Source organism: Nannobrachium achirus, assembly GCF_963921795.1.
Source record: "Nannobrachium achirus genome assembly, chromosome: 2".
Taxonomy (NCBI): domain Eukaryota; kingdom Metazoa; phylum Chordata; class Actinopteri; order Myctophiformes; family Myctophidae; genus Nannobrachium; species Nannobrachium achirus.
In genome coordinates, this window is record NC_137811.1 from 34,976,035 (window position 1) to 35,120,213 (window position 144,179).

Below are 144,179 nucleotides of genomic sequence, written 5' to 3' on the forward strand. Positions count from 1 at the left end.
GGCCCACACACCTTTCCTGAAATGCCTCCAAGGCAGTGGGCCAATGCAAATGGCCATTCTTCATGCACTGTGCTGCTGTCATTAACGACGTGTTGCCTTCAAGGGGTGCTCAGACAAAAAGCCCTCAGAGGCCTTCTTCTTCTTTGGGAAATCAGCGTATCAGAGTATTGAATAAGAGGATGTAAAGGAATTTGGGAGGCATGTGCATAAGCACACAGTGGAGTGCTGTGTCTTAATTAGAGCTGATTCTTCAGTGGCGGTTTAACGCACGATGAAAGTTTCCCCTCTTCTTTTGTGAGAGCATCCTTTGAGAGACCGTGTGCCAAAAGGGCTGCATGTGTGGAAACTGGAAAGTGTTTCTCACAAACACTGTACATACTGTACACACACATACACAAGCACGCACACACAAGCACACACGCACACATACGCGCACACACGCACGCGCATACACTCAAGGCTTCATGAACAAAACTTAGACTGCTGGCAACAATTCAGCATGTGTTTTTCTTTAGTTGGTAGAGTTTTGAGTATATTTGTGTTGATTATTGAACCATTTTGTAATTTATTTTTAAAAGTATCTTTCCACAATTCAGTTTTATCCTCTATCTCTCTCCCACCCCCTCCCTCTCTCTCTCTCTCTCTCTCTCTCTCTCTCTCTCTCTCTCTCTCTCTCTCTCTCTCTGTGTGAGATATTCCTCCAACCATTTCTCGACTGTACCCGTGGCGAACTGAAATGAAATTCCATTTCGCCAGTAAAATAGCGTAAAGACATCGTTGGCTGTGTCACCGACTGAATCAAACTAAAACTACAGAGGGAGAGGAGTGTGCCATGAAAAAGGACCTTGACCAGTGGAGAGAAGAGGGGAGAAAAGGATGGGGGGGGGGATGAGGGGGGTGCAACCCAAAAGATCATTTTGAAGTTGTTTGTGCAGAAGTCGTGGCAATTGCGATCGGGGGGGGGGGGGGGGGTGCACATATTTGCCTGCAGATGTGATGCCGTCAGCAGGACATACATCTCCCCTGGGACCACACAGCGGCCCACTAATATCATTCCCTGCTGTAACCGCTACCACCGCCACACACAAATGCACGCGCACACACACACACACACGCACGCACACACACGCACGCACGCGCACTTACACACACCATGTGACCTTACTGATCACCAGGCTTACAGTGTTCAACCCGCCATGCCTCAGTCTGTCCAGCACAGGCAACTAATCGGAGTCATCCATTATGTGTGGATAGGCTTGCTTCGAGTGACCAGCTATTCTCTGTGATGGATGTGGAGAGAGAGCGAGAGAGAGAGCAAGAGTCTGTGTGTGCGTGTGCTTGTGTGCGTGTGTGTGTGTGTGTGTGTGTGTGTGCGTGCGTGCGTGTGTGTGTGTGTGTGTGTGTGTGTGTGTGTAAGAGAGAGAGAGAGAGTGAGGTTTTGTGGAGAAGCGAGAACAATGTAAGTAAGTCATCTATGACATTATTATGTGATGATGTTATTACATGAGTGTTCACCGATGCATGCACTCTACGCTGCATGTCCCCTCAGTTTGTTACACAAATCCTGGACTAATTTGTCACTGTGACTCCTGCCACGCTCTCATAGCTTTGCAGCGTGATTCCATACAAGAATTTACATCCTCAGAGTATTAACATGCACCCACTGAATGTAGGTGCAGGGAATAGGACTACCTCATCATGGTTGACATGATCTGTAAGTCAGTTATTGTACATATTTTCTCGGCATTCCTGTATTGGGTTAGATAAAGGTCACATGTCTAGTAAACAGGAAGTGTGTTGGAAGGATAACTGGAGGACGTGTGTTATGGTATCCCACTAAACAATTTGTCCTAGACGTCTAAGTTTATACGTATAAAAAATGGTCTACCAGAGGTATAGATATGCAAGTTTTTTAGACGTCTAAACTTAGACTAGACGTCTAATATACGTCTAATAGACGTCTACGTTTATACCTGGGTCTAAATTTAGACGTCTAATAGACGTCTATATTTAGACCTTAACGGCCGGCAAAAGTAGTGAAAAACTGACCTTAACGGCCGTCAAAAGTAGTGAGAAACTGATTGTCTCACTGCCTCTGGTGCTTGAGTTCTGTTCTGATGCTCTGCATTTTTTCACTAAATTTAGACCCAGGTATAACTTGCATATCTATACCTCTGGTACAGTGGTAGACCATTTTTTATACGTATAAACTTAGACGTCTAGTATAAGTTTAGACGTCTAATATACCTAAAACTGTTTGCTGGGATTATGATTGTTTGAACAACAAAGCAAGTAAAAACAGAGGTTCCATGTCATGATTCAATTCAGGATACACTATCTAATTAAGTAGTAAGATAGACACCCAACCCCACAAAGGTGATGGTGGAAAATATGTGCAGCTGAGTTAGCTTGAATTTCATGTTACAAAAACCCAGCTATGCTGGGGGCATGATGGCGTTGGAGCTGCATGCAGATGGGAAAGGACTAATCATTAATGATGATACACCAGATGTTACCCAACAGAGGAGACAAGCTGTGCTTTTACACCTCGCCGGATTGATGAGTCACATGCCTGTGTGGTGAGAACCCAAATGCAAAAACAATCCAGGTGGAGATAACAAAAAAGTGTTTTAATTAATACATATACTGTACAGATGAAACTTACAAAAAGACAAGAACTGAAGGCTATAAATAGCATGCCACAGACACAACACAAGACAACCAAAAGACTGCAGGGTAACATGACTGGTATTATCATTAGACACATTAGATGCACCTGGGAGAGACAGAACTATGAAAACTAGAACATGAACAGAATACATAGAAATACAAGACCTACAGTAGACAACACAGGCAAAGTCTGTGACTGTGACGAGAATATAATTATTCCAGGCCAGGGTGGGAGATGATGTTGTGTGTGTGTGTGTGTGTGTGTGTGTGTGTGTGTGTGTGTGTGTGTGTGTGTGTGTGTGTGTGTGTGTGTGTGTATCTCAAACCTTTTGGAATCAACCTATAAAAAATGTTTTCATCCACGGCACCCCTGAATTACATTGTTAATCTTACATCATATTACGCGATGTAAATATACACATATTTCGGTAGGCTACCTGTATGTCACAAAGAAATATCCGTTTCCATCAGAACTGACTGAAAATAGCCTTAAACTTGACGTTTAACTACTTGAAGCATCCCTATTCTGGGGGGAAGGTTTTCCAAAGAATAGCAGATCTACAAGCTCACAACGGGTCACAACGTGACCCGTTGTGAGCTTGTAGATGCGCTATTTTTGATGAAGAGAGTTGGCCGTAGATGGAAAAATAAGTCATCAAGTACCGTGCAAATCAGGTCTGTTTTACTAATCATAAAGAAGTGATATTGATGAAGTTATATTGATGAATTCAAAATATTATCAAATTATTCTGCGGCAACCCTGGACTGGCATCATGCCACCAACTTTGGGAAACCCTGGACTACACTGGTTGGCATGCTGAATACATATTTGTTCTTCAATGCAGTGTTTGCTACCCAGACGTTTCTCAAGTCAAAATCAGGCGAGACTGTGCAACAATTTTCTACACATCCAGACGATGGACTGTGATTTCCAAGCAGATACAGATAACCAGATAAGGGATGCAATTCTGAGAAATTTACTGGTGGAAGGGCATGGACTAACCTGCACTTTGGAATTGGCCTCACAGTGTGAAAGAATTGAAGAACAGATTGCTACTATTTCTCTGAATAGAGAAAGGACTGGAAGAAGACAGAAACTATATTCATCGTAGCACACAAAAAGGAGAGCAGCACATAAAAACAAGATGTAAGATAATGGATAAAGAAGCAAGGCAAAAGTGAGAGAAAAATGTTAGTTAAGTTTAAATTTTGTGTAAAAGAGGATGGAATGTCAGAGATTTTGTGCAGGAGAATAGACTTTAAAATCTTAGCATTCAGGTGCTGAAGGTAATGTGATAGAAATGTATGGGTCAGACTGAAGGCAAAAAGGATTAACTGCTGCAATAGAACAGAGGAATTTGTACCCATATTCATCCACTCAGTCACCGCCAGTCAAGGCGGCATTCAAGTGTGAAATCACAATCGGTAACAGGACTGATCGGGCGGAATTAATCGTGATTAAAGGCAATGGTAAACCACACCTTGGGGAAAAGACAGGGCATGAATCTAGGAGTGCTGAGAATAGATCAAAATGTGAAAGGGAACTAAGGAAATGTACATCGACCTGGTGGATGCTGGGCTAAAGAGGCTTTAGTTCAAAAAGGGTAGAGCATGTGTTGTGGTGCGCAGAAGCGGGGATTGAACCCAGGACTCCCCCTCGCTAGACCAATGCACAAACCGTTGTGCCAATAGGGCTGAGCCCGATTGGCAGGGCTGTTGTGGGCTGGTTCATGGCTGTACTAACTATGGGGGCTACATATGCACACCAAAGCAGGTACAAAAACATCTTTATTTAGCTGACTATAGGTCAAAAATGTCTCAGCTGTTACGGACAAAATAGACACTCCAGCAGCAATACCCACATGTGTTCAAGACTTCAAGGTTGGAAAGTTGAACAGATAGCCTGTACATCGAACCTTCAAAAGGTGGTGTAGGAAAAGATAAAGGAATTGATGGACATGGGCATTGTAGAATGAGTCTAAGGCACAAGCCACTGTGTAAACCCTGAGGATCCATATTCTATGAACCCTGACAAGGATATCAGGATGAGCCTAGATACAGTGTGAGAAGAGCCAATGATGCAATCATGAGGGAACAGTGTTCTATTCACACTGGATGAAATACTCCAAAACAAGAATGACCCTGCTATGTTTAAGCTTGATCTGAAATAGGACTAGAATTGACACCAGAGACATATGGACTACATTTGTAGAGCACAGCAAGGTATATCCCTCGGTATATAGGCGCAAGAGACTGATATTTAGGGTATTGTCAGCCAGCAAGCAATGCCATAATGAGATCGCGAAAGCATTAGCTGACATTGAAGGTGTCAAGAACATTTCAGATGATATGATAGGCCACAGCAGACCATGAAAGGCATGAGTCGCATGACAAGCACCTCTTTTATTATTTTTTTTGTTTGGACAATAAAGCAAGTACAGTAAAAGCTACAGTACATGTCATGATTAAATTCATGATTCAGCATAATTAAGTTGTAAAATAAGTAAACAACAGTCGTCTTTTCTCCTTGTGTGTGTTCACTGCATATTCATTAGGCTATTGAGCGACGTGTATCCAATGTATATCTGGGTGTATGTGTGTGCGTGTGTGTGTGCGTGCGCGCACGTACACATGTAGGAATGACAAATCCCCACTCTGTGACTTTGTAGAGCTGTTAACATTGAGTAAAGGCACACTGGGGAGTCTATACTGCAGCATGGTGGAGTGTGAGCCAGTAAAACAATGACAAGCCCTATCTATCCACCCCAGGGTGGCTCCGGCGAAATCTGCCGTATTAAACTGAGCTCTGCGATAAAGCGGCTTCATGCATAGTTCACCCGCGGGGGAAGGGTGGCGAGCGGGTGTGTGGGGTGGCCCTGCTCTCTTTACGTATTCCTGTCGTGCTGCATATTGCTTGATATAATCAGCGTGGACCTGGAGGTGCTGCGCTGCACTCAAACACACACCTCTCCCAAGGGTAATATAAGTCTTGGTAACACTGACATGATTTATGTGGATTCAACACATGGCTATGTGCGATATTGCATGTGAGGGAACACAGAATTTTCCACGAGTGTCGTGGTGAGGTGTTTTTTAGGGATTTACACGCACATGCACGCCACACGCACGCACGCACGCACGCACACACACCAAGCCAAGGGAGAATGTTGCCCAGGGGCATATTTGGCGGGCACAGGCAAACCACATCAAAATCCTGCCCAGTCGTTATGCTTCACCTCAAATGCATTATTTCTCAGACACAAGCTGCCCTATACATATTGTATATCGTAGCCTAATGCAGATTCGGAATGGATGCGTACCATAGCTTTGAAACGCACTCGAACACTGTATACATTTCCACACTTTGGCTGGGACTCAAGAAGCCTTAGAAAATGATAAAAGTTCCACTTGCCTAGCCAAGATGGGTCTTTACATACCAATGGGATTAGTAGGGCGTTCCAAAGCAGTGCACCTATTTCTAAAAAAATAACTCTCCCTACCAAACAAACCCCAGGGGTTTAGAATATAGGCACTGCAATGATGAGGTGAGGCCTAAGCCATTCCACTTGGCTACAAGGCTGGTTTGACTACCGATTTAGTCGCAAGAGACTTGAGGACTTGATAGGCAATGTAAATCACGATTTGTGCTTCAGTGGAGAGAGAGAGAGAGAGAGAGAGAGAGAGAGAGAGAGAGAGAGAGAGAGAGAGAGAGAGAGAGAGAGAAGATATAACAGAGGAATTCTATCAGGACCCAAGCTCTCCAAATACAGCTTTGAATTACAATGAAGCAGATCAAAAATGGAAGAGCCGTCTGGCGTCTATTTGACAAACAGTGCCCAGCTATTCCTATATCCATTTAGTTTGTGTGTGAAGACTTAGAAAAGGTCTTAGTAACTTCTTACTTTCAAATTAGTGATGTGATGTGTAATTAAAACACACTGTAACTGCATAAAGGAAACAACAATGTATACCAACACATTTTCCACTCACAAGTTGTACTATTTTGATGAGTTTGGGTAACATCTGACCATGCGTCACCCATCTCATCATTTTACAACACTCTCAATTGTCCTGCCCACACTGGAATGTGGAAGTGCCATTCTCACTCACAACTCGTAATAGGTTGACGCTAAAAAGCCCATATAAAGCAAACTTGAGGACCTATGGTGACCTAGTGAGCTGCTAGGTGCATGAGCATCTATTAATAGGTTAAGTAGATATCAATTGGCAGGACTTCTAATCACTGGTAGAATTATATGAAACCCAGTCGGTAATGGATCTTCAATATAGCTTTTATTCTGTGCAAGTTAAGTTACAGGTAGCAGAGTATAAGTAGGCAATGGTCAAATTCCTTTCTGTCCCTTGGGTCTCATCGACCGTCTGTAATAGCTGACTCCACTGCACTTCCATGGCCTTCCCCCCAGAAGGAATGGAAACATTTGTTTGTTATCCCACACAATCATACATTGAACATTTACTTCAAACATATACTCTGTACTTAGAGTAAAGTATCCTTACTCTACTCATCATTATGTTGCAACTATGTTACAGGCATCTGTCAACTGTTCTGTTGCACATTTGCAAGTGCACCAGAGTCAAAGCCAGAGTCAATCCAAAATAGCAGACAGTGCCAGAGTCAAAGCATGAGTAATCCCAAAGAACAAAACAGACGGTGCGGGTCTAAGCTCTCATATGTGGGTCTTGGTTGTGAACCCTGATGGCTACTGGCACAAAGAACTGTCCAGTCACTTTGTGGTGTGAGATGAGTCTGAGGCTGAATGTGCTCCTCCTCAGCTCTATAGATGCATTCTGAGAGAGGGTATGGGTTTAGGGCTATCGAGTGCGCTCCCCACTCTCACACTCTAAGCCTGTGGTTCTCAAAATGGTCCTTGAGGGAGTTGCAGGGGGGTCCCCAGCTAAATTATATTTAGGAATCAAATGGGCCCTTATGAGTCTGTAACTCAGAGAGTGTACAAATGGGACCACAATGTGTACAAACATGGAAGTGTAAAATTAACATAAGATTTTACAATAACAATTGGGGTCTCAGAGATAGAAATGGCATTAAATAGGGGTCCGTAGTCTAATGCCAACTGGGGGTCCTTGAAATTAAAATGGTTGGGAATCACAGAGCCGTAAAAATCTTCTCTTATGGGGGGTCCCTGGCATATCCTTTCAAATGGGGGTCCACTGGCTAATAAATGTCAATTTGGGGGTCCTTGACATGAAAAGGTTTGAGAACCTCTGCTCTATGCAGCACAAGAGATATAGGCTACCATGTACTCCAGAGTATGTGAATTGGCAAAATGCATTTGACAGAAGTCATGTTGTTGTTGACAACTCAAGATGTTTCCTGACATGTTGGAAGTGTTGCTGCTAATCACATTAATCAAATTAATAACAAATTAATTAATCTTTCTGAATGAGTTAACCTACATGTCAGTGCAGCCCACCCAACCATGAATGCCAAGCCTGCTGGGCAGGAGGTGGGATTTCTGGACGAGTCCGGGATAACACTGGGAGACCGAGCCTAACAGAAACAAATGATTACAAATAATTAACCAAACAAATAAAAAATAAACAGCAGGATGAGGGAACATCAGTATTCTGTTGCACCCCTCTGGAGAGGATGAGGGAGGGGGGAGGGAGACCCTATCACTCCCTTCTGCTAATTAAAACTAACGACTCCAGGTGCGGCGCTGGAGCCGGACTGGAGGAGCGGCTGGGCGTGGTGTTTGTGTTGCTGGTTGGCCTTCATTACCATCTCCATCTATTCTCCTTACCAGGCCGCCACGCTATCGACTGGAAACCTGACATACAGTATATTGCAAACGCAACAGATAATCCAGTATCTGGCTTAAAGTCCTGTTCGCAATTTGGTGTTAGGGGAGTTTCTCACCTGAACTGAGTCAGTGGGTCCCTAGACATGAAAAATCACAGAGGTGCTCGTCCGCCATAGTGCCAGGAATGGCGCAATGGCCAAATCAAATATGGCTGCCATCGGCTATGATGAAAATCCAACTTTTCTGTTTCTGGGTGTATATGCACATGTAATACCTCTATTTGGACTAATTGTGGTGTGGGGAATTCATTTCTGATATTGTTTTGACCATTTTGGGCGATTTGGACCTCAAAAGGTCATGGTCAAGGTCATTTTGCTATTCCGAAGACCGTGGGCCATAACTTGGCCATTGTTAGGAGTAAAAACAGGTGCAGTAGGTCTAAATCAACTAATGCTGACATGTATAATTCATTTCTGACATTGTTTTGACCATTAAGGATCATCTTGTCTTTGAAATATCAATGTCAATGCCATTTTCTAAAAACGATTTTGTTCATTACTTGCACTTTTATAGTATTTTTTGTAAGTTTGTTACTATTTTATAGTAAGTTTGTTTTGTTTATAACAAAAGACATACTAGTGGGAAATACAACAAGTAAACATCCACATTTAACTTTAAAGGGGGGTTTTAAATGGGTGTTTAAATGAGCAAATAAGACTATTTACGAATAAAAGTGACAAATAAAATCACACAACAAAAGCACACACAAAATTAAATAACAATTTCCAAAGTGCACCATATTGGGATTGTGTGCATCCAAGTTAATATGATGTGTTTTTACAGGATGTATTCAGCAAGGCAGCCATATCCTCGAGAGTCGAAGTGTTCCTTGCATCCGTCCATGTTCCATTGGTTCTAGTCTTTCCTCAGGTTCCTTGGCTGCAGGTGGCAAGACATGCACTAGAAAGGTGCCTTGTTGGTCTCAGGCAGCAGTTGTACTTCTCTGCTACCAATGCTGTCTTGTTCTGTCAAGGTCTTTGCCTCTCCAAAGTTTGTTAGATATTGTATTCGGTCAGAAGCCATAGCTGCATGCTTAGTCCCCACCTGGCCCATGCAGTCATCTCCAGTTTCCAAGGCATATGTCCCCTGATCACTGTCTTGGCTAGTGGTGCTCCAAGATGAGAGACTGCTTGATGCTGTAGAAGCATGTGCCGCTGCACACCTAGTGCCATACTGCTACCAGATCTACTTAATCCCCAGTGCTTGGAAGTATCACTACGACAACTCTCTGGGGTCCACTCATAATCCTGGCGACCCATTATTCCCTCCATTAGGTTAGGGTTATGGGTAGGTTTAGTTATAATAGGGCCAGTTGACTCCACATGTACCAGCAGCTTGGTGACAGCCTCCTCAATCTAGTTCAATATTTGGGATCTCTTCACCTCCAGCCCCTTTTGCAGGGAGCCACTCGTCATCATCAGAGATAACAGAGTCGATAGACGCACCCATCCCTCATCAACTTTACACATTCTGGGTGTCTGAGGTGAACAAACAGCTCTCCAGCTGTGTGTTCGGAATATGGTGGCCATTCAAGCTTGTGGCGATGTAGGTAGAACGGCTGCCTTGGAATCTGAAGGTTCCAGGGTCGATTTATGTCTCCTCCTGCTTATTTGTCGAAGTGTGCTTAAGCAAGACACTGAACCCCTAACTGCTCCCGATGAGCACCTTGCATGGTTTCTTGGTGTGAATGTATGTGTGAATGTGTGTGTTAATGGGTGAATGTGAAATACATTGTATGTACAGCGCTTTGGAGAAGAGCGCTATACTGTAAATGCAGTCCATTTACCATTATCAGCTCTGTTGTCTCTGTTGATGATGTCGCTAGTGGAGAAGAGATCCCAGACATCTTGAATAGGATTAAGGAGGCTGACACCTGGTGCATGTACAGCCTCCATTATAACTAAGCCTATCCCTAACCTTCACTAACCTAATGGTCAGAATAATGGGATGTCGGAACTATGAGCGGACCCCAGAGAGTTGTTGTCTCCTTCACATTACTGCTATACTACACCCCATATTTCCAAGCACTGGGGATGAAGGAGATCTGGCAGCAGTATGGCACTGGTGAGACTCACTTGCACTGCATCAAGCAGTCTCATCTTGGAGCACCACTAGCCAAGACAGTGATCAAGGCACATATGCCTTGGAGACAGGAGATGACTGCATGGGCCAGGTGAGGATTAAACATGTAGTTATGGCTTCTGACCGAGTACAATGTCTAACAAACTTTGGAGAGGCAAAGACCTTGACAGAACAAGACACAGTATTGGTAGCAGAGAAGTACAACTGCTGAGACCAACAAGGCACCTTTCTAGCGCATTTCTTGCCACCTGCTTGAACAGCCAAGGAACCTGAGGAAAGACTAGAACCAATGGAACATGGAACAGGGCATGACATAAAGGCTTGTCCTGTTGTCCGGGACAAGTGCCCATACTATGGAGTGGAGGGAGCAAGGGGGGTCATTAGCCGTCCTTTTGTTATTATTTCAATGTATGACATTTTTATCCGGACAAGTGACTTTTGTCTCCGGACAAGTGAATGGGAAATATACTTGTCCAAAGGAAAACTGCCTCAAAAAGTCAATGTCAAGCTCTGATGGATGGAAGGAGCACTTTGACTTTAGTACACTCCTGCCATGTCTGAAGCAAGACACTCAACACTGATGGAGTTCTGTGCATCATATTTTGCCATGGAACAATGCCAAATCAATCCTGTAAAAACACTTCATACTAACTTGCATGCACACAATCCCAATATGGTGCACTTTGAGGGAAATTGTTATTTAATTGTGTGTGTGATTTTGTTGTGTAATTTTATTTGTCACTTTTATTCGTAAATAGTCTTATTTGCTCATTTAAACACCCATTTTAAACCCCAATTTAAAGTTAAATGTGGATGCTTACTTGTTGTATTTCTCACTAGTATGTCTTTTGTTATAAACAAAACAAACTTACTATAAAATAGTAACAAACTTACACAAAATACTATAAAAGTGCAAGTAATGAACAAAATCGTTTTTGAAAAATGGCATTGACATTGATATTTCAAAGACAAGATGATCCTTAATGGTCAAAACAATGTCAGAAATGAATTATACATGTCAGCATTAGTTGATTTAGACCTACTGCACCTGTTTTTACTCCTAACAATGGCCAAGTTATGGCCCACGGTCTTCGGAATAGCAAAATGACCTTGACCATGACCTTTTGAGGTCCAAATCGCCCCAAATGGTCAAAACAATATCAGAAATGAATTCCCCACACCACAATTAGTCCAAATAGAGGTATTACATGTGCATATACACCCAGAAACAGAAAAGTTGGATTTTCATCATAGCCGATGGCAGCCATATTTGATTTGGCCATTGCGCCATTCCTGGCACTATGGCGGACGAGCACCTCTGTGATTTTTAATGTCTAGGGACCCACTGACTCAGTTCAGGTGAGAAACTCCCCTAACACCAAATTGCGAACAGGACTTTAAGCCAGATACTGTATTAAGAAGGGGGTGGAGGATGGTGTGGTGTGGTGATCTAAATGCAAATCATACCGCAACCGTGCTGCATATTAGACACACAGTGTGAGTAGTGGTGATATAGGCAGTGTCATTGAGGAAGCTTATGGTGGAATCTCAGTATCCAGTCGATAGCGGTATCACCAATGCTTGGGAATGTGGAAGGGTGTTTTTTCTGGAGTCAAACAGTCAATTAACATGTTCTTTCCCTGGCCTTTAAGCAAGGCTGTGATCAATGACAGAATGTGAGAGAGAGAGAGAGAGAGAGAGAGAGAGAGAGAGAGAGAGAGAGAGAGAGAGAGGAGAGAGAAAGAGCGCACGAGCGAAAGAGAGTTAGAGAGAGAGTGAGAGTGCAACCATGCTTATTCCCACACCTGTCAGGCCTGCCGAGCCCTCGGGTCATAATGGGACTGTTCCACTGCATGGACGCACGCGTGCATGTGCATGCATGCACGCACGCACACACACACACACACACACACACACACACACACACACACACACACACACACATGCAGAGGCGCTCTATACCTAAAGGCTGCCAACTGCATTGCAGACATTCATAACAATGACACATGATGTTAATATGGCCAATAATACATCACCAATACAGTGGAAAATTGGCCTGAATTTCATTCTAAATAATGTAGTGCTGTGTAAAAGATATACTTTAAAATGAGGAAAAAGCAGTAGATACCACCCATCTAAAAATACAAAATCTTAAATGTACTGATGTGTTACTTATGTATGAGTGAGCAGACACACCCTATTACATGGGCATATTTCCTAATAATGATAACTAAGGCAATCTTCTCCTCCATTTTCGGTGGAAGCTCTCCTCCTACTTTCCATAACTGCTGTCAACTACATCGGTGCATCATCTTAGGTCACCAGGTCATTGAGTGTTTCTCAACTAGTGGTCCAATCTGGTCCATCCATGACATGATTACAGGTGGCCCATGTCTGTATCTTCTTGGCAACATTGGAGTTTGATTGATTGAAGACTTTATTAGAGGTTTGCATAGGAAAAGGTACAGTTTCAATCATGTCTCATGTAATTTTCTGTCTCGAACCTTGCCCTCTACATATGCCAGCGTGAAAATACTACGTAGTTACAAAAGGTGAAATTAATTTAGTTTTTACTGTAAGCTCTGGGAATTCTGTCTGACTTCTCATCCAGAACTTCACAAGGGACTGTGAAGTTCTTCACTTTCCTACACTAGTGAGACGCCTCAGGGCGACAAGCGAGGTCGTGCCAATTATTGGCCATCTGGCCAGTGATATACAGTATATCGGACCAATTATCCATATATGGAGACCCCTGGTACCCATATATGGAGATCCATGTTCTGTATATGGAGATAGGCTGTGAGAGCCCAAACATGCTTACTCAGTTATTCGTTATGTGAAAGTCCTATGATGTCTATGACATCTGACATCATACCCCTTTATGCCCATACATGGAGATCCCTGTCTGTAGAACCAGCCACACAGATATGGGCTGTCTTGAGTGCCATATATGGATTGGCCGATGTGGCCTCCATATATGGGCATTCCCATATGAAGTCCTGTAGAGATGGACCGATTGCAAAATTCTTGGCCGATACCGATCCACCGGTTTTATGAAGGTCTGACCTGCCAAAACCGATTTTTACGATACCGATTTCTTTAGCTAAGAACTAGAAAATAGGGTTGCTCCAATACCCTTTTTTCAGGCCAAGTAGGCCTACAAGACATACTTCAATTTGAGTAACAATAAGCTAGAAGAACACTAATGGCAAATCAATCACAATAGTACAATATCCAAAATCACAGACAATATCCAGTCTAATATGACCATCTGGACTAGGCAGGAGGAAAGCAGGTGACGCATGCTTTTTCCCCTTCTTTTTGGAGACGACATTGACACAGGATTATGGAATATATCCTTACATTGCAAAGGTAATCAGCACCATCTGTATTCTGTAGGCTGCCACTAAGTAGACTGGCTGCTACTTGCTAATGTTTACTTTAGTTACAGGACCAGAGCATCATGCTGTGAGTGTGCAGTGCCATAGACACAATTGGCATAAAACCGGTATTTATGTCAGTGAACTGCCGATCACCGATTCGGCCGGTTTGATATAATACCTGCCGATATTTGATATTGGCCGATACCGATGTCCATCCCTAGGCTTAATATTGATGACGCCAGGGGCATGAAAGTGATTCTGTTAGTGTGACATCACAGTGAAGCCAGAGCATGATGTCAGAGCGGCAAACCCATTCTGGGTGTGTGTATGTCTCTGTATTTGTTGCCTTGTCTCTGTTTTCTTTTGGAAAAGCGTTTTGCACTTTTCCAACATCAAAGCCTGTCCCCTGTGTCAGAGACTGAGTCCAGAGATGCTGCAGTTGCTGTGTTGGCCAGCAATCAGTGTAAACAACCAGCTTTCTTCAGAATGATAATGTTTTTCTTTCTTTTTTTTTCTTTTTTTTAACACAATAACAACACTGATTCACTTGAGGTTGGTTGGAAGATATACAGAGGGTTGTCTCCAAACCCTACATCGCGAATAAACCATATTATTAATGACAGTGACATTACAATAGGCCATTGTAATGTCACTGTCATATTTTAGCCTATTTTACCCATGGAATAACCCGGTATATAGCCATTGTCAATAGACCCTATTCATGGTCCGCCCACGCACGCGCACTCAGCAAATTTCTCAGCAACTTCCTGGTGCTGATGTCAGGGGACTCAGGGGAATTAAGCATTCAGGCGTCTACATCACAAGAAAGAGAGAGAGGAGAAAGTGGTACAGTCAGCTGGGGCAATAAGGCCTCTGGGGCCTCAGGACATGCCATTTTTTGAGGGGCACAAGGTGCAATGATGGCCATGGCCTTTGTGGCCTCCTTGAAATTTCTGCCCTGCTTGTATCTCCATATTTTTATTTTTATTTTTATTTTTCGTATAATTTAATGCCTTGTCATACTAAAGAGCCACACAAAATCTACAAGCTCACCATGTGTTGCAATGCAAAGCATTGTTAGCTTGTAGATCGGCTATGTTAACATTTTAAAATATTTCTCTTGAAAGTACATCATATAGTATATGCTTACCATGTTAAAACGTAATTTAAATTGTAACATTAAATACTAAAACAGTGCTTTTGTGCTTTTTATGATAAAATAATTGTCTTTAGCTCAACATAGGTTAAGTCTGTGTTGCAGTGTTACCAATCACTTTCCTGCCAATTAACCCTTTAAGTGCCTATCCCGAACATGTTCGGGATATTCGGGATCAAAAACTATTTTTTATTTGCTATTTTACTTACCCCGAGCTGCTTGGAGCAACGTGGGTGGTCCCGGCTCGCCCAGCGCTCACCAACGAGAGACGCTAGATGCTCCGACGATTTATTCCATTGAAAATGGTTTAAAATAAAGTTTAGACCCCCCCCAATGTTCACCGAATGTTCATTGTAGGCGGCGCGACGTATTCCAGGGTGCCTATCCCGAACATGTCCGGGATATTTAATAAAATGAATTATTTTATCGGAGGCCTCAACGAAGCCCCGGTCTAGACGTCCATCCTTGGCCGGGACTTAGACTCGGCCATCCACGGGCCGTATTCGCGCTAACGGCCGCATCGCGCCGCCCACTCCAATAATAAATCACATCTTTAGACAGGATTTTCTCCGGATTGTGTCCCCAGACCCAAAGAGAAAGTTTTTTGCGGCTGAAATAGCTTTAGATCGGGCTTCTAAATGGGTTAGCATTTTGGCTACGTGTCAGCTAGCTTCCTCCTCTCGACACATTGACTGGAGTGAAAACACAAGCCAGTTGGGAGAGGGTCGACGAAAGCTATAAAGAAGGTCTATGGAGAAATTTCTGGCACTCTAGCACCCCTTGTGGCCGGATGGCACTGTATGAGTTAATAATTTCGAGACACAAAATAATAGGTGAAGTGATGACAAATGGATAAGCAATGCCTGAATAATCTAGCTGAAAATCAATTCCATCAACCTCGGTGACACTCTACTGCGGCTGATGGAATTAAGTTGAAATTATGTTTCTCGCCCCTCCCTCTTGCATCTAAAATGTAATACTCACATTAATACAGTTGATGAGATAAGTTTAATTTGAACAAAATCCAATAAATAAACTCGCCTCAAGGGGAACTGCTCAGCTATCAAGAATGAGAGTATGAGATCACATGCAACGACGAGTTGAGAATGCTATGCCAACGGCCTTCGTAGTTGTGTTGAAAATGATTATCGAAGATGAATTGACCACTTAATATGACTCATTTTGTGTTGATGACTCTTTTCAACCGTCTTGGCATTATAGCTGTATAGACAAAACACTAACTCCAGGTTTTAAAACCAGGGGTCTTCAACAGGGGGTCCGGGACCCCTAGGGGGTCCTCAGAGTTACTACTCAAATCTTTGAGTGATATATATATTTTTATATCAACCACTTGTACCCTAGTGTCCATTCTGAGAAATGTAGCCAAAAATAGAAGATATACAAGCTCACAACGCTTGTAGATCTTCTATTTTTGGCAAAGAGCTTCGGTGTATTGGGGGAAAAAGAGCAGACTAAGTACAGAGTGAAAGGTCAAGTTTATTAAGGATTGACGGTTCAAGTGGTTAAATATCTGAAAACACAAATTGACATGAATCCAACATACAATGATGATTGTGCTATCAAACGATTAAACTATATGGAATCTATGAACAGGTTGTGGCGGTCCCTGCTTCATCTATTTCTCAACTTAGGGGTCCTTGGCTGAAAAACACCTTTTCTAAACACAGGATTTGAGTCCTGATAAGCATATAGGTATAGTATCGTATGTCCCTTTGACTGGACGGCACTGGCATCACTCCTATAGTCACCATAATTTTCTAGCCTTGCGTATCCAGACGAATCCGCCATTGTAAAGAAAAACAGCCCTTGGCCACGCAGTGATATTGTCTGGCTATGCAAGGCTACATAATTATTTTCATTGAAGGCCACATCAGGCCTGTTTTGTTTGCAATTCAAGCTGAGAACAGGTTAATCAAGTGCAGCATTAGCTTGGTAGAGTCTCCCGTCGATCCGACGGATGAGTAGACAGGCAGTTATTTCCTCTTAGCGTGGCTCCTCACAGGGGTGTCGCACCAAATTCTGGGCCCTGGGTACAAGGATTCACTGTGGGCCCCCCATGAATGTTCTTCATAGGGGAGGGGGTTTAACCCATTTAGACTGGGCACGCATATACGCATTATTTTGTGCTTTAACTATTGAAAAATAGTGAACATTTCAAATCCTTCTATGTTTCTATGTCAGTGGTGCGCAAACTTTTTCATGTGGAGGACCCCCAAAATGATATGTATTTGGCCACGGACCCCCATCTCAAATTATTTAGTTCCAGGGACCCCCCAGAAGCAAAATTTTAGTTAAAAATACACATATTCAAAGAGAATATATTCAAGAATAGCAGATCTACAAGCTCGCAGCGTGGCACTCGGTGCCGCGCTGCGAGCTTGTACACACAGTCTCTCACAGATACTGTAAGCATTAGCTTACCATTAATGCAACTGATAGAGTCATGCACACGTTCATAGATCGACCAAGATAAGATACGTAGATAACAGTGATGCCTTATGTTTGAAAATGAGATATTCAGTTCACAAACTGATTATTAGCCTGAGTCCTGAGTTGACAAAATGACACTTCTACAGACTGAATTTTCTACTTTTTAGAGATATTAAATGAATTGATGTATTAGTTACTGATTTTACCATTTCCAAAATGGATATGCACTCTTAATGGCAGTTAGTAAAAAGCACCAACACATTCGTTTGCATAAAGGTGTAAAATCCCAATTATGTTAATTATTATGATTATTATTATTATACTCCCAAATATAACATCGAGATAATTTACAATCTGGACTGGAACCATAGTTAACTTTGAAAATGGAAATCACTGTGGTGTCTCTGAACATCATTATGAATCCAGTGAGCTATGAATCCTTTTCAGTGCTGCGGTAATGATAAACAACACATCAAGGCGGCTTTCTTCTACTGTTCAGTTCAGTATTTATTTAGCACTTAGAATGCAGACTTTGGACCAAATTTAGATAAAGACACTGTCACATTTGAGTAATTCCTTTTCAGCTCATGTCTTTGCTTGTAAAAAAAGAAAAAGAAAAAAGGAAAAGACCAACATGGGATGAAAATATTACCAACTTACAAACAACAAAATAAATAGAAAAGTGTTTAGCCCTTATTTTAATTACCGGTATAGTTCCAACACATCTTGATTATGTCATACATCTACAACATCATACAAAACTAAGTAGCCAAGACAGGATGTGCATGCCAAGAACAGGTATATTTGTCGGCAGGAAAAAAAACAGCATAATAAATTAACGTTGCAGTTGTCATCAAAGAGAGTCCTCAGAATAGGCAGCAGAAGCCACAGCCCTTGTTGCCCTCGGCCTTGCAGCAGTTACAGCACCAGCGGCACAGGTAGTGAGAGAGGTGGCTGGTCTGGCGCTTCCGCCTGGCATAGCCTGGCATCTGTGTGGGGAAAAAAAACAGAGGCGCGTGGTGAGATGTTTATTCATCTCTAGGGTCTAGATGTACACACAACACACACACACACACACACACACACACACACACACACACACACACACACACACACACACACACACACACACACACACACATACAGTAATACAATACACTTCAAAATCACGTGTGTTTGTTTTTACAATCAGTTAAAAGAGAAATACACAATGCGTGCGCACACACACACACACACACACACACACACACACACACACACACACACACACACACACACACACACACACACACACACACACACACACACACACACACACACATGGCTCATCCTCCTCTTCTGCGGCAAAAGCAGAGTGGCACTCCGCAGGGAAAACACATCCACTTAGGTTTTAATTTGCTCACTGTAATTGGCTTAATTCATTCCGTAAATGAAACATACCATCCTCAATTCCATTGACATCTCTTGATGTACTGCAACCGGAGTGTCATTGCTCCCTGTCTCCTCCAGCTCTTGTACCTGTTAAATGAATTAAGTGCATTCAGGAACAACGTCTTATATGCATTTGCTGACAAATCATTTATACAGTAGCTAACAAGCAAATGAGGAGAGCTTAACTACTTGAGCCCCTTTTCAGAAATAGTGGAAAGACACAATATACAAGCTCACAACGCAATGCGCCATATTATATGTGGCGCATTGTGACCTTGTGGATCTGCTATTTTCACAATTAAAATGTTTTTGAGCGATTCCAGGTTGTAAGTGTTTAAATCAAATACTTACCCCAGTAACGGGGACAGCATAGTTCTCCACAATGCAAATAAAGGCGAGCACGAGTGTCACTGCAACTGCAATGCTGAATGCCTTCATTTTCCTTTTTTTTGTTTAGATAGTTTATTTATTCAATCCTTTGAATGTCAGGGTTGACGGGTCTTCTTTCTCATGGGTGTCGAGTCACTGAAGACTTCCTCAATATCTTCAAATTAATTATTGGGTTGCTATACCTTCTCTGAGTCGTTTGAGTCTCTCCTCGGAATTGTGTGATTGACTGAGAGACAGAGTTTGTATTTATACACCCTTTAGCCCCTGGCTGTTGCCTCATCCTCTATGGAGGTGCAGCCCATTCCTGGCAATTGTTACCCAACTCCAGCGGGGAATTTTTGGACCCCCTCTTAGTCTTCCCCTCTTCATATTGCTCTAATGCGAACAGTAAGGCAAATTCTCCAATCTGTTTTTGATTATGGCCCCTCGTCTGTACCACTATATAAAATACACCATAAACTTTTACGTTGTTTTCCACAGACAGGACACTGTCGTCACTTAAGCGCTGCAGTACATACTGGAGGAGCATTATGCTCTGTATGGATGCCGTGCTAATGCCATCTGAAAACATCCTTAGATAGTCCCCCCAATACTAGTCAAGGTTATAATAGTTTGGGGTTTTTCATTATAGTTTTGTTTTAGTTCGTTTGGTCAAGTTAGTGACTTTTTTCCCTTCTAATTCATTTGTTTTTAGAGCGGGTTTGCTAGTTTTTATTTTGTAACAAACTTAGTTTTAGTTATTTTTTCATTAGTTTTAGTTATTATTTAGTTAAGTCAGGTGCAGGATTCAAAACACACAAAATGCAGGATTTTGTAAACACACAAAATGTTCTGTTAGTTTTAGTTATTTCATTAGTTTTCATTAACTATAATAACCTCCTTTACTGGAAGAAAAAGGGAATTCCCACCACATGATTGCATGGTTAGTGGTTTGTGCAAGGCTGAATAAATCACACTTTCTTGACCTAGGACATCCTCTGCCAAGGAGAGGAAGCCACTCTGGAATGGAATACCCATAGCTCAGTCCAAAGGATGTACTGTAGGCCCTAATTACAAGTTCTGAAATGGAATAATTACCCTTTCATTTTCAACAGTTCTTTTGAAAATGACGTTTTTTCTATCTTGTGTATATATAAGTGCAGTTGAACGAAATGAAATCGCTTTGAGAATGGCAAAACTGTTAGCCAAGGCCTGAATGGAAAGGACTCCAGGGTTGATGACCAGATGATTCATGAATGTGTTTTAATTGTTAAAGACGAAGGTGTTGTCTCAACACATATTGTGAACACCATTAAAGCTTTTTCTGTTACAAGTGAAAGACTCTGTAGAAGATGGACATTGTCAAGTGTAGGCGCTGAATTGTGAATATACAGTATGTGCTATTTAAATGACGGGATGTCTTACAGCAACACTTTAATGTATTACATCTGACATGCCCTTGTGTAACATGCCTACCAGTCATTATGCAGAAATCAACCAACAATCAATCAGTCCTCGTACATGCATAAAAGAGGTTGCCTCTGAGTTGGTGTTTTGCAAGAATGGGGCGAAGAGATCAAGGACAAGTGCAAAGGAGAGGAAGAGGGCCCCACAGAGGATGTGCGGTGGGAGAGTAACTCAAAGGGGAAGACAAAGAGACAATGTTTTGATTAAATCTGTGCCATTGATCACGTAATCAATCACAGCCTTTCAATGAGAGAGACTGGGTAGTGGGGTCAAGTCCAATCTCTGAAAATCAACAGTGGCATCAGTAGTAAGAATATTCAGCAATGAGACAGTGACTGAGCTATGTATTTCAGTTCTACTACTGTATACAATATGTTAAACAGTGTTTCCATCCATGTCCTTTATGTAATGATCAATACATCCTTTTTTCTCCTCACAAATGTCTTTACAGAAGTCAGAGACAGGCCTGTGCTGGTGTCTGGTGACAGTGGTAAAGTCTTCAGTGTGGAGCAGGAAGCTGCCATAGTGGGTATGGTTGTTGCCAACAATACTGTTCGATTACAAGGACACCAGACAGCAGTAATTTAAGATCACAATTTGTTTGCCAATGTCAAAAGTGTAGCAACCACTGACCAGAACCTTAATCATCAGATGGGAATACAGTAAAAGTGAAAGTAAAGGTAATAATGACCAGGTCAAAGGGGTACCAACATACTGTTGCTGTCGGGAAAGCTTGTATTGACATATTTCACCTTTTTATGTTTGTTTTGTCATAATGAAAGCTCTATGTCATATGACAGTGTCACACTAAAGCAGGGGCGTCACACCACATTCTGGGCCCTGGGTACAAGGATTCACTGCGGGCCCCCCATGAATGTTAACTATTGAAAAATAGCAGATATACAAGCTCACAGCGCGGCACCGAGTGCCGCGCTGCGAGCTTGTAGATCTGCTATTTTTGAAAAATCATGAAAATGTGTGCCAAGAAACCTATGTTTCCATGTCAGTGATGCTCAAACTTTTTCATGTGAAGGACCCCCCATCTCAAAATATTTAGTTCCAGGGACCCCCCAGAAGCAAAATTTGAGTTACAAATGTTCACTTAAAAAATACATATATTCAAAGATTTGCGCACATTTTCACGACTTTTCAAAAATAGCAGATCTACAAGCTCGCAGCGCGGCACTCGGTGCCGCGCTGTGAGCTTGTATATCTGCTATTTTTCAATAGCTAAAGTTACTAGGGCCCCTCCATCTTGGGCCCTGGTACCCCTTGTGACGCCCCTGCACTAAAGTATAGCAAAAAAGGCAGATCTATAAGCTCACAATGCTTTGCAAGTCGACAAGAAAATAATGACATGCCCAAAATAGTGTCATTGAAAGTTACGTTAATTCTGTCTGTTTTTTTTATAAATATTTTACCAATAAAAAGTATCAACAAGAGCTTGTGACTAAATAACCACATTGGATACATTGGAACATAGGTTCCGATGTTTTTTGGACAAACAAGATTTCCACCTGACAGCAACAATAACCATGTGTGCTGCAATCTCCAGTGAACTTGTTCCACAATCAATTTCATTACAATACAGTCAAGACATTTGCTACAGCTTTTGCTCTTCAGTGAAATTGTTTCTGCTTTGGTCTTCTTTTGGTAACATCTTTTGAAGAAACAAGAATACAGGCCATGCTGTGGTAGTGGTTACATAAGTTTGTTATAGTTTCAAAAGTTGCACACACACAAAAGCCATGTTAGGGTATAGTTGCTGTTAGTGTTTATTGGGCCATTGTTTAATCATTGATAGAAGTTCTGTGAGATGAAAGTTATGCTGTTTTGGTAGAGGTATTTGATTGTGTGACATGTATTCTATGTTTTGGGCGTCTCAGAGCATTTTGCAAATGAAATGTGTCATTTTGGCAAATGTGATTCAGTCTAGGAGACAGTGTTAACTGTTTTGCAAAAGTGGCCTCGTTTGGAAAATGTACTCAAGCAAACAAAAACATTTGTGAAGAAAATGTGATCAACTACCGGATTAAGATTAATTAACCTGGTGGTCAATATGTTAACAAGCTAAACATTATATTAAAACAGATGCCAATAACAATATTGATGTTAAAAACTCTTAACTGGATATAGGGCCTACATTAGATTAGAAAAGAAAAATACACGAATGAAATAGTGGTTATTTAAATTGTCATATAAGGGTAATATATGTATTTATTCAAAGCCTTCATAAATGGTCTGATGTGCTATAATACTCTTGGCTGCAACAACATGTTATGGGAGCCCTGCGTCAGGCTGTCTCGCTCACTGATAACCTTTGTGGTACTATGTGTTGACTTTGGGTGACCACAATGTCAGTGTCAACGAATTTAGCCATCAATGACTCGGCATCCAATGGAATCTACCCATATCTTACTATCAGAGAAGATTAAAGTGTTTGGCCACAACATGGTGCCAGTTAATCAGGGGTCATCAACATGTCCATCCACAGACAAATGTGTCCATGGCATGACTTGGTTTTGTCCATGGCAAGTTCTAGATTTCGTTTTTACACATCATTATATTTTTCTTATTTCATAATAATACCCAATTTCTGAATATCAAGTCTCCAGGTTTTCTTCAGAATATGATACTGATTTACTACACGACACTATGGCACATTAGGAGTCCACTGGTACTAGTGGTTCTCAAACGTTTTATTTGCAAGGACCTCCATAACGAGTGTATGATTCCATTTGCACAGAGTTACAAAACTGTTATGGTCATTCAGGGCTCTCTTTATGTGTTTCTGGTAATATTATTGTCCGCTCATTTTCTATGTCTGTGGCAAGACATTTGACAAAAATGTCCACCACAAGCCAGCATGGCAATGACCCCTGCGCCGTTTGTTTGCAGTGTATGTATGTATACTTTCTATGTGTGTGTGTATGTGTGTACTGTGTGTGTGTGTGTGTGTGTGTGTGTGTGTGTGTGTGTGTGTGTGTGTGTGTATGTGTGTACTGTATGTGTGTGTGTGTGTGTGTGTGTGTGTGTGTGTGTGTGTGTGTGTGTGTGTGTGTGTGTGTGTGTGTGTGTGTGTGTGTGCAGGAGGGAAAGTACAGTCACTAGTATTGAACTTGTACATTACGTCCTGTCATAGTCGACACATGTAATTTCATTTAATAGATTCCAGTATGCATGAGTCAGTTGGCATTGGCAGTTGTGCCTTGGTTAACTGTACCAAGCAGAAAATGTGTCATTGCATGACGCAGAGTGCATATAAGAGTATATGAGAATGTGAAAGAATAAAAAGAGAAATACATGAATTAGAAAGACAGAGGAAGGGGAGCGGAACCAGAGGGGGGGAAATGGAAAAAAGGGAGAGAAATGTAGCCAGAAAAAAGAAAGAGAGCAAAGAAAGCACATGTTTGTGCATTCACATCTGTTCCAGCCACCAGAAGCTATCAGTGGAGATCTTCTGGTCAAACAAAACGAGGCACCAGCGTGGCGGCCGCATTCACCTCAGCAGGCGCCAGTCTACCTCTTCTCCCTGGCCCAGGGCATTGGCCCCCTGTCTGTTCCTCTTTCGTGATCCAGGCAACCCCCCACCCCACACCACCCTCCATGCCGTATTTCATAATGCCCTGCTCTTCATATGCCCCCGTGAGAGGTTCTGCTACAGTGGCAGCTTGCCTTCTGCCATACATTCTTGAAATATACGTCCAACCACGTCACTTACTGCCTTTTCAACACCCCACCCACAGGCAATATACAGCTAGACTGTTGCCTTGAATGTTTGGTGGAATCAGTATGTTCCCTCAAAATTGGGCCATGGTCAGTGTTGTCATGAAAATGTAAATAAGCAAATAATAGCCTAGAACAACTAGGTCTAGAACCACTTATCTATTAGGTTGTTCACATGCACTGCATGTTTTCAAACTCAGGGGGCAGTGTGAATTCAATCCTGGCAAGGCACTGCATGGGAAAGTTGGGTGTGGAATTTCCCATTCTGTCAAAGCATTATGGCTACTACAGTATATTCACCTAGAAGTTCCAGACCCTTATACAAATTAACTCCGTTGTCACAAAGAAATTGTAATGTTGTGTAACAATGAGCCTAAGAGGGAAACCCTGAATCCCTGATTGTTGATTATAAACATAAATTAGGACCAAAATATGGCCTCCAGACAATCCTTTGAATTTGTGGGGGCTGCAAAACGCTTGAACAATAAGTATGGAAATAAACTGTACGTGCGTGCGTGCGTGCGTGTGTGCGTGCGTGCGTGTGTGTGTTGTTGCCTCCAATTTGTTTGTAATTTTTAAACATACGTAGTATAATATCATACAGAAATTCACCATCCCTACCCCTAGAAACCCCTCCCACAAATCATGACGTAAAGGAAATAAATAAATGAAAATCTAGATGGATTGAACGCATTTGCTCTAGAGTCTAGTGTTGTTCTGGTGATGTCACGTTAAGCCTACTGATTATTCCCACCAAAACTCATGACAATCCACCCAACTGTACTTGATTTTTACCGTGACCTTGATTTTAACCGGGACCTTTCACCTATTCAGCGATATGACTTCAAATCAATCTCTATAAGAAATATACAAATATATAAAAGAAAACCCTGCTTTTTCATTATTCGATTAACCTATGAGCAGGATTACACTGTATCTTGGTTATTGATTCTGTTGGAAGGACTAGCTCTGGTCCATAGTGTTAGAAGGAGCTCTCCTTAACACTAATAAAGCATAGCGTAAGTTTATGCAGGGCATGGGAGTCAAGTCGCCGCCAGTCTGAGTGTCAGTTGTCAGTCAGCTCTGTTCTCATACCTCATTAACATATCTGCTGGTCATTATGTCACATGACTGCCATACTCCAATCAGAGCTCTCAATCAGTAGGGAAGGCTCCTTTAAATAGAGCTTGCTTTCCCTACCAATGCTTGGTTCCGAAGCTTCGGAATCATTTGCTGCTTGCTGCTGCGGCTGCTCTACTCTCTGGTTCTGCTCGAAAGCTTGGTGATACCATATGGTTCTGCTTTAGATACTGCTTACTGCCGTGCTGCTTCAATAGCAATGCTAGCCTGCTTTTATATCTGTTGTTGCTATCACTATGCTACTGCTAACAGTATTATGCCTAATGTTAACTACAGCTATCATGATGCACTACTTCATTAGTTCTCATTTACGTGTTTACTACTACTCATAACTTGAACAAGGTCTCATCTAAAATGTATTACTAGCATGCTTGCTTCTCAGAAGAGAAAACATTTCAACAGTATAGCATATGCTAACAGTGGTAGTAGTGGAAGCTTCAAATTGTTTGTAGCAACATAAGCTAACAGCATGCTTTGCTCTACAGTGCACCCCGAACCATGATGGCATTGGCTGTGATTTGTGCTGCCTAGAACAGTATGTGAACTGTTGTTCCTGCCCAGCTTCCAGTGCTGTTTGTCTCCAGCAGATGCCACACTGGGTTTCTTAAATCCTTAATCGCAGGGCTACACTCTGCAAACACCAGCTAGTTCGGCAGCTAATCCAACATGTTGGCCGGTGTGGCCATACTCCCTTCAGATGCATGGCTCCATGCAGGGATTCCCATCCTGCTTTAAACAGGTGTAGCCTATGCTATTATTGATATCATGCATGGATGATATTCTGATGCTATTGCTCACTTCTAATATATGCCTCTTTTCCCAACATTGCTGCTAATCATATACTAATGCTACTTTTACTCTGCAGGCAGGTTGGAACTACTGAGTATATTTGTGTATTAAGATTAATGCTTTGCTCATTCAGGAATCATGTCAAGTGTTTACAGGAGTAGCACTGCCCCTTTAAGGGCAGAGCATAAGGGGAGGTGGCTGCGTCTGGGCCTGTTTGGCCATGCAGAAGCCTGAGTCCGAGTGTTTGTTGGGGACCTGTCCTTGAGGAGTGGTTCAGCTAGTATTCGGTAAGAGTCCTGAATCAAATATTGATGCTTAGATAATTCAGTGATACAGCATTTCAAGATGTTAGAAGTTTTATGGAGGGGGTTTAAATGTTTAATGGTTAACATATGCCCTTCATGGGTGTAAGAACTTGTTACCATGAGAGAGATTGTCATGTGCTACAGTTGAATTAGTCCATATTCAACTAACTGCCACTACTTGGAGTAAAGTAGGTGAGATTGCGGCATTCAAGCGAGGATCAAACACGCTCACTCTCACACTTGCTTAAGTATGGAAATGAAGGTTCTTGCACAGGTGATTATTTGGCTTTATAAACACCATAGTTAATGTCCTATGTGGTGGAATGGTGGAAAGTTGATAAGGGAGGTTGTTAAATGGGCAATGCATCATGGGTAGTGTAGTCTATGTACTGCTACCATACACATTCACACTGTTCTCAGTCTAGCAGTGTTGCCAGGTCTGCCCATTATAAGTCGGTCTTGTTTCCCCATAACTTCTAGTTGTGGGTTGTTTTGTTCGGGCTTGTTCTGAAGTAAAGTTGCTTATTTGGCTTGCTTTCAACATCCTTCCAACATGCTTCCTGTTAGAATCAGCCTAGTCTGTGTGCAGAGTGGGTTAATTCCCTTTTTGAGCCACATGAGGTCAAGCAGCTACTGTGTGTGTAGTGTGGGGAGAGTTGAAGACTTGTTAGAAGGTTGCATGGGAAAAGTACAGTTGCATGATGGTACAGTTCTACTAAAAGGAGATCCTATAGGAAGCTCTCCCTATTTACTCAGGAACCTTTGAGAGAGGTTTGAGTGAGAGGGATATTCCAGCATGGTGAGAGGCTTGTTCACTGCTAAATGCTAATGTTAGCGCATTTGGAACCTTTGAGTTGTATAGAGTAAGAGGATACATTCCAGCATGGGGAGAGGCTTGTTCACTGCTAAATGCTAATGTTAGCGCATTTGGAACCTTTGAGTTGTATGGAGTAAGAGGATACATTCCAGCATGGGGAGAGGCTTGTTCACTGCTAAATGCTAATGTTAGAGGCTAATGTTAGTAACTCGGGGGTTGTCATGGGCTCATGCTACAACGCTATCATGGGAACACTGGAATGGCCATGTGAAAAGCTTGTTCACTGCTAAATGCTTATGTTAGCGGCTAATGCTAGTAACACTCAGGGGTGCCATTGTCTTATGCTACAAACGCTAGCATGGTAACACTGAAGTGGCCATGTGAAATGGATAAACTGAGTTGATTATTGTATCTATGCACAGCCAGTACATGCTGAACGTTGTTCGGAACAGCGTTAAACACTTGTTCTGTAATTTTGCACACGGTGAAAAAAAAAAAAAAAAAAAAATTACTGCATAGGCTCGCTGCTGCTTCGATTCTGCCATTTTGCTGTATGCTCAACTTATGCTCATGCTAAAGCTGCTACATGTCTGTTGCTAACATCATGTTTCATTTCCAGGCTTCTGCCATTTTGCTGTATGCTCAACTTATGCTCATGCTAAAGCTGCTACATGTTTGTTGCTAACATCATGTTTCATTTCCAGGCTTCTGCCATTTTGCTGTATGCTCAACTTATGCTCATGCTAAAGCTGCTACATGTCTGTTGTTAACATCATGTTTCATTTCCAGGCTTCTGCCATTTTGCTGTATGCTCAACTTATGCTCATGCTAAAGCTGCTACATGTCTGTTGCTAACATCATGTTTCATTTCCAGGCTTCTGCCATTTTGCTGTATGCTCAACTTATGCTCATGCTAAAGCTGCTACATGTCTGTTGCTAACATCATGTTTCATTTCCAGGCTTCTTTCTTTATCAGTTGTGCTGCTATGCTACAATGATCACATAATTGTGCTAATGGCTCTTGTTGCTGCTGCTTCAGTCAGATACTATCATGTGTCCTAGAATTTCAGCTATTGCTAGCTCCACTCAACCTGCTGCTGCCTGCTAGCATAACTGCTAATAATTACAGCTAATGCTACTGCTAGTTAATGCTAACATCATGTTTATCATTACAGCTCCATGCCGGAGCTGTGGCATGCCCACTGCTACGGCATCAGGTTTTATCATTGCAGCTTCATGCTAAAGCTGCTTCATGTTCCGCTAAATCGTGTTTTTCTATATAGCTTCTTGCTGAGGCTGCTACATGTCTGCTGCGAACATCATGTTTATCTTTTCAGCTTCGTGCTGGAGCTGCTGCATGGCTGCTGCTACAGCATGTCATTGCAGCGTTGTGCTGCAGCTTCTGTGTGTTTTCTGCTAACATGTTTATCTTTATAGTTTCGTCCACTACCGTATAATGCCATGAGGCCAGTCAGGAGTCGGTTGGCACTGCAGAGGGCATTGCTACTACAGCTTCAGCTAACGCTACTTCTGCTGCAACCATGAGCCTGCCTGCCTGTACTCCTGCCTGCCTGCCCACCTGCTGCACGCCTGCCCGCCTGCTGGCCCGCCTGCTTGCACGCTACAGATTCAGCAGACAGGGGAGTGGCTGCCTGCCTGTTTCATGAGCGACATCGATGTGTCGCGATGATCGAGGATTCTGGATCGAGGATACTCACCTGGACCTCCTCCCGAAGCCATGAAAGGCAGGTCATTCGTTAATCAAACTGCATCTTCATCTAAAGGCATAATTATATGGCTGATAAGTCAGATGTATTATATAGATTGCGTGGTTGTGGATGATAATAATAATTATAATAATGATGATCGTTGCAACAAGTCTCAAGATGATTCTAAGTATATTTCAGCAGCACCTTATGCTTGTATGAGTTCATTAATATTCAGCCGGGTGGTGCATCAAGGCAATCCAGACTACGTTCTCAAACTAATACTTCTTTCTATCCTCTATGTCATGGTATCTGCCTGGCGTCCTCTGGCGAGGCAAGCTGTATCGGACCTTGGAAGGATGGCTACCAGAGATGCTTCCTGCAGCATCGGGGATGGCTCCACACCTGTACATCTCTCTATGCATACAACCGGGCTGGCTCCAACTCGGAAGTTATGGACGCTGATCCTCAGCAGCTATGAATGTTACTCGCCAGGAAGGAGGTCATTCTTGTTGCTCAAAAGCATGAGCGGCATTAAGTGAGGAGACGGTCGGCTAATTGCTCAAAGGCTGTTAATATCAACTTCCAATTGCAGGGTCACGTCTACCTAGCATGGTGGGTAACCTCAAACAGCTCGCTCCCCCTTTAAGGGATGGGGCACAACTCGGCAAGCGTAGCTGATTCACTCTTCTTCGCAGTGTAGGATGGCTTAAGACCAACTGCTTAATACAATTTGGTTCTGCGTTAGAACCGCCCGCACACACAGCACAGCAAGCGTAGCTGACCCACTTTATACACTAATGGTAGGATGGCCTTTTCTTAATTTAAGAACTGCTTCTTAACGGAATAATTATTTCAAAGGTCGGCAGCGTCGCTTCGCTGCCTCTCTTAGCTATTTCATTTCACTAATCATAGAATGGTCTCTCTTTTAAGATGCAGCATGTATCTTTTAGCATAAAATAAATTTGTCAACGCAGAGATCGCAGCTAGCTGCTGCTACACATAGTTACTGCTAAGCTTAGGATGGCTTCTCATGGTTCAAGACTCTGCAGTCTTTTACTTTTAATCATGTAGAAGTCTGCAGTGGCGCTCTGCTGCTACACATAACCAGAGTCTGACTGACACAGGTTTTATGTGGCGTTGGGTTCCGTGTTTTGGGGGGTTTTAAAGCGCTCTCTGGTTGGCCGAGCCCTGCCAAGACAGAGAGCAAGCTCATTAGTTTTGGGGGGTATTGCTGCGTTCCCTGATTTTGCTTAGCATGCTCAGAAATGCCTGCACAAAATTCAGGGAGCATCTCCGATCGCGGAGCCCTTCAAACGCCAAGTTTAACTGTATTCCATTTATGCAATAAATGGTTAAATATCCTTGCCAATATCTTGCCGAGTCTATCTGTTCATTATGTTATTAATTGTTATATTCTTGACGTGAATGTTCCTGCCTAAAATAAAGCATAGCGTAAGTTTATGCAGGGCATGGGAGTCAAGTCGCCGCCAGTCTGAGTGTCAGTTGTCAGTCAGCTCTGTTCTCATACCTCATTAACATATCTGCTGGTCATTATGTCACATGACTGCCATACTCCAATCAGAGCTCTCAATCAGTAGGGAAGGCTCCTTTAAATAGAGCTTGCTTTCCCTACCAATGCTTGGTTCCGAAGCTTCGGAATCATTTGCTGCTTGCTTCCTCCTCCACCCCAGCCTCCACCTTTGCATGATCACTCTGGCTAAGCTCAAATACTTGTGATTGTCTGATTAAGTTACATGTCAATGTGGTTAAGCAAGTACTGTGATCTTGTCTAAGTTTCATGTCATGTTGTTAAGCTCATACTGTGATTTTGTCTAAGTTCATGTCAATGTTGTTAAGCTCAATACTGTGATTTGACTATGTTACATTGTCACGGTTATTGCTATTTGCTATTCTATCCCTATGGGGGGTATTGCTGCGTTCCCTGATTTTGCTTAGCATGCTCAGAAATGCCTGCACAAAATTCAGGGAGCATCTCCGATCGCGGAGCCCTTCAAACGCCAAGTTTAACTGTATTCCATTTATGCAATAAATGGTTAAATATCCTTGCCAATATCTTGCCGAGTCTATCTGTTCATTATGTTATTAATTGTTATATTCTTGACGTGAATGTTCCTGCCTAAACTTTTACCGATGAGCCCTTGTGCTCACAGCCGCAGCAACCAAGGCTGTTCAGCCTCTCGTCTGTTGTAAAAATAAAAAATACACTCGCTACTCAACAAAACACCTCACCTCTAAAATACACCTTTTGGCCAGATAGAAAAGAAAATATTTTAGCTACTCCACATCGTCCTCTACAGATCTTGTCAATAGAAAATTCCATTGACCAGATTTTTTCTTCCGGCTAAAAAGTGTATTTTAGATGTGTGGTGGGAGGCTCGGAGTAGGTTTTTAACTCCCTAAAGCAGTCTTTGTTTTGGTGACATAACATTAAGGAGAACTCCTTCTAACGCTATGGACCAGAGAATTGTGAGGTAACCAGACATTAAAGTTGGGTGTACATGCCTGGCCATGTAAAACGGCCACTGATTCTGCGCAATGTTTTAGAACCCCACATGCCCGGCCCAAGGAACTGAATGGTCTAGCTCCATGACAGTAGGCCTGAGTGACTGGGATAATGCTAAGGCCTCTCTCTTTCCCTGCCAGAATACCCTTCTTGGTTACGTGGGCCACCTCCAAACAGCCCTGTTTGTTCCCCTCAAACTCTTTTTCTGAAACCATAACTTCAAGTCTTCAGTGTAGGATCCTGTTGCTGCAGTACTTCAGAACGAATGTCCATTCAGGGTGGTCGGTTTTGGGCAGCTCTATGCTTTCCCTAAAAAAATTTAAAAAAAAAAGGTGGCTTCTACAGGACCAACCCTCAGCTCGGTCTCGTAAAACAGTAGTTCCCTATAGGGCCTCCTTGGGAACATCAAGTCCTAATGTGACCAGATGGGAGCTTGGGTGCTAGGGCCACTGGAAGAAGAAAGATCTGCCCTTCCACTGTCAAATATACCTCAGCAGTGGTGTAGGCCTTTATGTCTCCATGGATACAGCTAATGCTAGCCCTGTCATCAGTCCTCTGTTCTCTAGGGACTATAGGATGGATTGCACTACAGTCTGAAAACTGCCTGTATCTACAAGTGCTTCCTCTTGCTAACCATTTATGAGCACTGATACATACAACCTCTTTCTTAAAGTTATACCATGTAACTTTTTTTATAAAACAAATCTTAAAATTGTCCTAACTCTTAAATCGCTAAAGTTTTAGAACACCCACTCCGTTATTTTCAGCTTCTGAAGCCTTCTCTTTATATGTTTTCTATGATCCTGACCGGGGTCCGGTTTTCGCGCAAAAATTACGTCATCATACACTACCGGCCAATCACAGCGAGGGTTATACACTGCCGGCCAATCACAGCGCATCTTGAAGTGGGGTCGCTGCTTGCCTCCTTTTTCCATACCGCTCCACCTAGCCCCCACCCCCGCTAACCCCCGCCTCCCCATTCTCCCTCTCTGTCCAAGACCTCACTCAGAAGGAAATGGAACGAAGAAAAAGTCCTGCTGCTGACAACATGATGCTTTATTTACTATAGGTAGACTACTTTTTAGATTTTGATTATTATTATGACAAAACACTTCTGTCATAATCAATTTCGGCCGCGATGCGACGCATTTTGCACTCGGAACAAAATGAAATGAAGCAAAACACGGCGCTCACTAACAAGGGGAAAGAGAGGCGCTTCTCTGTGAAAACAATAACAAATAGAACATAATTAAGCGGCGATAAAGATAACTATATCGATAATTAACAACAACTGCCGTCTACTGCCGTCCTGTTGTCCTGCTGTTGACAACATGACGCTTTATTTACTAGTTACTTTTTAGATTTTGATTATTAGTCTATTATAAAACACTAAAGTCATAAGCTAATCAATTTCGGCCGCGATGCGCACTGCATGATGCCATCACCCTCTTTAGTTGAGAATTTGTTTTTAAAACGCTATTTTTACCCGGTGGGAATGACGCTATAAAATAGCCATGTTGTCATTTTATTGCTATTACAGCACACATTTGTTATTTTCTATTGTGCTGTGATCAATTGCATGTCTATAATGTAAAACTCACACGTGTGCGCTGTGGACTGGAACGGTGGGACAGAGGAGGGAGAGCGGGGGCTAGCGGGGGTGGGGGCTAGGTGGAGCGGTATGGAAAAAGGAGGCACGCGGGGTCGCTAGCTATCACAATAGGGCGGCCATATTTGTAGGCGCCCGTGTGTCTCTATCTATACTCGGGTGAAACACTCCGTTTCTCCGGAATGGCTGAACGCACAGGAACCAGGGACCCCTCTAAAGATAGATCTCGGCGAGGTGGAGGCAGACGTGGGGGTGACGCGGGGTGTGAGGCCCGGTCCGCGGCGAAAAACGGCCGAAAGACGCGGACAGTACTGACCACTAGTTGAGCAACTTACACAGTATAGCTTTAACTGACAGCAGTTACACTATGGTCCAGGAACCAGAGCAGAGAAGAGAGGGTTTGTTCTGTCTAGCAACACCGTAACAATATAAGTACTGGGTGTGGCCTAACTCCTCACACACACACACACACACACTTATCATCACACCTCACATAAGCTTCCATGACCATAACCACCAACACTCTCATCCCCATAGGACTTACTTTCCAGCTGGGGGACCACTCTGGTTGGCTTCAAAGCTTTGGCGACCCCTCCTGGATGACAGGAACACTTTGCAAAGGCAGCCTCCTCATCTGTCTTTGGATCATGCTCCTGAATCCAAAGGTCCAGATCTGGATTCATAGAAACTGCTCCAGGATCAAAAGTTCAGCAAAGTCTTTAACGGTGGCAGTTTCGATTCGCACCCTCTTTTTAAACACGTCAATCAGGCGGGCATACAGCTCACAAGGTGTCTTGCCCGACTGGATATCCAAGGCATGAAACCTCTGTCGGTATGTTTCAGGGGTGATTTCATAGCCTACTTGGCAAGAATCACCCTTCTCACCATCTTATAGTCGTCTGAGTCCTTAATGTCCATAAGCAAATATGCATTACAGGCCTTTACGCGTTAAGAGGGGAACCAATTGGACTGCCCACTCATCTGAAGGGCAACAGCAGACATGGGCCATTCTTTCAAATGTGGTTAGTAACTGTTCTATATCATCTTCGGGTGACAACGCCAACAATATGGGGTCTCGCTGGAGCCTGACCTGTATGCGCATTCCTGGACCAACTCCTGGCAAGACACAGACAGTTCTTTTTCATGTTGCTTGTCTCTACTAGCCGCTTGAGTTTGCAACGATTTCATCATGCCAGACAACTCCTCCAACTTGTCCCCAATGGTGGGTGGCCATGGTCCCCTGCCCTGGCCAGCTCCTTTTTCTTCCTCCACTGGTCATCATCATCACCTCCTCACCAAGGTCAAAACTATCCCACTTCTGCTTGCTGGAATGACCGAGCGGTCACAACCATAGTGAGGAGGCAGAGGCAGGTAATATATCAAACCCCAATGGTGGGCCTTTATTCCAAAAATCTGTGTCCATAACATACATCATCATAACAATAAAACCATGTCTTCCAGGCACATGTCACCGTGACCAGCCCTAGTTACAGAATGACACAGAGAGCGGCCTCTTATACTCCCCCCGCCCGCTGGTGCTACCAACCACAGGGGTGCTCAGTCAACCTAGTTTACATACCCCCCACCCCAATACAAAACCCAACAATATACCTGCTATCAAAACAACACCTCAATAACTTCATGCCCCAAACCCCACAACAAAACCAACAAACATCAATCTGCAACATATTCCCCAACCCCTGCACAATCATTCTTAATAATAAATTCTGTGCAGCGATTATTTTTCTGTGTGTTCGAGTTTGGAAGCACTCATTTTCAGTAACGCAACGTCCTGCTGCCTCCTGCATTGTGTGCAATTTCGAAACAGGCGGTATGCAGGACCGTGATTTCTAACAAGCGCTTCCAAACTAAAATAATCACTCCACAGAATTGACTGACAGTAAGTAGGTCATGTCTACAGTGGATTTCTATGAAACAGAGACTCAGAGACAGAGAGGATAACCCAAGCTATCCATACAGGTGCAATATTGGAGTTTATCATCATTTACAATACAATCAGATAGGACTTTTCTGTTTCATGAATGGGCTGTCAATGGAGGGTATTTGAAACTTAGATGCAGATAGCATTTATAGGTTCCATTTATAGGTTGCTTGCAGATCTGCCAATCCATTCTTCAGTTATTTTATTCAGACATACTGACAGAATTTGCACCTTTGATGAATTGGCAACCTCTGAACTTAACGGCATGATGTGACATCCTACTTGGTCTAATTTTGTCTCTTAATTCCTGAGATATGTCCGATTATATAATTATGACCTTGACTTTCTTTGTGGTCTTGACCATTGTCCTTTTTGTATCACGTAAACGTCTGTTTTCTCATATCTTGAATTGACCTTTTCAACCCAAAAGTGAATCTCTTCTGTGCAGATATAGGCCTAGGCCTACTGATAATTCTCTCCAAATGTTATGAAAATCTATTCTTAAGTTATTAGCTAAGAGACAAACAGAATGGTGAGAAGACATGAAAAGAAAAACGAGTAAATGTTTTTAAACCACTCTAGCAGTTTACAACTTCAGAACATAACCTTCAACCAAACTCTTTTGGTAGTGGTAATGAAAAGAAAAATGTGTTAATGTTTTTAACCACTTTATATTCAAAAGATCTACAAGATCTACAAGCTCACAATGCATCACGATGGGCTTGTGAGCTTATCTGCTATTTTCACCTACTGTATAATGCTATGCCCTGGATGCTAAGGGAAAAGTGGTAAACGTCTGTTTTACAAAATGAGATAATATTAATTAAAATGATAGCATACAATAAAAACTAATAGATATAGAGCAGTACATGCAGAATCTGTATATAACAATATAGTATATGAAAAACGTCTGTTGGCATTTTAGAGATGTTGCTGATTCTATTTCATAAATACAGCATTTTGGAAACTCTTAATATTTATAATTTCCTTCAGGTCAATTTAAACAGTTACGGTAATTTGTCACTAGACATTATTGCACAAATTGAAACCACAGTGCTTTTTACCAAATCCGTGCACATTCGATTCTCTTTCCCTTTGCTTGACTACAAACCTTTGTTCCTTTACTGATAAGTTAAACCTTTATTGATTCCTGGAGAAGAATCCAAGTGTCACAGCAGCAACAGCAGTGAGAATGAAACACAGGAGAGAGGTACGTGTCAGGGTAAGAGTCGAGAACCAAATCAAGATCAACTAGAAGCAGTGCTCTTCCGAGCACAGGTCTCCACCAGGCCAGGCGTCCTGGTGGTGCTACTGTATAATAGGCCAATGTAATATGTTCTTCACCTTAGACCTTTCATGGCAATCGGACACTGCATGCATGATTTGAGGCATTGTGTTCCAAAAATGTGTTTTGCTAAAGTCTACCTGCTGGTGGCGCTATAACAGGCCAATGTGAAAAGGGTAGCATTTGTTCCTTGACATAGAGGAAATATGTGTGGCAAATTTCACGGTAATCGCAAGCTGCGATGATGATTTGATGCATTTTGTTCAAAAACGGAGCAGCAAACTTTGGAAGCTAATATTAGCCAATCAGGATGGAATATGAAATATCAGACGGATCAGACTTGATCACATGACTATAGAGTTACTGTGTACTGATTTGTGTTATTTTTGGAGAGAATCTGAAGGAGTAATATCCAAAAATGTGTTTTACATAAGTCGACCCAAAGGTGGCGCTATAAAAGGCTGTTGTGAAAAATGCAGGGAAAGGGTTTTTCCTGAGTTATAGGTAAAACCACAAATCGGCCTGTTATAGCGCCACCATGAGGCTGATTTAAAAAAATGAAGTGGCATTTCTTCCTCGGCCTAGCAGGAACGTGTGTGTGCGATTTCATGTTAATTGCAATTTGCGTTTGTGGGGGGCATTTGGTTCAAAACGGCTCAATCCTACAAACTTTGGAAGCCAATCTCAGCCAATCAGGATGGAAGTTGCTAAATCGGACAGATCCATGTCGATCACATGACTGTCGAGATACTGCCTACCGATTTGTAGGATTTTTGGACAAAATCTGTAAGAGTAGTGTACAGAAATGAGTTTTGCAAACATCGGCCTCATGGTGACGCTAGAACAGGCCCATTTGAAAAATGTGGGTCAGAGGTTCTGAATTGACATCCAGGGAGTGTGTGTGCTCATTTTGGCAGCGACCGGGCCAACGGCGATTGAGATTAGGTGGTAACAAACTGCGAGGACACACACATGGACGCACACTTTGGAAGCCAATCTTAGCCAATCAGGATGGAATATGCAAAATCGGACAGATCCGTGTCGGTCACATGACTGTCGAGATACTGCCTACCGATTTGTAGGATTTTTGGACAAAATCTGTAAGAGCAGTGTACAGAAATGTGTTTTGCAAACATTGTCCTCATGGTGGCGCTAGAACAGGCCCATTTGAAAAATGTGGGTCAGAGGTTCTGAATTGGCATCCAGGGAGTGTGTGTGCTCATTTTGGCAGCGACCGGGCCAACGGCGACTGAGATTAGGTGGTAACAAACTGCGAGGACGCACGGACGGACGCACAGAGGGGAAAACATACTCTCCCCTATGCCTTCGGCTGGTGGAGACAAATATTATATTAAAAACTGTCCAAAGATATCTGCAGTGGATCTCTGAATAAGTGAATGAGTGAACATTATATAGACTTTCAATAAATATAAATGTACAGCAAATATAGCCTATATCGTGAATGAATGAATGTGGGCTACATTCTATTAACAAAGAGTGGCTTATACGTGTGGTGTGGGTACTGTGAGTGAGACAGGGTATAGTGCTGTGTAGTGATTACTGTAGGCGTTGAGGAAGATGAGACTCTGTGTGATATCTTTGTACCATACAAAGGTGTGAGGAGCACTGTGCAGAAGACGGAACAAAGCTCTTTCTGCTCGACAAATAACAACCTCCAAGAGAGAGGCACTGCGAATTAGGCTGAGGCAGTGGACAATACCCTCTGCTGACATTGTATTTCTTTAAAACCCAGTATAGCTCAAAGCACAAAGGGAAGACAAGCATGTGGGCCGTGTAGTTTCTGGCTTGTGTTGGCCTTCGGTATTGAAATTCAATGAGAACCGGTGAACCATGCACAGTATTACTATTCAGCACACTGGCCATTGGTAGAAGTAAGTAAACGCAAGACTTAGAGAAAGGATCTGATTTTCAGACTCAGATTAATTAATTGAATTTTGCTGTTTTTTTTTTTTTTTTTTTTTTTTTCTACCTTGGGGACATATGTGTCCGAACACAGCTGAGGGCTAGTCATTGACATTTTTTTCCTTTTCATTTCATTTGAAAGCTGGGAATCATAGCTACAAAATGATATATTGGTTGTGAAGATTGACCCAACAGTTTTGTAGATATGGCTTATAGAGTTATGCCATGCAGAAATACTAGATCTGAGAAATTCAGCCTTTTAGATGAAATGTAACCTGCAAAATGTGAGGTTTCTCTTCACATTAATTTAAAAAAGTCTTATTTACATGCAGAGTTAAGCTCTGGCGTTTAAGTGAAATGTAGCCTGATATTTATGAAATGCTTTTGTGGCTTTATCACATTTTAGAAAAAAAAAAGTAATTTCAGGGCTGGTCTAAAGCTGTGCTTTCCGAAATGACTGGCTGCCCCTCTGCTATGCTGGGTCACATATTATCAGAAACTTACAGAAAGGTCAGATGGGACAACACATTTAACACTGACCAGAGATAGGTTCGACAACAGGCTTTTTCAAGGCTATTATTTCAGCAAATAGATTTGCAGCAAAACAGTGCCACAGATGTTGATTTCCATTTCACCCATCATTTTAACCCCATTCATCTCCAAAGAGAGGATTCGTGTCTTAAAAGATGAATGTGGGATTGAGAGATGCGTCTCTCACCTCTCACAGAGGTGAGAGGCAAAAGCAGAGTAAGAAAGAGATGAAAAGCGAGATAGAAATGAATACTGGAGACAGTCGGATGAACTGTCCGTTGAGGGTGAGAAGTGATGCCATTGGCCCTGACTCGACAAGCATAAGAGAACTGGCAATGATATAGTCTATGAAAGCATAGGCCGTGCAGGATACAATATTGCTTCATGCTTGAGTTTGTTTCTGTATATCAACACTAGCCCCATACAAATGGATCTGATGCACTGTGTGATTCATTAATTATTATTGCTGTATCAAAAGAAACTTATTTTGAGTGTTTGGCAGTGGGCCTTGTAGTCGATAATGTACTGTACTAACTTCCATTAATGTACTAATAACTCACTCAGTAGGCAGACAGGCAATCAGGTTGTTCATAAACCTGATAGCCTGGGAGAAGCAGCTATTTTGAAATTGGGAGCCTACTGGTCTGGTTTTGGAGATGCACCTCTAAAGAAAATACATGTGTTCAAGAATGAGCTATAAATACCATTTGCTCCCGTTTTCAACTCTTTGTTGAGCTTCTCATTGCTTCATTCAAATAGCCAGGGTACACTCCTGGCTATTTGAATGAAGCAATGATTCTGATTAGGTAATACATTTTAATCTAACATTTCAGGGGCCATAGCCTTTACATAAAGATTAGAGAGGGTTGAATTGCAATAATAGTGTATTTGAAACATTCTGCTTCAAAGGGTGATTTAAAATAATGTAATACATTTTTCATGAAAAGAAATGAACGTATATTTGAGAACACAGAATCTTCAAAGATGTGTGGATTTTATAATAATTATGCAACATGACAGTAATTGTGTTTGCAAAGGAGTGCTCTCCTCACACTTTTTTCAAATGGCTAATCAGTAGAAGGCAGAGCTGGAGATAAGGCTCAGCATCAAGGACTGTACCTCCAACAAATAAATACATTCTAACTGAAGAGCGATACTTTATAGTCAATGTATAAACCTTACATAGTGATGTAAGTACATTATTGGCTTAGGCTTTCATTAAAATTGTTATTGGCAGGGCGCCCGCTGGCCTACTAGTCCAGGCGCATACCACTTAGGCATTGCCACATAGGCATGGTTGCCTGGCGGAAGTCGCCGGTTCGATTCCCGATCCGGACGACCTTTGCCGTGTGTCACTCCCCATCTCTCCATCAATAAAAGGCATAAAAAGCCCCAAAACAAATCTTAAAAAAAGTTGGCAGTTGATACATTATTGGCTGCTTCATACCCAGTCAATAATGTAATGACTTATTACATTATGTAAAAGAAATGTATTCAGAAATGTTCAGTTTTACGATTATCAACTCATTACATCAACAATTAAAACAAATATCTATCTATCTATCATCTATCACATGTAATAGGTGATGCCAATAAAATATAGAATACAATCATTTGAATAGAGATCCCATTCTGACTCCAAAGATCCTTCAATCATCCTAACTCTGTTTCACCCAAGGTGCCCTCCATTTCTCCAATCCGTTTATTCATTAAAATTGTATTAGTCAATTAATTTCATGAGCAGCAATGAATGGAATGGGTTATGGGAAACGCCTCTACTGTGGGGAAAGACAACGAGCCACACCACCACAGCCCATCAAGGTTATTAGCCAGTGAAGTTTTATTTTTCCATAGTTTTACTTAGAAAAGACAATCTAACCTGAGAACAGCGAGGCTGCTATCGAGCGGGCAAAAAAAAAAAAAAAAAAAAAAAAAACAGGCTTCAAGTTTTCTTTCCAAAGACAAAACTGGAAGTAAAAGTGAAAAATGACCTTTCATCTGTATACAGCATTGTCTTTAAGCATTAATCTCATCTTCATGCTCAGACCTTCCGGTTCTCCCCTCACTAGGTGTATAAAATTCTACTGCAAAATACTGTAATCATTCAACTTTGGCTAGGCTCTTTGTTTTCTCTATTTTTGAAAGCTCACATACTTGCACTATCAAGGATAAGTTTGAATTTAGCAGCAAGAGCAGAACATCACTTCCAAAGCACATGGCATTAACTTACAGTCTGAGATATTCTAATGTGATAAGAGTCTGTGCAATTTTGCCAGGGGTCCCAGCGTTGGTTTTGCTTTGCTGGATCCTGAGCTGTTGACACAGGGAAACGCAATCACGCTCCGATAAGTGACTCCAAACCTTGATATCTCTCTTCCAATTTCACCCACATTGCCCAAAGCAGGGGAAAAGTACATCATGTATATTCATACACATCATCAGCATGATTAATATTCATTTTTCAGTTTGTACAACCAATTACTGCTTGGTTATTGTTCACCTGAGTGGGTGGAGAAATATGCAGGACATTTCTTTTCTTTTTTTTTTCTTCCCACCTTGGAGTGAGTTCTGCTCAGCTAAGAAGTGCAGCACAGAATATTCTCTGTTGTCTTACTATATTGAGCTGAATGTCTTTCAGTGTTTCTCTCCAGGGTACTCTTCCTCTTGTGCATTGGAGTCCATTTGAAGGGTTGCATTACCAGAATAGCGCAAACAGCTTCAAATGAAACATGTGGGATATACTAACATGTATGGAGAAACCAGAAAATCACACAAGAACAGAAGATGACCCCCCCACCCCACAAATAAAATAAAATAAATTAAAATAATGTAGTGACTCTATTTAGTTTGGCAAAAGTTAGAATTCTAAACTGCACCCAATCTGCAAAACAGAGCATTTTGGACATTATAATCTTGTACATTTCATGTCTGTACTTAAAAGTTCACAAATTGGCTATTACTCTAGCCAATAAAATGCCCCACAATCCAAGGTGTAGAGCAACACTACTGCAATGAATTGTAACGGTTGCTTACACTTAATAGTTATTATGACAAAGGGCCAGCATAGTTAATGAGTTATTGATTACTATTCTTTCCTATGTTTACAACAGCAACATAATCTTCCTCCAACATCTTAAAACATCTGCGCTAACATCCGGAAGTTGTATCGAAACACATTTCCCCCTAGCACCATGAGCCGTCACATATATTAAAGTAAAGCTTCTGCTTCGCCTGTCGGAAACAATACCACAGATATCTGTGTCACTTGGATGAAACAGAGACATCATTTCCCCACTGTGCCAAATCACAGTGGTTTGCATAATTTGCCATTTTCCACTTGCACTTCAATCAAATTCTCTAGGGTTCTTCAGCTTCAATGTAACTGGTCTCCGTCAGGATTTCTGACAGCAAGCAGACTAATAAATTAACACACAACAGCTAAAAACAACAAATATTAATACAGAACTCAAAAACGTGCTTGTGTATACACACACACACACACACACACACACACACACACACACACACACACACACACACACACACACACACACACACACACACACACACACACACACACACACACACACACACACACACACACACACACACACACACACACACAAAAGGAGTAAAAGCATGAACTAGTCAGGCCGTTGTCAGGAGGAGGAAAAAATAAAGTGAATGACAAAAAGGTCAACGCCACAGTCCATGAGTGAGGTTGCATAAGTACAAAAGGAGTCAGCAGAGATTTAGCTAGTAAATGACTCTGGTAGCATTGTTGTTGGTGGTGGTCGTAGTGGCAGTAATAGTAGTGGTGAGCGTTTTTGTTCTCAGAGCACATTTCTAAATGGTGGTTATCTCAATAGGAGTGGAACAGTCTTGAGCAGGGTTTCCTGGAACACAGCCTGGGATCCCACGAGAAAGAACGCAAAAAAAAAAGGAAAGTGATTCTTCACAAGTTCATTCATTTGTCATTTTGTCTGCCCTCTACTTTTTGTATTCTCTCCGAGTTGGTGATGTATTCAAGTGGTAGTACTCCTCCTTGTTCTATTTTAGTTCTGTCTCTCTGTCACTGCGGCGGCGTCTCACTGACCATCTCAATGCCGTGTTGCTGGAGTTGCGCTCGGAGCAACGCATTCTCGTTCTTCAGCTCCTCGATCTGAAAAAAAAAAACCACACAAAACAACATCATATTACTGTCATTTTCAACTTCATCATCCCTGTGACAAGTATACAGGGCCAAAACTTTACTCTTTTATGTGTTGCACGCAGTTTATGACGTACACAAGGGACTACGGTGTCTCTGCGACTGAACAGCATCACACTTGGCTCTCCACAAAGACTCTCCTGCCCACAACCAACTAGCTTATGAATTCTCAGGGTAAGTCCACTTTGCTCCATTCCCTTGGGTGAATCCCTAATGTGCTGTTCGCTCAGGCTGCGGGTTCGACGAGCGGATATTGAGCTTTGAACGTAGGAATGGGAATACATCTACCGTCAATGCCCTCGCGGGCCTTTGTTTGAGCGGGGTAATGTGACAGCCTCCGAGCTCTAAGGTTTCACATTACCTTGTGCATCAGTATGCCGTTAGTCCTTGCTCAACTCCATACAGTGCAACTCCCCTATCTCTCCCACTGCTCGTTTCAGGTAGCAGTTCTTGTTGTAGAGGCATAAACTCTTTGTCAGGGCCTGATGGTAAACTATGCAAGCTAGGACCTTTGGGGGATTGGGGTTGTTTTAGAAAAATTACAGAAAATACATACGGGGATGGGTTGCAGGCACTGCAGTGCACTGTGAATGAGTCTAATCTAGTTGATATGAAGCACATATGGACTGCTGTGCTCTGAGATGGGGTAGCGTGGTGAAGAGAGACATCTCTGGAGCCACATTGTACAGCTGTACTGGCCTCAGATTGAATGCCAGCTGAGCTGCATGTCCCCTCGCGCTTTCCTACCATCTGTCAAAATGAAGTGAGAATACTAATAAGGGGAGGGGTGTGTGCACACGCTTCTCAATAACAGAAAATAATAGTTTGGTCAGATAACTCACTAAAGGACTGAAAACATTGCATTCATTACATTTAAATGCAAGTGTGAACATTGTATTTGATCTTGCCGTTCAGGCACTGCTATATAGGCCTTTTTCTCTATTAATCCCGGCTCTGCACCTTAGAAGACAACCATTTAAGAGCAGGGAGTTATACCTATAAAAGCAACCTCCCAGGGGAAAACGGAACCCTTAGGGAAAGCAGAGCCCACTGATGGTGCTGCTGTGGTGGTGGTGGGAGCAAATAAACACACTTCAGTGACAGTGAGAGAAAGAGGAAAAATCAAACCTCGGTTCGAAGTGGAGCGGTGAATCTGAGCAGCTATACTGTGTGTGTGTGTGTGTGTGTGTGTGTGTGTGTGTGTCTAGTCTGCACAATAGTGCCATAGAAGCTGTGTGTGTGTGTGCCTGCACAACAGCGCCCCTCCTTTAACTTGTGTGTTGTGTGTGGCCACTCAAGGTATTGCCAGGCTACAGACATACCCAGCCACCCACCCACCCACCCACCCACAGACATACCTGTCTATTGGGAGCGCTTTCACCGCTCCAAAAACAGTGAATGAAATTAAATAGACCGCCAAATTGGTCAGCTGCTTGACACTTCAGTGTTGCCGACACGTCACATACAGTATACATTGCCCACATAGTGATGCAGGCGCATGTAAACCTCTGGAAGTGTAGCAGCCCGAACTTGCTCACAAGCTACGCATCATTAAAATTCACAGCTTTTCACACATCCTGCAGTTTTGTAGTTGCAGTCGGGCATGTTCAGCCCATTGACTAGACCCAAAATAGACTTGATACTCCTGCTGTCCGTTTTCCAGACAATAATATGTTTTTTGGTTTCTTTTGCTTTCTTCTGAGGAAGAATCTACAGTATTAGGAAGAATCCATTAATATCAATATATTATATATATATATATATATATATTACTAATTCATTTAATAATTATACTGATTATGTTGATTGCGACCAAAGGTCGCAGTTAACTCATTCCCCGCCTCCCCCGATAGTCCCGAGAAAATCCCAATGTCGTTCCCCGCCAGGCCCGATAGTCCCGAGAATTTGCTTTTATATAATGTAATGTTTAATTACATTCTTCCACAGCCCGTCACAAAGTCTGAGCCTTTTATCTTAAAGGGAACCTAAAATATCACACATCAAAGTAAGTGTGTTTGAAAAAAATACTGTAATAATGTATAAATTGCAATACAAATGTATAAATCTCCCCATAACCCACAGTGAACTGGCAAAAGACGCATTTGAGCTCAAAAGGCTGGCTGCCGGAAAAAAAAAAAGAAGAAAAAAAAGTGTGAGAACAGCTGTGTGTGTGTGTGTGTGTGTGTGTGTGTGTGTGTGTGTGTGTGTGTGTGTGTGTGTGTGTGCTTCCCTCCAGGACCACTATATCTCTGTTTCAGTGGTCCCTGTTGGACCCCCTGATGGTGTTCAGTCCCATAAAAAAACAGTGCTATCAGTGAGATCTGCCTCTCTCTCTCTCTCTCTCTCTCAAGACACAAAACACACAATTATCGCCAATTCGCCATATAAATGCTTCTAAAACGTACCTGATAATGATGATGGTTGATTTGAATCCACACCCTGGGTTATAATCCATATATCCAGGCTATAATATTAGTTTTGTAATGGTATTTAGTCCAGTCCACAAACAAGCCATGATCGCCTTTGCAAAGGTGGGGGTCCCTGGTCGCCTTTCTAACGGAACCAATAAGGGGTCCGCGGGTCCAACGCTTCGCCGACCTCCCAGAGCAGTGCGGAGTTACATAACATTGTAAAATCAATCAATAAGCCATCATTTGTTACATAAAGTTCACATGATCCAGTTGCAGGGACAAGTGGTCCCTGTCGATGGGGTCTCACAAAGGGGGTCCCCTGGTCTCCAGCCAACACTTAGGGAACCAGGTGGGCGTGGGGGTCCTTGGCCCACGCTCCACCAAAACAAGCATCAACTACAGCCAACAAGCGATCGATCAACTACAGCCTCGCCTCGTTAGCAAACTGCGTCTGCCCTGCTCTTGCCAGGGCAGTGCAGAGGATTTTTTAGGGGCAGGGGGAGACATTTTCTAACATGTGCTAGAATGTGAAAATAGCAGATCTACAAGCTCTACAAGCTCTCAAAGTGTCGCAGAGCGACGTGTTGAGAGATTGCTGATCACCTTGTTGAACAAATGTCATAGCAATCCATTCTAGAGGTGTATTCTAGAAGTGTTATTGCGACCGTCAGGGAGCAGTTTACTATGAAAACCTCCACCGGCCGTCCGTCGGTCGGTCACACGTCACACGTCACACCTTTGCCCTGCTCATATCTCCGCATCAGTATATAGGGCTTGTTTGTTTATTGTATGACATCACGCCACATCATCAGCTGTGGACTCTGTGATGTCATCGTATCGCATCAGTATATAGGGCTTGTTTGTTTATTGTATGACATCACGCCACATCATCAGCTGTGGACTCTGTGATGTCATCGTATCTCCATATATGGCCATCTCCGTATATGGAGATATAAGTCGTCCATGCCCAAGTATGGGCTGGTGAGGTCAGACTTTGTGTGATGCGTAGGTTATCTCCATATATGGAGATTCAACATTCCAGGCAATGCTCTCTTCCCTGGTGAGAATTGCCCCTTTATATAGGGCTTGTTTGTGTATTGTATGACATCACGCCACATCATCAGCTGTGGACTCTGTGATGTCATCGTATCTCCATATATGGCCATCTCCGTATATGGAGATATAAGTCGTCCATGCCCAAGTATGGGCTGGTGAGGTCAGACTTTGTGTGATGCGTAGGTTATCTCCATATATGGAGATTCAACATTCCAGGTGTAACTATGGCTACCCGTATGACGTGAGAGGTGGAGGTTGTGATATTTGTGGAGATAAGCGACCAACGGTCGCCGATTAGGGAGTCTTACTGGTTGTAAAGACTCATGCCCCCTTTGATGTCAATGTGTGTGTGTGCACCTGTAGGCCTACAGAGCGCAACTAGCATTTACACACAGAAACAGAGAGACAGCGCCCCCAAGTGACTTGTAGCAGACTTGTAGAATACTGTAGCAGTAATAGTATATCAATGTGAACTTGCTGTTTTTGGTCAGACATAGCATATAAAAATATTTTTCTCTGCATTTTTCTAAACAGAAAATTCTAAAAATAATTCCTATTACATAATTACATTAGTACACTTATCTGATAAGTGCCTGACGCCATAAATACAAATATCAACTGAGTTATTCGCTCGAAAAGCCATCAATCACAAAAAGGTCAATATCTCCAGTTCTTTCAATTATAGCTGGATTTTGGTCAAAAATGGCTATTTTGAGATGGCTGCAACTATAGAAAAAAAAGCTTTTTATTTATTTATTTTATTTTTCGGTGAGACTAGAGTTTGTCCTGTTTCATTTGAGGTTCTGTATGACATTGTCGAAAAAATACAGAATTTAGGAAAAATGTCAATATAAAAAAAATATATCAATTTTTGTATTAAACAAAATGGCAGGAGAGCCATACAGTCAATGTTAAAATGGCGGCCAATGTGTTAAGGATGAAAACCGGCACATTTTGTCTGTCCTTCCTTCTGTAACGCATCAACTTTGTTGACATTGTGACATCACGTGACATCACCTCATCGAAGATCAAACCCTGGATATCCTAGGAGGATATGAGGACTGGATCATCACCTAGATCTCCATATATGGACTGGAGCTGACCTCTATATCTGATTCCCAGATGACGCCCTGTTCCAGAATCCATTTTATGCCCATAATAGGGGACAAGGACTGAGAGACAGATACTGACACATGTTTGGGGTCTCACAGCACACGGTTGGTTCTACAGACAGGGATCTCCATATATGGGCATAAAGGGGATTGTATGTATGTATGTCAGACGTCACTAGACATCAGGACTTTCACATAACGAGTAACCAAGTTGGGGTCTCACAGCACACGGTTGGTTCTACAGACTCCAACTTTTGCACACGGATAGCTCAGACTTTTGCCTATGTTCTTAGCTGCTTCCCCTGCCGTTACAGTACTTGCACAATTTACAGTTGATCCAACCAATATGCCCATATCTCCATATATATGGATCTGAAGACAGATGGCCAAGACGGGCGAGGTTGCTTTTCGCCCTTAGGCGTCTTAATAGTAATAAAAATGCAGCAACTGGCGTCCAGAAATATGGACAAAGGGAGCCGCGACGTCACCCATTGGATTCGACACCCGTTTTGAAGCCACTATTTTAGCCAACATAGTGGCTGAAATTGGAAGGGCAGAGAGGGTGGGTCTTCACTCAGTTGAAGTAATATGAGCCCTAGAAGTATATCCTACAATTAAAAAATTCGTGGGACCATAATTTACAAAAATTTGATAATTGAAAGAAGACATTAAACTAGCAACTGAAAGCATTTATTTAGAAAGTATTTATGGCAAGGTAATAAAATCAAGTGTAAAGTCTGGTCAAATGCCCATTGAGTTTAATGGCATAATCTGTCTTCTGCAACAGGCAGGAGAGGAAATAGACCAAACTAGTGAAAATAGGCAGCACATCTTTAAGCTCATGAGTGAGCTCTCCAGCTTGTAGATCGGCTATTTTCACTTCCGCTTAAAAGTTACATTTGTGAAAATTATGGAATTCATTTTAATTGTTTTTTCTTTTAATTATTTTTATCCCACGATTTTGTAACCCATTTTTCACCCAGCGCCAATTATCTAATGTAATCCTGGGCGCTACACTCCCTCTGCCAACCTGGGGAGAACAACAGACTGACCTCATGCTTCCTTCTATGCATGAGGAGTCCAAGCTGCTTCTTTTCACTTGACAGGGGAAAGATTCCCCGGCTGGACGTAGCACGTGGAAGGAACACGTTATTCCAACCAGTTCCTTTCCCCTCCGTCAGGCGCCCCGGCTGGCCAGGGGGAGGCAGTATAGAGACCAGGATTACTGCATGTTTTTTGTGAGGGTACTAACCCTATGAGACACAGGGAGAACATGCAAACTCCACACAGAATGGCCCTTTCGCAACCCCACCTAGGGTATGGGCACTGATGACGCGGAGGAGAGAACACGCCCCCAGCGGGAATCGAACCCAGGACCTTCTAGCTGTGAGGCGACAGCGCTACCGTGCCCCCTGTACATTTACACAAATTGTAAAAAAATAATAATAATGTACAAAACCCTCCCCACATATAGGCCTATATATCTTTTGGAAAAGTTATATTTACTTGTGACCCAACCCACTGGAAATAGTGCTCTAGGCCATTAATGAGAACGGCAGAGTTTTCATTATTTCCACATTAGCATAGTTATGGAAACCTACCGCCGGGACCAGAGCCCTGCTCGGGCTGACCACTCACACTCCTGGATTGTGATCATTTCCGCCCACAACCATGTTTTCTATTAAAATCTGTCAAACAAAAATGTTAAATGACTAAGAGAAATAAATGTACAACAGGAAGTAATCAATCCATGGGGGCCTCAAATGATGCATTCTATTCCATATGTTTATGTGTTGGTTACTTATGGTATTCATGCATCATTAGGTTCTCTCGACCTAACCTCGCCCACCAGGCTTTCTGAGGGAAAGCCTGGTGATCGTTAACAACTGGCGGTTTGATCCGGTCTAGGCGGAAACCACAAGCCGAAGAAGCGGCGTCGCTTTGTTTTGGCTCCCTCCGTTTGTTTCCCCAATCCCTATTACAATGCTCGAGTAGCCTAGTGTAGTCTTGCCAGTCGCTACGAGTTGGAATAAAAGATGCATATCCCAAACAAATTTTTCAAAAGCAAAACTACGCCGCATCAAGGAGTTTATTGGGTAGGCCCTAAAAGTATGTCCTTGAGCGCCTTTGAGTACTACAACATGACATAAAGTCTCCCGTCCGGATCAAACCTCGAAAAGTGAAGTGATCCCAGACTACTCTCGACCAAAGTACTCTAGGTAGCTGTAAACATTGAAGTAGAGGTCTTATGACCTATCAGTGATTTGAATCTCACATTGCTAGACCTCTGTCTTTCTCAAGAGAAAAGACAGAGATGGCCACACAACATTAATGTCTGGAGATAGTTTACATTATAGTTAATGGAAACGAGACCAACTAATGTGTTGAAATGAGACCAACTAGTGTGTTGAACAAAATTGGCAGGCACACATACAGACATTACATGTACATGGCAAATAACTTATTTCCATATTGTCGATCATAAAATGTTTTTTTTTCCCCCAACACAGTTACTTTTCAGGAATCGATCCAATGTAGTTGTTATTGCGACACATTGTGAGCTTGTAGATCGGCTATCTTTGCACGAAACTATAAAACGTCAAAGTATAAAATAGGTAATCCATTTAGGAAAAAACTGAGTAATAAGGTGAAATATGGTGATACAAGGTTTCTCCCCGACAACGATATATTAAAAAGTCGTTTTTGATCCTGTGATCATCCAACAGTGATGACGCCGACTACCCGCTATCGACCGCAGTAGAGTAAAACATATTTCTCACAACCTCTCTCCACTGGAGCACATACTGTGACTTGAGCCAAATCTCCTCATTTCATATGTATTGGGTCCTGTGTCAACCTTATCCAGTCCACTACTTGAAAGCTCCTTGAGATAGGTAATCCGACACACATGATTGGGCGATTATTTCTTGTCACTTATATTATTGTTGCATTTTAAAGCGAAGATTGATATTAATTTAAAAGTCTAGCTGAATAGAAATTGATTGCCGCATGAAATTCAAACACCCATCGCAAAATGATGTTCAGCCAACATTGGCTCAATTATTAATGTTTTTTTTTATGACTTTGGAGATAAAATAAAGAAAAAGATAAAGAAGAAGGGGGAACATAGGAAAATTGTCTGTTTATATCGATCCATCCATCCATCTTCAACCGCTTATCTGGAATCGGGTCGCGGCGGTAACAGTTCCAACTGCGATTTCCATAGTTCCCTATCCTGAGCAACTTCCTCCACTCCCTCCGAGAGTATACCTAGGCATTCCCAGGCCAGTGTGGAGATATAATTCCATCTGGTCTTTGGTCTGCCACGGGGTCTCCTCCCAGTGGGACGTGCATCGAGGACCTTCCTAGGAAGGCGTTCGGGAGGCATCCGTACTAGATACCCGAACCACCTAAGCTGACTCCTTTCCAAAAGTAGGAGCAGCGGTTCTACTCTCTTGGGTGAGTGAACTTCTCACCCTATCTCAGCCACCGGTCTGAGAAAACTCATTTCGTCCGCTTTTTTGACCTTATATTTTCGGTCATGACCCACACTTCATGTTTATGTACAATATATGGCTGAAGCTGAGAATAGACAATAACAGGATGCTGTTAAGGTCCTTTATGAAAAATAGCCTGGAGGGCAATCTTTATTACAGAATTATTTGTTACATATATCATTACAATAAATATCCAAAAGCCCACACAGTAAATTCTCAGTATTGATCAGATCTACAGTATAGCTGCCTACACAAATCCTGATAGTGCACACACACACACACACACACACACACACACACACACACACACACACACACACACACACACACACACACACACACACACACACACACACACACACACACACACACACACACACACACACACACACACACACACACACACACACACACACAGAGTTCGGCATCATCTCAACATGAAAGCTTAGAAAGACAAAGTGCTTAGTCTATTAAATCAGGACACATGTTCGACTGATCAGCACTGGACAGCAATAAAAAACACTTTGATCTTTGGGAAGAGATCACCGTCTTATCTCCCTCATTCTTATTCAAAGCAGTGTCTGGAGAGCTTATTTACTGACAGAAGTGATCTGATCCCCACGAGCACCTCTCTCCGTCTCTCCGTCTACTGCACCACACATTGACTTGTGCCACATCTCGTCATAATCATCATGTAATAATATATCATAACATTCCTGGAATCCATTACCGAGAAGGGAGACTATCCTATCTGTGTAGATCAGTGGTTTCCAAACTTTTTAGCTTGTGATCCAAAAGAGAAATTAGACATTTGCTTCGGACGAACTAGCTCACAATGTGTCGATTCGCGCCACGTTGTGAGCTTTCACTACTTCTTAAAGATTTGTGTTCTAATTCATGAAAAATTTAGCTTTTTGGGAATGTTTTTCTTTTTTTTTTTTTTACGTTTTGAAATAATAAATCAAAAATAAAAAAATAAAGGAACCCATGAAAATGTGTCCGCGACCCACAAATGGGTCCCGATCCACAGATTGAGAACCACACCACACACTGTGACTTGTGCCACATCTCATCATAATCATCACATAATAATATAACCGAGAAGGGAGACTATCCTATCTGTGTATATGACAGGTTACCTGCTGCCTGCAGAGCTCATTGTCCACCTGTACCCGCTCTGCCTCCTTCAGAGTCTCCTGGAGCCGTTGGTTGCTCTGTCGTAGCTCTCTGATGTAGTCACATGCCTTGGACAGGATGCCCCCTTTGCTCTTAGAGGACAGAGAGACGCGATGTCACGCGGTTTATGAGTTGACAGGGGACGTTCATTTAGTTATTTATTACATGGTAGTTCACAGAAATCGTTGTTGTCGGGTGGAAACCTTGTATGTCCAAAACTGTTTTGTATTTATCATTCTAAAAAGGATTTAAAACAGTGAAAATAGCCGATCTACAAGCACACAACGCCTTGCGTTGTGTGTGTGTAGATCTGCTAGTTTCACTAGTTTTGTGCGACAGTCTTGTATGATGAAGCAGGGCTTTACTTATACGAGGTTTCTGCCCGACAGTGACAAAATGGTAAACATGGCCTTACTGCGCCTGTCTTGGTGCTGTCCATGTTGCAGTCTGGGATGATTTTAGAGAGGGTGACGATCCAGTTGTTGATCTTGTCTCTCCGCCTCCTCTCAACTTTGGAAAAAAAAGACAGATAAAAAAAACGGGTAAGACATAATAAATCATCCAAGTTATTGTTGGAAGAAATTAATGAAATATTAATTCCACTGATGCAGATTTCTTCTTTTTTTTTTTTAAGATATTGTTCATTCACTGCTCCCCCACCCCAACCACAGCATCTTCCCCCAAGAAGCATGACAACAGCAGTCTCTAGTGGCCAATTAAAGAAGGAAATATGGTGACATCAACATTCAACAGCAGAACTTAAGACTTGGGGGCCAGACCACAACACACAAAGCCACGAACAGAAGCCGCTGCCCACCTTCATTATGTTGAGCTCTCCTCCTCTCATCGCGGGGCGTTCGAGGTCCATCCATTTTCCTGTGGACGAATGCCAAATTAAAAACACTTCTCATACTCCACATCCTTTCTCAGTTGCATAAAAATCAGCCACAAATCCCCAAGCCTCACATCCATCAAATTTGGTGCCAATTAAAAAATCGTTCTCCCCATTATCCTGAAATTGGCCACTTCTGTAATCACAGCCCTCGCCACCGCCACCACCACGCTACTTGACGAGGGGTATTAGAGGCCGCATGTTGACTTTTGGCAGCCATGTTGATTTATATCCATATGAAGCAACATATGCCGTAATGACACCATCCCCAGGGTGGGAACTGGGGAAATGCTCCGACTGGAATATTGAGTCATGTCTGTAGCAGACTTCTTATTCTATCTGGCTGTCCTCTTCCCAGGTGTGGCCCTGAGGGAACCTGCTGTTTTATTGTGTGTTAAAATTTGTGTTGTTTAAAAAAAAAAAGAAAAGAAAAAACACACACACACACACACACACACACACACACACACACACACACACACACACACACACACACACACACACACACACACACACACACACACACACACACACACACACACACACACACACACACACACACACACACACACACACACCTATTGGAGTCTGGGCGTACGGCTAATGACACAACTGTCTCCGTCTCTCTCCCCCAAGGTATTTGGTTAATTAAGTTCCGGAGACGTGACGGGGCGAGTTATGCAGCTGCCCACCATGCCATCTATGCACAGGGCAGTGGCACACATACATAATGACAAGGCTAGCATATTACTATACATTTCAAGCATGGCTCTGTCCTGCTAGTGGAATGCATTTCAACCAATTAATGTGAAAATACCGGCTGTGTCCAAAACATACTGGGGTATTAGGGTACAGTATGGGTACAATTTCACTTTTGCTGTAAAGTTTCTGAATTGGTGGTTAAACATCCTTCAGAATAAAAAAATAAAGGGTATGGTATGGTATACATTATATACATACAGTATATGCCCAAGCCCCTTCCTTAATGAAGTGAATGAGGTAAATGGGGGCTTGCAGTGTGTGTGTGTGTGTGTGTGTGCGTGCGTGCGTGCGTGCGTGCGTGCGTGAACAAAGTAAATGAATGTTATGCAAGGTCACTCACACAGCCATTTCCCATAAATACATACTAATTACCAATATTAGTGTTGAGCTTGTGACCTATCAATGGCACAGCACCGTTTCCATGTCTGCTCAAGTCAGCCCAGCAAGAAACTGCAGTCCCTCTTGTATCTCAAATGCATCTTAATGGGATTTCAGCTGTATAAAAGGATCCCGCCCCACCAGTAATTGTATGTATGGTGCGATAAATGTAGACGATTGTATGAACGACTTAGCCAGAAGATTAGCCACGAACAACCTGATTGCTTCAATGCCCTTATAAAATACCAATCTGGAGGAATAGACTTTGGCAATGTTTTCACCCAATGCCCAATTTCAAGGGCTGGAAACTGAGTCAGACACACTCATCCATGTCCTCGGTGGATTACAATCTTTGCTAAATGTGACGCAAGACAAAAGATGTCATCTTGGGCTTGGGCAATTCTCTTGTTGGATGATAAACAGACCGGTAATTATGATGGATCACCAACAATTCGCATGCAAAAATGTGCTCCGCAATGGATACATGGCCAGACAGGGACTGCTAATAAAAGTTAATTATCTTTTTCCAATCTTTTGATTAGAACTACAGTATTTCTCGCCATTGTGAAAGATTTTACTCTGCTGTCCCAATGCTATTGTAAATTTGTATTACCGCTGGCCAAATTAAAGTGCCAGAAGGAAAGAGAACACACGTCTTTTAACACTCAAATACCTGGAACGCGCCCGAGTCGCGTTAGATTTTAACCACTTTAACCACTATTTTAAATTTTTAACCATTGAAAAATAGCAGATATACAAGCTCACAGCGCGGCACCGAGTGCCGCGCTGCGAGCTTGTAGATCTGCTATTTTTGAAAAAACTTGAAAATGTGTGCAAGTCTTTGAATATCTTTGACCCGATCTTTGACCCGACTTCTAAATCCTTCTTCTAAATCAGTGGTTCTCAAACTTTTTCATGTCAAGGACCCCCAAAATTACAGGTATTTAGCCACGGACCCCCATCTCAAAATATGTTGTTCCAGGGACCCCCCAAATGTTCGCTTTTAAATAGATATATTCAAAGACTTGCAAAGAAAAATCATGATTTTTCAAAAATAGCAGATCTACAAGCTCGCAGCGCGGCACTCGGTGCCGCGCTGTGAGCTTGTATATCTGCTATTTTTCAATGGTTAAAGCAGTCAATAATCCTAGGCCTAAATGGGTTAAATCGACACCAGAATAACAGTGAAGATATCATCTACTTCCAAATGGATAACTGTAACCCAATTTCCCAAAGTCCTAATGGAAAAACAACTTTGCCACGGGCATAACTACCAATAGTGGATCAAGGACAACATTGAAGAAAACGCTATATCTGTGTCCCCACACATCAAGAGCAGGTAGAATCAGGGGGGGAGCTGTAGAGAAGACTGGAGGGAATGGGTTGGTGTGCTGCATCCTTCTTTGTGTGATCTAGGCCAATTCTATTAGTCGGCTGCAAAGGCGTGTGCGTTTGCGTGTGTGTGTGTGTGGTGAGGGTGGAGGGGTTGTGGAAGTTGTCCTCACCAGTTTAAACCGTCATGTTGCAGCACCTCGTTTTCATCTCTGTGAACGGCAGGTAGTTTTCATTCATTTTACTCAAACACATCATTGATTATGTCAGTGGTGATTAGGTTACACTTTCATGTCAGGCACGAAGCCTTTGTCACAAAGAGAAATAAATAAAAGAGAATCATAAGTAATTTATCAGAGGAGATCATTAGTAACGAACGTGTAGATAGGCAGGCCGACAGATGAGAGAACAAAGTGCTTCTTGTTTTGACATACTGTACAGACGACGTGCAGGCATATGAAACATGTCAGTAATCATAACTGACAGTAAAGCTGTCCTGGCCTGTGGTAGGTTAGGGTTATCCAAGGCAGTCCATTTGCTGCCGAGATTACAACACACCCCTATAATACAGCCCAACAGTAATGTCAAATGGCGTCAAGATCAGAGACTCAAAGCAATGCTTAGCTGAATGTTACAGAGGCAGAAGCAATCTGTTGGGGACCCCCTGTGATTCATATTCTAATCCTATCCACACACCAGAGGCCTCATGCATAAAACTCTGTGTATAATTCATATCAGTGAGCGTACGGACAAAATGAGAAAAACATGGTACGCCCAAAAACATTGAGATGTATAAAACCAAAACCAGCGTAAACATGTACATGTACAAAATTCATCATTATACATGCCAATTCAATTAAAATTGTGCACACATGAATGCATCTCCAAATTTTTATCCCACCTCAGTAGCTCCCAGAATTAGCCATAAATGGCAGCTGAAACACCCTTCAGTGCACCTCAAAATGTACAAAAGGCCCATCACTTGAAATCTCTTGCATCGAACCATGAGTCGACCAGAACAAAGCTCAGCCAATCCCATGAATGGACTGGAACAGAGAATGCTGCTTAGCACGACGGGAGGGGGATTTGGCAATTGACCGTTTTAGACTTGGTAGACCTTTATTAATCACACTTGGGAGTTCAGTTTAAGACTTGACCCAGCTGGTGGTTTTGATGAGTACTCGGAGGGCATCTGTTAGAAGTTCAGTGTCTTGCTCAGGGACACTTCCACACATAGACACGTACCTTTCTGATGGCGAGAAAGTTACATTTAAATGAAAACTCAATCCAATTATAAGTATTAATAATGGCTTTCTGTTTGTGGCTTTTCACAGGAATGTAATTTGATAACTAGACCAGACATGCCCATTTAAAAATCTAGACTACATTGAATAAGTTAGTATGGAAAAGGTCACATTTTAGCATTTGTGAGGTGGAGGCAGCAGAATGGCCTAGTGGTGCTTAGAAATAACAACCGACAATGGGAAAGTGTGTTCCTCAACAGCCACGTGTTTGTGTCCTTAAGCAAGACACTGACGGACTACCTGCACATTCATAGTGAAGCTGTTCTGGGTAAGAGTGTCAGCCAAATGCCTAACATGTAGTCATATTCAGAGAGTGCAAGCGTGGAGGGAAATGGCTGAAATATACACTTTGCTTCATGATAATTTAATTTGCCAAATAGATCATGTGCTCATCTTGGGCAGATAAACAAGCAAAGGACTGTGTATTCATTTCTCCAAATGCAAAATGGAAAAGGAGAAGAAGAAAAAAATAACATAATTTAACTTTAAATGGCTTTATATTTCTGAGCAACAGCCTGTCCAGCACATAAGCACACTCTGAGTCAGTATGGAAGGACACTGATATACTCCATTTCTAAATGAAAGTTATAGCCAATAAATGTAAGGTACTATGCGTCTAGCCACTGACAAGGAATATGTAGCCACAACTAATGTTTTGCTATATTTAAATGCACCATGAGTGTTATCTCTGATTGCAATCAACATATTAAATGTTTCAAAGAGAGCATCACGATGCATACACTGTTCCGCTGTCGAGGTAAACAGAATAAAGAAGGAAGAAAAGAGAATCCAGGTCAGTCAGGACATGCAGAGATAAAGATCCCCAGGATTACATCACCCTGCTCAACACCAAGCACAGCGGAGAGCTGAGAGAGAGACCCCGCAGGCAAACAAACACAGTCTGGCTCAAGTTAGAAAAGTATACATGCATAGTAGCTCTATAGCGGTGAACATCAAAAAGAGATATTTCTCTCTGCAAAATAAATTTCCTTGGAAATGCAATGCTGCAATTGGTGTCTTATTCCCCAGCAAAAATAAAAGAGGCCAAAGTCAAACTGACCTTTTTTTGTGTTTGTTTTTTTACAAAAACGTAACGACGATACTGTACTTCCAAGCACCGAGCCAGCTTTGGCTCATTGAGTCGTGCCGGTGCTATTGCACCGTCAGTGGTGTCACCTTCCCAAGGGGGAGGTAGATGGCATAGTGGAGCGGATACTCACGCAGGATAGGGCTGTGTGCGTGGCGCTATGGTTCGTTGCGTGCCTGTCTGAATAACATCAGGGGGGGTCATCATCACGTAAAACTGACCTAGGAAAGTGAAGAGAGAGCGAGGCCAGCAGAGAAGAGTAGAAAGACATGCGATGTATATTATTATGGTTTCATCTAGGCATATATACGTATTATCTTTTGTTCATTTTAGGTAATTTCATTATTGTTACGTCCCGTACCCCCCCATAGCCTTGCTGTGAGCCTTCATCTTATTCTGTGCCACGTCACAATCACATTCCATAATAAAAAAAAAGCTCACAACAAGTCGAGCTGCCTGCGACTTGTGCTCTTATAGATCTGTGATCTTCAGTGTACGACAGCGGTACCCAAACAAAGTATAAATCAGGCTTTCTGTGTCTTGACTCACCCCCTGCCTGTGTGAGAGTGGGATCCGTAGTGGCCTGCACAGACACTGTCCCGTCGCTCACCGCTGTTGCGGGAAAGTAAGCAAAGCGTGTCTCTCCTCCCACTGCCTCCCCTGCTGGGCTACCGCCATTACTGAAGGGGTTCTGGATCACAGCCTGTGACAGACAGACAGACATAAGCCTGATTTATACTTAGTTGGGCGCCGATTTTGTGTGCCGAAAATAGCTGAGCTACAAGCTCACAACACATATAAATCAAGCCATAGGGGAGAGGGTTTTTATCAGCAGCAACACACCTCTTGCTCTCACACATAAACACACATTTTGGCTGGTCTCCGGGTCTTCTGGCATTTTGAAAGAAGCAATGTGCAGTTTGGCAGTTGTCACAAAGGGAGGCGAGTGGGAGACTTAGCAGAGATAGGGGCAGGTGAGAGGTCTGCATATTCTGTACATAAAATGCATAGTTGTATGCATCCAAACACCTCTACAGAAGCAGTACAACACTAGTCACATAGGAACAATTCCCCCAGGATAGCAAACAATGGCACAATTGCCAACAATTAATCAATACTACTGCCAACTTAGGTTCAACCATAAAATGGGTCTTTGACTGGAGCCTTCTTGCTCACTAGACATTAATTATGCATACAAAAAATTCAGAGACATTTATTTTCCATGCTTCTGGGTAATTTTGCTTCTTTCTTAAGGTTAATTTATACATTCCTCAGTGAGGTCTGAAGAAGAGCCTCCGGGCTCGAAACGTTACCAATAAAAATACCCACGAGGGGAGCAGCATTCTGGTGTGCGGATTTTATTGTTATTTAATTTATACATCTTCACATGACCATGTGCAATTGTGCATAATAAATTAGTAGGGGTGTAACGATATAGTAACTGTATAGAAATATCGTTTTTAACTTAAAAAATCGAAGTATATCGAAATGAAAACAGCTAAAATCGAATCGTATCGTTTTATTTTGTATCGTATCGAAATGGCAGTGCAAAGAATCGATTGTATCAATACTACCCACTTGTGCATTATATTTAGCATTTTCAAGAAGAAAAAATTAAAAGGAGGGGTTTAATTACTTTTCCTTTCCATATAGCTACACTGGACTATCGATAAATGTGTGTAATCTCTGGGTTCATGTCAAGGTGCCGGTTTGTCAATATACAATGTCCATGTATTTGGCAGATAATCACTGTGTTTACTTATTTATATCCATAATAATACATGTTTCCCTTAAAAACCTGCACTATCCACACCTTTCACACAGATTTAATGTCTTTGCTAAATAGTTACTATATCGATTTTAAACCATTGAATCGAATCGTATCGTATAACCATGAATGAACCAATATCGTCCATGTATCGTATCGTCAACCATGTATCGTGATATGTATCGAACCGCTATTAAAATGTACCGTTACACCCCTATAAATTAGCCTTAAGTGGAGCCAGGTTCGTGGGACATTGCTGTCCGAGTTGCTGTGGTTTCTGGTACCTGTGCTACTGCTTGAGGAGCGCCAGCGAAGGCGGCCGAGGAGACCACACTCACCGCCCCTCCTCCTTCGTCTCTCCCCTCCAGCTGCTGGTCCGTCACCTGGACGACACGGTACGTCACCTGAGGGGCCGTGAGACAGAGGAAGGGAGGTGAAATTATGAAGGTGAAAAATACAAAGAGTAAAGATAGAGAAATAGAGACCCATGGAGAGAGAAAACAGATCAGAGATCAGCCAGCCTCTGATGACTGTAAACGTTACGTACCATGTAGATGTCTTTATCGTATATCCAGTAGTTTCAGTTCAGACAATCCTACCATCTGATGCAACTGTTCAGATTTAAGCATGTCAAAATCCCAGGCATTATGCTTACGGTATGCTTCAGAATGTGTTCGATTTAATAGACAAAAAGAAATCAGCCTGTTTGTTCAAAAGAATCTGTATTTGTAACCCTTAATCATGTGACTCTCCGCCTGACTGACATGTGACACGGCCGCATGCCAATCCCGGTCCAGACTGGAATCACATGATCACTCACACCAGTGCTGTTTATGCCAAATGAGCAACACGCATCACCTATAAACTATTAATCCTTGTTTCCTCTGTAGTCATTTCGAAACAGTCTGCCGCCAATGTCAAGAAAATTACCCTCACTGATAAAAGTTAATTAGTAAGGCTGAAGGCGATGTAGCACAATCTCCTTCTAAAGCAAAATGCAGAGTGGATTTCAGGTGATGTGTGAAAATAAACATTTTTAGGGAGGCGAGTGGAAGGGCTAGAGTAGGGATGGTAGGATATATTGATTAATCTATTATGCAGGTATTACTGTGTACCAGCATGCACGGACAGCTCCTGGACAATTTCTACTTCATGATAGCAAACAAACACAAAGATGAAACATACCCAGAATTAATGTTATTACCTTCAGCTGTGTTTACCCCCGTTTACCCAACCATGAAAGTTCCATTTGAATGAATACACAATTTATTGAAAAATGAATCAAATACATTGAGTACAAAAGGACCCCAATGTAAAGCCATTGCTCTTTCTTGAGTTTAAATCCTAGTAAATTATTAGTTGACCTTGTATCTGAACTGAACTGTCCTTTTCCTATTTAAACTTCTAATATAGTATTCAATCAATCAATCAATCAAGCACTGCTTTTTCATGTAGATCATGACCTAAACCAATAGAATAGCAATAACCAAGAAAAGGACTCCTGTGCTGCAAAGTGAACTTGTTATTTCCATCTGCTCATTGTCAGGGACGTGCAGAGAATGTGAGAGAGGCAGGGACTGAAATTTCTAAAAGGGCCTTTTGGTGAAAATATCAAAAATAGCTGACCTCCAAGCACGACGCGTTGTGAGCTTGGAGGTCGGCTATTTTCGATGCTTGATTTCTACAAAGAGAGGGCAATTTTTTCAACATGAGATGCTGCATTCAAGTTCAGGAGTGTTTTGACAACACAATTCTCTTGAATGCTACCTTCAGGTATGGCATATGGAAAGAGGGCATTTGCATTTCTTTCACCATTGTAAAAACTGCATTCATGGCCTGGAGAGGGCACTTTTTACAGAATGATAAAAGGGCTATGTGATGTCTATGTGTGCACGTGCCTGCTCATTGTAGACGTACCTGCCCCCCCTCGGTGCGGAACTGGTATTGTATGTTGTGGTCACCACCGAATGCTGAAGCCTGCTGGACGTTGGCTAATGTAACAGCTGTCTGCTCCTCGCCCCCTGCCCCGTCTCCAGGAAAGGGATTAAAAAGGCAGTAAATAAGGAGAAGGAAACAAAACAATGCAATGATCCTACACATGCCTCAAGTCAGCTGTGAGTAGGCAGGGGTGTCACACAAACTTCTGGGCCCTGGGTACAAGGATTCACTGCGGGCCCCCCGTGAATGTTCTTCATGTTCTTTTTTCTATGTCAGTGGTGCTCAAACGTTTTCATGTGAAGGACCCCCAAAATGATATGTATTTGGCCACGGGCCCCATCTCAAAATATTTAGTTCCAGGGACCCCCCAAGAAGCAAAATTTGAGTTACAAAAATACATAATATTCAAAGATTTGCAGACATTTTCATGACTTTTAGAAAATAGCAGATCTACAAGCTCGCAGGGCGGCACTCTGTGAGCTTGTATATCTGCTAAAGTATAAAATAATTAAGACCCTCCACCTTGGGCCCTAGTAACTCAATCCCCCCCCCCCCCCCCCCCCCCTTTGTGACGCCCCTGGCTATGAGGGACAACATAAACTGCTTTGTATTGCTATTTAGAACAAGCATTACATGATATCATATATAAAGGATGAGCAGGAGCACACAGTCAACAACTCATCAACATGAATGCTGCTAAAAAGTGACAGTCAATGTCCAATAAATATATTGAACAATATGACCCAGGGGAATGGGTCTGTACCTTCAGATATCTGAACAATCTCCTCTTCTTGCTTTTCTTGGCTGCAAAACAGGAGAGAAAGCAAATTAAAAACTAGGTGAACGTAATTATCACTATATCAATATATTATTTAAATTGGCAGCAAGCTGAAGTACTGACAGTGTATCTCTTGCCTAGTTTAAAGTCATCCTCAACTTAAGCTGAGCTTAATTTGATACATATACATACAGCCAGTGGTGTAAAGTAACTAAGTACATTTATTAAATGTTAACAGTATTTGTACCTTACTTGAGTATTTCCAATTTGCTATACTTTTACTACTACATAACTACATCTCGGATCCAAATGTTGTACTTTTACTTCACTAGATTTATTTGAGCACTTTATTTACTATACGGTAGTTACTTTGTAGATTTGTATTATTATTACAAGAAAACATACATTAACCACTTCAACCCTATACATTTCCTGATCTACAAGCTCACAATTGTGAGATTGTGGATCTGCTATTTTCAAAAATAAGTATACATTTAAAAAAGTGAAAGGGACAATTCTGCATAAAGTGTACTTTTTCTACTTTAATTATATTTTTTGATACAGATATACTTTTGCACTTTTACTCAAGTACATTTTGAATACAGGACTTCTACAAGTTGTTACAAAGTATTTTCCCCCCCTACATAGCAGTATTGATACTTTTACACAAGTAAAGAATTTGAGTACTTTTTACACCACTGCATACAGCCAGCTGTCATGCACAATGTCCAGTCGCACTCCAAAAGTTACTCTGCAACAGACTGACAGATAGTTTCATGTTTTGATGGATCATTAAGCTACCAAACATGTTCCTGTTCCTGCCTCCGTGTTGCCTTCAAAACCTTGGCAACTGCTCAACAATGTCAGCGGTCCGCTCCTCTCGCTGAATCTTGTATTCCAACAAAAAAGTATTAATTCCTTTTAAAACCAGTTAGTTTTCGGGACAGGCCTGTGCTTTAGCGTCATCAGCTAGCCGCATAACATTAGCCTGGGCTCAGTTAGCCATTTTATAGCTGTCAGTGAATTTACCTTGTGGTGTCCAGACTCTGTTCGAGCATATCCATCAGGGTTGGAATAAAAAATGATACTCTGTGTGTCACAGGCGGAGATGGAAGTGCTGATCACGGGAACAAACACACGGGTCATGTGAGAGAGACAGCCCAAGACACGTGAGGTATGGATCGGTCTCGGAGTTAAAATGGAGACCGCTGCTCTGCTGCTACAACTGCTGGACGTGGATCTGGATCGGGTCTGACTCAGTCTGATCCACTGCCTCTGGACCGTCGCAGTCTTGTTTTTGTTGATGATGATGATGATGATGGGATGGGAACTTCAGTATTAGCCAGTGGTGGAAAACGTACTACATTATTTTACTTGAGTAAAAAGTATCAATACTGCAACATAGTAGGCCTAATAGCCTACTCGGTTAGAAGTAAAAGTCCTGAATTTCTTGAAGTAACAAAAGTAGAATTATAAGTGCTCAATATGCAGAATGACATTTCACAACTTTTCAAATTCGTACACATTGAACATTTTCAAAATAGCTATTTTCAAATGGCCAAAATGTATATATACTGTAGGGCTGAAGTGGTTAATGTATGTTTTATAATAATAATCATAATAATCATATATTATGATTATGATTCATAATCATAATCATAATACGAATATATAAAGTAACTAAAGTTTTCAAATGTGTTGTGGAGTAGGCTATAAGTACAATATTTGCATCTGAGATGTAGTGGAGTAGAAGTAAAAGTATTGGAAATTGGAATTACTCAATTACAAATACCTCAAAATTGAACTTATAGTAGGCCTACTTGAGTAAATGTACTTTTACTTTACACCACTATCTATGACGCAGTTGAGGCTTCGCTATCTCGGTTACCGTTATACTTCAAAACAGCTTTCCAGAAACAGCCCTGCCCCTGGTGCCCTGGTAGAAATTATCCAGACCCCCCACATTGCCCCAAACAGGGATGTGATGTGTGAATGCCTGTCTCACTTAAGCCCCTTTTCGACTGCAGTTTTAGCACCACACCACACCACACCACACCACACTACACCAGCCACACCACACCGCACCACTTAAAAATATCTACATTTTCCATTACAAAAAAGTACCCCTATCGGTAAGAAACAAATTGACCCTTTTAACTGTGATTATAATACTATATAAATTTGTATTACAACTATCCTAATTATAATGCACTGTAATGGATTATAACTGTGATTATAATACATTATAAAGTATTACTATGATAATTAAAATACACTATAATAGATTATAATAGTGGTTATAACACAATAGAATCTATTATCATGTATTACAACTATATCCTGGTGGTCTAAATGAAAAGTCAGTGAGTGATCAGTCATTATGAAGTGTTTGGCCCTGTTTGGCCTAGCTCAGACCTACTCTAGAGTGGATACTTTTTAGTACCCTGTTTAGTACCACTTTCACACCACTCTACCCAGGTCCTTGTAGTGGAAAACCTGGCACAAGTGGACGGTGTGGTGTGGAGTGGTGTGGAGTTGGGCCAGTGGAAAATGGGCTATAGTGACTTTTATTGTATTTCTTAATAATATTGTTGTTTGTATATTGTTATTGCATAGTAATAAGGATTTTATTCCACCTTAATATTTGAGCCATGCAGCATTTTGACAGACAAACCATCCCATCCCACTCACAGGAATGTTGCCTAAGGGATTGTGATTTCATTATAGCCTATGATTTCTTTGCTCAAGTGCAGGTTTTATGGCAAAACTAATTCAATTTTGACTCAATCATAGCCTAGAATATGGTTATGGATTTCGCAGATAATCTGCTCTCCTGGCCAAGAATATCCCTTGACAATCATGCATGGATAATGCAGCTGACCGACCTAAATATTAACATATGATAGTCTAAACTTGTGTTATTTTTGTTAAGTTGTGAATTTGATCTATTATGTGCATATAGTTTACTGTCTACATGTTCTGCAATAATGTCCCATCCATATATGTGGCACATGCATTTCTATTTATGTGTTATTGTTTCATGGTGATGGTTTCCTTCCACATTCTGTGAAAATAAATGACATACAGTAACAGTATACTCATGTTGTGAGTTGTCTGTTGACGTTACTTGGATGAAATCAGTGTTGTCTCTATGAATTGAGTACAAAAGGACCATAATGTAAACAAGCCATTGTGCTTTATATAGATCCTTGTATCTGAACTGTGGCCTACTGTCCTGCTGTGCTTTTCCTAGGCGAGCTGCTAATAAAATGTTCAATCAATCGATCGATCAAAAGTCTCTGATGGTTGATTTAAAAGTTATATTTGCATGAGATACTCGATGCAGATGATCCATGGACAAATTAACTGTGTTATTACTTATTATGTCCAACTGACCTATGCATGCCACCGCATCAGTCACCCGCTATGAACTTTACTCTACTTCCCGGCAGCGGAACGGTTTTTTACGGGGTTTGTGTTTGCGACGGAGACTACGAGAACACACCACAACCTGATCTGTGATTGGCTACAAACGACATTATGATTGATGGCTTGTATTACTCGCGGCTTCTGATTGGCTCTGATGGTGGGCGATCCCCTTTAGACCCGCCTTCGGTGGATTCACTGTAAAACATTTCCGAATCCGACCTCTCCTTCAGGTTCATTGCAGTGACTTGTCTGTGTGGCTAATTCAGTTAGCAGCAACAACACCACCACCACACAACTGCAATGTCTGGCCGAGTTCTCGTTGGAGTTAAACGTGTCATTGACTACGCAGTCAAGGTATTGTGTCCTCGTTTAAAAACAATTTCAAGAACGAGCAAAAATATTAATATATCGCTATTTGTCGTACACTTGGAGGTGCTGTGACCTGACTGCTAGCCTCTTGGTCGTCTTTATGCAATCTGTTAGCCATATCACTATCTGTCTGACAGTAGTGTGCATTGAAATGCTTAATTGTCACATACGTAGACACGTTACAGTGTATTGTAGGAAAACTAATGTAAGTAACTACGTTAGGTGTGAAAGATATGCAATGAATTAGCCAGAATGGCTGATATATATTTCATGCAATGTATGAACTTCAGCCATTCTGGGGCTACTACTGATTCTGAAGCTGATCAGCCCATATACAGTAGCAACAAGTAAAATATTAGTAATACCTCAGTCATATCACATGCTGCAATGTCAACAATTTACGTTTGTAGTTGATTGATAATTCCTTGCTGAAAAGATGATTTGATTTAAAAGGTGCTACTGTACCTGTAGATTAGAATAGTGTAGACTGTTATAGTTTTAATGTAACTGTTATAATATAGTCATAACTGGGATGTTGTCTTTGATCAAAAATTATATAATAAATTAATTGCCTCACATACTCAAACCACTAACTGAGAAAATATTATTGATTGTTAGATGTTTTTTTCCTTTTAAGTAAATGCAAAGTTTTTTTTGTTGTTGACGGGCCTGACTTTGTATCTTTGTATTCACACACTTTAGTCTTAGTATTCACTTAGTGTTCACTGACTTTGTATTTACTGACTTACTTAACATTATGGCCTGGCTGCATATAATTGAGATGTGTAACACCCATGGATTGGACTTGCTCACTTTAACCATAGAGTTGGGTTGAGAGAAAAAGGTTTTCAACCTGTCTTCATACAATTGGTCCTCCTCACTAAAGCTCATATGGTATGGTATGTGTGTCTAACCTGTCCAGTCTGTGTCTCAGAGGAGGGATGTGGACAGTTCATACAACTGCTTACCAGTGACATCGTAGATGGGGAATCCAAGCTAATAGAAACCAGATCATTTCTTTTTGAAATCTTGTTTGGGAAGATCCTGCCTAACGATGCTAGCGTTGGTACGCACGTTTCTGAAGTGTCCACACCCCTCCTCCTATGAGACACAGGCTGAGTAGAGAAAATTGTACAATTCTATCCTGAGCATTAGTGAGGACCAATTAGTCGTATATTTTCAAGAGATATTAAAATTCAGAAGCACAGCAGGAGATGGGGTAAAACTACAGTAGTCTCCTCTCTCCTCTCCTGCTGAATTCATAAGTGTTGGCAGGTATAGAGTACAGCTGTTCTCTGCAGCAGTCAAGAGTGTTCCTGCTGTAGCTGCACTCAACTAGATCTGTCATACAGCCTGGCTTTCAGTCTATTTGTACAGTGATACAACAACTCTATTCCTACTAGTGATTTTGTCAACTATCAGACAGCAAAACGTGTCAGTCCAGTGAAGCTCTGGTCATGGAAGGGTTACTCTGGGAGAGTAGGCACTTTTTATTATGAAACAGTCAAGGATTAGTCTAAAGCTTAGATAACTGCATTTGTGGATTACAATGTACTACTTTGTTTTAAATGGTCCTAAAATACTTACTAGATTGTCACTGATAAAATATGCAATCTCTATTTTATCTATAATATTCACACAGTATAGGATAGTTCTTGAAGACTTAAGCATTTGTGTCAATGGGCAACTGATAGAAGATGCATATTTACTTTTTTGATTCTACTATACACAACACAAATAGAATGCATGTGATATCCCACCAAACAAAATAACTATCTGAAAACCAGACCCACATTAGAATTTAGAAAATAAATGTGGCCTACTTGGTAGTTAATGTTCTCTTTCACAGCTGCTCACTGCAGGGCAACGACAATAAAACGGTAATAACAAAAACTAAAGCATCAGGAAGAAGGCGATGAAAACCCTGCACACGCCAAGTGCTGAAGCAGCAGCAACATTATCTTCTCTTTTATAGCAATTAGAACATGTTTCTTGGTGCATCTGGTCTGTTGTAGGGTGGCATGCACCAAACTTAATCAACCAGAGAGGGTCATCCAAGGACCATTACCTGAATTTCATTGTAATCGATTATTTGCTAACAAATGGACACACTCACAGGATCTAATATCCTGCTGCAGTGCATACTCTACACAGCAGTGTTTCTCAATGGGGGAACGTCGTGTTGTGTACCCTTGGGGTACTACAGGGATTGAAAGTGGAAAATGGAAGAATATAGTTTACTGTTATGTTTAATGATAAACAAGAATTGACACAGTCAATATATAAGCTGGTCAGATGAAAAAAAAAATGTTTTTTGAAAAAAAAAAAAAAAAATGTTTTTTGAAAAAAAAAATGTTTTGGAAAAAAATGTTTTTTGGAAAAAAAAAGTTTTGAAAAAACTCGGGCGTGCTCAAACAACAGTAATAACTGCGTATTACCTTACTGTACTTTACTGTACTGTATACTGTACCTCACTGTACTGTACTGTACATATTCTGTGTTCTATATCTATGAAGTCTGTGTTCTAGATCTATGAATTTTGTCACTCCCCCCCCCCCCCCGTGTGTGTGTGTGTGTGTGTGTGTGTGTGTGTGTGTGTGTGTGTGTGTGTGTGTGTGTGTGTGTGTGTGTGTGTGACTTTTACTTATAACTGAGTACATCTACAGTGCAGTATTGATACTTTTAAGATACTTTTAAAAAAAGAAGTGTAAAACATTTGAGTACTTTTTCCAACAGCTACTTTCCCCCATAGCCTGGAGGACTCCTGCTAAGTTTACAGTTGCCATATAGCCTATTACTCTATAAATCTATCTGTGATGTCTGATTTTACTAAAACTAGCATGCTTATTAGGCAGTAGTGGGAAAAGTACTCGCATTCTTTACTTAAGTATCATACAAGTGGAAGACTTGTATTCAAAATTTACTTGAGTACAAGTATAAAAAGTATTTGTATTGAAATGTACCAAAAGCAGAAAGTACGCATTATGCAGAACTTAATGTAACCAAGGTGTTCAAATAAGTGTATTGATTGTAGGCATTTTCCAAAATCTTGTGGTATTTCACTGCTACATATCGTTCTAAATATATGCTTTCTTGTCATTTAGTACAATGAATGTGTTACCGTGTCTCTAGAAATGTGCTCATTATTTGTGAAGATACTAACTGTAATTCTCAAAGACTCGCATTGGTTCATTCAGCACATCGTTTTTGCTCTGTTTCATTTGATATTAAAATGCAACTCGAATTAATCTACTGTGTGGACACTGATCAGATGACAGGAAGAAGCAGCTCATCAATGAATGTACTTTGTGTTGCTTTTGTAAATTGTGTAGGGTACGATATTTTCATGACTTCACACCAAAGCCCATATCATGGTCATAGAGTTAAATCATTGACAACTTGCATACTCGTTCAGTTCATATGTTAATGCAGATGGTATGCAGATGGTGTGACACATCACCTACTACAGCCTACAACGATGCCCAGGGCAACACTGCATATTGTCTATAAATGGCTCACAGTTTAAATAACGTACGGTTTATTTGGACAATCATCTGTAACAGATGAAGTATAATTAAATACGACGTGATTAACGTTTGTTTGACATCCTCATCACAATTACATTGGATGCATCGCGTTGATTAAAGTGAATGGCTGCTATAGTTTTGCTAGTTTTCATCACCTAATCACCTTCCTTTCATAACCTAATCTCTACGTTTAGAATTGAAAGAAGAAAAATAATGTTAATGTTAGTATGAAGCTAATTATAAAGCTTAAATGGATGATGATGTCAACAATGACTTGTGAAAATCAAAGAATGATAGCCGATCTACAAGCAATCATACAAACATTTTGTACTTTGATGCCAATACTTTTGTACTTTTACTCAAGTATAGACCTCTCTTTTCTTCTGTTTCATTTATCACAAGCAGGCTGGCCACAGGCACCGCCTCAGTGTGAAGGAATGGTGCTCCCTGCTGGACAAAATATGTCATTACAGCAGTACAGATCTGGAGGGCCTGGCCAATGGATCATGAGCTCGGTGACCATGTGACATGGACAGCCAATCGGCAAATAGGTCCCCTAGGTCCCCTGAATGTCTCAGGACAATGTAATCTGTTTAAAGAGCTGGTCCTGCTGACCAGCTAAAAACATTGTAGAGAAGAAAAGGGCCTGCACACTGTCTGGAACCAAAAGTGTTGCTTTTTTTTCGTTTCGGTCATTTAGAACTTCATGGTTTGATGTGGACGGACAATTATTATATAACATTGGCCCCAAAATGGGAGTTACAATTTTATGTCCACAATTTAAAATAAATCTGCTCTGGAGGCAGTGCGAGGCACTAATTGTAACTCTTTTACTACATTTCTTATTTGTAATGTTATATTCTTCAAAAGGTGGGTTATCATTCATTCATAGCATCATTATACCAGCTATGCTTTCTTTTGTCGTTTTAAACATTGTACAATGTTGTAGTCGGGTAAAGGGGGTATTTGGATTCAGGAATCAGAAAGTGTGTACTGAAGCCTAAAAAGGTTGGAGAACCACTGCACTATAGGGTAACAAGCCGTGAAAAACAACAATGACAGAGAGATCCAAACCGTTGGCATCAATTGGCCCTGATGTTATATGAATACTAATGTATGACTGTGAACAGTGCATGGATCAAAGCAGCTGAAGTGTACATCACTTTGGTTTATTGCCTTTCAGGACAAGGCACCAAGCTGTCTTTCTGCCTCTGTGCACCCTCCCTCTCTTGTTGCTCTCCATCACCCTGTCTGTCAGGTTGTCCTAGAATCTAGGCTACTTGTCCCTTTCATCACGCTGTGCCCCCACCGTGACTCTGACTGTCCCGATGCTTTCTTCTTCCTCCTACAGATTCGTGTGAAGCCAGACAACAGCGGCGTTGTGACGGATGGCGTGAAGCACTCGATGAACCCCTTCTGTGAGATCGCTGTGGAGGAAGCGGTCAAGCTCAAGGAGAAGAAGTTGATTAAGGAGGTGGTGGCTGTCAGCTGCGGGCCGACGCAAGTAACGGTGGGTGTGACGGAGCACCGGGCCTCTGCAACACCGCCTCATTACAGATGTCCTTAAAGACACGCGGGGAGCTAGTCATATAGTACTCATTCTCGGAGCAGGTGCATGTGGGGTCTCCGAGAGTGAATAAATCGCTGTCATGTTTTCATTTGTTGATCATGCTAAAAATAACCGTTTGCCTGTTTCCGTAGATCGTAAATGCGCTATGCTCAGCAATTCTCTTCTGAAGTGCTGCGTATAGCCGGATTTATGCATTGAAAGATGAAAGTAGCATTTGTGCCATACACTGAAATGCTTCATCAGTGGCTCATCATTTTAGGCATTTGCTTATCTACAAATATATTTGCAGAACAAATTAATGTAACAATTCTAGAGCCACCTACTGTGGCCCTTCTCCGATATTCAGGGCCACAACCCAGACCAGGCTTAATATGCACAAGTGCCTTTTTACCAATGTCCTCTAGACATTCTCTGTGGCACTGGCAACTGTTCTGCGGTTGGTTCAGAATAACAATCGAGGCATGGATTAATTCTTTGGGGTTTTGACGGATGAGGTATGTTTGCTAGCTACTGTAGGACTGTTTTGTTAGGCTTGTTTATTAGCTATTGGGGCTGCAACTATCGATTCTTTTCTTACCCCCCGGCTCAACTGCGAGCGTGGCGTTGGCGCTGGGAACGCTCCACTGGGTGCTCCACTGCCGACGTCAACGTCGGACGCCAAATTCGCCCCGGTTAATTTTTTTGACGGCGGCACAACGCAACGCTCCCAGTGGAGCCCTAGCCTTAGCGATTATTCTAGCGATTACTTTTCAGATTAATCGAATTATCGCGAATTATGTTTTCAAAATATATATTTATTATTTATCAAAGAATCGATTAACCAGGCAGTAACCACTTTTAACTGTGTCATGCAAAAATTGTGAAGGTAGCAGAACTTTTATTTATTTTATATTATTATTATATATTATTATTAAATTGATTAGTTTAACTGTTGCACCCCTAATAGCTATGTTAAATACCGTATGTTTATATTAACATAAGTGTGTTTGTGTGTGTGTGGGTGGGTAGGTAGGTGGTAGGTGTGTGCATGCGTGCAGCCTCTGTCCAGGTCATGAGCTGTTATGGCAGGTTGTGTTTGCAGTTTATGAAAGTTGAAGCCCATATCCTAGAAAGATTTGTTGCCTAACCATTTCATGGGATTTAGTAATGTGGCGTAGTAGGTCGTCTGAGGTGGTAGAGAGAGCTATGCCTGAGGATCCAAATTAATTCATCTGATCAAATGGCATAATATTCTTTCAAAGAACATGTCTACAATCTGGACATGTAGCAAGATCAGAAGAAGAGCTCTTAGTGCTGCACATCCAAAAAACACTTTTGAAGGCAGGTGCTGGTCCCCAAATTAACAAAGATCAAAGTCAAGCAAAGCCTGCATTGTAGCTCCCTTAAATGACTTTTTTTTTTAATTAAGCATTTCAAGCCAAAGCTCTCTTGTTCACACTCAAGAGCTTTAGCTTTAAACGTCACTCACTGGACGCCTCTATTAATAAAGCGAAACTTAAGGTTGGAGACTTCATTTTTGCCTTTAAATTTAAAACCTAAGCATACCAATTATTTAGTTTTTTGGTATTGAAGAGGAAAATACAAATAGTTGTGAGAAATTATAGATTGTCCAACAGCACTGTTGCAGTCAAGTTTGATTTAACAGATCTGTTTTATAGTGGCCTTATTTGACCCCAAAATGTCTGTGTATTATTTATATTAAGGTAATCATTCCAACCTTTTCTTTATCTGTCACAACTGTCGCTAGATAAGGATTCACTGCAGTTCCCAGGAGGCTTTGTTAGTATTAAGGCCAAGTTTAAATTGGTGCCAAGTGTCTGTCGTGTAAAGCTGAGCCGTTTCAGTTAAATGGTTAAATTTGCTGTAGCAAAATAACACATCCAAACCTATGTGTATGTTGTTTATACAGGAGACCATCCGCACTGCACTTGCCATGGGGGCGGATCGTGGCATTCACGTGGAAATCCCTGCAACCGATTTCTATAAAATGGGACCTCTGCAGATCTCCAAGATCTTTGCGGCTCTGGCAAAGAAAGAAGACGCTCAACTCGTCATCCTCGGCAAACAGGTTTGAGATATCCAAAAGTAAATCTACCGCTGTTGTAGAATTCAGCTTGAACATGACTATTGGATGGATATCAATAAAACTATTGAATACCAACCGATCAATATCCCCATCAAAACATTGTCTACTTGACTGCATGACTCATCAAAATATCAAAAAACACATAAAGTGATGACTTATGACTTTTCACAATTTTCTGGGTCAGTTTTTAGCCCAAGGAATATTTTTCATGCAAAAACAAATGTTTGCAATGGATTCAGAATCATGAAGAACCCCTAGTTTGACCCCCCCCCCCCCCCCCTCCCGCTCCGCTACTTAAAGCAGATGTATTCTTTCTTTTTTTATATATATATTTTTTTCTTTTCCTGTATAGTGAATATAAATATACCAATGGCCATAACTTTCTTTCGCAATGTTTCTGGCCGAATCGGCGGCGGATAGCGGCGGAAAGCGTCTGTTGCTGAACGGGAGCTCATCAGTAGGTTTTCGGCAGCGGGTCGGGAACGCTATCGACCAGTATCGACGGAAAACTGGAAGACTGGACGTGCTCAGTTTTGTAGAGTCGCCCCTGGACGTCGGTGAATTGTAGCGAGTTGTAATGGACCATTAGTTTGCTACTGCTGCAGCAAAACCAAGCCTAAATAAGCCAGAGACATTTTCCCGTTGCACATTTTAACTAAATAGCATATTCACAATCTCAACTCTCAATTTCCTATACTAATCAACTCCAAGGCAACGCTAGTAATAGTGATGTGTGTTGTTTTGGTGTGAGGAGAAGTAAACAGCGGACAGGAAGCGTCTCCGCTTCTGCTCCCCGGTTGCCAGATTCTGTGAGTTAAACAAGCGACCAGGTCTATGAAAACAAGGCCTAAAGAAGCATCCAGTTTCACCTATTGAGCTCTATTACATTAGCTATTTTCTAAAATAATGTTGAAAGCAAGGCCAAATAAGCAACTGCAATTCAGAAACATGCCCAAACAAAAGTAACCCACAACTAGCAACATTATCGGAAAACAGGATCAAAGTCGCTTGTAACGAGCCGATATGGCAACACAGTGCGCATGCGCAAAACTGTACAGTAATTACAGTCGGCATACAGTCGGCTGGAAAATTCAATGTGCTTAGTTTTTTGCAGTTCTTTGCAGTTCTTTGCAGTCTGTGAACAGTTTGAACAAGTCTCCTGTAGTATTTTCGGTGTGGAGGCACCTTTAATGACCAAATGAATAGAAAAAATCACACCCGTGTTGTGTGGTGTGTGTGTGTGTGTGTGTGTGTGTGTGTGTGTGTGTGTGTGTGTGTGTGTGTGTGTGTGTGTGTGTGTGTGTGTGTGTGTGTGTGTGTGTGTGTGTGTGTGTGTGTGTGTGTGTGTGTGTGTGTGTGTGTGTGTGAGAGAGAGAGAGTATTGCAGTTGATGCTCAGACTAGACTCAACAACACCCTTTCTGGTCACTGAGTGGTAGTTCAGGCTACATACACACACGGACGGACGGATACACACTCGGCCATGCTATGGAGCGGTCTACCACCGCTCAAAAACAAAAATAAAAAGTATGTCCTGACGTCACAGGTTTAACCCTTATCTTTGAGCTTTTGGGCCTGTGGCTCCCCGACTAGTGTCACTTCATTGTACCTTTCCTTCAATATGTTATGACTCCATGCTGTTTCCCCCCCTCCCCTCCACAGGCCATTGATGATGACTGCAACCAGACAGGTCAGATGACAGCCGCCTTGCTGGACTGGCCTCAAGTGAGTTTTAACTTTGATGTGGTGATTGAGTCATAGTAAACTGACTTGCACCTAAGAGCAAACTGTGTTGACATTATGTCACTGTCCCACGTGTCTTATCAAGTATGGTGGATACTAGTTTGAGTCAGTCAGAGCTACACAAATCCTACAATGAAGCTCAAAGGCTGCTAGGAATCAGTGGCCAACTGGTAGGGCTGTCACAATTATTACATAATCGTCTAATCGTGATTATTTGACATCGCGATTATTATTCATAATCGTCATAATCGGTTCCATGTTGAAAAACGTTCATATATTTAAAAAAGAGTAAAACATAGTGAAAATAGCCGATCTACAAGCTCACAACGCATCGCAACGCGTTGTGAGCTTGTAGATCGGCTATTTCCACTATCAATGTTCTTTTTTAAGTATAAAGTTGTCAAATATGTCAGTAATTTCTCTGTATATTTAGGTTATGTGTCATATCTACCATGTGCAACTTAAAAGCCTAAAAGCCAAACAGAAATGTAATTGTCAACGACAAAAACACAATTAAATCGTTAATCGCAATTATTTGAGGGACAAAAATCGTCATGTCAAATGTCATAATCGTGACAGCCCTACCAACTGGCCATTTAAGGTGTAGTTACTCTGTTCAGCCAACAGAGGAGGCACTCTACCTATTAATAAACATCCTAAGGTTTGCGTTTTAAAAAGGCAAGCCAACAAATTGCCATACTGCCGGAGATATGTAAAATCTTTGCCAGTCTGCAACATTTGTGTTTAGATCCTGATGGTTTTGACAAACTGGTACAGTAGGTAGTGGGGCACCCCAGTAGTCCTTCTTGCAGCTGACCAGGGTCTGCCCTTAGGTACTTTGCTGCATGTCATCTCCTGTCGTTCCTGTCTCACTGTTCACTGTCCTCATATGAAAAAGTTCATTGATCTCTAGAGCTAAATGTAGTTTCATGCATCAGCACAGAAAGAAGAACCAATACAGGTCAATACAATACACATAGACATACAACCGTTTAAGCCTATACTCCAGTCCCAAAATGAATTAGACATGTGAAAAGAAAATTATAGTGAGGGTTCATGCTGGAGACATTTTACATAATTTACATGGGGTCTTAAACAAGATAATGTCATGTTAATGTTGCCTGTCCCGATTTCTTGAATTGAGGCTCAGTGTTGTTATTCCAGGGAACCTTTGCATCTGAGGTGACATTTGAAGATGGTAAGGTGAAAGTGGTGAGAGAAATCGACGGTGGACTGGAGACCATTAAGATCGACATGCCTGCAGTGGTGACTGCAGACCTACGACTCAATACCCCCAGATACGCCACTCTTCCCAATATCATGGTACAGACATCCACACACACTATAGTTACAGAGTTGATTGTGTTTCAGCAATGTGATCCCCATAAATCTGTCAACTCTTGAAATAAATTAGTATGTAAATTAAAGTAGTATGTTCATAAACGAAGGAAGATCTTGTTCATCCGGTCTTGCAGCATTTTGGTGTTGTGCAGTTACTCATCATTACACAACCATGAATATGAATGAATATCCAAATATTAGCAGTTAAAACAGTGCACACAAATTGTTTTAGCAAAGATTTGCTTATGTTCTTTCTCTCCACTACTTGCTTAGAAAGCCAAAAAGAAGAAGATCGCTAACTTTAAGCCAGCAGACCTGGGCGTTGACATAACTTCGCGGTTGGAGGTGGTGAGAGTGGATGAGCCTCCTCAGAGACTGGCCGGTGTGAAGGTGGAGACAGTAGACGACCTGGTGTCCAAACTCAAGGATGCGGGGAGGATATAGAGGCTGAACAGGGAGCACAGGAAGCAAACAGAGGTGAGTCTCCATTTGTACAGATCTTACATCATCATCAACTTATTCTCACCGAACACTCCCTCTCTCTAACACACACGCACGCACGCACGCGCACGCACTCACACACACACACACACACTCATTTACAGCCTTTCTCTTAAACACACACATAACTCATCTCACTCCAAAGACCTATACTTTTCAGAAGTAGCCCGTTCGATTGCAATCTTTGCAATCAATGCAATTCTTATGCTTAATTTATACTTTGTTGAACGTTAGGGTGGGACAAAGAATCAACATCGTACTTCCTTTCACAACACGTTATCAATACCCTGGCTTCAAGTATCGATATTTTACGACAACACGCAAGGGCTTTCGATCACAGATTCCGTAATATAAAGTTGAAAAAGATGAGGAACAGACATGCCCTAGTATAACCAACCCTAGTCAACATAACAGCTTGCAGACTGGCAGAGATTCTTTACAAACCTGGCAGTTTCCTTTCCATTTCTTTGTGTTCCTTGTAATATTGCTCACCATAACGTGGTCTGAGCTCCATAGTTAACGTTATGGATATTATTTGGATTGTGAATGTGATATCATACCGTGATATAGATGTTAGAGGAGACATTGTTATACTTTTTACTTCTTCAGTTACGCAGATATCGTGATATGTCATGAATGAAATGTATCTGTATAAATAATGTATCTATTAGGGATGTGAAAAAAAAATCGAAAATCGACTCGAAAATCGACTCATGCTCACCGCGACTCAAAAAGTATGAGTCGAAAAAAGTTTTTTTTTTTTTTTCCTAAAGTTTTTCCCCCAAAAATGTTTTAATCGCTTGTTCATTATAAGCGTCAATGTTTTCCAAATGTGAGAGGACCTGTGTGTGTGTGTGTGTGTGTGTGTGTGTGTGTGTGTGTGTGTGTGTGTGTGTGTGTGTGTGTGTGTGTGTGTGTGTGTGTGTGTGTGTGTGTGTGTGTGTGTGTGTGTGTGTGTGTGTGTGTGTGTGTCGGGGACGAGTGAATGTCTGTGTTGCATGCATGGATCGCAGATTCGCATGCATGCGGCGCTGGTCAGGTCCGCGGACTACTGGTTGAGAAACACTGCTGGTCTGTTTGTGTGCACGCGTCATAGCAGTGCGCTGACTGGATGTCTTTTGTTTACCTCCTGCCTTTGCATGCATGCTTGACACGAAAGCTCGCTTATTTAATGGCAGCGTCGCCCCGTGTGCAGTGATTTTGTCAAGATTGACAATAAAACACAACACTAAAAAATACACTACTCGCCGTTAATGCGACACACCCGTGGACGCAGTCGGGGGGGGGGGGAGAGGCGTATGTATGCAGCTCGCAGCCCCCGCTCTCCGAGCTCCAAGCTCCGTGGAGCTAGCTCGGAGAGCGGGGGCTGCGAGCTGCATACATACGCTCTTGGAGGGAGAGCGAGCCATGGACTTTGTCACTCCGCTTCTAGTCTCTAGAGAACAGACTCCATGCTAACGCAAGGAAGAGCAATTGTTTATTATAATTATTATTAGGGCTTTGATGCAAGTTCTGGTGGGTGCTGCTGCAAGTTGTGTTGCTTAAAGTAATGCGCCGTTGTGGTCTCCTCTCAGCTGCAGCTTAGCGGGGGAAAAAAAGTGAAAAATGCGATCAACGCGTCGATTTTCGGCGTCGATTCGCAAATAATGCGTCGATTAACATCCCTAGTATCTATTATCGCAGACATCATGGGTTCAAATATTGTCAGTGTCACAGTATCGTATCATGAGCTACGTCTATCACCCCTAGTCGTACAATGGCATTGCTTGCAGAAAAAAGCTTGCTGATCTGTTATTTTTGGCATTGTACAATGAAGTATAATCGGGCAGTAATGTGTTATGTTCATCAATTTGGCTTATATTTGTCCTGTTAAACATCACTCGGTTCAACCTTTCAGCTGAGTGCAGATTACAGAGCATGTGGGGGTGGCACTGATAGACAGGCACGGCACATGTTGTTGCGAAGTAGAGGTTAATGTTGTAAATGTACACACATCACGCAAATCACAACTTGTTAATTTGTTCAGACTGAGTCAATTAGAAACACATTCAACACAAACAAGGTTGTGTTGTGACATTTTGTTCCCTTTTTTTCCCTCTTTGATATTTTGTGCACTTTATGTTATGACAACGCTCCTTTTAGCATTGTACTGTATAACACTTCCTGTTTGACCCCATAATCAGAGCATAATAATATTCAGCAGCTGTTGAAACCCAGCCAGCACAGCTAGAAGAAAAAATAACCAATCATCAGCATACTTAAGATGGTTAATTAGGGTGATACCAACCGGTTTCGTAGCCTCTAAGTTGTTCGTATAAATAATTCATGTACACATTAAAGATTGGGGGCTATTTCCCCCCCCCCCTGTCATACTCTATTACCAACACCAAAGGAAGGAATAAACGCTGCTGGCCCTTCTGACCTGCATACTTTGGTTGGCATGCCAGGATTCTTAGCATGATATCAGGCACACCCCTTTGACTCAATTTCTGAAACAACTTTTCATGGGTGACTCGGTCTAAAGCCTTAGAAGAAGCAAGCATCAATAAATCCAATTAACACAGGGGGGACTTTGTCTCCTCTACTTCTTTCAAGGCACAAATGCACAAATAATTTCCAATACTTGGCCTTGAATCCAAACTGTTTTGTTCATTAATATATTATTATATTCATGAAACCGATCCAATAGAATCCTTTCCATGACTTTAGATGCCAAACTAGCCAATCAAATAGGCATATCCTATAATTAACCAGACTCCCAGCATTGCCAGATTTGACCTTGGTGGCAGGAACAAGAGTTATTATGGACAACATAGAATCTGGCAACAGTCGCGACGTGTTTGCAAACATAACGAACCTGGCATTGGTTAGCTTTTTCTGTTCCAGGGCAGGGCTCTATCTGGGCCTAGATGGAGACTAGAACGACTTTATAGAACAGTGGTTCCTTTTCAGGCCGCGACCCCCAAAATAATCATATTTTAACTGGGGACCTCTCCATCCTGACGAGCACTAAGAGTTGAGGCATTATATTTTGTCTAACACGGTTCTATTGTGAAAATAGCAGATCTACATGCTCACAACACCTCACGTTGCGAGGCGTTGTGAGTTTGTAGATTGACTATTTTCACAATTTCTGCCTCTAATATTTTATATATAAAAAAGTATATATATATATATATATATATATATATATATATATATATATATATATATATATATATATAGGCCAATGTTTAATGTGTCATTTTAGAGTTATTAAAAAGTCCTTTAATTGTCACTTTACAAATGTGCAGATACCATCTATACACTTAAACTTTATGTTGGTTTGTTTACTGTTGAGTGAGAAAACAATGTTGCCCATTAAGTTAATCATCTGGGGACCCCCCAAAATAGATTGGGGACCCCCCTGGGGGTCCCGACCCTCAGGTTGAGAACCACTGTTATAGAATATCAAAGAGTAACATGGCAGCCTTGTGAATATGGGCAATTGTTTCATGATTGAAACTTGAATATCTGAGTGCTGATGACTTATCGCCCCCTCTCTTTTCTCTCTTGTAGGAGTCCTGGGTGAACAACTGGACATCATTATATATAAGCTAAGCTTACCCTGAGGACTGGTTGCTCGCGGCGGAAGCCTATTTATCCACCCTAATCCCTCTGTTTGAGACTGTGACTCCAGCGGTTTGTCCAGGCAAGAAGTACACTTTGGTGGAGTACTGAGAAACACTGTCTTGTAAGCAGCCATCTTCCAGACCCATAGGGCCAGTCCTGTCTTTTATGTGCATTTTATATCAGATGGTACATGTATAATGTGGGTTAAATGCCTGTGGTGTGTGGAGTACTAGACAACTTGGTGCAGAGCACCAACACTCTTAACATGCAATAACGTTCATACTTCTTGCAGCCATTCATTCATGTTTCTGTTTGTATTGCACTGTAAATGTTTGCCATGATGAATAATACAATGCAATTTCATTAAGTGACTTGAAGTTGAAAACAGCCAATATACAAGCTTATCGTACAGTGCGCCGCAGTAATAAGCATGTAGTAAGTCCTATATCAACTGCAAAGAAACTAGCCGAAGTACATTATGTCCATTGTTCGTTATGGCTGAATCTGCAGTAAACGACTTTTGCCGTCTCTGCAAAGAGAACTGTCGGAAAGGCGGTCGCATATTAATCACCAAGAAGATTTACGAATGTGAAGGACCCGACGACAGAAGCATATTTGGGCGTTGCTTTGCGTCACATCGTGAGCTTGTAGATGGGCTATTTTCTTGGTTTTAGGCATGGCTCAGCTGTTTGCCCACACGCACACCTGTAATCAGATGATGACGCTGTGTAGGTTTGTGTAAATGGTATATGTAAATATGGACCCAAACATGTTTATCTAAATATGTACTTTAGTGCATTAGTGACATGTCTATATATTTTATAAATTATACTGTAATTGAAACTGGGCACCAGGTCTGCCTAGATAGTGTCTCTCAGTACGAGCAAGAGAAAAGGAGAAGAAAAGAAAACACTTACCACAAGCGCCTCGATTCCGTGTAGATTGTACAGACACCTTCCATGACAATAAAGTAAACTTGTTTTTTTCATATCTAATCTAATCAATGGTTGTCATTTTATTTTGCTAAGATATGGATTTGTTGAAGGTTTGAGCTAAAATTCTCCTCACATCCTCATATCCTCAGACTGCATCTATACTAGTAGGCTAGACGGCACTGAATTGTACCGTCTGACTTCCTTGGATCAGAGTGCCTCTTTCTATAACTGATATTACCGTAATGTTTGGAAATGAATCATGAGTCAAAGAGCCTTGATACTTGTTCATATGAGCCAAGTGAAGACCTGTTGATATCCATTTGGTAATTGACAGATATCTTAAATTAAATGCATTAAATTGAAAAGGTTTAGCATTTTCAACATAGCCTACCTACATTTAAACAAATGTATAGTTGGGCACACATGTCTGATTATCAAAACAATCAAATTATATTTTCAACTATGTTAATGGCATATTAAATTGTAAATGTAACATAATCGTTTTAAATAATTATGTAAAAACCTTATTAAAATGAACGTGTTTCACAGTTTTGTAGCCTAAGCTATCGTCTGTGCAAAGGCAATGTGAAATGTGTCCAAATGGAAAAGATTCTTTATTGTCCCTTATATTTTGCAGCCAGGGTTCACATAAAAAAACATGATTGCAAATCAAAAGAACAACATCAAACATTTTAACAGAGCAAGTACAGGGAAATGGATTTCATTCACACCAAGTACAAATGTCCCATACAGGGAAATGAAAACAATCGTGCAAGTGTGTCTGTGCAAGGAAAGCTACTGTATTTAAGTGCTATCTTTCATTAAGTATATCAATAGCACTTTGGATGAAAGAAAGTGGAATCTTTTAGTCCTTACTACATGGGTCTTCAACAGGGATTACTACAAGGGGGCCAGCCAAAAGTCAAGTTTACCAAGTATTGAGAGTGTATTAACAGAAAGAAAGAAATGTTTCACACACTGATGATAGTGCTGTCAAACAAATCTATGAAGGTAGTTATGAAATCTATTAAAATGTTTAATCTGCAACACAATGTTATACCATATGTAGTGGGGTTCCCACTCTGCTTAATCTCTCTCTCTTGCTGTGTGTTTAGGTCATGATTCAAATGGGATTGGAAAAAGAGTCAAAAGACTAACCTATGCTGAATAATAGTCATATCAATCCATATGAATTATAATACATTTGATTCATTGTGACATATTAAGAACCTTTTATTTTATTTGTTTCTTTGTTGTTTTTCTCAACAAACTGAACCCCCTAAATATACAGTAATCATACGGTCAGTTTCCACCAGCTCGAACAATAGAAGGCTTCAGCAACTCCAGAATCTTGGTCTTCAGCTCCTTGGCTTTCACTGCATTCTCTCCCTCCTCTACTACCTGCAGACCCTTCAGGACAGACTGCAAGGCATCAGCGTTCTTCACCGAGTCCATCTGGTCCCGGTCAGCCCGGATCTCTTCCACCCAGTCCAGGTAGGCCTGAAGTAATCCAAGGTCATCTACAAAGTTTCCAATAATCCGGAGATCCGGCCTTCGTCGCTCTAGCTCCTTCAGCCTTCTCTTTCCTCCCTCTCCGATGTCATTCCCCACAATGCTGATAAAAACACAAATAACCATGGAAAGGTCATTCACCCCACACTCCAGTAGATGGCATGGCAGACTGCTGATCATGTTTCTGAAAACTGTGAACAATGTATGTGAGTCTTTGTACTTACGTCAGTGTCTTAAGAGAGGTGTTCTTGCTGAGGCAGTGGACAATATTCTCTGTGCCCAACTCTGTGATGCCAGTGATGTCCAGGTAAAGCTCCTCCACTGTGGTGTTGTGTTCCAGAGCACTCCACAGCTGCAAAACCCCTTCTGGACCCAGGTTATTGCCACACATACTGCAGTACCAAAGTGATTCCATTCAATAACAGCACAGCAATTAATGCTTCAGTGTATATTTTAGGTTGCTAGTAAAATTCTCTTAAATATTACTTACAACCTGGCATTCCTTTGATTTCAAAACAGCAGATTCTAAAAAGGCTGCTTGTCTGTCAAGGCAGTTGTATCTCAAACTGAAAGAGATCATCTGTGTTACCTTCAGTAAGTCATCCATTTCGGAATGTGTTTCATGTGGTGTAAAAGTTATTATCTTATTTTGTTGTGTCATGCATATTGTATAATCACACTCACTAGAGAGATTCACAGCGATGAAGGATTGGGCCCAGTCTGTTGAGTCCTCTGTTTCCGATGTTTGAGTAGCCTACGTTGAGCTCCTCTAACTTGTGCGGGGAGAACTGCAGCACGTAATGCATTGCTGCACAGTCCACCACACTCAGCTTCATTTTAAACAGGTTCAGTTTCTTGATCTCTGGCGCTGCAGTGCTTGTAGCTTCCTCCATGTGAAACTCCATTAGACAGTGGAGAAGATTCAGGGCAGTTTGGTTTTCCAGTACCCTGCCTTTAAACTGGGCCTGGAACCATAAACCTAGCTTCTTGGGGAGGCCATCCTGTTGCCCCATGGGGGTAAGGGCCAAGCCCTCCAGCTGACCTGCCAGCCTTGCACGGAGAAGACCCATGAAGAAACGTGTGAACATGTGCAGGCTCTCCTGCTTGTCCACATCCAGGTCTTTGTTTAGTAGAGGTACAGCAGTGGAGGATGATGGCAATTCACCAAAACACCAGAAATCCAGAGCCTGGATTATATCTCCCTCGTTGTCAAGATTGATTGCACAGTAAAGGGCAGCCAGATGCTCCTGAACAGTCAAGTGAAAGAAGGAAAACATCTCAGCTGTCTCTTCTTTAAGAGGCTGCAGGATGTTGAGGAAGGTGCTCTGTACTTCAGCAGCTGCAATGCCGTATTTCTCCAGATCTGCCCTGTCAAACAGGATCTTTCTGTTTAGAAGGTTTTCATAAGCCAATTTTCCAAGGCTGGTCAGTTGTTGCCTAGCCAGTGACAGGACCTCTGATTTCGGGGTGCTCCTCTCTGCCCTCCCCTTCAGTGCATGGTGCTTCACAGCCGTGAACAGGTAGCAGAAGTAAACCTCACTGACTGTTCTGGGTGGGTTCAGCTCCAGAGACTTTGAATCACCGCAATCTTGTTTCCCCGAGGTGAAGAACTCAGCCATAGCCGTGCAGATGATGTAGCAATAGAGGGGGATGAAGGACAGCACAAAGAGGTTGTCATTGCTCACGACATAATCGTAGACTTTGTCAGCTACTTCCTTGTCTTTGTAGAACTTTGACGTGTACTCCTTCACTTGCTGTTCTTCAAAGCCCAGCACCATGCAACACCTCTGGAAGAAACGCTTGGGTGCTTCTGTAGAAGGCCTCATTGTGACAATCACCGAAGCCTCTGGAAGTAGGCTCCCTTTGATCAAGGCCACCATCAGCTCCGACACTGGCACCTTAGAGTCGACACCAATGTCACCGGTAGGAGCATTCCATTTCAGATGGAATTTGAACTCGTCCAATCCATCTAGGATGAACAGCAAAGAGCTTGGTGAAGCAAAAAGGTCCGGTAGAACTGTCTTCAGATAAAGGAAGCGGTCTCCAAGCAGATCGAACAAGCTCAATGGTACATCAATCAGATTTAGCTCTCTGAAGTGCAGGTCAAAGACACATGTGAAGCCGCGCATGTTCTTCCCCAATGCCCACTCATAGAGCAGTCTCTGTACTGCTACACTCTTTCCGATGCCAGCAATGCCTTTCACTTTAACCCTTTTCGGTGGCCTTCCTGTTGTTTCTTGGGGGCTAAAGAGGTGACATGGCCGGATGCGCTGGCAGGCCTGGTGGACATAGATCCGAGCTCGCCGACTGGCCAGGTCAAAGTACTCATGTTGGCTGCTGTCAATTAATTCATAGTCTTCTGTCAAAAATAGGTCTGTATAGCGGATCTCAATATGAGATGCAGAGTTTGAAGCATCTCCCTCACCCTCAGAATAACATTTTAGTTGCTCTGTGCGTTTCAGAAGAGTAGTTTTATGGGCAGAAATTGGAACTGTAAATTAACACAAAATCACAAGCAACTTATGTCAAGAGAATATTTGTCACATTTAGCTTTGAATCAGTTCTGATTAAAGACAACATTTGGGAGATACTTACATACCTCTGATATTGGCTGACTTTATGCTCCTGCAAGGTTTCAGCTCTTTTTTAACTGCGTTATGCAAAAGATAATTTGAATTATCATAACATGCTTAATGTCTAAACAATTAATTAAATGTTTAATTGATTTGCATTAGTTATGTTGTTACTTGTATAGTGGTACAAGAACTAATCTTCCGTGATGGTTTTGATGAGTAAGTAAATTTACCTTCAGTGGTTACGGTGAAACCTTTACTCTTCTTCCCCTTGAATAGCTTAGCAATCGGGCCTTTAGCTCTTTTTTCTGTGGAAGTTATATGTTTATAAAATACAGTAAGGAAATAAGATGCAGGGAACTTAAGCTGACAATGTTAGGAATTGCCTACAGTAACATTGTCTCTAATGTTAGGCAATTCCTATTTTATGTTGGAGCCTATTTGATGTTTGCACTTATTGTATAAGTGTTAGCCAACACCTAAAAAGTCAATACAAAATGTGGATAAATGTTATTGGGTGATACTGTACAGGCGAGGGACTTTACGATAAGACTATGTGACCCTGTTTGATATCATTGCTGTTCATACTGACAACTACTATCTGATCCAGCGACTGTACTGCAGGTGAATAGTTCATAAACACAATAACACCTTTGCTTGGTTTGGGTTTATGGCACAACTTGGCCAGACATCAGGTGTATCTGAATTGCACCCTGTCAATAATTTTCCTCCAATGCTTCTGTTCATACTGTAAATTCTCGGCTCAATTACAATCCATTAGTTTGAGTCCTGATTGCTTGGTTCTGAAAAAACATAACTACTTGTCTCTGTGTTAAAACCTACAATATACCATGTACATTATTCCTAATAGGTGCATGTAGCCTTACTGTACCTTCAAGTTGAACAGGAACAGGCTCCAGCTTCCTGTCTGTCTCATCTCTGCAGTGTCTCTCCACCCAGGCCTGAAGCTCCTCGCAGTAATAATCCTGCACCTCCCTCAGCACCTGTAAGAAACTCTGGCTACTCTCCTCGCTGGCACACACTGCCTCCAGGGCCTGCGCCACAGCGTTTGAAGGCGACCGCTCCAGCAGGGACAGGTAGAGACCGGAGGAGAGCACGTCGGCGTCACGTAGCCAACGCAGCAACGGAGCCGGGTGGTCACGGGTCCAGTTCAGCAGCAGGTCTCTCTGAGACCGGAGTAGCTTCTGAGTTGAGCTCATGGTTCATAGGAACGCTGTCACTGTCAAGAATGAATGTTGATTACATTTATATTTACACATATACAGTATTTACACAAAATGGCATGGCACATTCAGCTGCTTAAGGAAATGTAGGTAAACCCACACATAAAGAAATAAGTATAAAAGTCCTGTGCATCATAATCGGCTACAGTCCCTCAATTGTAGGCAGTATAATCTCTTGTCTCTTGCAGAGTATGCTATGCTGTATCGTCAGAGACTTTGTAAAACTTTGAACCTCATTACAGACCCACACCCTGAATGTAATCTCTACCATAAAGAAACGAGAAAACACAAATGAATAATGTGTTTATCATACTTAAAGATAATCAACTTCTCCCATATTCTGTGTGCTACTTGCCTGTTCTGCTTGTAGTAGAGATTATTTATTCTGTGCTGGAAGGGGGAGTGTCAAGGCTTGCCTTGGACACCAATTCAACAATGGTTTAGAGTCCATAGTTCAAATCTTATACAGTATGACGCTGGCCACACTCTAGTCTTTTATTGGGTCATTGAAAAACTTTCATTTGTTTAATTCACCAGATAGTATACAATGGCATTATACTCTCATGTCATGACAAAAGTGTTTCAGTTGGCTTTATCTTTAACTTTTTATATATATATATATATATATATATATATATATATATTTTGCATTAATATCATGTTAATAACATCCTACACAGTGTAATAAATAGTGGTAGTAAAGACAAGAGCAGACATTCCGCACAAGAGACTTTTGAAAAGTCATAAATAAAACATTTTGATCAGCATGAATGTCACAAAAGCAGTGGTTAGGTTTTCGATAGAGGGATTTCTGTCACAGAAATTGCTAATAGCTGGGCAAGTAGGAAAAACCTTGGCATGAGAATGACTCATTCAGTGTCATGAGTTATCTCACATTTCTGCTGTAGTCTGTCTTTCAGTTGCAAACTATTACCTTGGATAATTCCATAAATTGAATCACTGGCCTTAAAAAGAAGGAAAAATGCAGTCTAAATTAGGTGAATTCATTTCTAAATTAATCTAAATAATGTATGTGCCTCCAGTAAGATACTGCAAATTTAAGAGGACAGATGAGTAAGACAGAAGATACCTATCCACAAAGGCAAATGAAACCAATCCAACTTCCTCTTCGTATGTCTTTGTGTCCTTCCCTGTCTGTCGGCTGAGTGGTGTTGCAGTCATGCATCTGGACACAATGTTTCTTGTATGTCCTGTGATTTTTGGTGAGTGTGTTTTAATCTATTCGTTTTTCATTCCAAAACATTTAAATTAAATTGGATATTGTTTGTCAGTCTGATAGAGTATTAAATGACCTTAACTATATGTTATAGCTGCAGATTCAATGCTACAATGACATTAACCATAAGAGATGTAGGGGAAATTGGGGGATAATGTGCTGTATTTTTTTCTAAGATAGAATGTTAATTGTTTGATCTTGGTTTGCTTTTTTTTTTTCTTCTTTTTTTTCTTCTCGTATATCCACAGGTATGATACACTCTGCTCATTGGATCCACACGTGTTTCTTTATTTAAATGATATTACTAATTAATTAACCGATACCATTTATTTTTATTTTTAAGGCACTGCACATAACCCAGTGTAAAAGAAAACATGCATGCTAAAGTTTCTGCCGAATCACATTTAGTCAAGAGGATGCTGTTTCTCCTTTCTAAAAATACATCTGTTGTGAAACATTTCTTTGTGTCACAGTAGAATAACACGACTTGACAATTTGACCCATTTAATTTAACCACTCAAGCCCTATTTTATTCATAATAGTATATACCGTATACACACTCACACATTGCAATAGCGAAAGCTATTTTCATATCACACCATCAAGTATAAAATAGGGTTAAGCGGTTAAATGAATCAGTCAAATTGTCAAGTATAGTGTTAATCTGCTTCATGTCCACGTGATAGTACTTCAAGTTTGATCCAAAACATCATTGCATAACAGCATGAATTATGACGTTTCTACATCCATGTACGTCCATGTCCACTTTATTGTCATACAAACATGACATTTATTATGGTTGTCTCCTCTCTGCCATAGGCTATACAGTAGCAGCAGCCTTTTGGACAGGCGCCCAGGCTTTGTCCCCGAAACCCTCCGTCCCTGAGCGTGTGCATGCCCTGGCGGGCTCCTGCGTGGTCATACCCTGCTCCTTTACTCCTATAGCTCCTTACCCTACCAAGGGCAGGGTGGATGTCAGGCTGAGGTTCAAAAGTGGCAGCTACCTGTACCCTCTCCGCAGCACAGCGTTCAACAGCGAGGACAGGAGTCAAGTGAGCAGGGACTTCCAGGGCCGCACAGCCCTTTACGGACGCATGGCGGACGGAGACTGCTCTGTGAAGATAGAAAGGGTCAGCCTGGATGACTCTCACCTCTTTGAGGTGGCACTGAAGGACAGGGGTGACTTGCTCTGGAGGGCGAGTAACTTCAACCTGGAAGTTTCAGGTGAGTGGGAGAAAGCAACACACACACACACACACACACACACACACACACACAAATAAGTAAATTGGCTTTGCAGCATGACAAAAAAAACTGCATGATAACAATAAAATGTTATGTATATTAAACAGCATACATGTTGAATAATCAAAGTGTAGAAAATGACCATTCAAATGGTATCCTGTAGAAGAAGTCTCTGTTGCAGCTGAGCATGATTATTACTTGTGCCAGCAGAGCGCGCAAGAACTACGTTCGGCTGCATATGTACCGTACCGGTATGTCCTTCTTTGTTTAAGCCTGTAGCCCAATCAGGGACCAGCAATTCTGGCAATGTCATCATTAACAGCCAATGAGGGACCAGCATTCCTATTGATGCCAGTGGTGATGTCACTGGCATCGCCAGTGGTGATGCCAGTGGTGAGCGCACCTCATGGCACACTCTGCTGCCGCACAAGTAGACCATACATTGGCAGAGGGAGTGTATTGCCCAGGATTACATTAGATAATTGGCACTGGGTGAAAAATGGGTTTCAAAATTGTGGGATAAAAATGATAAGGGAAAAAAAACAAGTAGACCATACATGGTCTACTTGAAGCAAGTTGGCACCTTGACAGAGTGCAGTTCTAGCTAGTTATACATTCACTGAAATTGCAGTGCATATTCATATACTATTCCCTGAGTCAACCATGTTTTTTAAGCAATTACTGTGCTATGAATGTAACCTTAAATAAATTCAATAATAATATACTTTGAAAATAATGGAACCAACCTGGTCTTGGACAGAAACCCCAGAGCCTCCTGTCATCAGTGGCGTAGAATCGGCCACAGAAGGACAGTTGGTGACCCTGAACTGCACAGTCAGCAATTATTGTCCCGTGGAGCCTCCAGCACTCTTGTGGCACTGGGAAAGAGGAGAGGTGCAGGGAAATAGCAGTGATCACGGGGAGAAGGAGGTGTTACAGCCCCAGTTGCCCAGTCCTGTGATGGTGGCCTCTTTGTCCTTTATGGCCTCATACCTGCATGTCAAACCCAGGCTCCGCTGTGACGCCACCTACCCGGGGAACCATGTAAAGTCATCTTTAAAGAATCTTCACGTAACATGTAAACATTTTCATTACTATTGTCTGTCTTTTTTTGTGTCATTTTATACATTTGTTTGTGTAAAAAACATTATTGCAGATAACTTTACATTTGCTTTTTTTTTTTACAAATAATACAATGCCTCCCTTGCATACTCTCCAGCAGTGGTGTAAAGTAACTAAGTACATGTACTGTACAATTTAGAGGTATTTGTACTTTACTGGAGTATTTCCGCTTTCCAATACTTTTAGTTCTACTCCACTACATCTCAGAGGCAAATATTGTACTTTTACTCCACTACAATTATTTGGAAACTTTAGTTACTGGTTACTTTGTAGATTGATTACTATTATTACAAAACATACATCAACCACTTAAGCCCTGTTAGCCTTACATTAAGATGCGCCTACCGAGACTTCCAAAATTGTGATGTCACAACGTCGCAAGTCTCGGTAGGGTCGTCTTAATATAACGCCTGTATACAGTTTGGCCTTTTGAAAATAGCTGATCAGCTATTTTTTTTAAGATTTTAATACATTTGAAAACAGTTACTTTTTTTAAATTATTTTACTTGAAGTACATTTTGACGCCAATACTTTTGTACTTTTACTCAAGTACACTTTGAATTCCTGACTTTTACTTGTAACGGAGTATTTCTATATTGCAGTATTGATACTATTACTTAATTAAAACATTTGAGTACTTTTTCCCACCACTGCCCTCCAGTTCCTCCTAAAGATGTTCGAGTTCAGGTTGAGACCCTGACGGTCCTGGAGGGGGCCACGGCCCTGCTGAGCTGCTCCTGTAAGGCTGACCCCCCTGTGTCAGACTACCACTGGTCCTACACCCAGCACGGCGTCACCGTCAAGCTGCACCGCCGCACATCACAGGTCCGCTTGTACAACGTGACCCGGGACATAAGGGTCCGCTGCTCGGCTCGAAACATGATTGGCCAAGGACAGTCCCATCCTACACCGTTGAACGTACAATGTAAGTACCTTGGTTGCCCGCAGTTCAATAAGTCACACACTGTATGCCTCCCATGTATCTATTTAATATTTCCAAGTAAATCAGTGGCTCACAAAGTAAAGGGTGACACAAAATACAGACAGCTTTTACATCACCTATCATTCAAGTGCAGTAAAATGATGAATGAATAAAACTTGACTTGGGCTGGTTCTTTAGAGGGTGTAAATGGTAAATGGTGCATTTATGGTGCTTTTTTATCCAAAGAGCTTTACATAGATTGTGCATTACATTCACCCATTCACACACACATTCACACAACGATGGCGGAGAATACCATGCAAGGCACCAACCTGCACATCGGGAGCTCCAGGACACTTCGACTCTAAAAACTCTGGGGGGGCCCAGGATCGAACAGGGAACCCCACGGTTCCCATTTGGATGCTCTACTGGCAAACTGTACTCTACCCCTGAGCCACTGCTGCCGTGTGGTAAAGCAATATTTACCCCATCAGTGACAACTAATGTCTCATGTTTCTCTTCCCAGACAAGCCAGTCATCCTCCATCTGTCATCCACCTGTGCTGTAGAGGGGTTGGAGGTGCAATGTCGGTGTTCAGTTGACTCCTACCCCAGGCCAGCGGTCACCTGGAGTGTTAATGGGAGTGTGCCCCCCAGTGGCTACAACATGTCAGTGACATCTGATCGTGGAACTCAAACAGCCACACTGAGGGGCCACATGGACAAGGCTGTGAAGGTGGTTTGCTTCGCAGTGAACGCGTTGGGAAATGACTCTCTCATCCTGTTGCAGGGAGAAGAAGGTGTGTTCTAAACCGTTCACCCCATCCATCCATCCATCCATCCATCCATCTACAGTATCTATCTCTCTGTCTGTCTGTCTGTCTGTCTGTCTGTCTGTCTGTCTGTCTGTCTGTCTGTCTGTCTGTCTGTCTGTCTGTCTGTCTGTCTGTCTGTCTGTCTGTCTGTCTGTCTGTCCATTCATAGAATAATACATACTGGACCTTGTACTGTAATCATGCTGACAACAACATGCTGATACACTGTGCACTTGTTTTTTTTGTCGTCAACATGCAGTGATGGGCTCCTTGTTGTGGCTGGTGATAGCAGCTGTGGCCATCAGCCTGATCATATTCTTCATTTCATTTCTCGTCCTGTTGTACTGCCGAAGGAAGACTGGAAAGTAAGGAGCCGTGCAATGCAGTACATCACAGTTCATTTGTCACGGGGGTTTGGGCTGTGAGTTGAACCGGTTGTATTGATGCTTTCAGACGTGTCCTCAGTAGACCTCCACCAGTCTACCCGGGAGAGATGGGTATCTATCAGGACCGGATGCCCCTCTACATCAACTGCACAGAAGTGACCCACATCTACACCAACGGCAGCTATCAGCTTGTATACCAGAACTGCACCCCTCTCTTTGTCCGCACCAAACAGGTACAGTATACAGTATGGTAAGGGATGGGACGATATGAAAATGTCATGTCACGATTATTGTGACCATAGAAATTGCGATTTACTATATTATATTTACTATATGCGATAATTAAAATATCCCTTAGATCCATTATCCTGGGGTGGAACATTTGCCAAAAAATAGCAGATCTACAAGCTCACAACGCGTCGCAAGTTGTGAGCTTGTAGATGGGCATGTCAATTTATAACCAATTATAGAGGGTTTAAAATGGTACCGGATATGCAGCTCGCCAAGTAAAAGGTGAATTGATCCCAGTGCATGACGGAGGATAATTTCACTATAAATGTAGATCTCCACAATACGATTATTACGATACGATAAACGATAATAATGATATCGTCCCGTCCCTACAGTATATATGGCTGTCCTTACATTATACAGTAGTTGGCTGCAGAAAGAGGCCATGTAGAGAAAATCATAATTGTGCCTCCTTGATTTGATCATTAATTATCACATGTGTGTCCCTTATCCAGACTCGCCCAATAGGTAGAAGGGGTGGGGAGAGACGAGTGGGTGAGAGGAGAGGAGGAGAAAGAAGAGGGAGACAAGGAGGCTCCCGGGTTAGAGCTACGCGAGAAACACACAGCACGACTTCTACACCTGAAACTGAGACAGCCATCTACCTGGAGATACTCTGAGCTCAACTCAGGATATACGTCACTTACCCTCACACAACTACTGAGTACCAGTGGTGGGAAAAGTACTCAAATGTTTTACTTATGTCAAAGTATCAATAGTGCAATGTAGAAATACTCTGTTACAAGTAAAAGTCCGGAATTCTAAATGTACTGCTGCTGGTAAAAGTAAAAAATATTGGTATCAAAATGTACTTATGATACCAAAAGTAAAAGTGCTCATTATGCAGAATGTCCTATTTCAAGTTTTCTAAGGTATAACAATCTTTTGAATATACTGTAGCAGATCTACACACTCACAGCTATTTTCAAATGGCCAAAATGTATACAGTGCTGAAGTGGTTAATGTATGTTTTGTAACAATAATCAATCTACAAAGTAACTAACTAAAGTTTTCAAATAATTGTAGTGGAGTTGAAGTACAATATTAGCCTCTGAGATGTATAGTGGAGTAGACTAAAAGTATTGGAAATTGGAAATACTCCAGTAAAGTACAAATACCTAAAAATTGTACTTAAGTACAGTACTTAGCTACTTTACACCACTGCTACTGAACACACATTTGCCCTTGATGTTCTTGTTTTGGTTTAAAGTGATTAATTCACGATTTAATACATTTCTATCAGAGGATCCGTCATGGCTGAAACGACCAATGTGTTCATCAACAGCGATGATGACAGGATTTCCCTTCTGACTCATCAGTGCATCTATGACAATGCCCCCCACACCCCTCCAAGTCAAAGAACTTCTCAAACCACAACTCTTCACTCGAAACCCTCTTTCGTCCAACTCCAACCTCCTCCTTGCCCCATGACTCCGCACCATGGGTGACCGGGTATTCAGCTCCACTGCCCCATGCCTGTGGAATGCCCTCCCCGACCATTTGAGAGCCCCACAATCTACCGATGCCTCAAAACATACGTTTTTAACAAAGCGTTTGCTTGTCGTCTTTTTTTTCCTAGGTCTTTTACTCTATGCCTTAATTCGTTTTTAATATACTTTTTACACCAAGAATGGGCTTATGTTGTTGTTGAATATTAGTTTTTTGTCTTGCTTTTGTTATTTTTCATGCCATTGTTTTTAAACCCTGTAGCACTTTGTGATTTGCAATAATGGAAAGTGTGTTACAAATGAAATGTATTATTACATGTCTTTCAGTCAGACCCTTACACCTGCTGCACTAGTGTGTTTAATGTGCAATTTGGTTTAATAATTGTAATACAATTCTCTACAAAAATGCACTGTCTGCTGATATTTTTGATAGCATAGATCTACTTTCATATCTCTTGAACCATTCCCATCTTTATGAATTGAAGTGCTGTACTGTACCACTCCCTGCTTCCCACACACACACCCACTCAGAGAGACCATTAAGGTCCATTTGGTTCCATTTGTACACTCTCTGAGTTTACAATATATTGATTTTACAATTAAATTGGGGTCCCAGAGATAGAAATGCCATTAAATGGGGGTCCGTAGCGTAGCCTAATAATGCATGTCAAACTGGGGTCCTTGAAATTAAAATGGTTGGGAATCACTGCTAGAAACGTAAAAAAAATCTTCTCTTATGGGGGTCCCTGGCATATCTTATTTTCAAATGGGGTCCGCGGGCTAATTTTGAGAACCACTGCTCTAAGCAACAACTGAAAAGAGGGGAGTGCAGGCAATTCCTCGTTAAAACCAGTAGGGGGCGACCAGGGGCTGACCTCTCGTCACCAGCTCCTTCGAAGAAAAAAACGTCTAATCTGATTGGCTGATAATACCGACTGCCGGAAAATACGTCATCAGTCAACGTCAGTTTTGGTGCGAAATTGATTTGGTATTGTTGTCATTGGCTTTTCTTTTTAATTTAAAGTATGATTTTATATTTCCTGGTTTTCTTGAAGCGCAAAGCTACCAGGACAACAATTAGATGTGATCCAAACGCGTAATTCTTCTGAACGTTCATATGCAATGAGTCTTTAGACGTATTCTTTTAACCAAGCTAGCTAGTTAGCCACACTACTCTCATTGTTTGCTAGCGACACGTTAGCTTGCCTTGCTGCAAACCAGTCATTAGTTACTACAATATTAACCTGTAGTAATTATAGTTACGGCAATTTAAACTTTAAAAAAGTAAAATAAAAAAGCCAACCGCGATACAGCAACAAAAAGAGGAAGCAGCAATCCCTAAATTAGTATAGGGACATTTATTTTACCTTTAGCCTACTTTATTAGTGTCAACAACACAATGCCAGAAATCAAACTCAAGCACGTTGTGTCCTGCAGCAGCGAGGACACTGTAAGTTGTCATTTTACTTTCACTAGAATTGTGTATTATTGATTGATTGATTGATTGAAGAATTTATTAGAAGTTTGCAATAGAAAAAAGTACAGTTTCATGACAGTACAAATCACTGGTACAAGGTCAACTAAAAGGAGATCCTAGAAAGCCGAGGCTTATTTCCACAGGAACCACACTTTAAGTATCTCATATAACATTGAAAGACAGACGGATAGAACATAGGATAAAAATCATAACATCAAATACAAAGGCAGAAAAAAGGGGGGGGGGGGGCATATACACACACACACACATGCATTATGCAACATACCCAAAATAACTGGTTTTGTTCCAATTTATAAATAGCTTTTCTTATTTCTGATTTCTGACTGTTATATGATGTTTTTTCCCCCTTATTTTCTTTTTCTTGTTTTTCCCATTGGTCTGTGGAGGACTCCAATGTAAACAAGCCATTGTGCTTTCTTGGTAGACTTTCTACATTATATCTGATTTCTATCTGATTCTGTCTGACATTCTACCGAGAACTAAACATTTGAACTGTCCTGTACGTTCTGTGCTTTTCCTATACAAACCTATTCAATCAATCATAGTTTTCCAATAACTACTGTTGTTTTAGTAGTTTATTTTCCCTCCCTCACTATTTCCACCTATTTAAAGCACATTTGCCACATTCTTTATCAATGGTATTGTGTTACAGACTCACAAGGCTGAAAACCTGCTTAGCTCTGACACCTACAGAAAATGGAAGGCAGCAAAACCTGGAGAAAAACAAACCTCAGTCATTCTACAGGTATTCCTCTACGACTGGTTTCGTGCTTTTGTTTAGAACATGTTTTTGTGCCAAAGAAAGAGCCTGTAGTTGATGTATTTGGAGTATGCCAATTCGCTATTCTTTAAAACATGCCGATAAACTGCGAGAGCTCAAATGCCACAGTGGATCAACTGAAGTTTTTTTTTCAGCCATTTAATGAACAGCCCACAACTTGGAACATGCTTTGAATGTGTGTTGTTTAATGTTTTCATATTCTCAGCTTGAGAAGGAGGAGCAAGTGCACAGCATAGATATCGGGAATGAAGGGTCAGCTTTCATTGAGGTGCTGGTGGGAAACTCGTCAGCTGTCAGAGACCAGGACTATGAGGTATCATTCTCAATTACTCGCCCTGTGAAGCCTTGAATACATGGAGAATTATAGTTTTTGTTTTGTTCCTTTATGGTAAATAAAGAGTGCAAACATGAGAGAAGAAAATAGAGAATACTTGATGTATCGAACAACAATATAGGGAACTGCAGTTAACAGTAAAACTACATTGTTTATAGATCGATACCTTTATTATCCCAAGGGGGGGAAATCCGTAAACTCCAATACAGCTAAGTATTATCAAGTGGTTTCCACTTGTATCGTCGATCATTTCTTCTAAAATACCGCTTTTTTGCTGAATATTTGTTGGTTAAAATACTTTTGTATGAGTAGACATTGAAACAACCCTCAAATGTGAAATATCCCTTTAAATATTCAGCGGAAAAACTATTTCAAGTATGGTATACAAAATACTTTGTACTTTATACTCCCTTCATTCACCATAAAGGAATGGAACAGAAATAGCAAGTAATTGACAGAAAGGTATTTTGGGGGAGAAGTACTCCTTTAAAACAGACACCAGCATTTGTCAGAAGATCTGTCATTTTTATAGTTCAAGGTAATTTGAATGTTTCCAGGTTCTTCTGGTTACGTCATCCTTCATGTCTCCCACGGAGAGTCGCAACGGCACCAACACAAACCGAGTGCGTTTCTTCGGGTCCAACCAGCTGCAGAAGACCACAGCCCAGGAGAAGTGGGACCGTGTTAAGATTGTGTGCAGTCAGCCTTACAATAAGGTGAGCGAGGTTTCACCCAGAGGGTTGACTTTGTATGCATACATTGAAATGAATTTGAATCATAAATACCTCATTCATGAAACATGTGTATTATGATCAGATTTGATACTAAAGCATTCATACAAAGTGTTTCCATGAGCACAGTATCTGTGGAAAGCCTAGTTTCTGTAAAAAAAAAGAAAAAACAGTCTGATCCGGTCTAGTAACACAAGATAATTTGCACACCCTGATACTGTACATCCACAACTCAAACGTTTCCGTTTGAATTTTGAGAATACAAGTGCATTAGACCAGTGCACCATGATGTAGTTCTACTAAAGAGCCTGTACAATATCTATCAAAAGATCATCTATTCAAACCTTTTGATCTCACAACCCCATATTATTAGCGAACCTTTTTGGTGACCCCAACGGCACCTGACCCCACTTTGGGTCGCGACTCGCGACCCCTAGTTGACCGCTGATCTATCTGATACACTGTATTAATAGCAGATTTGTGTCTTTTAAAGCATGTATTACCTTCTTGGAAAGGTTATCCTGCAGATTTTGAAATTATTATCTCTGTTCCTTTCATTTACTGCCCAGAACATAGCATATGGAGTTGCCTTTGTGAAGTTTCATTCACCACCAGATAAAAACGATCCTCCAGCAGCAGCAGCAGCATCCCCGGTAAGGTTTAACTTATATATCCCCTCCGACACTCTCGCTTCATATGAAAGTCATTGTTGAATTAAATGCAGACCTCTTTCGAGGAAAGTTTTCGTTTGCAAAAAAAAAGGTTTGTAGAGTGTATGTTTTCTGTATATGTTGTTTATATCTAATTAAAAGTAATGGCAGTGGGCCATCTTCAATACATCAATTGATGTAGGATGGCATGGCAGATAGGATTTTCATAGATGCGAACTTGGCTTATGTTTGATAAAGTCTCAGGGTTACTGAAATATGGGCTTTTATACATTATATAATGAGAAAGATACTGGTGCTTGGTCTTTTGATTCACATATAGTCTTGTGTAGCCAAACGATCACAGATCACTGCCTCCTGATACGGCTGGGGAAATCTAAATTCATTGAATAATATAGGCTTAAACTGGAGAAAACCACCAGCGCTAACACACAAGGGTTCCTGGGCAAGTGGATCTTTCCATGCACACAATCAAAATGAATCTTTCTCTGTACTGGAGCGCACACTCTCACTTGGTCTGTGACAAGCAAAACATGCACCAGCTGTTATACAGCTACATGAGCAAGCATACGACTGATGAAGTCATTAAAAGACTTATTTTGTTAGACATACTGTATTTTTCATTATATCCATCCCGACCTTCTGCGAGCATCACCGAGTAGGTGTCTTTCACCTCTCAAATAATTACTCAGGGATTCAGTAATGGTAATGGACCCCCCCCCCCCCCCCACCTAAAAACAATCTTAAGTTGTTACCATCAGCATCATAATATGAAGAACCACCCAAAAGTTAGGCAATGCTATTTAAATTTCTGAAGTTTCCACCCAGTTTTAGATGTCACCAGACATATCAATAGGCAGAGATATCGGGTCGCCTGGCTACATGACACTAAGTCATATCTCTCACTCATACTTTTGACACCAAACTGGCTAATTCTTCACCCATGGCAGAAGTTGACAAAGCTGGGCCAGTTTAAGGTGAAGGATGAATCTCCCTCAGCAGGCCCCAGTCTGCAGCCTGGCCACCTTTTCTTCAACCGGGAGAACATAACAAAAACCAGCCCTACCCTCAAAGGTAAAAACACCACTTGTTATGTCGTTGAGGCTATTATATGAGCATTGATTGAGAATTAAAAACCCTACAGTGATAATCCTTTATGTGCAGGTCCTTATGAAGTAGTAGACGGTTGAATTGTTTTTGAGTAGTGTTTTTTTTTTTTTTTAAGGTCTTCAGTCTCCACAAGCTGTCTTGTCGGTAACCCAGGGAACTGGACACATGAGAGAGCTTGTCATGTTATGGGGGGGAAAACTGGGCACTATTTTGTGGATAACTGAATTTAAGAACCCATTTCTAATGCTGTCCAAATTATTTTTCTAGTTTGCACTCGGGCAAATGCAAGTGAAATGTCCGACAACAGGCAATCAATCAGGTGTAGACCTGATTGCCTTTCATCTTTATTTTAAACAGTTGAGTGTTGTTTCGCTTTATCTCCTTTTTAGCTTCTCCTCAGAATGAGAAACTGAGCTACGCAGCTGCCACCCTGCAGTCTAGTGGTGCCTCGCTGTCCTCAGGACCGTCCTCCACCTCTAGCACCACCTCATCACAGGTAGAGAATAACTGTCTACAGCAGCACTTCTGATCTTTTAATTAAAGGTTGGACAGTCTCTACACTCTTGAGGGTTCTGTTTGTTTAGTTTGTAATGAGACATTGTGAAGGGTACCTATTGCCTAACCAAAAACCAAGAAGCCTAATGCCTGTGTCTTTATTTACGTGACCCCAGTGGAAGCCAACCAATTTGGTGCCTTGTATGATGTTTGTGCCTTTTTGTGTATACAGTAGTATACAACAGCCTTTACAATGTTGCCTCCTGTCCCTGACCATAAAGATTACCTTTATAAGTTTCTCTTCGATTTGCCAATGCGTTTTAGACTGTGTCAGCCACCCCTCAAAGCACAAAATTGCCAAAGCTGAGTCAGAAGAAAATGTGGGGTGGTTCAATGGTCTGCAGTCTGTGACTGACATTTTGACTTGATCATCCATCAAATTGATAGCCAGTCTACTCCCCTAGGACTGGGAGAACCAAATCACGCTGTCATCTTTCAAAGCAATGTGATAAATACTAACTTGTTGTGAACATCTTCGACAGGCAGCATCTGTGGATAGCTTTAAAGCACAGCTCAATACCTATTTCTTCACTCTTGCTTTTAGTTTAGTTTAAATGTCTGTGCTGTTATTCACGTCCGCACTGTCTTGAAAATGTTTCGTTTTTATGGTGAAGTTTTAAATGTTATTAATATTCTTATGTTTTACATTTCTGCTTTATTGATAATCATTTGTACTTTTCTGTTAAGCACTTGTGTATCTTTTTTGCTCTGTAAAGCACTTTGAGCTGCATTTCATGTCATGAAAGGTGCTATACAAATAAAGTTTATTAGTATTATTATTAACAGTTGCCATTAGACCTTCGCCCACACTGTCAGGTAATCCTATGAAATAAGATTTAGACTATGCTAACTAATGCTAATCATTCGTGTGTTCTGTGCCATGTGTTTTCTTAATTGCCTTAACTTCATTGCCGTCACTTTTCTGTGAGTTTATGAATCTAAGGACAAATGACATTCTTATTTTGTACCTTCCGCTAATTCATGGCCTCCTCTATCTTCCACCAATTCATAGCCTCCAGCAAAGAGAAAATTTGAGTTCAGTAAAGAGCGCCTGTCTTCACCTGCTCCATCTTCCATCTCAAAGAAGACCAGTCCCTCAGGGTCCCCCGAGTTGAAGGCTGCCACTCCTAAACCCAAGCCTAAACCCAGCCCAGCCAGCACCCCCAGCCCAAGCTCTGCCAAAGGTGACCCACACAACACAACACACACACTAGCACTCGGTTCCAACCACTGTCTATTATACTGCATCATGTCACTAGGCCTGTCACAATTATTACATAATCGTCTCATCGCAATTATTTGACATAATTGCAATTATTTGACATAATTGCAATTATTTTGTCATTATCGTTTACATGTTGAAAAATGTTCATATATTTTCAAACATTTTCATTCGAGGCATTATCATGAGCTTGCAGCTATTTCCACTCTCAATGTTTTTTTTAAGTATACCAGTGTTTCCCCTACATGCATTAAGCAGCGGCGGGCCGCCGCTGCTTCAAATCCGGCCGCCACTGTATGATTTTCCCTTTTTTTTTTTTTTTTTTTTAAGATTTTTTTTTTAAGATTTTTTTTTTTTTATCCCCACAACAATGTAGCGCTCATGTGAAGCATAGCGTTCTAACTTCTCTCGCTTACATACGGTTGGAAGGAGATGTATATGTCTAGTTTCTCCCCCTCCCCTCTCTCATTCATCCAGTCAGTCAGTCAGTCAGGCAGCTGCCTCGTCGCGCTGAGCACCTCTGATTCTGAGCTGACTACGTCTTTGCCCCTCGTTAGCATATTTGCTACTGGTGTGTACAATTAGAAGATTTGGGCTGTGGGGATAAAAGCAGTGCCTCAGCGACGGGTTTGAATCATGTAGTTTACCGCTGTTGGGCAATAGTAGGCTTAGGGTCGATCCATACCGTTATAAGGAGCCTAACTAATTTCGGTTCGGCAGTAGGCGAACCCAAATATGGTTCGCATCCCCCGGTTCGGGGGGGCGTCAACCGACTAAATTCGGCTCTACGGTGCTGACGAAATGTTGTGACCTCCCGACTTAATTTCGGTACTCAGCGGTGTCTTCTCATTCATTCATCCCGGCTTCACGTTCATATTCTCGGCTGTGAATCCAAGGAAACAGCCGTCGTTTGTGTGGGAAACACGCCGACTTCCAAATGCTTGTGTGGCCGTGTATTGGGCATCAGAGAGCGGATACTGGAGACGAAGAGTGGTGGACTGGGAGGCGCGCGCGCGACACACACACACACACACACACACACGCCTTTGCTGCGTGTATCGCTGCTAACGCGTCGCCGACCGTTTTAAAGAGAAAAGAAGAGCTTAAACACAACTTTGCTAATTGCTAGTGTTCCGTGTTGATATGTTTTTTTTCCCACGACGACGAGTTGTGTGACTGCGTGATGACATGCATGCAGCAAGGGAGGCGGCACGTCTATAATGTGAGCTTGTAGATTAAATGTTTTTGACAGAGCTCGAGCCGAGCGTTTGTGAGTGTGAATGAGAGAGAGAGAAGAGACCCCGCTGGTGCTGCTGCCTGCTGGAGCTGCTACTCACTGGACCTCCAGTCATTCAGTGTGCAGCGCGAGGGCAAGTCAGATATGTATATCCGCCCTGCAACGCTCATTCATCGACCACAAACGTCGTCATGCCACGGACCTCCAATATTTACAAGCGACTTGGGCACTAGCCGTTAAGAAAGTATGGATGAACTCCCCCCGAACCTAAATAATTTCGGGTCGGGGCGTCCTCCCGAACCGAAATTAGTTAGGCTCCTTATAACGGTATGAAACAACCCTTACTTGTCGCATGCTAATGAGAGCTAAGTGACACGGTTGTCATTCACTCACTGGTTAGATGTGGAATTGAAACGAGGGATGCATCAACACCACTGTCATTAGGCAACAAACATTTTTGACTAGAAAATAAACTTTGCTGTTATGCACACACAGAGTGTGTAGCAGTGGTGTAAAGTAACTAGTAGTCTACATTTACTTTACAAGTACTGTACTTAAGTACTTCTACTCCACTACATTTATGACATGATGGCTATATGCAAATAGCCGATCTACAAGCTCACAAAGTGACGTGTTGTGAGCTTGTAGAGCTTGTAGATCTGCTATTTTTATAGGATTTAAAAAAAATTATGCATTCGGAAACTGTTATTATGATTACTGAGAACTTTTAGTACTTAAGTTTATTTTGACACCAATACTTTTGTACCTTTACTTATTCCACTACATATTTTATTCCAGACATCTACTTGTAAGTTGTAACACAGTATGTCTACATTAGAATGTTGATACTGTACTTTTTCCACCACTGGTGAGTAGGATTGGTTCTCAAAGTGTGGTCCGGGGACCCCGAGGGGTCCTTGAGGGAGTTCCAGGGGGTCCCCAGGCCCCAGCCAAATGATAGATAGTTATGAACCAAATAGACCCTTATGGACCTGTTCAACCCCCCCCCCCCACTCTCCGCAATTCTCCCCCACTCCTTCAGCTTCTGGCTAGGGGAAACACTATACATTTGTCAAATATGTCAGTAATTTCTTTGTATATTTAGGTTGTGTGTCATATCTGCCATGTGCAACTTCAAAGCCTACAAGCCAAACAGAAATGTAATTGTAAAACGACAAAAACTCAGTTAAATCGTTAGTTGCAATTATTTGAGTGACAATTAATCGTCATGTAAAATGTCATAATTGTGACAGCCCTGCATGTCACATAAAGTTGAGGGATATACATTGACGAATCACAGAGCAGTTTAGGGCTGTCACGATTATGACATTTTACGTGACGATTAATTGTCACTCAAATAATTGCGATTAACGATTTCATTGTGTTTTTGTCGTTGACAATTACATTTCTGTTTGGCTTTTAGGCTTTTAAGTTGCATATGGTAGATATGACACATAACCTAAATATACAAAGAAATTACTGACATATTTGACAACTTTACACTTAAAAAAGAACATCGATAGTGGAAATAGCCGATCTAGTAGATAGTAGATCTGCTATTTCCATTATTTTTTACTAAAAAAAAAATATATATATATAAACATGTTTCAACATGGAAACGATTATGACGATTATGAAAAATAATCGCGATTATGTCAAATAATCACGATTAGACGATTATGTAATAATTGTGACAGCCCTAGAGCAGTTAGTCTTTTGTTGTGCCTCAGCCTCAACAGCTCAGAAGACCAGTGACAAGAAGCGAGAGAGCCAGCCCAGGCCAGAGCCTAAAGCCAAACCACACAGAGCCAAAGCACAGAGCCCTGAGGTGCCTCTCAACCAGATCATGCAGGGCGTGGTGTTTGTCCTCAGTGGCTTCCAGAACCCCTTCAGAGGGGAGCTGAGGGACAAGGCCCTGGCCATGGGAGCAAAGTACCGTCCTGACTGGACCCCTGACGCCACACACCTCATGTGAGTGACAGTGAGAATTCCATTTTAACCTTCTATAGTCCAGGGGTGGGCAACTTTTTTTTTTTTTTTTTTTTTGATCAATTTTTTATTTTAGTTTTATAAGGGAAAAAACAATACAGCAGAGTGCCCAAGGCACCTAAACGGCCATATAATGACAACAAAGACATAAAAGCAATAGACATGAAAACAATAATACATAGACACATACATATACCTCTATACAACCAACATGCAACTACATACATGCACATGCAGCAAAATGTGTGGGCAACTTTGATGATTAGGGGTGGGTATTGCCAGCAATCTCACGATAGATATGTATCACGATACAGAGGCCACGATACGATATGTATCGATATATATACGTTGACGTGTTAAAAACAAACAAAAAAATGTACATATATTTTTTTATTACAATTGCAAAATAATTGCAAATTTACTTTTTGTTTACCTAGTTAATATCAAATTTCTGATGAAGCTGCATCAAGAATAGGCCTATATAATTAAGGCAAACTTATTAGGAGAAGAGAGAGGATTTGTGCCTATACAGTAGCTGCTGCACTGGTCTGTGTGCCAGATCTGTTTATTATAAGTAGATCTTCTTTCTGTAAAGTAGACTGTAAAAATTGGGGGTCCTTAATCTTGGCATGACAATGGTTGATAACCACTGTTCTAAAACAATACATATTAGACAATAAAGTTTGACTGACATGCCCTACTTGCTTATTTTGGGATTATTTTTATAGACCTGGTTGCTTGTTTCCCTCGCAAAAGAGAAACTGGCAACAACCCCACTGGCTGGCTAGCGTAGCTGGCTCGGCTGCGTCTCTGTTTGTGTTCAGTTCTGTGACACTGATGATGATGAGCTGTGCTCCTTCACTGGGACGGTGGATATAGAACTTCTTTTAGCGAATAGGAAATTAGGAATCCTGAAATGCATTCATTTCGAATGCATTTATATGTTATGTTATGTTAACTTTATGAACTTAAAAACAAATACATTGGACATAAAAAAGACTAGTACAAGTCATTAAGCTACTACTATAGACTATAGAAGTAATTAAAGTGGGTCATGTTTGCATGTTTTGAATTGTAACAGCTGAAATCAATAATATATTGGTATTCCGAAATTAACCTGCGGGCTGCATTAAAGGAGTAGTTCACCCCCAGAATGACTTTTTTTTCCTATTGATTACTCATGCCATGGAGACTTGAGTTCAGTAATATTTGTTTGTATTTTTCGCATTCCTAAGACAAAATCATAGTATCATAGTAAATTTACCCCCATTGATTCTGGTTGGGTCCCCATCCGGAATCAATGGGGATAAATTTACTGTAAGGAAATGATTATCTTAGGAATGCCACTAAAACACAAAAGTATTATTGAACTCAAGTCTCCATGGCATGAGTAATCAATAGGAAAAAAGTCATTTTGGGGGTGAACTACTCCTTTAAGTAAAGGATGGGGCCGCATGTGGACCCCGGACCGCCAGTTGCCCATGTATGTACTAGTCACTACAATATTTGTAAATTTGTAAACCAGGTATATGCATACTATGGCCCACAACTGAGTTGACAAATAAATGCCCGCTTTTACAAAACTCTCTGGCATCCTATACAGTATGTCTACATCTCAGCTCTGACATCTCTACGGTAATGTAATTTTGATTGCGTCTTGTTTCTGCCTATCTGTGTCTAGCTGTGCCTTTGCCAACACCCCCAAGTACAGCCAAGTCAAGTCAGCAGGGGGCATCATTGTACGTAAGGAATGGGTGATGGACTGCCATAAAAGGAAACAGAGGATCTCCTTTAAACGGTAAAGCTGTGTGTCACAAGATTTTAGATTTAACACTAAACAAGGCTCTAACTCGTTCTCCTGCTACACCATCAACATGTGGAACGCCCTTCCACAAGCCCTAAAGGAGAGCAAATCCCTAGCCTCCTTCAAAATTGGTATGAAAAGTCACCTTCAGACAGCTGCTACCCGTGACTTGTAAATAGACTAAGCCCCCATGCTCCCCCCCCCCCCCCCCCCCTTTTTTCTCTTTTTTTGTTTTTGATGTTATGCTTTTGAAACTGATATTATCCTAGATAAAGTACTATGTTCTATCCGTCTGTCTTTCAATGTTATATGAGATACTTAAAGTGTGGTTCCTGTGGAAATAAGCCTCGGCTTTCTAGGATCTCCTTTTAGTTGACCTTGTACCAGTGATTTGTACTGTCATGAAACTGTACTTTTTTCTATTGCAAACTTCTAATAAATTCTTCAATCAATCAATCAAACAACATTTTCCCACAAATAACGTGTAGACGAATAATAATATAAAAAGTACCTTGTTGTCATCATCAACAACTTTATTACGGACTATAGATTAAACCAAAACACTACTTATAGGAAGTATTGGACAATAACTATGTACATTTACTTGAGTACTAATTAGATTAATGTACATCTGACAAATATTGTACTTTTGACTCTACTACATTTCTGCAGATCTGGTGTGTTGTGAGCTTGTAGATCAGCTATTTTCACTATTGGTATATTTTATTATCAATTAATAATTCAAATAATGATGATAACTGTTATAATTGATATTATTTGGGCTAGTAGATATTGAAATTAGCTCGCTCTAAATTCCAATTTGTATAAACTGACAGTAAACTAGAAGCAGTGCTCTTCCGAGCACAGGTCTCCACCAGGTAAGGTAGGTCCTGGTGGCGGTAAATGTGAAAAGGGTGCCATGTCTTCTTTGGCCTTTAACTCATATGCTGCCATTTAACAATACCTTCGTACTCTTTAACTGCCATTCGTCTCCATAGACTTCCATGTAATTCATAGTGCACGGATCATGCACACCCATGCCTAGATAATGCACCACGTGTGTCCACATTGCTCACAGCTTTCAAACAAAAAAATCCGAATGGAAATCCGTTCAGGCATTCATGAGATAGCAGCCATTATGTTTTACACTGTTGTGAGCTTGGAGGTCTGCTACCTGAGTTGTATGGGGGTTGTATGGGGGTTAAACAAGCAATTTCGCGATCGCTATCATGCCTACTAACGTTTTTGGGGTCCCAAAACATTTTTTGAAAAAAACATTTTTTTTCAAAAAAAACATTTTTTTTCTTCAAAATGGCGGAAATTCTCGGGTTCCTCGGGCGTGGCAGGGAGGGACATCGTGAAATTCTCGGGTTCCTCGGGTTTGGCAGGGTATGAGTTAATAGCAATGTGACCCTGCATGACTTGAGGCATTTTGTTCCAAAAATGTGTTTGGAAAAAGTCAACCTGCTGGTGGCGCTATAACAGGCCAATGTGAAAAGGGTGGCATTTGTTCCTTGACCTAGTGGGAATGTGCGTGCAGAATTTCTCTGTAATCACAAGCTGCGTTCATTATTTAAGTGATTTTGTTCAAAATGGACCAATCCTGCAAACTTTGGAAGCCAGTGTTAGCCCATTAGGATGGAACATGAAATATCGGACAGATCTGTCTTGATCTCATGACTATAGAGATACTGTGTACTGATTTGCATGATTTTTTGATAAAATCTCAAGGAATAATAGGAAAAATGTGTTTTACATAAGTCGGCCTCCAGGTGTTTTTTCCTTGGCCTCTAGGGAGTGCACATACAAAGTTGTACACTGATCAGTGGAGTTATAGATAAAAACACGAATCGGCCTGTTATAGCGCCACCATGAGGCCGATTTGAAAACATTTAAGTGGCATTTATTCCTGTGCCTATTGGGGATGTGCATGCACAATTTTACCAAAATCGCATACTGCGTTCATGATTTCAGGCATTTTATTCAAAAATGACCAATCCTGCTAACTTTGGAAGCCAGTTTTAACCAATCAGGATGGAATATGGAAAATCGGACAGATCCATGTCGATCACATCACTGTAGAGACAATGTCTACCGATTTGCGTGATTTTTGGACAAAATCTGTAGGAGTACTGGCAATAGTTAGTTTTGCAAAAAACGGCCTCCTGGTGGCGCTAGAACAGGCCCATCTGAAAAATGTGGGGCAGAAGTTCTGAATTGGTATCCAGGGAGTGTGTGTGCACAGTTTGGCAGCGACCGGGCCAACGGCGCCGGAGATTAGCTGGTAACGGACGGCCGGACGCACGCACGGACGGACGGACGGACGGACGGAGGGGAAAACATACTCTCCCCCATGCCTTCGGCTGGTGGAGACAATAATGCTTTGTTAACTTGACACATGTAAATGCAAAGCTGAAGAAAGCTCAACAGTGACAGCAATGTGATCCTTGTCCTTGACTCACACCGACTGAGATGACTCTTCCTTCAGTGGTTGATGCATGCCACTGTGATCTCCACATTCGGTCCCAGACCACCACCATCGGTTGTCTAATGATATGTCTAATTACTGTGGGAGCTTTGCCAAGGCCCTGTCAATCCATTTATGAATCTGTATCTCCTAAATAATTAAGGATAGTACACATCTGGGCCCGAGCAAGGCTCAAGTTAATTTGAAGGGAATTTGTTTCCCCTCTGTTTTTAGCAATTGACTTTGTGATTGTGCTTTTCACTTCACGAGGAGTGAGATTTCCCCATGTCTTAGCTGTTGCTCATTGTTGGCTTACCCAAGGTTACCAGTCCTATTTGTAAGAAATCTCTTGACAGTCTCAGTCAAATATTCAGCATTCTGCATTCTAGCTTGGCTAGATGATGGGATAGATTAGCATATTTCAGAGCTGGTTATGCAATCTATCTTGGCTAGATGGTGGGATAGATTAGCATATTTCAGAGCTGGTTAGCCTCTTCAGTACAGGGTTTCGTTATTTTATGTTGTAACTTGAGTCTCTGAGTAAGTAATTAACCCCTAACTCGTTGGAACAGGTTAAACGCAGAGGCAAATTTCACGTTAGAAATGGTGGTCTGAGTCCTACCTCGCTACGCTTCTGCAGAGAGGTCTGCAAATTATGTAAAGGCCCCGCCCCCCCTCACGTCAAAACAGTTGTCAATGTTTACAACTTGATGAGAGGACTTGGAAATATCCTTAGAGAGAAAGAATGAAGCCCTGGGTGTACCCATTTAGATTGTCAGACCTTTGTATTGATTATTCACCTACAGTATGGTTTGTGGTACATGTATATCATCATCCACATACACATAAGAGCAGTTTATATTCCTGACTTTTGTTTCTATCCATTACTCACCCCAACGAGACTTGAATTCATGGATATACTTTTTTAGTTTTTGTCGCATTCCTTAAGCCAATCATTTGATGACCAGCAGTGGTTAACAACACTCCTGTTTGTTCCCTATGCAGACACAAACTGTCTCCTCAAATGATTGGCTTAGGAATGCAACAAAAACAAGAACATCCATGAATGCTAGTCTCCATTGGGGTGAGTAATCGATAGAAAAAAGACATTTTTGGGGCGAACTAACCCTTTAAAGGCAGATTAACAGATAATTGACAGTATACGTTGGAAATTCAAAGCAAGTCCTGGGTTCGATTCCCAATCCCAGCTGCATGCTGCAGTTACTCCCTTTTTACTGTGGTCTATCAATAAAGGCAAGAAAAGCCAGAAAAACATAACTATATACTGTATAACAGCTATATCTGCCTACCCCCATCAATCAATAATAGCTGCAAAGCAAGAGAGAACAACCAGGTGCTCAATGGAGATAAAAGTGGAGTTAAAAACGTAGATTGTGGTGCTTCTAGGATCAACAGGAACTAAAACTTGAAGATGAGAAGATATCCTAGCATTCAAAAAATGACCTAGGAGAGTTTCAAATGTTTTTTATTTGAGCAAATTACAGATAAATGCAACAATGCATGCTCTTTTTTTCTCATTTTTTCCACCCAAAATCAAATGATATACATTTAAAATGACCTAGGAGAGGGCATAAAATGTACTTTAATGATAATCATGTTTACAAAAAGTATTAAAAGTCAACATGTTTCGACCAGCATCTGGTCTTCATCAGGGCAAATCATGTTGGCTTTTAATACCTTTTGTAAACATGATTAAAGTACATTGATTTTATGCCCCCTCCTCCCTTATTTTTAGAGTTCCCGGATCTCGCCTTCTTCAAATTCAATGATAACTCACTGAACTAATGTTGGTCAAGTGTTCAACGAATGGGCATAGAGTGACCTGGTCTCGTAACTAAGATAAGGAGCATATCTAAAGTCCATACATCAATAAATGTCATCAAAGACTAGCGTAGCCCTAAGTAGTGTATTGTCTCCTCGCTACCATTTCCATAAGTCATTATCTGATTGTACAGAGACCCCGTAATCCCTCATCCTCTCCTTCTCTTCCCCCTCTCTCATTCCCCCAGCCAGACGAACTCAGGCCTCTGCCTAGCCTCTCTATTGTGCAAGAGCGCAGCTTTGATGATTTATCCCTTATTTAAAAGCTGCATCTGCCATGTGTAATTAAACCATCCACTTACTTTGATGATAACAAGTACCCAAACACACACACAGACATGGGACACGCACAAACACTCACTCCCTCTGTCGCTCCTTCACACACATTTGTATGTAAATGTTCAACCTCACTCGATGGTGGACCAGTGCAGATAATGCCTTTGTCAGGAACAATGCTTCTTCATATGTATTTTTATGGTATTTCGTTCAGCTGAGCACCTCAGTAATGCTCTCTCAATAGTCTTTATCCAATGAGAGAAAACCTGGGGACTGAAAGGAGTAGAAGGGAAAAGTGGCTCTCATTCCACGTTTCATTCAAGTCGTGTAGAGTAAACAAATTTCTCATTAAAATTTGAAGGGTCTGTAGTAGCATTCAGAGAGCATGGTGAAAACATTTCAGATTCGCATTTTGGCAATCTCACAGGGAGCAGATGTGCCTGCCAACTGTGATGATAACCGAACGTTTGAAGTAAAAACATGATTGATAGTGATGTACTTCAAAAAAGCTGGTTCGATATAGGGGAAGGAAAGTTGGGTGGTGGTTACACTATGCTGCATACTTTACATCAATAACCCCCTCCAATCTTTTCAAAGTCATGCTTCTATAGTCTGTATTTGGCCCTGTGGAAATGTCTAGAATAAACTTGGCGTGTAGAGTGATACAAGGATCTGATCTTAACCTTGGTTCTAGGTTACTGGACTCATAAGAAGCCACTGTGTGCTTTAATGGCATCACTAGCTAGGCCATTCAACAATGATTACAATGTCGTTTATGGGCTCAGTAATGTTCATATTCACTGTAGCTTTTTTCTGTGGCAGTAAAGGACCATTGGGCCACAAAGTGAATTTACCTCGCTCAATGTAGATCTGTGAATAGCTTCTCCTGAAGCTTTTATTGGCTGCCACTGCCAGGTATGTTTACGTACGAGGAATTGGGCGTGGTGCTCTCACAAATAAATGGGCAGATGAGATGAGATATTAAAAAAAATTAGCTACAAACTACTACCCATCAAGTGACAAAAGCCCGGAGCCCATTTCTCTGACAATGCATCTTCCCTGTGTGTCCAGTAATTGGGTACTTCATACTAAAGTCATTCACCCAGGTGATTGTCACTAGAGCAGATCATACTTGTCTGTCTGCTTTGTAGGTGTAAGCCTCTGTTGCCACGAGCAACAGTGTCTCTACCAAAGAACAACCTCTACTTTCTTTCATTTTCCAATTTCCTTTTGGCTGCATGTGAGATAGATAGCATGCGTCTGTTAATTTCGCCCTAGTCCCTACAATGTGACAGGTGATGGTAGATACAGGAAGAGTGGGAACCTAGCCTATTTAGGTGGGAACCTCAATGTTAAATTGGCATTTCTTTTGTTGCAAAATCAATCACCCCTTTTGGAAAATGATCTTAAGTAATTGTGGAAATAGTAGGCCTTAATTGCTGAATGTTCAAGCTTGTTCTAATCATGTATGCTTTACATTGGTTTGGAGTGGAGGTCACGTCTTCACTGAGTGAGAATTGTGTGTGTGTGTGTGTGTGTGTGTGTGTGTGTGTGTGTGTGTGTGTGTGTGTGTGTGTGTGTGTGTGTGTGTGTGTGTGTGTGTGTGTGTGTGTGTGTGTGTGTGTGTGTGTGTGTGGCGGTTCACCCTTTGTTTTCTGTATTTGTACTATATCTATATATTCTGTGTTAAATGAATCAACATTAATGTAACCATTGATTTATTTTAACCAGCAGCTACCTACCTGACTTTAATGGACTGGCACATAGTTCCCATTCTATCTAGTGTTGCTGTAATAGACATCAACAGAATGTGAATGTGAAATTAGCTTTCATGCAATATACCGGTATCTGCACTCTGCAGGATAGATTCATTATTTCCAGAAAGGCTGTACAGTATACAGATTATTTTGTGGTATTGTGATGTCAAATAATAAACATCTTGATGTCTCAGACCTTGTGTGCTCTGCACATCACTGTCTTAACCCTTTGACATGCTTTTATTTTTTTACTTTTTTTTACTGTCTTTATTATGAATGTCAAAGGTTCCTCTCAACTTCAACTTTATTGTCAGATCACAGGTTTACAGGTGCAATGAAGTGGTTGAAATATGTTTTCATCAAGATCATTTGTAGTTTTTAGCAAAGGAAAGAAGAATAAAGATGGAGAGAAAGACCAGATGAAAAGAACCTCTGTCACTTTCTTTTCTGGGACAGAAAAGGTTAAAGGGCACAAAACTTGTTTGTCTTGTTGACTTGCTCATCTGTCTCCCTTTCACCTCAACACCAGGTATTTGATGGATGGGGCAGAGTCCAGCTCAGAGAGCGAGATGGAGATGGATGAACAGGGCAAAGAAGAGAGAGACACCCGGGTACGTTTTTGCTTTAAGCTTAATTTGTTATTTAGCTGAAAAGTAAGAATTATAATGAAATGGAGGAAAACACTTTTTTTCTTCCTATGCTTTGTCTAATAGCGGGCTCCAGCAGAGCAGGAGAGGCAAGCCACCCCAAAGAAGATTCCAAAGGTGGCTGAGGAAGATGAGTATGGCGGCTCCACGGACATAGATGAACCAGGTTTGAATCGAGCTCCTCCCTCAATAGCATCTTCTACTAGTCAGCCTTGCACCTTTTGTTAACTTCATTTAATTCAGTTTTAGTTAATCTTTAGTTGATTATAGGATGGGTAAATGCAGAGGACAATTTTCAGGTACAGTGACCAAAAAACACCCCAAGGACTGGGGACCAATATTCTTATAGATTGACCTTCCAAACTTGTCTTATAAGAGTGTTCCACTGGAAGTCCCTGTCGGTTTGTTATAGAAAACGCAGAAACAATGAGCTTTGAGAGTCTCGTCTTCTATTTATCACTTGAATGATAACCTGAGTCCTGGGAGGATAAAACAATAGAGAAAGAAGTGGACAGACTTAGAAGGGACATCAGTAGCACACATTGAAGGATTGACTGCCAAGATAAGAGTTCAGCTGCAGTGCAAGTTGATGGACAATACAACAATACAGTATTATCAACTCAGGCAACTCCCTATGGTGTTAGGTGATACAATGTGCTCTTTGTGGAATGTTCTTGCTGCCTTTTTTCAACCTGCTACTTCTTCCCCCAATTTTTAATTTGACAGAAACCTTGAGAAAATATGTTACCTTTACTCTTCACAACAACCCTCAAAAAACATTCTGCCCTCTTAATTATGTGTTGCTGTACATACAGTACATGAGCATTGTTTTCTATATTGTACTGGTAACCATTCTGTGTACATAGTGAGTGGGTAGTAATGTTGCCACTGTGCTATAGAAATAGGAAGAGTAGAGGGCATACTATATTGCAAAAGCTTAAGTAAGGGGAATTAATTGAGTGGGGCAAAGGCACATGTTTGAGAGTGAAGGGACTGGAGGAGAGAGAGACCGCTTTTATGAAGGTCTGGCAGAGATGGATTGATTGATGACACTACCATGAATAGGATACGGGAAACGGTAATGTTTAAGAGGAACGGAGGAATGAAGGCTTGGCACAATCACTGTGAAGGGACTTGTGCATGATTCTCATTTCTATGTTAATGTGAGGCCAGGAGTAAAGTGGCGAGGTGCATTAGTAAGGCAACATGACAGCACTTGCGTACAAATGGCTGGCATCCCATTCAGCCGCAATAAAAAATGATAATACTTACTGTATATGGAGCATTCATTGTCTTGCTTCTCTTTCCTTGAAGAACATGGCATTGAATCATAATAGTCTTACAAGGAGCTATCGATAAACCTCTGTCCTTTAAGCCCTTAATATCTATGATTGATTGAAATGGAGGACCTACTTTATGATCGTCAAGTTCTCTCCCCCTCTTATGTGTCACTGCTAAATGTGATCACAGGCAGTGGGAACATCAGAAGATAGGCTGCCACTTCAGGCACTTTCCCCAAGTCCACATACAGTAATACTTTTCTGCTACTGCAAACATTGTGCACTTCTGTGCAAGGATATTCTCAAATGTAATATAATGAGTTCAATGGTAGTTCAATATAGTGGTAAAATGTTGGGTAAAGTATCAGCCCAACTTTGCATTAATCACCAAAACTATTTGCTACCATAGTGATGTCTAATACCTGCATACCAATGGATCATGTGTAATGCAGCCATGCAGTTTGAGTTGTTACTGATACTTTTATTTGAAATATATTAACAGTTAACACCCATTGGAGAATATGTATTTGAAGGGATTAAGCTTCAGTTTAAAGCACATGTATTTATGTGATGGAGGCCACAGAGATCAGTAAAGTTGTAATTGTGCATCAGTTTCATCAACTTACTAATATCTCATGGTTGGGGCTAGAGTGCAATGAGTCATTGTAATCTCAATAATAAGCCTCTAAGTACAAGGCGATGTTGTGACCTGATATTGCCCCCAACAGCAACACATTGTAAGATGGCTTAACTTCCTTGTTAATTACAAATGAACACTCAATTTCCCAGGAGACGACGATGATTCTGCCATGGACACCGAGGACGAGCTGAAGAGGTAAGACAAATTCAAATGTCTGATTGTGATGGGTTTTGTGCTCAAACTGGCCATGAATAGATTCCCTTTGGCAGGCTCCACATCAGCCTTCAGTCAGTTCCAGAAGTGTCAGTCACTGTTATTTCCCCTCTAGTATTGTCAGTTGTCTTTACACCAGTAGCCTATTTTGAATAGGGTGCAACAATGCAAATGAAAATAAATCTCTTGCTGTTGGTCGCTGAGTGACAGGTGTTTAATATCAATACGCACAGTCTTCATTTGCACAAATATGCACACGGTGTCTTCATTTGCACAATATGCACATAATATCTTATCATAGGCAGTTGAGCTCTAATTGTAATTGAAATGTGTGACTTTGGAACTGAAGCACTTACCCTGTCTTTGTCTACCTGACAGAGTTGCGACTGAGAGACACAAGAAAGCAGAGACTTTCACAAGAGTGAAAGAAGAGGATCCATACGGGGGATCCACAGATGAGAACACAGACGCAGAGGCAGAGGTGGACTATCCCATCCCAGAGTTACCAGGTCTTATATTTATTTATTTTTATATTGTATACTGTACAGTGTATAATACACTGTATACCTGTCTAATGCAGTAATTACATTACCATTGACACTGTCTGAGCACATGATCTCTCATCTATAATCACACTTAGCCTCGTAAACCCCCCCTATCGGAAATCGCATTTGCATTCTGAAAGCAAATGCGATTTCCGGAAGGGGGTTGTTTACGAGACTAAATCTCACTAGTACCGACTGACAGATCTTTACTCCCATAGCCAATAGAGGGTATGTGCATGCATAAAGTGAATGGCAAAGTGAAAGTATTTTTTTGCCACTCAGTAGGCGTTCCCGGCATAACTTCCGGGTATGATGATGATGTCATGCGCGTACCCTCTATAGATACTGTGCATACTGCATACACGGCATAATTTCAATGAATAACAACTTTATTAAAATATAATTGCTCAGAAAGTTCTCAGAAATGTAGAAGACAGATTTAAATGACAAAAAAACAAACTTATGGACAAAATTAGATACTAAAGAGGATATGGATAAGTACTGTAAGTGCATATGAGCTATTGCCCTTGCTGTATTATTTACACAGGAGGCAATTAGTTTAAGGACAGACGGTGATGGTAGCCACATCAGTTAATGCAGCGCTGCATCCATTACTTGTATGCATGTCCATGTAATTGGTGGCTAATAAATGTGTAGAATTATCTATTTTCTCTAGCCCTCTTGCCCCCCTTTCTTCCTTCTATCGAAGGGAACTAATATATAAATACCTTTCTTCATTGTACAGTACACCTTTGGACATCTAGTCTCACTGTACCCCTCCACCCTCATGTATTAACTCATTCTTATTTATTGTTAATTTCAGTCTACCTGACAGGAAAACATTTTTTCCTTTACGGCAAGTTTCCCAACAATGAGAGACGCCTCCTTCTGCGGTACATCGTCGCATTCAACGGGTGAGGAAGTTTGAGGTTTCGTTTGTGGTGCAACTGTTGGTAACGTTGAAGCCAAAAAATGTTATCAAGGAAATGCTATCAGAAAGTTGTAATTGTCACCTACCTCCCTGTACATTGATTGGTTGTTAAATGTTATATTAACAAACTCATAAGGCTTTAATATTGTTCTTTACTCTCTCATTCTGGTCATTGTGTCCCCTCCAGGACGGTGGAGGAGTACATGAATGAAAAAGTGCAGTTTGTGTTGACCAGCGAAGGATGGCATGACTCCTTTGAAGATGTAAGTTGACGCATAGGCTCGTACGTGTTATGTGTGTTTCAGTCATGTGTTTGAAAAGAAAAAGGAATGATCAGATAATCTGCCTTCATGTTTTTCTGCACACATGTACTGTACATAAAGCTCTGATTGTTTTTGTGGGTGGGAAGCTAGCGTCACTGCATTACTTGAAATGTCCACCGAAAGCGAATTTCACTCGTGAACTTGCATAGACCTGTTATTCATTTGTTTAGCTGTCAAAAGTTAGCTGGGGATTTTGGGAAAGGTATTGATACAAAACTGAAATGATCCCAGAAATCTCTCTGAATTCACTCTGACATTGACCGGGATGGTAATAAAAAATATCTTATCCAGTCTGATCTATGAACGAATTTCCCGCCTGTTACGGTTTGGGTCCGTCATTTAACCAATTTAGACCGGGAACGCATTATTATGCATAATTACTTTAACCACGATTTCTCACAGCTGTGCCACGCTGTGAGCTTGTATAGCTGCTATTTTTCAATAGTTAAAGTATCAAATAATTCCCGGTCTAAATGGTTTAAAGAATATATTGTATCCATCTGGATCTTGGAACAGAGTAGGGGTGGGTCCATCACTTCGGACCCACGAAGACCTCTAGTGGGGGAGATGGCATCAACCTTTGTACCCTTAGACTCTGTGAACTCCTCGCTGTGAAAAGAATCCGATGTATCGGAGGAGGCGCTGGCTGGGTAGTATATGCCCTCCCCAGGCCAACAGCAGAGGGGTTAATTGGTTGGAGGTTTTTACTTAACGTCCAAATGAAACGGTTTATTTGTTCAGACATGCTGTGTGTGTGTGTGTGTGTGTGTGTGTGTGTGTGTGTGTGTGTGTGTCTGTGTGTCTGTGTGTCTGTGTGTGTGTCTGTGTGTGTTCATTCACATCAATATCATGATTATCCCCTTTTCATTTGCAGGCACTGATGGAGAATGGCAATTTGTGTTTTGTCAAACCGACATGGATTCATGCAATCAATGACCGACAAAAGATGCTGCCCTATCAGCCATACTCTGTTGTCCCTTGAACACTAGAAGTACACACACACACACACACACACACACACACACACACACACGATACAAGTAAAGGGGAAAGCCATAAACTATTTTTTATGGGTGTTTTTTGTATTTTTCCCAATTCACATCCAGTTGAATTACTCAGTTGAACAATAAAGTTAGACTGTAGTTCATACATGCATATCTCCTGTCTTCATTTCATATACAATATAATAATAAATATATTACATTTCTATTTCTGGCCAAGCTACAAACTCAAGAAATTGTATCTTCTTTAACATTTTTTGACAAAAGGTAAAAGCACTATATTCTTATAGTAATCATTGCTATAGAGTGTTTATTCAGTTACAGGGTCTCCCTGTCTCTTCAGCTCTTTAATAAACTGAAAATAAATCTTCAGGTAGGTGATAAACCTTCAGCCAATCAGGAGAGAGTACCCATTTATCAGCTTCATTATTTTTTATAGTGTTTCCGGATCAAATTTTGTCCGCTCATTTCTTTGTGCCATCACTTCCAATTTCACTTGTTTAATCTGCATCCTGACGTGAGTTCTCCATCCTGATTGAAAAAAAAATGCATTTTCTGTTTAAAGGACAACTTTGTTTTTGAGCGGTGGTCACACCGTCTCCTATACGTGGCCGTGTGTGTGGGTATCCGTCCGCCCGTGTCTGTATGTAGCCTGCAATACCTTTTCTGACCAAACATGTTAGCACATTCCCCGCCATTTAACAATACCTTCGTACTCTCCCCTGACCCTGTCTCCATAGACTTCCATGTAATTCATAGTGCACGGATCATGCACACCCATGCCTAGACAATGCACCACGTGTGTCCACATTCCTCACAGCTTTCAAACAAAAAAATCCGAATGGAAATCCGTTCAGGCATTCATGAGATAGCAGCCATTATGTTTTCCTAAAATGTAAACAAAGATGGCTGCCATGTTTGAAAGATGGGGTTGCTATGGGGGTTAAACATGCAATTTCGCGATTGCTATCATGCCTACTACATTTTTTGGGGTCCAAAAATTTGTTGGAAAAAAAAAATATATATATTTTTTTCTCAGGATTATCGGGCCTGGCGGGGAAAGACATTGAAATAATCTCGGGACTATCGGGCCTGGCATGCAATGAGTTAAGGGAGGGGCGCTGTTGTTCAGGCCAGGCCAGACACACATACACACGCACGCACACACACACACACACACACACACACACACACACGCAGCCTCCACTGCTCAGTTCACACAAGTGTGATTTATTTTTACAACAGTAGTTCATATTTTAGATTGTAATTAGAAAAACAAAAAGATGATGTTGAATTGCGTTCATTTACGTCTTTCTTTCTATTTTTCTATTGTATAGCGATTTTAATTACCTTGATTGCAGTGGTTGGGGGCATAAATCAAGTCATTAAAATCGCTAAAACAATAGAAAGAACTAAATGAAAACATTTTAACACTCTTTTCTCTAATTACAATCTAAAATATGAACCCTTGTAAAAAAAATCAAAGTTGTCCTTTAACAAAGAGCCTGAGAGGCATGGAGATTCCTGCTACTGAACAGTATAGTAATGCGTTCTATCAGAATATAGAGAGCTATTGGGGGCGCTGTGAGTGCTGTCGCCTCACAGCTAGAAGGTCCTGGGTTCGATTCCCGCAGGGGACGCTGTGGGCGTGTTCTCTCCTCCGCATCATCAGTGGGGTTGGCAAAAGGGCCTTTCTGTGTGGAGTTGGCATGTTCTCCCTGTCTCCTAGGGTAGGTACTACCCTCACAAAAAACAGGAACTGGTTGGAATAACGTGTTCCTTCCACGTGCTACGTCCTACCGGGGAATCTCCCCTGTCAGGTAAAAAAGAAGTGGCTTGGACTCCTCATGCATGGAAGGAAGCATGAGGTCCGTTGCTCTCCCCAGGATCACATTAGACAATTATTGGCACTGGGTGAAAAATGGGTTGCAAAATCGTGTATTGTAAATCGCTCTGGATTAAGAGCATGTGCTAAATGCCGAAATTGTAAATTGTTTAACACTGGCTGGCTCATTTATAGCATCCTCGTTATGAGCATGTCATCACGGGTGAACATTATGAGAAAATACCAGATCTACAAGCTTGCAATGTATTGCGTTCTGAGCTTGTAGATCGCCTATATTCAGCAAAGAGGGGAAAAGTACAGACCCCTGGGGGACGCTGGTCAATGAAGTATATAGGGTTAAAGCTATCAATATTTAACAAGACAGTCCATTTGTCATCAGCTCTTAATTCTTTGGTGCATAGCCAGTCTTTCCACTCTGGCTCAATAATCAAAGTTCTTTTTTTTCTTTTTATATACCGTATATACGTTTTTCCTTCTGAGGTCTGGTGTTGCTGCTCTCCTGCTACCCCAGGGTTTGTACAGAGACATGGTATTGTGTAGAATATATTGCAGAATGCACCTGGTTCTCTATTAACAAGGACTAAACCTATCTCACAGTTAATTATTTTCATATTAAGAACTCTATATTGAGATGATCCCCCCCACACACACACACACTGTATTTGAAGGATACAGTTAAAAATCCATAGGAAGAGCTTTCTTTCATGCACCATGAAGTGTTTACCCAAATGCACCCCATAAAGAGGATTTTGGAGTCCTACAATATTATATGGTGTTGACCACCCAGTGGGTTGTCGGTAGATTTGCTACAAGAGGTTCTGACCAATTATTTTAGATTTGAAATGTATTTCACCCTCATAAATGGGCCATTCCTTATGGATAGTCGATTTTTGGCAAATTATGCCAATTTATGTCTGGGAAGTTTGAGAAGGAACAAAGAGGTTCGAGCGTGCCGCGCCCTCAAGCTACTTTTAGGCTGGTCCTGTGCTTCTATGCAAAGTCCTTCTCTTAAAAAATGGAACATCTCGGACAGTTAAAAGTTAAAATACTAGATTTTTACTACTTTTAATGCTTTTTTTTTTTACTGCTTACAAGCTGAATGAGATTTGGTGTACATGAACTCCAGACTACCCTCTGAAATTCTCTTTGCGTGCTTACAGAATGCTGTGTCTGTAAACCGACAAACTATTTATAGCCTACTGCTCTTATCCATCTAGCTTGAAAAGAGGCTTACTTTTGGTACTTGAGAATATGTAGCAACAGGTTTGTAGAAGACGAGCCAAGGACAAGGGCATAGAACTATTATCTTTTCCTGGAAAGCTTCCTAAGTAATAATTGATTGTATGGTCCACTATTTTCATCTTTCTCTGAGTACCAATACCAAGCACATAGTCGAGAAACATTGGCATGTACTGTGATGTACTTCATGTGATGGGAAATGCGTTATGTTGGTAAGAAATGATATATCCATACAACCCCACTATGACCTCACGTAGCCAGATAATCACAGATTACCCCCAGCAATTCTACGCCACGTTATCCCCAGGGAATTCTGACTGTAATAAACATGTCAACTGCAATGCAATGATTAAAGGAGACTTTACTATTCCCTCACACAGGAAAATGTATGTATGGGAGAGGATATCGTGTACAGTAGAAATATGTTTGTAGTTTATCTTTTGAAATGTCCATGTAGGTTCTGCTGTCGGTAAAACCAATTAGGATGATTGAAAAGTCTGCGGTAGCCAGGCAGTTGAGTGTCACAGGACGTGATGTTTGTGTGCTGGGTTCATGTCACTGAGGTGGTGAATCCCTTGAATGGAGGAAGGGAGAGGGACCACTTAATCTCACAGAGAGAGGTATTGGATTTATACTACAGACTAAATTCCCTAAATAGACCGGTCAATATATGGTTTAACCCCAAACGAATTGATACAAAAGGGCTTTCAATGGATTCCAGATTCCATTTTGGTTTCTCTGGCCCAAGAGCCACTTTGGCACAACCATTTTTGCATCCCTAACCCTCTCAGCTCCCCCTCTAATTCATTGGTCCTCCTGTTTTGTGGTCCAGTGCCACTTGGGCCTCTGCATGCTCTTCAGGTATTGGGATTGGGGGGGGGGGGGGGAATGGAATAAGTGGGAAGATGGACAGGTGTAATGAGGTTTACTCTGGAGAGGGTATGCATGCAATAGGCCTAAATATTTGTGTGTTTTGAATCCACATCAAGGTTGACTGCACCCTTGGGGCGCAGCTGGCCTAGTGGTTACACACACACAGGCTCCAATGCAAACTGACAGCGAGTCGCAGGTGCATGCATGCACTGGAGACGTTATTGGTCTACTTTTGAGGAGACATACAGTACATAAACATAGGCTTTAGCAGTTGTTCCCAAACAGTGGGCCGGAACCCATTTTTGTATTAATATATTGTTTAGAAATTCAAAACTTCTGTTTTAAGAAGTAGTGAAAATAGCAGATCTACAAGCTCACAAGATTAGCTATTTTCTCTTGCTTGGGTGAGCCACGTAAAAACAATCTTTTTGGTCTCCAGCTAAAAGGTTTGAGAACCATTGGCCTACGTAGCCTAAGCCTGTTCTAGAATGCTTGGGCATTCACATTCACACAGTCACATTTCAGCCCAATTTCAGAAAACATAAAAACAAATACACAATAAACTAGCAGTAATAAAACATGTACTGTATGTAAGTAACTTATGTGCACTGGCCTCCCAGCATGTGCACTTAAGCCTCTCCAATTGATCCAGAATGCCGCAGCACGTCTTCAACCAGCCAAAAGTTTGACACGTCTCTCCCTTTCTCCGCTCCCTCCCGGTTGCTGCCCGCGGCACACAGTGTACAAAACACTGATTTGAGTACTGAACACCTTCAAAGCAGCCAAAGGTATGGCACCTCCATACCTTCAAAGTATGATCGATCCCTACAACCCCACCCGTTCACTCAGATCAGCTGACAGGGAAGCTGACAGAACCCTCGCTAAAAACCCCAGGACGACAGTCCTAGACTCTTTCCCCCTCCTGGCCCCCAAACTGTGGAATAAACTCCCTATTGCAATTAGAACTGCAGACTCAATCCCTAGCTTCCGGCTCAGACTCAATCTTAGCCCATAGCACTTGCCTACCCTCAATGTCCAATTGGCCATACATGTAATTTCGTTATTTATTTCTTTTTTTCTTCTCTTTTTTTTAATGTTTTACTGAATAGGTGCTTTGTCTACCTACGTTTTTTCTTAGATTACTATTTATATGCGTTTGATTTATTGATGTATTACCTTGCTTATTGTAAATCGCTCTGGATTAAGAGTGTCTGCTAAATGCTATTGCCTAAATTGTAAATTGTACACACACAAAAACGATGTAGGCAATTTAAAATAAAAGCAATGACATGGATGACTGTAAGTTAGTGCTTGATTCAGACTAGATGATGTCAAAGGCTGATGCAAAAAGGTGTGTTTTTAGTTTATTCTTGAACTGAGCTAGACTGTCGGATGTGGGTGGGGAGATGATTCCAGAGGGATGGTTAACAGACTGGCATGGAGTATGACTGGGATGTTATGTAGGATGGTGCTAGGTTGTGTAATCTTTTGTTGTTTAGGAGTACAATCTTAAAGATCTGGCAGTTAGTAGGGAGCCAGTGTAGAGAGATGAGTGCAGGAGTGATGTGATAAAACAATCTTGTCCTGGTTTAATATCCTGGCAGCAGTGTTTTGAATGAGTTGTAATTTGTTGGTTGTTGATTTAGATATTCCAGAGAGAAGGGAGTTACAGTTGATGATACAAAAGCATGGATGTGTGTTTCAGCATCAGTCATTGACAGAATGGGATGGAGTTTGGCAATATTGCATAGATGGAAGTTGCATGTCTTTGTAATTTCATCTATGTGGTTCTTAAAGAGATTTCTAACAGTAGTGCTTTGTGGTAGCTTGACACTCAGCCTGAATTGACATTTCGTTTCGCAGATTTATTTTTTTAAAGGGGTGTCGCTAGCGATTCAGGGTCTGGAACTAGGCTAGCTTTGTGGAATTGTGGAGCTGAAATAGTGTCTTATTTTCTCTGAACCAAGGAGTAATATCACATTTTTTCAGAATTTAAAGGAGTAGTTCACCCCCAAAATGACTTTTTTTCTATTGATTACTCACACCATGGAGACTTGAGTTCAAAAATATTTTTTAGTTTTTGTTGCATTCCTAAGAAAATATATATTATAATAAAATGACCCCCATTGACTCCGGATGGGGACCCACATGCATTACTCCCCATCCGCGTCCCCATCCGGAATCAATGGGGGTACATTTAATCACATTTTTGTCTTAGGAATGCAACAAATACAAATAAATATTATTGAACTCAAGTCTCCATGGCATGAGTAAACAATAGAAAAAAAGTCATTTTGGGGGTGAACTACTCCTTTAAGAGTAAACGGTTTGATGACATCCATTGTTCAATTTCTGAAAGGCATTGTTCTACCAGCTGATGACACGTATCAGGCTTCATGGAGATGTAACGTCTGAGTAGTGAGCCAGTAACAAAAGAGAGTAGGACACACCGTTTCAAACATGCACCTTTAAATCTCTTGACTCTTTCACAGATACACTCTTGTATACACTCTCTGTCTTGTAATGGGTTTGCAGGACAAGTGTAGCGCTACCGTGATAGATTAGCGTCCCCTTCTTGCTTTCCCCTATTTTTAATGTACGGCTCGCCGTCCAGTGTTCATCAATCAGACTGATGCTGTTCAGTTGCTCTGACCCCCGAGCACCGCCAACCACACGGAGAAGGCAAGGGAGGGTGTGTGCAGGCACGTGCAGTGCACACATAGACATCAAGGGGGGCTTGAGCCCCCGCCCTTTTACCCGTCTGTAAAAGGTGCCCATGGATGCAGTTTTCACTGGGGTGAAAGAAACGCAAATGCCCTCTTTTCTGCAATACCTGAAGGAAGCATTGAAGAGAATTGCCTTGTCCAAACTCTCCTGAACTTGAATGCAGCTTCTTATAGCCCTCTCCGTGTAGAAAGCCATTGTTATTATTTCCTTTTTGTCTTATTGTTCTTGTAAGTGTTTTTTATTTTTATTTTCTTGTTTGGGGGGGGGGGGGGAATGATATATAATTAACACTTTGCTAGCCGAAATAGAATGGCTGTTGATAGATTAGCCGTGAAATTTCTATTATTGTATTATGATCTGAGACATAATATTATGTTTATAAACATGAGCCCGCCACCCCTCCTTCTTGGACGGCGCCGTTGTTTTTTCTTTTTTTTTTCAATCCCCAGGTCGTTAGCTCACCGTGATTATCTGGATCTCCATTGGGATAGAGTGGCAGTTTTGGCCGAGGCATCTTCTCCCCGTGCGTTTCGCGTGCGCGATCCGTGCGCATATAATCCAAGCATATAATCCAAGAATGACTGAACAGTCGATGTGACCATTTTGGCTAGCTTAGCCCTTAGCACTCCAGCTATGCTAATGTTATCGTCTAAACAGTAAACGGACGGCTGCTGGGAAGCCTCTGGAAGGAATGGACCTGACGTCACTTCTGCCTCATGTCAGACGAGCCATGCGCTATCGATGGACGAGTGGTGACTAGGGAAGGTTAGACGATCGCCGATTTTCGGATAAAAATCATTTATTTCGTTTTTAATGACCCAGTACGGTAAAAGGCGGCGCGGCTGAGACTCCTTGCTCAGATGTCCTGTATATTCCGGTTTTAATATTAAGGGGCTCCCCGTGGCTTGCAAAGTGTTAATATGTTTTTTGTGATAATGGGGATATATGAAGCATTGTTAAAACATTTTGTTGATTCATACAATGAATGCTTGTTAAAAAAAAACAATAAACAAAAGTTAAAAAAATTATGCTTAGTTTAGTGTGGTATCAAGCACCGAAAATAGCCGACCTCCAAGCTCACAACGTGTCGCAGCGCAACGTGTTGTGAGCTTGGAGGTCTGCTATCTTTGATACTTCCACCAAAAGGCCCTTTTAGAAATGTCAGCCCCTGCCTCTCTAACATTCTCTCCACGTCCCTGGGTGTGTGAGTGAGTGTGAGTGAGGGGGGGGGGGGGGGGGGGGGGGCTGCTCTTTGGAAGCACAGGCAGCGAAGTGTGCTGCGCGTTAACCCATACTACATTGAGTTTGAGGTGGATGTGCTACAGACAGACAGCTGACCCCCATTTGCTATTCATCCTTGTCCTTATGAGGGAATGGGGATCCCGACCCGTGACCACCACTATTCAGTGAGGGTAAGTGGAATTCTTATCGCTTGATCCACCACGGATGTCCTATTATGATTGTGTGTATTTTGTCACTGATGATCTAGAGAACAATATTATCATTTTTTAAAGCATTTTCTTTTAACATGGGTTGATTTGATTAATGATGATTTATTTTTGATTACTCATTTAGCCTATTATTAGGGAGACTTGAAAGTAGGGTAAGACGAGACACAGAAGTAAAATCTAAACAAGAAAATGTTGTCCATGGCTCAAGTTGATTGAGTCCAGGGGAAATTTGTCCCCTCTCACATTTAAAATGTTCAAGTTTAAATGTAAAAAATATATACGTATTGTACTAATTTATCAAACATAATTTAACAACATACTGTATTTCCCATTTCCAAATAGTCTTATTTATTTTCTTAAAGATAACTTTAAACAATATAAAACCAACCAAATAAAGTTTGATATTCAGTGAGAAACATTCATGAACAGTGATTAATATTATGGGTAAGTTGAACCATTGGCTCAATTTAACTCACAGCATTTGGTTCATTTTGCCCCACAGACAGTCTGATATGTAGACAATGTACTTTGACAGGCAAAAAGCAAAAGTATGCTTTCCACTTTCCCAATGTGCATCCCAACTTAACAGCCAGCTAGAAATCATGGATGTTTACTGCATTTAAGATCTTGTGACAATACATGTGCTTTTTGTTTTCATGTGGATGGTTCAACAACATACCCATTGAGTCATCTTACCCTGTTCTCCCCTACAGTGGGTGTAAGGTAGGCTCTACTGTAGGTTACCCTAGTTAGTGTAAACCAAAAAGTAGCTGTACAAGTTATCTTGCATTACCTCTGGCAGTTGAGGTGGGTAGTTATACTGTATACTGGCATTCTTGAGGAGCAGCAATTGTGTATTCTTTATGACCTGGGAGTTGTGATTTGCATTTAGTTTTTCACTGTTCACTGTACAATGATGTGTGAGCTGAGAAATCATTTATTTGAAGAAATCCAAGATAAGAATCCAGATTTGTTTTGGATGTCTGAACGTTGTATGTTAAAGGGATAGTTCGCATTCCTAAGCCAATAATTTGATGACCAGCAGTGATTTTCTATGCTATGGAGACACGAAGAGTCTGCTTTGTTCCCCATGGAGACACAAAGAGTATTGGCTTATGAATGCAACAAAAACTAAAAATGAATTCAAGTCTCCTTGGGGTGAGTAATTGATAGGAAAATTTTTCATTTTGGGTGCAAACTGTCCCTTTTAACTTGGCTGTTCAGTAAGGAGGTTTTAGGAACATTGATAGAGAAGACACACCATGTATCAGTAACTCATGAATTCTGTTTGTGGTCTTGGTGAATGGCATATCTTGGTGAATGTACATTTTGTGAGTGTCTTGTAAGCCCTTATGAGCTGGGAATCTTGTGGTGCTGAACACTATACTGTAATACAACATTCCATTTACCTATCTGTATAGAGATGGACAATAATATAATTTATCACGTTAAAAAACAATCATTGCAGAGATTTAAATGTATTGTGAAATTGTCTGTCATACACTGAACCTGTGTTGGCTCTGTACTTGGACTGCTTTTTTTCATCTACACCAAAAAATAGCAGATCCATCATCCACAAGCTCATAACGCGTTGCGTTGATCTACTGTTTTTGGCTAATGTTCCACCCAGAATATGGATGCTGGGCTGCAAGTGTAACAAAGTAACAACATTTTAAGAGTTTTAAGCATTCAGCTCACATAACCAATTGGCTGTTATAAACTGTATAATTTAGGAGCTGTTAAGCCCAATTTATGTCTGTTGTATGCCATTTTGCTGGAAAACAAAAACAGAACTACCACTTTCCAGAGGGCAGAGGAATGCATCCACTGTACATCCAAACAACATTAAGCCTGATTGATTATAGTTAAACCATTCATGATTAATTGGGTAATCAGTGTAACTCTTCCTGGGACAGTGTGTGAGTCATACTTTTCAGTAAATATCCCTGTAAGTGACTTAATTGCACATTTGAATGTTATAGAGATTAATATGCTACTGATGTTCATGTGATGTGTCGCATTGTTAGCTTAAGAGTTAAGAATCTGCTACACTGTAATGCAACGGAGAATAAAATAGTCTCAAGAGAATGGCGTTATGGTAAACATTGAGAGGCGTGCTTGTTTTTCTCTCCACCACTGCCACAGTATATTCCCATCATTCCCAGCAGCCAAGCTTTATACATGCCTCTTAATGAAATAACTCAAAGATTTATGTCAGTCTGGGCTTGTGCCTTAAGCATAGTGGCAAAATGTAAAGAAAAGAAAAAACCTTTTTGGACAGTGTTGGGGGCAGACATGCAGTAATAGATCTGTCCTGACTCTCAAGATTAGATGGACTAAGAAATAGATAAGAAGAATGGGAAGAAAAGGACAGTCAAGTGCTATTATCAAAGGGCAGTTTAGGATAGGCTTTCTCCATTTATTTTATTGGTAAAAAGACCATATTAGAGAGGGATTTTTGTCGTTCAGAGTTGAGAAAATCTAAATGGTTTTGGGAGGAAGGAAGGAAGTTGTAAATAAGGTGAATCAATCCATGTTGCAAAGTCGTTCTTACCTGACGGCGTGTTACTTGTTTGCAATAGATGTTTGTATTAAATGTACCTCTAATTACATTAATTTCAGTTAATCTTCACTGCATTTCAGTTGTGTATAGGTGTATCTGTGTAGATACAGTAGATATGTAGCTTAGACTTCGCAGCCATGTGTGGAATGTAATTGATATCTCATCACAAGAGTCCTGAAATGAAGCCAATCATTCAGTCTGACATACACACTTAGAGCTAATAGCTTCGTGCATTACCTTACCCACAGGGTATAGTAATTGGTTCTGTCCGATTGTCTGTTAGCAAAATGCAGACAATACAGATGGGGTCAAAGAGTCAAAATCCAGGTCATGGACAAAATGAATTATACTAAATGGTCGTTTCTCAGGAAGGGAGATGTATTGATTGATTGATACAAAACAGTCAAAACAGTTAGTCTAAAATAAGTTACCCAAGTTACCTTGCGGTCTTGTTTCCATTGGGCTGATTAGTATTCAAATCATGAAGGAACTGAAGAATAACAGATGTTTGTGCATGTAGGGTTTGCGTTTCCATATGTCTTAATTTTATTGTAATAGTCAGGTATGGGCATTCACAGCAAGGTTAATCAAAGTGAGTCTTCTCCAAAGCAGTTTCTTAATTAGATGGAGTACATTTTCATAGGGGTGAGACTTTAAGCACATGCTCCTTACGTTTTTGGAAAGCTAGGTGATATAACTACAAATTCATTCTGAGGGGTAGTCAGTCTCAGAAATCCCCCAGACACAGGTTAACTCATTCCCTGCCAGGCCCGATAGTCCCGAGATTATTCCAATGTCTTTCCCCGCCAGGCCCGATAGTCCAGAGAATTAAAAAAAAAAAAAAATTCAAAAAAATTTTTTTTCAAAAAAATGTTTTGACCCCCAAAAATGGAGTAGGCATGATAGCAATCGCGAAATTGCATGTTTAACCCCCATAGCAACCCCATCTTTCAAGCATGGCAGCCATTTTGGCAGCCATCTTTGTTAAACATAGTGGCTGTTATCTCATGAATGCCTGAACGGATTTCCATTCGGATTTTTTTGTTTGAAAGCTGTGAGCAATGTGGACACACGTGGTGCATTATCTAGGCATGGGTGTGCATGATCCATGCACACCCAATTACATGGAAGTCTATGGAGACGAATGGCAGGTGGGAGTACGGAGGTATGTTAAAATGGCGGTCAATGTGTTAAGAGGTGAAACTGTAGCTGATATTTAGTCAATGGTGGTACACTGATAGAAATAGAAAGAGCTTGTTGTAGAATCAGAAGCATGTAAGAATAGAATGTTGAATGTGATCTGATGTGACTCTTCAGCTCCGTGTCCAAGAAAATCAATTGGACTCTACATTTGACTAATAGTCATCGACCCCTTAGTAATTTGTATATTCAATACCGTCACGGAGAACAATTACCATTGTTTCCATAACCAGGATATGCCAATATACAGCTCCATAAAAAATAAGAAGAAAACTATGGGTGATGTTATTATTGCGACCGTAGGTCGCAAGTATGTTATGAAAACGGTCACAGCTTGTCTGTGTGTATCAATGTCTGTCACGCCTGACACTGTGGTTCTATGGGTTTGTCTGTGGTTCTATGGGTTTGTCTGTGGTTCTATGGGTTTGTCGCTCTGACATCATGCTCTGATGTCACTGTGATGTCAGGGGAACCACTCTTAACAGACAGGTTTGCCGCTCTGACATCACGCTCTTGCTTGATGTCCCTTTTATGCCCATATATGGAGATCTCTGATGTCATCACGAGTCACACTTGCAAATTAATTACGTCCTTGTCCGTTTTATGCCCATATATGGAGATCCCTGTCCCGATGTCATCAATAATAAGCGCATATCTGGGAATGCCCATATTTGGGCATGTTCAGACATCACATTGTTGTCTATCATGCAAGGGTCTGATATTCTGAGGGGTAGTCAGTCTGGGGTCTGATATTCATCACTGGCCAGATGACCAAGAATTGGCGCGACCGGTCGCATGTCGCCCTGAGGCATCTTACTAGTACATTATACTGGTTTGAAATCCATACTGTAAGGAAATGTGAAGTTTAAACACAAAGTCTAACACTTAAAGCTATACCGTGTAAGTTGTTAAACTAGTGGTCAGTCGCGGTATTACTTTTTTCGGCCAGAGCGGCGCCGCAAACCACCGCGACCGATACGATTCCGTAGAGGGGTAGAACGTAATTTTCTGAGCAGGATTTGAGGATTAAGAGGTTAAGAATCCTTCACCATCGTAAACACTGTAGCTGAGGGAGGCTACTTCCCGAAGAGACGCAGCACACGCTGTGATTGGCCGGTAGTGTATCATGTGTGTATGATCCGCGATGTGATTGGCCAACGTATACACAACGTATACGGATGATGCAGATGACGTAATTTTGCCGGGAAATCCCGCCCCTGTCACGGCTAAGTAGAAAACATATAAAGAAAAGGCTTTTGGGGCTGAAATTAACGGAGTGGGGGTTCTTAAACTTTAGCGATTTAACAGTTAGGACAATTTTAAGATTTGTTTTATAAAAAAAGTTACATAGTATAACTTTAATGTATGTACCATGGATGAAAAGTTTAAATCTTTGAAATCAGTTGTCAGTGAAGCATCTCTTATGTTGCTCATGTTGGAGCTTACACCAGAATGACAACCTCAGAGTACGCTTGTAGATCTGATATCAAACATATAATTTTCCGAATGTCTGTCCGTCCGTCCGTCCGTCCGTCCGTCTGTCTGAGTGTCCGTCTGTAACAGTGTTTCTCCTCAGTGGCTGGAGCAATTGATCTGAAATCGCATCACCATTAGCATATGAACACACCTGACATAACTGTGAAGCCCGTTTGTCACTTTCACAAATCGTATGCTGTATATTAGCATTTTTCTGGTGTATCTACTATCTATTCTGCATCTAGCATGAGGCATATCTATTCTGCATCTAGCATGAGGCAACATGTTTAACCAGCTGTGTGTGTGTGTGTGTGTGTGTGTGTGTGTGTGTGTGTGTGTGTGTGTGTGTGTGTGTGTGTGTGTGTGTGTGTGTGTGTGTGTGTGTGTGTGTGTGTGTGTGTGTGTGTGTGTGTGTGTGTGTGTGTGTGTGTGTGTGTGTGTGGCGCGCGCGCGCGCGCGCGGGGGGGTGGGGTAGGGTGGGGTGGGGGGGGGGGTTGTCTGGCCCTGTTACAGATGTTGTCCAAAAATCATGCAGATCGGTACACAGTATCTCTGTAGCCATTAAACGAAACGGGTATTTCTTACATTGATGCTCCTACATATTATCATGTAAGCACCAGTTAAAGTTACTTTCCATCCCTCATATACGAGTGCACACCCCATAACCCACACACTGCACATCATTTCAGAGCTCATATCTTTGAACGGGTAAGGGCTAGTTTTTAGCTAAGTAAGGTTGAAGACCAATGTCGCTCTCCAAGGTGCTGATACTGGGCTTGGTGGTGAGTGAGATGGGAAATGTCAAAGGACTCACCATCTGTCCCCCTGGCATGTTTAATTACCGTGAGTGGGAACAAATGACCAATGGATGGCGAGGATGAGATCATTTTATCATCGGTCATGCCTTCATTATGATCAGCTATGCTCCCCTATGTGTCTCCCCTTTCATTGTTAGTGAATCCTGGAAAATCATTGACCAGATAACTCACTACCTACTGATCATCTGTTTGTGGGAGTGATTCCTGTTTAAGTTCTTTTACTTTTTTCTGCATCTGTACTTTACAGTTTGCTTGTACAGCAGTTTAATTATATGATATATAATATAACTTACTACTACAGTATACGTATATATATCCCCTGCCCAAGTTGGCACTGGCAGTCTTTTGTTGTTGTTTTTTATTGCTTTTCTACTGAAGTACTGTGCAGCAGTGCTGCTGCTGCATGTTAAGTGGTTAGATGGGTGAGCAGCAAACACTTATTTTAATTTGTTTAAAGATTTATTTTGGGGCTTTAAAGGAGTGTAAATCCTTAACTTCCTTTAAAACCACTCTGAAAAACCACTTATAGGCGGCTGCCACTCGAAACTGGTAACTTTAAACCCAGCCTTACCTAACCTCACCCCCCCCCCCCCCCCCCCTCTTTGTAAATGCTTTTTTTTTTTGCATTGTTGTTTTAGTTTAAAACTGTTTTTTTTAATCTACTGCATAGTACTGTGTTCTATCTGTTTGTCATTCAATGTTATGAGTTAAAGAAAAGGATCTCAATGGAAATGAGTTTCCTTTTAGTTGACCTTGTACCAGTGAACTGTACTGTCATGAAACTGTACCTTTCCAAACTGAGCGTTACACTGAAACGTGACACGGAGACGTTACACGGAGACAAGATGTAACCGTTTTCATACTAAACTGCAACCTGTGGTTGCAACTAAACTATACAGTATAACCTATCTCGTCATATCTCTTAGCAAAATGCACCCAGACGAGTCCCGATGAAGCCGGTCGATTTGACTTAATTTGTCAAATTATGGCCCAAGTGCATGCCACCGAAACAAGTTTATCCGGAAAGATGGAAAGGCAACCACACTTACTAATGATGTTATATCATAAGTATGATAAAGTGATGCTGTCAAGTGTTTCAACCGCCACACTTTCAAGTGGATGACTGGTTGGAATCATTACAATTCCCGTCTCATTTTTCTGTCCGCTGGCGTCCCCCTCCAGAGTGTTCCGGTCCATGGGAGCTGAGCCATGTCTTCTCTCAACGAGACAGACGGGACCTTTCCCTTGTCCCCCCTGGAGCCCAACCTGTCCGTCTTCCTGGCCCACGAGCCGCCTTCCCTTTCCTCTTCCTCCCCTTTCTCCTCCTCGTCCATCAACTGCTCCGGCGCGCCGCCCCTGCCCTCGCCGCCGTACAACTTCTACGCGGTGCTGCTGGTGCTGCTCATCTTCTGCGTGGTGTTTGGCAACGTGCTGGTGTGCGTGGCGGTGTCACGGGAGCGCGCCCTTCAGACCACCACCAACTACCTCATCGTCTCCCTGGCCGTCTCCGACCTTCTGCTGGCCACTCTCGTCATGCCCTGGGGCGTCTACCTAGAGGTGTGTGTGTGTGCGTGTGTGCGTGCGCGCGCGCGTGTTTGTTTGTTTGTGTTTGTTTGTTTTGTGTACATGTTTGTTTACATGTGTGTGTTTGCGTTTTTGTTCATGCAGTCATCTCTTTTCGCTGTTTAAATCCTCACACTAATGGACATGATCTCTTTGGAGCTCTCCATAGCTCGAACCAATGGTTAGGGAGATTTTATGTGAAACAAAACATTTCTTTTTTTTAAGATTTGTTTTTGGGCTTTTATGCCTTTATTGATAGGACAGTAGACTGACAGGAAATGGGGGGAGAGATGGGGAGTGACACGCAGCAAAGGTCATCCGGATTGGGAATCGAACCGGCGACGCCACCAGGCATCCATGCTTATGCAGTTGCAATGCCTAAGTGGTGTGCGCCTGGACCAGTAGGCCAGCGGGCGCCCCTGGAATGTCATTTCAAAGAGGATAGAGCCCGCTCACCAGAGTGCAAAACCTTTATTTGGCTGACAACGTTTTGATTCTGTTGTGGATCTTCATCAGTTCTTTTAGCCCAGCACTCACCAGTCATAAATATTATTATTACAGTACGATTGATCCATTATGATTAGTACAGTGCGTTGTCTATTTCTCATGCAGATTTTTAGCACTGAGGTGCTGTTTACACATAATACCATAATCGTATTATCATTTGGAAATGGCCATGTGTTTCACACAACATCCTGTTTACATGGCGGGTGTTGTTGGTTTGTTGTAGGTGGTGGGAGAGTGGCGCTTTAGTCTCATCCACTGTGACATTCTGTTGACCTTGGATGTCATGATGTGCACAGCCAGTATCCTCAACCTCTGTGCCATCAGCATCGACAGGTAATGTATGGCTCTGGGTCATTGTTCCGCATCTATTCTTCCTCTTATCTGAGCTTTTCTTCTTCTTTTTGTAATTGATTGGTTGTATTGATCCCCGGCTCCTCCTGGCTCTGTCAAAGTATCCTTGAGCAATACACTGAACCCCCAACTGAGTCCTGATTAGTAGGTTGGGGCCTTGCATGGTTACTTCATGCCTTGGTGTGTCAATAGGTGAATGTAATGCACATTGTACAATGCCTTGGATACCATGTATTGTCTCATTATTATTCTTTTCTTTTTAATCCATCACAGTATACTATATCCTCTTATGACCAATAAGTATACTCTCTCTATTTCTCTTTTTCACCCCCTCCCTCTGTTACTCCCTGTGCCTTTTTCTCGCCTCAAAGTGTCCTCTCGGCAAGACAAGATCTCTCTATTTCTCTTTTTCACCCCCTCCCTCTGTTACTCCCTGTGCCTTTTTCTCGCCTCAAAGTGTCCTCTCAGCAAGACAAGATCTTTGTCAAGGATTAATGTCTTCACAGTGGGCAAATTGACTCCTTTACTACTACAAAGACCATAATAACTAATATGATAACAGGCCAATATGTGGCTTATCTACAATACATTTATTTTTGCTTCACTTTAACCTTTCTCTTGATTAGTGCTGAAGACAATAACCTATTAAAACCGCAAAACCATCTGTGTCATGTTAGATGTTAGTAGCAACATATGTTTTTCAGGAATATTTTGGGATTAAAAGGCATTTGTAGAATTGGCCTCATGTCTTAATGGGATAACGTGAAAATAAATAATACAATAGTGTGCATTGCAGTGATTGCACACAAATCCACATTTTGAAATAGCATCCAATGCATTGGCTTCTCAGCTTGCATTTCTCTTTTGCGGGGCTGGGGGATTTGAGATGAGATGTTTAAAATGTACTTCGGCTATTTTGTTATTCTCTATAATTAAAAATAAATATAAAAATAGCTCAGTGGCCTTGTGGTTAGTCTTCCCTGAGACCGGAAGGTTAGGGTTCAATCCCCAGCCGAGTCTTACCAAAGACTATAACCAGCTAAAGATCCTTGATATATTTCCAGGATAACCTATACCACGGCTTGCCACTGGTACGAAATGGTAGACTACACATCCAATTAACCCTAAAATTGAAACCTCTAAAGAGCAAAAGCACTTTCCCCTTTCCCCATTTACATCCCCAGCCTAGTTGTTTCCTGATGGCTGCAACCCACAACTTACACAGCCCTGGCAAGGCAACCCATCCTGTCAGAGACATGCCCTCTGTGGAGCGCCCTTTTCTAGTTTGATTCTGGGTAACTATATACGGTTTCTTTGGTCAAAGCAGTTTAGCCAAATGTGATTTGTTTGTTTTTTTAATCTTTAATCAAGTGCTCTTCTGTTCCTCTCCTCAGTCCTCAAGTGATCCACAGACCTTTAATAAGTCAATGTTAATGAAATAATACCGCCTTCATACATATTCCCAGTACAACAAAGAGATAATTGTAATTGTGTCTAAAGATAAACTGAGTGGAATGAGTATGGACCCTTGGGTAAAGCCACTAGGCCCTCTCTGTCCCTTTGTTTGTCCCTGTCCCTAACCCTCTGCCTTCTCCTGCTCATTAAAGTGTCTTCTTCCTGCAGAGAACTGTTCACGCCTGTGCTGTTGCTACAGAAACCTTTTACGGTAATAGGCTTTGACACGGTGCTGCTGGTAATGGGCATTTGTTGTGAAGGCACCTGCAGTGCTTTCACTGTACGGTTAAGCTGACCCAGGAATGGCAGCTTTTGTCCACGTTTTCCACGTGGCCAAGGAGGAGAAATGGTGCATTTCAGTGGCGTCAGGCAGAAACCTTGTATGTCCAAAAAACATTTATTTTCAGGAAATAGAACCTGTTTTCCAATGGATCCAATGTGATTATTATTTAGTCACACATTCTGTTAATACTTTTCAATGGTTCCAAATATCTAGTGATAGTTTTGTGTGACACTGCAAGTAGTTTGACAAAAGTAGGGCAGATGTAGAGGGGTCTATGCATTAAAAGTTGAAACGTAGTGATGCAAGGTTTCTTTGGGTTCAACATCAATTTCCCAACATGATGGTTGTGAATGATTGCTGGGTGATTTGTATTTAGGGGTTGACACTATGGTCTCAGAGGCACTTGCCCGTTGGGCAAGAACAGGTCATGTTCTACTTGCTCAAATGTCATGCCCACTAACACAATAAGTAAACTGTCCATTTTAAAATGATAAGTAAATGTTGAATTACCGCTCAATTTAACAATTATTTCTTTTACTTTCTGTGGCTCTGCGATAAAATATTCGGTACCTAAATTTCTATCCAGTCCTACATAACTATGATTCTTGATTGAAGAAAAAATAAATAAATGCCATTCATAAAATTGACAAGAATATTAATACAATATTTAACTCCCCGCAGACTATGTGCTATGAGGATTTTGAATAATCCCAACTGCACTCTCTGCGCCTCAAATAGTATTGGTACCTTCCTTCACATGGTTTGGGAATGCCCAAATGTGTCGTCATTCTGGAATATGGTTGCCTCCAAACTTTCAACTATTTTTAGTATTAATATCATATCTTCTCCTTCTTTATTTTTATTAAATGACGTCTCACAGTTGCAACTAAACAATATACGCAAGCGCATCTTCTTTGCTGGATTAACGGCGGCGAAGAAGATGGTAGCTACGCGGTGGAAACCTCCTCATACGTTAACGTTTCGCCAGTGGGCCTTGACCTTTCTAGATATAGTATATTTAGAGCAGTCGATAGCAAGGTTACACGGAGCAAAAGAAGAAAACATTAATATGTGGTCGGACATTGCAGATAAGCTTAAGGCTATGATTCAAGAAATCACTATATAGTGGTAACAGCCTAGCACAGGCATGCACTATTGTACATTCCGTGTTGGTCCGGGGAAAGGGGGTGGGTGGGTTTTCTTTTCCTTTTCTTGTTTTGCTATTGTTTGTGTTGTTTGTCTGTTAATTGCATTTTTCTTTTGATTAATGTTTTACTTTTTCTTGTTCTATTCATATGTATGTCTCTAATTTCATGTTATGGAAAATAAAAATAATTGATAACAAAAAAAAAAAAGAATATTAATACAAACGTGTTGTGTGTGTGTGTGTGTGTGTGTGTGTGTGTGTGTGTGTGTGTGTGTGTGTGTGTGTGTGCGTGTGCGTGTGCGTGTGTGCTTACAGATACACAGCGGTGGCCATGCCCTTGCTGTATAACACCAGGTACAGCTCGAGGAGGAGAGTGGCAGTGATGATTGCTGTGGTGTGGTTCCTCTCCTTCGCCATCTCCTGCCCTCTGCTGTTCGGACTCAATAACACCGGTAGCAGCAGCTCCATCCAGCTGACATCCCTGCATGCATGCTTTTGAGTCCCTCTTTTCAGGGCATGGTTTTGAGGTTAGGTTTAGGCACATTTTTTGTGAGGTTAAGGTTAGAGTTAAGCTTAGGGACAGGCCTATTAGGGGCGGTCCCATCCCTGCAGAGGGCTGGGCAAATCAATCTCATGCTTATTTCTAATATTTTTTAAACATTTTCTTATGGGTGCCCCGGCATAACATCTCTTAAAATGGGGTTGCACATAATAATTTAACCACATGCTTACTTTAGAGACAAGCTAGTTAGGTGTAGAGGGGGGAAAAAGAGGGGACCTATTATAAACCCCTACAGGTCTCCAGTCACCTCTTTTCAATGTTGTACACAGTTTATTCAGTTCTGTTTGAGTGAAGTCAATTATATTCAGTAGTAAGAAATCATACAGGCACTAGTACTTACAGTATACAGAGTAGATCTTCATTGCAGTGGGTAATCTGCAGTTTCTTTTGTCAAGGCATAGACATTTCTTCCTTTAAAACAAAATTGGCCGTAGCTGAATGGTTAGTGTCCATACCTGGGACTCCGGAGGTCCCAGAGGCCGCAGGTGTGATTCCAGCTCCAGCTATGTGTTGAAGTGTCCATGAGCAAGACACCTAAGCCCTAACTGCTCCCCTCCCCCACGCTCCTTGTGGGCAGCACTGAGTTCAGCTGGGTTAAGCTGAAAACTGAATTTCCCTCGTGGGATGACGTAGGTAAATTCTTCTTTTTCAAAATTATAACCATGAAGCAACACTGTAGCCATTACACATAATTATTCCTGTGTCAGTTTGATGAAAAACCACAAAACCCCCATATGGGTCTATACAAGCCTCCTCCTTTTCCCCCTCTGCCTCCGCACAAAATCTCTTTTTGCCGAAAATAGCCGATCTATAATACTAATGTGCAGTTTAAAAGGACCTGGCATTCACGACTATACATACTTATACAACTGGGGACACGTACATGTACTCAGTCACAAACATACACATGCATAATGCACATGGCCATCAACAATATACTGGCCCAGCTGGCCCTGAATTAGATTATCATCTGTTGGTGAGAGACTAAATGAATAATCAATCCTATACATCTGTTCACTCAGGATGCCTAACTGTGTGGCAAATTAGAGCCCTATAATATATGTTTCTAAGCACATATACATGGAGTATTCAGTAACATCTCTTGGCTCCAAATGCTTCTATACCATTCAGTAGAACAGGTGTCCCCTGAAAGACATGTGATGCCTGTCTGTAACAGCAGACCCCGCATCTGTGAGACCCAGTGGACAAGTGGGCACACATAATCCTTGACTTACCTCATCTCACTTGAAGAGTCGTGTCGCAGAGCATCAAGTGATAGCTGAGCTTTTCAGTGCCTAAGCCCCTTCCTTAATGAAGGCACTTGAAGTGTGTGTGTGTGTGTGCGTGCGTGCGTGCGTGCGTGCGTGCTTCCGTTAAGCTGAAAAGCAGCCACTTGATCTGAAAAGGCTAGCAAGTGTTATGAGATGTAATATTCATCTCACTCATACACCAAATATGGCATGAGGTGGGTACATTCATTAAAGGTATAGCTCCTCTGAAGACTGCAATTAATCGTTTAAACCCTGTACTTAATAGACCAAAGTCCCCAAGGGATTTATTACTATGCTCCCTTCTTTGACCCAGAATAGGGGATGCTAGGGTTCATGTGGTTAAAAAAATCTTTCTGCCTTTCTCCATATAACCTGTATGGTAAAAGGAAGTTCTTTATATGTGGACTGCCAAGGCATTCTCTACTAATTAAAAGTGTTTAATGAGCTTTCTAGTGTTCTGCTTTTTGACTTGAGAGCCTGTCTACCTTTCAAATACGTATCTGTTCCCTTCAATCCCTTTCATGTAAGAACTTGAGAAGCAATGTCTTTGATCAAGACCCAACTAATGATGGAGGAACTTTTCACAATTCAACGTAATATAAGTATTGGAGACTTTCCCTACTTTAATTTGTTCCTCCTCACCTCCTGCAGAAAACCTGTACTATGTCGTTTTCCCTAACAAGTCATATCATATTTTTCCTCCCTCACCAGCAAGCCGGGAGGGTACCAAATGCAGCCTTGCAGACCCAGCCTTTGTGGTGTACTCGTCTGTGGCCTCATTCTATGTTCCCTTCATCGTGACATTGCTGGTTTATGCACAGATCTGTGTGGTGCTGCGCAGGCGTGGCAGACGCACTGCCCCGCCTCGCAGACACAGCCTGCACCCACAGGGAGAGGCAGCAGAGGGGCACCGACACAGGAAGGTAGGGACCCCCATAAAATGTCATTCAGTAATGGTTTATCTCACACACATACACACACACACACCCACCCACACACACACACACACACTATTTGAACAACATTTGAAATAGGGCATAAGTGATTCATTCATGAATATGGTACTTGGAGTCAAAAGTGTCTTTGAATGCACGAAAACTATAAAGATACTGTAACTATATTACTATATATTTCACCATTGCATGTTTTCTAATAGCTGGTGTGAACACTACCACCCACTTGGCTTAAAATGGTTTTAAAGTGCCATAGTTTTGTACTTTTTCTGTTTTGTATGCGTCTATGGAGTTAACATTACTCTAATAGACCACTGGGCGGGGTTATAATGTGCAAATTTGTCTTCCCTGTGTATTTTTGGAGTCAAAAGGCCCGAAAACACAGATTTAATGACATCATAAAATCATCCCCTCCCTTTTACCATACACCCAACACTGTGGGTGTGGCTAACTTCAGCTTTGTCACCACCCACCTGACAACCAGGCATACTTAATGGAATTTTAACATTTTTTTCACTTTTTTTTAACACTTTTTTGGAGAAAAAAATCTTTCTCCTAGTATAATCATAATACCTGATCATCATGTTTTGGGGGGGGGGGGGGGGGGAATGGCCCTTTAGTATCCAAAAACACAAATACTCAAGGAAAGTACAGATAAAGTAAATGTAATTCGTTACTGTCCACCACTGTTAATAAATCACTTTGTGTAAGCCTTTCTCCTGACACGTTTCCATTGTGTCATGTTGACTTGTACGTTTTGCGTCCCTGTAGAGCACCTGCATAACATCACTCCTATTCTTCCCTGTCAGAATAAGTGTACACACCCAGAGGATGTGAAGCTGTGCACTATGATTCTGAGACCACCCACTGCTGCTCCGCAACGCAAGAAAGTGGTGAGTGTCTTGAGTACGCTGAAAACAAATTGCTTTACAAAGGAATTTGGAAAAAGAGTAGCTGTATCTACAAGCCTATCTATGTCATGCTGTGATGCATTGTGAGCTTCTAGTTATATTATTTATTTATCCATTTATTGAGATCTTTTGAAAATGTTCGCCAGGTTGAAAGTGGTTAATAGACATGTGATTTCTTGGAGGGATTATACCAAAGACCTTTTAGTTAAGCAATACTCAGTGGGTCTAAGGACAAGATTACCAAGCCGGCCACTTCTCCTTCTTCTGCTCATTTACAACGGGCATGCCTTTTATCCATGATGCTCTCTGCTTTTGACTTGTCCTTCCACTCACCAAGGTTGTCCCTGACTCCCCTGCTCCCCTCATTGCCTTCCCATCTCCTCTGGTCTGTCAGACGCTGGTGAAGGAGGCGGTGGTGCACCCTCTGGAGATAGAGCCAGGGCGACTCCTGTCCCAGGGTCCGGCGGAGAGCCTGGCCCCTCCCCCGGCCCCCGGACGGGCCAGAATCTCCCTGTCCATCTCAGTGGGGCCGACCTCGGCCCCACCCCCCGCCATGATCAGATCGGCCCTAACGCCTCGCCCCGCCACCCTGGAGGATGGCATGAGGGGCCGCGAGGGGTGGAGGGATCGCCACAGGGACCGGGACAAAGGGGGAATCACCAAGGAGAGGGTGAGAGGACGGCTGTCTCAGCAGAAGGAGAGGAAGGCGACACAAATGCTGGCCATTGTGCTGGGTGAGGAAAAGAAGATCAACAGCATAGAAGGAATAGAGGCAACTGTTAAATAATGTATTAGTTAGTTTATGAGTTAATCATAAAACACAGTAACCTCTGAAAATTGAGTGCTAGCAAAATGTTGACATGTAAATTGTTTTGAAATATGAATTTGACATACTTTGAAAATGAGAAATTACATGATTGATTGATTGAGGACTTTATTAGAGGTTTGCATGAAAAGGTATAGTTTCATGACAGTACAGTTCACTGGTACAAGGTCAGCTAAAAGGATAAACACTGCAAGAAAGCCTCCAGGCTTGTTTCAATTGGGGTCCTTTATATGCCTATAGAAACGTCCAGTTTGAAAGTGGTTAAAGGAGTAGTTCACCCCCAAAATGACTTTTTTTCTATTGATTAGTCATGCCATAGAGACTTGAGTTCAATCATATTTTTTTGTATTTGTCGCATTAGACAAAAATGTGATTATAGTAAATTTACCCCCAATGATTGCGGATGGGGACCCGAATGCATGGCCCTGGATGGGGACACAAATGCATGGCACTGGATGGGGAAACCATCAGGGTAAATACATTTACTATAATCAATTAGGAATGTGATGAATACAAAATAAATATTATTGTCTCCATGGCGTGAGTAATCAATATTAAAAAGTCATTTTGGGGGTGAACTACTCCTTTAATGCCTCAATCCACTTTGTGTGTTCTTAATGCCCACCCTCCCCAGGCGTGTTCATCATCTGCTGGCTGCCTTTCTTCTTGACCCACGTACTGAAGGCTCACTGTGGAAGCTGCTGCATTTCCCCCTCGCTCTACAGTGCCGTCACCTGGCTGGGCTACCTCAACAGCGCTGTCAACCCTGTCATTTACACCACCTTCAACATCGAATTCCGCAAAGCCTTCATTAAGATTCTCCACTGTTGAGAGAGACAAAGGGTGGGAGGAGAGGAGAGATATTGACAATCATATGGACCAATGAATGAGTGAGTCAGAAAAAGCAGAAAACAAAGAAAATACTTTACAATAAATTGGTCCTGCACCTCTTCGCGACCATTTGTTGCTGTTGCTTGGTTGGACTGATATTACAACCTACAGGCAGACTGAGGATGAAATTAAGTTATGATTTTGTCACAACACTCACTTGTCACACCGGCTTTCACAGAGAGGGGGCAATGAAGGCAATTTTGGGGGGTAAATCTCCATTAGATGCTTTAGAGAAATGCTGAGCGACAAATGGATTCTTTTCATAGATAAGCTTCAATAACATGTTAAAAAGCTTCATTTGGCCAACTTTAAATCAAGATGGCATAGAATTGAATTGAATGGAAGAGAAGGGAACAAGATATGAATGAATGATGAGAAGGTAAAGGAGTGTGAGCAGGGTGGGTGAAAGGAGACAGAAGAGGATGTGTAATCTGATGAGTGCGAATATGATGACTCTCTAGTGCACATCAACTGAGGGACTGCACATTATAATGAGTGTGACTTGTGTCAGACTTTCTTTCTGCGGTTTCTTGTGAACTTGGTGGTAAAAGCATTGCATTGTCCATTTGTATGTGCCTGATTTTCTCATATGGCTGGGACAAGGAAAAGATACATCAACTAAAAGGCTGCATTTCAGTCTTGATTCAGAATCATCA

At 41.6% G+C, this 144,179-nt stretch overlaps 7 protein-coding genes across 9 annotated transcripts; 4 read left to right on the forward strand and 3 right to left on the reverse strand.

The window, feature by feature from the left end:
- Positions 1-18,265: 18,265 nt before the first annotated feature.
- hamp (hepcidin antimicrobial peptide) lies at positions 18,266-19,638 on the reverse strand. Its single transcript, XM_080745671.1, has 3 exons — positions 19,368-19,638; positions 19,026-19,103; positions 18,266-18,574 (listed from the first exon to the last, which is right to left on the reverse strand). The coding sequence occupies exons 1-3, from the start codon at positions 19,452-19,454 to the stop codon at positions 18,452-18,454; spliced, it is 288 nt and encodes a 95-aa protein (XP_080601797.1). The 5' UTR covers positions 19,455-19,638; the 3' UTR covers positions 18,266-18,451.
- A 20,670-nt stretch (positions 19,639-40,308) lies between these two features.
- usf2l (upstream transcription factor 2, c-fos interacting-like) lies at positions 40,309-64,078 on the reverse strand. 2 transcript variants are annotated; one of them, XM_080745397.1, is made up of 11 exons: positions 63,883-64,078; positions 62,839-62,879; positions 62,055-62,167; positions 60,422-60,541; positions 58,919-59,072; positions 58,503-58,590; positions 56,152-56,190; positions 53,432-53,490; positions 53,030-53,124; positions 52,578-52,706; positions 40,309-43,314 (listed from the first exon to the last, which is right to left on the reverse strand). In XM_080745397.1, the coding sequence occupies exons 1-11, from the start codon at positions 63,915-63,917 to the stop codon at positions 43,225-43,227; spliced, it is 963 nt and encodes a 320-aa protein (XP_080601523.1). In that variant the 5' UTR covers positions 63,918-64,078; the 3' UTR covers positions 40,309-43,224. The 2 variants fall into 2 exon arrangements, with proteins under 2 accessions (XP_080601523.1, XP_080601524.1); XM_080745398.1 differs by lacking the exon at positions 63,883-64,078 and adding an exon at positions 63,541-63,674.
- Positions 64,079-66,495: 2,417 nt separating this feature from the next.
- On the forward strand, positions 66,496-82,020 carry etfb (electron transfer flavoprotein subunit beta). The gene is made up of 7 exons (XM_080748043.1): positions 66,496-66,636; positions 71,530-71,688; positions 73,658-73,816; positions 75,496-75,558; positions 76,741-76,899; positions 77,191-77,394; positions 80,977-82,020. The coding sequence occupies exons 1-6, from the start codon at positions 66,583-66,585 to the stop codon at positions 77,359-77,361; spliced, it is 765 nt and encodes a 254-aa protein (XP_080604169.1). The 5' UTR covers positions 66,496-66,582; the 3' UTR covers positions 77,362-77,394; positions 80,977-82,020.
- A 1,247-nt stretch (positions 82,021-83,267) lies between these two features.
- LOC308297845 (NACHT, LRR and PYD domains-containing protein 12-like) lies at positions 83,268-87,270 on the reverse strand (the record flags this gene model as incomplete). The annotated part of the gene is made up of 6 exons (XM_080741412.1): positions 83,268-83,580; positions 83,702-83,876; positions 83,964-84,043; positions 84,162-85,968; positions 86,284-86,358; positions 86,943-87,270. 6 exons carry the CDS (start codon positions 87,268-87,270, stop codon positions 83,268-83,270), a joined length of 2,778 nt encoding a protein of 925 aa, XP_080597538.1.
- A 1,094-nt stretch (positions 87,271-88,364) lies between these two features.
- Positions 88,365-93,933, forward strand: LOC308297856 (B-cell receptor CD22; the record flags this gene model as incomplete). The annotated part of the gene is made up of 8 exons (XM_080741423.1): positions 88,365-88,368; positions 89,351-89,755; positions 90,537-90,854; positions 91,560-91,823; positions 92,347-92,619; positions 92,894-92,999; positions 93,088-93,253; positions 93,767-93,933. 8 exons carry the CDS (start codon positions 88,365-88,367, stop codon positions 93,929-93,931), a joined length of 1,701 nt encoding a protein of 566 aa, XP_080597549.1. The 3' UTR covers positions 93,932-93,933.
- A 1,796-nt stretch (positions 93,934-95,729) lies between these two features.
- On the forward strand, positions 95,730-118,758 carry xrcc1 (X-ray repair complementing defective repair in Chinese hamster cells 1). 2 transcript variants are annotated; one of them, XM_080745047.1, is made up of 17 exons: positions 95,730-96,209; positions 96,910-97,002; positions 97,244-97,351; positions 97,930-98,088; positions 98,673-98,756; positions 99,722-99,845; positions 100,271-100,377; positions 101,449-101,620; positions 104,626-104,866; positions 106,566-106,682; positions 113,560-113,641; positions 113,744-113,843; positions 115,747-115,792; positions 116,189-116,319; positions 117,179-117,269; positions 117,474-117,549; positions 118,484-118,758. In XM_080745047.1, exons 1-17 carry the CDS (start codon positions 96,159-96,161, stop codon positions 118,589-118,591), a joined length of 1,890 nt encoding a protein of 629 aa, XP_080601173.1. In that variant the 5' UTR covers positions 95,730-96,158; the 3' UTR covers positions 118,592-118,758. The 2 variants fall into 2 exon arrangements, with proteins under 2 accessions (XP_080601173.1, XP_080601174.1); XM_080745048.1 differs by having other exon boundaries at positions 99,725-99,845.
- Positions 118,759-134,012: 15,254 nt separating this feature from the next.
- drd2l (dopamine receptor D2 like) lies at positions 134,013-143,463 on the forward strand (the record flags this gene model as incomplete). Its single annotated transcript, XM_080741433.1, has 7 exons — positions 134,013-134,360; positions 135,097-135,206; positions 138,425-138,561; positions 140,654-140,865; positions 141,705-141,788; positions 142,201-142,540; positions 143,267-143,463. 7 exons carry the CDS (start codon positions 134,013-134,015, stop codon positions 143,461-143,463), a joined length of 1,428 nt encoding a protein of 475 aa, XP_080597559.1.
- Between the last annotated feature and the right edge of the window lie 716 nt (positions 143,464-144,179).

Coding starts and splice junctions, on each gene's coding strand:
- hamp (XM_080745671.1), bottom strand. CDS start 19,454: ATGAAGGCATTCAGCATTGCAGTTGCAGTGACACTCGTGCTCGCCTTT. Junction 19,104..19,367: donor ATGCTGTCCCCGTTACTGGG/GTAAGTATTTGA, acceptor TTCATTTAACAG/GTACAAGAGCTGGAGGAGAC. Junction 18,575..19,025: donor TGTCAATGGAATTGAGGATG/GTATGTTTCATT, acceptor TTCCCCACACAG/ATGCCAGGCTATGCCAGGCG.
- usf2l (XM_080745397.1), bottom strand. CDS start 63,917: ATGGATATGCTCGAACAGAGTCTGGACACCACAAG. Junction 62,168..62,838: donor GATTGTTCAGATATCTGAAG/GTACAGACCCAT, acceptor CCTTTCCTGGAG/ACGGGGCAGGGGGCGAGGAG. Junction 59,073..60,421: donor CTCCTCAAGCAGTAGCACAG/GTACCAGAAACC, acceptor TGTCTGTCACAG/GCTGTGATCCAGAACCCCTT.
- xrcc1 (XM_080745047.1), top strand. CDS start 96,159: ATGCCAGAAATCAAACTCAAGCACGTTGTGTCCTGCAGCAGCGAGGAC. Junction 113,844..115,746: donor CACGGACATAGATGAACCAG/GTTTGAATCGAG, acceptor TCAATTTCCCAG/GAGACGACGATGATTCTGCC. Junction 117,550..118,483: donor GGCATGACTCCTTTGAAGAT/GTAAGTTGACGC, acceptor TTTCATTTGCAG/GCACTGATGGAGAATGGCAA.
- etfb (XM_080748043.1), top strand. CDS start 66,583: ATGTCTGGCCGAGTTCTCGTTGGAGTTAAACGTGTCATTGACTACGCA. Junction 66,637..71,529: donor TCATTGACTACGCAGTCAAG/GTATTGTGTCCT, acceptor TTCCTCCTACAG/ATTCGTGTGAAGCCAGACAA. Junction 75,559..76,740: donor CCTTGCTGGACTGGCCTCAA/GTGAGTTTTAAC, acceptor TTGTTATTCCAG/GGAACCTTTGCATCTGAGGT.